The sequence below is a fragment of the Ceratotherium simum genome, chromosome 2 (genome assembly GCF_057802395.1).
Source record: "Ceratotherium simum simum isolate JZ-2026a chromosome 2, ASM5780239v1, whole genome shotgun sequence".
In the NCBI taxonomy this organism is placed as follows: Eukaryota; Metazoa; Chordata; class Mammalia; order Perissodactyla; family Rhinocerotidae; genus Ceratotherium; species Ceratotherium simum.
The window spans coordinates 97,741,743-97,885,921 of NC_141901.1; the positions used below are offsets into that span (position 1 = coordinate 97,741,743).

The window sequence follows — 144,179 nt, forward strand, 5'->3', positions numbered from 1 at the left end:
TTTCCATGCTTTCGGGTTGTGGTGGTTTGGAAAAACTGGAGCAGTAGGTCTAACCAGCGGGGTCTGTGTCGTCAGATCACCTATTGCGCTCCTGCTGCAAACCTGTAGAACGCGGCTAACAGAGAAAGCAAAGGACACAGTCAAGGCTGTCCTCGCTGTGCTGAGTGTTCTGGCAGAGAGTTATCATCCAAACATCCTAACATTCTGACATTCTAGTAAGAAGACTAGCCTACCACAACACTGGAAGGAGGTGAACAGACGGTTTCTACTTTTATTCTGCCTGCTCGGACTGTGCAAGAGCAAAAAAGATGACAAATAGCCGGAGAGAATTTCTTGACATCGTGCTTAACTGAAATTTCAAAATAAATCAGCTGGGCTCACTTTTAAAGACCTACAACTAAATTATCATTGGGTCATTTTGTTCTGCTCCCAACTGGGTTTCTGAGGGGCAGGGAGTGAGATACAACGAGATCTGAAAATGGGCCACAGTACGCAAACACTGCAGTGTGGTTTGATTTAGTCCAACTCTCATGTAATAACTTTCTTTGAAGTGTGGGTTGAGGAGCAGGTTAGGAGCCTGAGGCCACAAGCTCGTCTTGCTCTTGTTACAACTCTGACGCCCTGCAGTCCCCGCACTATATATCAGGGGCCTGGCACCGGAGTCCCCAGCTGATCAAGAGTGGAGCCCTCATTCCCTGCACAGCAGAGTGGCTGCGAGACAAACAACAACAGGGTTGTGTTTGCCTGGGAAATCCACTCGATAAAAGGACACAGGTGGGTCTTCGAGGAGCCTGTGAGCCAGAGGAAGCCTGACACTGCTCTCAGCTAAGGAAAGAGGTGAAACCCACCTGCCTGGTGCAAGGTGGCTAGTCTCCCGGACCCAGGGAGAGGCAGGGCACGTTTTCCGACTGCTGACTGGCCTCCCTCCTTCTCCAGCTTCGGGAATTGCTCCTTCTCTGCGGATCCTCTGACCTGAGCAAATCTTCATTTTATTTATTTATTTATTTATTTTGAGGAAGATTAGCCCTGAGCTAACATCTGTGCCCATCTTCCTCTACTTTGTATATGGGACGCCTACCACAGCATGGCTGACGAGTGGTGTAGGTCCGCGCCTGGCATCTGAACCTGCAAACCCAGACCGCCAAGGCAGAGCTCGCCAAACTTAATCACTACGCCACGGGCCCGGCCCTGACCTGAGCAAATCTTCAGGCACATCCCCACTCCTCTTTGGTCTGATTTGTCCTCAGCAAAATGAGGGGGTTGGACGAGTGATCTCTTAGGCCCCATCTGACTCCAATATTCGATGATTCTGACCCCAAGACAGTCTTGTAGCCCCCAAGGGACTGACTTCCTTCCTTCCATGGTCACATATTTTCCAGTAGCCTGAGTTAGACCCTTGGAGCTGAGTGGGACCAAAGATGATTCTGGAAAATAATAATACCTGCACACTTCCGTAGAACTTGTTAGATGATTTTACATACAGTATCTCATTGGATCCTTAAAAAAAACACCTTTGAGGGAGGAAAGGGTATTATTCTCTTCATTTGATAGAGGATGGAAGCTATGCTAAGGGAGGTTAAGTCATACCTGCCAAGGTGAAAAGGGTTCCGTAGACGGGGTCCAGATCTGAAAAGAAAAAAAACTCCAAAGGCAAGTTTCTGAGGCTGGATGAAGCGCATACATCCAGTAAAAGACACGTGAGGAGTATCGTGGGAGCAGTGAGCGTCTGGGAATCTGCCTCTGAATTCAGGCATATTAGAGCCGCCAACGTGAACTCTGTTTGGAGAAGAGGCAACATTCCAAGGAGAGAGCTCAGAGGTCGGAACTGATCTCACTGCCAGGGCAAAGACGACTCTAGGGGACAAGGGTTCTTCTTTAACTCCTCACGCAGCGCTCTGAGGAGAGAACAGAGGGGTGGGGGTGAAACTCATCTTAGGTAGCTAGTGGAAGGTCACCAGTTCAAGCCAGGGACACTAGTGGAGGGCTGGTGGGAAGTGACGATTTGGGCAGAGTACCAACTTTATGCCAAGTCCTCAACAGAGCTTATGGCTGTTGCTTACAACCTGTATCATCTTTCATCCCAGCCTTGAAGGAATCCTGTGGCAAGTTAGGGAGCCTGTAAAAATCCTACAGGTAGGGTGAAATAAATAGGGTCTGTAACAGTGAGGAGGTATTAACACACACACACACACACACGCATGCACACACACGCACTCAGAAGGTAAGGCCCTCCTCGGGGGCCTTAATGAAAGAACAGCTTTCTTTCCCCAAGAATGAAAGAACAGTTCTTGGGGGTGGAGGCCTCCCCATCCGAGCACAGGCCTGCTGGAGCAGAGGAAGCACTCCGACGACTAGAAGCAAAATGAATGACGACATCAGCAATAGTGTGGCAGTGAGCAGCGAGCAGAGGAGTGACAAACTCCAGAGATGCAGGGAGTCAGCCCCTATCACCGGGAGCGACAGCGGGGCCGCGGCTGCAACAACAGCGGCGGGGGCAGCAAAGTGGGGCCACACCAGCTGCTGCAGCAGAACCACCCTCCGTTACAGCTCCGGAGCTCTCGGGATTAGGAAAAGGTCAGACAAGAAAGGAATGTGAACAGATGAAGGCGAGGAGGGGATGCAACCAGCAGTAAACCTCGAGGAAAGCTTATCAAATTTGCAGATGACACAAAACTAAAAGCATGCTTCACATGAGTCTTGGATCAGTAAACTTCCCTCACAGACGAACTCTGGTCTACAGACCCAAGAAGGTGAACCTTAACATGAATGTACGTAAAGTCCTGCACACACACTCTAAAAATCAGTCGAGCTGGACAGGATTGACACGGTAAGAATGAGATGTGACAGGATTAGAAAGACTTAGCTTAGGGGTTTTGGTGACCAGAAACTCAGCAGGTGCCAATGATTTGGCTGCTAAAAAAAACTAAGAACCTCAGGCGACACTGATGAAAATACCCGTCCGGACCACTGGGCTTTCGTGGCCAGACCACGTGTGCAGTATTAGGATGATGGTTGGCGTTGCATCTGCAGAGGAGCACTGATATTTTGTGTTTGTCCTCAGGAGCAGGACCAAGACGACAAGGGGTCCAGAAACCATGTCCCACAAGGGGCAGCTGGAACTGAGGACACTTAGGGGATGCAAAAGTCATCGTTAATTCCTGAGTGCGATCTCTTCTTGAAAAGGAATCACACTTATGTGGCCTTATGGGATATGACCAGAACCAAAGAATAGAAGGCCAATTTTGGCTCAGTGTAGAATAGAACTTTCTAATAGAATTGTTCCAAGGTGGAAGGAGCTGCCCTCAGGAGTGGCAAAATCCCCATCACTGGCAGTGACTTTCAGTTGAGGCCAGATGACTTTCTGTCTGGGATACTATAGAAATGGCGCCTGCATTAGGAAGAAGCTTGGACTACACGACCTCTGACACTCCCTCCAGCTCGTAGAGACCAGCTCAGGGTTCTCTGCCTTGGAAACCAGCCATTTGGTGCTGGAGGTAAGACCCCAAAGGGACCCTGCTCTACCCTGGGCCTATGGGGTATAGAGTTCCACCACAGCTCTGTTCTCAGAATCCTTTCTCAGCAAATGATGAGGCTCCAACTTATTTAGAATCTGGGGATAAGAAATGTACTTTTATGAAGCAAATAGGTGTCTTCCTTCCTCCCACCTTCTAAATGCGATGAATCAAATTCGTTCTGCTTAAGTCTTAAGAGTGTCTCAAAAGCCCTTTCTCCTTCCCCATCTCCAGGAACCCTGCCTTACTTCAGGCCATCATCATCTCCCCCAGGGCTTTTTCAATAGCCTCCTAGGTAGACTCCTTACCTCCACTGTATCTTCTTCAGCAGGCAGTTGTTTTTAGAGCCACGCTTCCATTTTGAATAGCTCCCACTGACCACGTGGGATAGTACCAGCTCCTAATGTTGCATGGAAAGCCTGCAGCCTCATGTTCTGTGACTTCCCACACACGCCAGCATCCCTATACACCCACACACCCACACACACACACACACACTTTGTACTTCAATAGCACCACACCATCTATAATTTTCTGCACACACCATGCTGTTACACATCTTTGTGCCTTTGCACGTGCTGTCCCCGTATTGGAAATACCTTTGCCCTCTCCAGGCCCCACCTTACTCACCAGAATAACTCCTATTTATATCTTTCCACACATCAAAGCTTTGCTCAGGCATAACCCTTTAAGAAGCCTTCTTTTAACTTCCTCCCCAAACTTACACCATCTCCCACCGTTAATCACTCCTTCCTTGCTACCTCTGTACCTTTGTACGTGGCTCTATTACGGCATGTATTACACCGCACTGAAATGCAATTATTTCCGTGTCTGTCTTCGCCACTGTTCTTTGGCTTCTCAAAGGCTGAACCAAGTACTGTTCATCCACAAATGCGTAGCACTCAGCAGAGTGCTTAGCACACAGTACATCCCTGTGTTTGCTGAACTGACCTGACAGAGGTGTCTTCACAGACATGTCTATCCTTTGCTGTGATATTGAACTTTGTATTACAGAGCACGTGAACACCGAGTTCTATAGTGGAAAACAAAGTTAAACTTTGAAAATGCCCAGTAATTTTAAGTTAAATGGAAAGGTCCCAAGGCTAAAAAAAAGGCTTAGAATGGAAGAAGGGGAGATTTTAACGTACACATTTCTATCACCCTTGTTGCTTTTGTCTTGAAAAGCCTTAATCAGGAAGCTGGTTGCGAAGAACATTGGGTTTCTGGTCTTGGCATTCCAAAAGGGAGATTCTCAACTCAGAACCTAAAGCACTTATTTTATTCCACAAAGATTTCCTGAGGGTGTACAAAGCATGGTGCTAAGCACTGTGGTCATCCAAAAGGGGTATTTTGAGGCTAAAATGAAATAGTAAAAGAGCTCTACTCTATAGAGTCATAGGGTTATTAATATGCATCAGAAGACCCTTTGCTTAATTATCCTATACAATGCACAAGAACAACTTTATAACCAGAATAAAATAATAGTTTACATTTACTGAGCACTCACTATGTGCTAGGAATTACTCTAAGCACTTCATTCATTCATTCGACAAACATGTATTGAGGTCTAATACGTGATAGGCACTGTTCTAGGTGCCAGGAATCCAACAGTAGACAAAACACACAAAAACCCTGTTCCTCCCAATAAACAAACAAACAAACAAAACATATAGAAAGCCAGATGGTGGTAAGTGCTATGGAGACAGGAAGAGCTGGAGGGGAGGGGGCGTGGGTGTGGGGTGGCAGCTCTCACTGAGGCTTCAGAGAGGACATCAATGAGCAGGTGACATGTGAGCAAACACCTGAGGGAGGCTAGGGAAAAAGCCACGAGAATGTCCCTGGGAAGGGAGTTCCCGGCAGAGGGCAAAGCAAGTACAGAGACCTCGGGCAGGAGTCGGTCGGACGTGTTCAAGGAACAGGAGGCCAGTGTGGCAACCAGTAACTGAGGCAGAGTGCGTGACAGCAGAGTTGGAGGAGACGAGGCCAGCGGGGTAACCGGGCACCAGAACGTGAAGGGCCTTGTGAGCCATTATGAGGACTCTGGTTTCTGTACGGAGTGACGTGGGACACCATTTGAGGGTTTTGATATGATTTTTAAAAGATCACTCTGTTTGTTATGTTGAGAATAGACTGTAGGAGGGCAAGGGCTGAAGTACAGAAGCTATTGCAATAATCCAGGTGAGAACTGACGGAGGCTTGGAACAGGAGGGTAGCAGTGGAGTGTTGAGGCGAGACTGGTTCCTAGATACATATTTAAGCAGAGATGGCAGGATTTGTTGATGGAATTGATACAAGGTGTGAGAAAGAGAGAGACAGGAGTCAAGGATGACTTCAAGGCTTTTGGCCTGGGCAACTGAATACATAGAGTTGCCATTTATTCAGACAAGGCTGTGGAAGAGGCAGCTTTTGGGGGGTGAGCATGGGGAGGAGAAATCAGGGGTTTAGCTTTGATTGTGTTAATTTGAGATGCCTATAACACATCCAACTGGAGGTGTGAAGCAGTTAGTTAAGGGGCGAGATTCAAGCTCGAGTTATAAATTTGTAAGTAGCCACCATATAGATGATATTTAAAGTCATGAACCTGGAGGAAATCATCGAGGAGTATCAGCACAGAAGAGGGGAGAAAATGACTAAGGACTAAGCTCCCGGGCGCTCCACTTACAGATGAGAGCAATGAGGAGAACGCCAGGAGGAGCAGCGGAGGAGGAGAAAACCAGCACAGCAGAGGATCTTGCAAGCCAAGCGAAGAGTGTTTCAAGAAACAGAAAGTGATCAACTGTGCTGAATAGCGCTGACGGGTCAAAGAAAAAAAGAACTAAGAATTGATCACTGCATTTAACAACATGGACACGAGAGAAGTAGGTGGACACCAATAACATTGATCCACTTAAGAATCCCAATTCTATACGATGGGGATTACTGTCACCCCCCAGAGATGGAAACTGAGGCACTGGAAGATTAAGTAATTTGCACAGGGTCACACAGCAAGAGAGTGGCCAAGCTGGCATGTGAACCCAGGCAGTGTAGCCCTGGAGCACATCCTGCTTGGGGAAATAGGGAAAACAGGTTTTTATGGGAAGTTGACTAAACGGCAAAGACAAGACCCTAAAATATTACTTTAAACCCATTATGCTGAAGCTCTATTTCTAATCCTGCACCTTGATTTAATCTGCCGTAGAGCTTTTTGTTCCAAGTCAGGAAAAAAGCATTGGTTGACTTCCAAAGTCCATTTTTATGGAGACTTTATGGATGCTTTCTTAATAACCATGACTGGCCTGTTAGCTCAACTGGTTAGATCCCAGTGATGGACACCAGGGGTGCAAATGCATTCCTTGACATGAACCAGTCAGGTTTACCAGAACAACTACGTCTTGTGGACATGAGCTAAACTCTTTGCCTGGACAAATATCTCATATGCAGGTTCAGTTCTCAGATAATTATAGCATGTGTTCTATTGCCAAGGTATTACTAGTACCTCTTTCCTGCTCAAAGGACGTGTTCTTTCTTTTTCAGTGCTGAGGAGAGCGATAGTTTATGTGCCCACATCTTCACAAGATGACAGCATCTTCCACAGCTCAGATTTCTAAACTAATATGTCTCTATTTTGGAGAGTAAAGAGCTGCTCTTTATAAAAGCGGGATAGACTATATTCTGGAACCAATTGGATGGAGACCAAACCTGAATCAAGCATTAGCAAGGGTCGGAGCCCACTATTCAGGGATAGCTTTGAATAAATCTGGGGAAAGGAAATTTTAACCAACTGTTTTATATAATTTTTAAAATCAAGTCTACCTTTTGAGGAAGCATTACTCAGCTAGTAAGCTACAAGGCTCAGGGCAGCTGATACTGGTTGATAAAAACCCCCAGGTGTCAATCACAATTTAAACTTCCAAGACCTCACCCAGTAAACTCATTCCTTAGGAAATCCTGCCCTGGCATCTGCCCTTTTATTAGATCTTGTGGCCAAACTCAGTTGTGCCCACATGGATTTATTGTATCTACATTTTTGGAGGTAATGACAAATTTACAATAAACTTTATATTGGCATAATTGTGGGTGGTCACTTTAACTTGCATTCTACATGTTGAATCACTAATTTGGATACAGTGTTTTGACCACTTGACAATCTTTGTCAAGCCTGGTTACATCTGAGATTACGCTGATCAGTACTCTGAAACCCTCATGCAAATATATAACTAGAAGGTATCCCTAGCTCTCTTTTTCATCTCCCTTAAATCTCCAATTTCCCACAATTCCCACAGTTAAAATAACTATTTGTCTATTTTTGTTGTAATCAGAGGACAAGACTTCTTCCAATTCACGGGCCACATCACTAGTGGTACTATTCAATTCCCCCTTCATTCCAGGTCATATCCAAGGCTTGTCTCAATGTTGCCATCTGTGATAAATGATGATCAGCAACAGGCAGACATGTGAATTCAGGCATTATAGATGCTATGTAGACACAGAAAAAAGAAGTTTTAGTGAAGGAGTCTTTCAGGATCTGTCTTACACCACCATCAACCCACAGCCAGGTCATGTTCAATCAAGGTCACACCCACATTCTCCTCCTGCTCTACACTTGCACCACGGCGCCATTTTGCCCTGCCAGATAACTCTTGCTGGGTAATTCTCCTCACTGTCTCACCAGGCCAAGTATCTGACTATCAGAGAAAATAATAAGAACCATCATTGCAAAATTTATGTACACTCAGTTTCTCCTTATTTCTTTTCAACCAGCATGGGTGGGGGTGGGAGGGGATGAAAAGCAAAAAAACATCGTCCGAATGATATAGCATCAGCTTAATTTTTCCAGATAGATCCAATACTGGTTCTCATAAACTGGACAGAAAATTTGCCCAACAAAAGAAGGGTTCTAATCAGAATATTGTGAATATAATATAAGAGGAAGTTTCCTACTGACTGGCCTCTTTCTTAGGTAGAAAGACTTAGAACAGCTTATGGAACATTTCAAAATGATGTCTTACAAGCATTCTACCCCTTTTTAAATCACACGTAGCCCTTGAATACGAGGAGGAAACAGGCTGGGCGGTTTTAAGTCCGTCCACAGCTGGTAGGAGATAGGATGCATTTAGCCATATCCACCACCACAAAGGTTGGTTCCCCCACAAACCTCCCCAGCAGCACATGGATGGAAATGTGGATTTTCTTTGCAGCAGAGAAGCTTATACATAATACTGTTACTATCCTAGGCACCTATTAAATATGATTGAAACAACGCCCATTGGAAGTCTTAAAACCTTAACCACCAGTTTTACTTCTAAAATAAAGTAAACTGCCAAAAGTTCTGATAAAAGTGACAATTTATATTTTTAAGTAGTACAACTGGAATTTTCCTATAGCTGTAGACAAAGGAATTCTTACTCAGATAAGTAGAAGAGCACCAATAAATTTAAGGTAGCTTATGCAAGTTAGGCACTAATGAATGTCATCTTCTGTTTTGTCATGAAAAAAGATCTTTCTGCTGCTAAAGGAGACTGATTTAGATTATGAATAGCTGTAGTGATTTGCAAAAATGGCTCCAGAGAGATAGAATGAGACTCCATATACTCATGGCACTTGAGGTTTCTGCCCTTTTTGTTGAAAATTAATTTGTCCTGTGGGTTATTGGATTCTAGCTCAGCCAATGTATATTGCTCAGTCATCACAAATTTACTTAAAATTTAGTGTAGCTGAAGTTCATTCAACAAGACAAAAGTCTACAGTTGAAAGCTTCTAAAAATCTTTTTAAAAAACTGGCTAACAGTGTAATTGAAAGTGCTGGCGTCTAAGTAGATTCACATAATGTTTTGCAGGTATCAATATATACTATATTACTATGTTAGAAATAGATTTTTCAGTTGTTTCCCAAGAAAAAGCAGATAGGGGGGATTTATCATCCTTTGGTGAAAGGACGTTTTGGTTGAAGCTTCCATATTCCAAAATAACATAAATCCCTAAATTCAGACGAGATTCTGTAACACATACCGCATAATTCAGCCATCCATATATTTTACATAATTTCAAAACAAATATTTTTAAAAGCAAATAGGATATACAACTCCTAATGCTTCCAAATCCCAAATACATGACACTAGAAAAGAAGCGAAAGTACACAAATTCTGTCTGCCTGTTTCAGCAGCTCCAACCACAGGCAACGCACTTCCTCCTTGGGAGGCTGCAGCCTGGACCCCAGATCAGGACACAACTCACTTCCTCCTTGGGAGGCTGCAGCCTGGACCCCAGATCAGGACACAACTCACTTCCTCCTTGGGAGGCTGCAGCCTGGACCCCAGATCAGGACACAACTCACTTCCTCCTTAGGAGGCTGCAGCCTGGACCTCCAGATCAGGACACAACTCACTTCCTCCTTAGGAGGCTGCAGCCTGGACCCCAGATCAGGACACAACTCACTTCCTCCTTAGGAGGCTGCAGCCTGGACCCCAGATCAGGACACAACTCACTTCCTCCTTAGGAGGCTGCAGCCTGGACCCCCAGATCAGGACACAACTCACTTCCTCCTTAGGAGGCTGCAGCCTGGACGCCCAGATCAGGACACAACGCACTTCCTCCTTAGGAGGCTGCAGCCTGGACGCCCAGATCAGGACACAACGCACTTCCTCCTTAGGAGGCTGCAGCCTGGACCCCAGATCAGGACACAACTCACTTCCTCCTTAGGAGGCTTCAGCCTGGACGCCCAGATCAGGAGGGCCAGAGTCAGGCACGCTTCAGCCTGGACCCCCAGATCAGGAGGGCCAGAGTCAGGCACGCTTCAGACGGAGATCAGGACACAAATCACTTGCTGTTGACAAAAGGAACACCGGTTTAGTGGCCCTGCTCCTTTACCCAACAATAATGAGAAGAAAGGAAAAGGACGTATTCTTCAAAAGGGCCTATCATGAGAAGATATGAAGGAGACATAAAAAAAAGAAACAGCTAATTGTGGGAAAGAGAGCAGTTTTTAATTAATCCTTCCCTTAAAGGGATTTTCCTTAATATAACCTACATTTTTTTATTTTTGCACATTTAAATATGTATATTTAACACATTAAACACATTTAAATATATGTGTTTGACAGTCTTTTTTCCCTTTGAAAATCTAGATGAAGCTCCACACTTATTTAATAGCTAAAACCACACTAGAGACCCTCAGCTGTCATTAGGGCCATTGGGGCAGCTCCTAATTAAACCGAAACACAGGAGGCAACAAACACTATTTGTTCATTTCATTTACAGTTGAAAGATTACTAGATAATAAGACTGGTTCTATTGAAATATTATATCACAAAGTAATTAAGAGCTGAACCTAAATGGTAAAAACATTAAGACGTTATCATCTCATTAAGGAAAGAAAGCAAACACTGCTTGGGGCGACCTAAACCATAGTTCTGGGGGTGTTTTTCAGAAAGCGGCTTCTGTTTTATTCCTTGCACTTAGATTACAATTGACCTACACAACTGATGAAGTTCAAACTCTGAAGCCATCAGCTCTTTGCTTGAGATGCAGCTGCACAAAACGAGGTCCCGAGTGCTAACCCGATCCGGACACAACGGACTGGAAGTCTCAGATTAATAAACCTCTTCCAGTGGAGGGCTAAATAACTTTTACAGTTTTATCTATGCTTATTTGTTCCTTTGGAGATTTATGGTCCTCACAACAGATATGCATCTTATCTTTCACTTTCTAGATCAAAGAGAGATGATTTTAAACAGACTTCTGACTGGCATAATCTGGAATTGCAGATGATCTCAATTTTTTAAAAAATGCTGAAAGTGAACTTGTAAGCCAAATGAAAATGACTTTGTGCATGTCAGGTGCACAGGAGAAAAATCTGCATACGGCTAACCAAGGCTGACCTTCTATTACCAATACTGATGCTCTCGTCCGGCCCTGAATCAGCCAGGTGCAATCTGCACATGCTCAGCCAGGAATTAACACTCTTCGTGCTGCTGCTGCTTTAACCGATTGATGCTAAAAGTTTAGAAAATAAAACCTAACCAGCTATTATTACAAAGCGCCTTTAACCAAGCCTTCTCCTTTGAAAGCAGGATCCTCAATTGAAACTGGCAGACCACATTTTTAGGTTTCAAGCAGCTCTGTCATTCTACAAGGAATGTGTCTGCCACTTCACACGATAGCTTGAGCTGAAAGACATGTACTTTGAATCAGAGAATCAATAGAACACTTAATGGACAATTAGGAGAACAGCTGTAGGACTGTCAGAGACCCATCTGTACACAGCTCAAACAGCAAGCCTGGACAGGGCCCGGAAAACAAAGTACACTGCTCCAGGGCACTGGCCCCACTACAAAACCTCCCTTTCACTTCTCATTTAATGTTAATATAGTGTTCTTTTTCATTACAAATTTTAACACGTGTAGAAAATTATGGAAATTGCTTAAGCCATTTGTCAACTTATATCATGTGAATTGATCAATAAATTTCACTACTTGGTTGTTAATGTAGATAAATTTTGGCATTTAATTAAGCTCCAGCGAAAATGTGGCCACTTTTAATTTCAGCAGATGCTGTCTTTTCATTTGTAATACATAACTACAGGGGTAAATACAACCCAATCATGAATTATCACTAAATATTTATAGACAACATAGCAATTCAGAAAATAGACACAAAAGATTTTTACAATGAAACAATTACTGTGTGCAAAATCTGAAATAGGTGGTGATGAACTCTAATAGGAGCTGTGAACAGAATCTTAATATTGTAGCTCAGCAAAGAATTACATATGCATATTTTTCTCTCATGATCCTGCCTCCATAGAGTACATTTCTATTGACAGAAATAATCAAGTTTTTTTCACAAAATTGTTCCAAATGTTAAAAGATAGTGCCCTAAGTTTGTAGAAGCATATTAAAATTTATAAATTAAAATAAAAATCCATTCCTTTATATTTCTTTTTACTAAATTTATTTAGATAAAATTGGGAGGCTTCTCTGAACAGATAAGAGGAAAATCTTACAACGATTATTGCACACACATGATTTGGATTGGGGCTATAGGTTGGTCAAGAGGACACTGGGATGGGGAAAGGAGACAAGATGTCAGACAATGGGAAAAGCAGAATGAACTTTTCAGGCTTCCTCCATATGGCCTAAGGGGCCTCAACGTGAAATCCTGCTCCCGACAGCCAGAAGCCCTATAGCCCTAACCCTCCGTGGCGTAGTCTGACATGATAAACTGCTGTGTCTCATTTGAAGGGGAATAGGCTGCCTCTTGGTGATTCTGCTGGTGCCTTCAGGGAAAAGGGGATTCAAAATCACATTGCTGTCTTCACAGTGTAATCCACTCCATAACGTCCATTCCCACAATTGTCCAAATGCTTCAGGAAGAGGGCCCTTGCTGGCTGTGCATCGCTGCATTTTCAGCAGAAAAGCAGACCCGAGTGCTGTGTGTAGCGCCTTTGGAAATATTTTAACAATAAAGTTTAGGGAAATCAAAGCCGACCCCTCATTCCTATTTTCACGATGTCTCCACGTCAGAATGGCCACCACTGCTGAGGCAGTCTGGCGCTTCCTACTGTTCTGGCAGAGGAGTGCGTGGTCAGAGACGATGATCTCGACATTCAGACTGTATCAGAGAAATGAGAATTAAGCAGCCAAAGGGAAAATGGATTGGGTCTTCTTGCTGAACCAAATTATACATCTAAATTCCCAGCCAAAATTCTCTCTCTGGCTCATTCTCACATGCTCATATTTTTTTTTATTCCAAAATTTAAATTTCCTGGGACTTGAGGCCTTGTTTTTATACCCGTAAAAAGTAGAAGAGGCTGGAAAATCCACCTCAGCCCTAATGCGGATAGTTAGGGATTTTTGGTAATCTCTGAAATCTAGGATTTCACAGAGTCATAATCCTAGTATTTTCCTGAGTCATGTATATTTATGAATTTCTTTGCCTTTGGGGCAAACTGAGGAAAGACAGAGGTTCTTGCTAAGGAAATACAGGTATTTGTTGAATATTTGATGTGGACATTAAGGTGGAAGAAAGTTAAGACACAAGATTGGCTGAGAAACAAAAATTGAGATTCTAAAACATCGAGATTGTAGTAGATTAAAGATGACCACGAAATTCTTGCCATTTCTCCCATCAGTAAATGGAGTCTATTTCCTCTACCCACAAATCTGGGCTGGCCCATGAGTTGTTTTGCTCAGTAGAATTTAACAGAAATGACAATGTGTGAGATCCCAGCCAAAGCTGTGAGAGGACCTGGGAGCTACTGCTTTTGTGCCCTTTTAGGAGTCAGTTGCCATGCTTTAAAAAAATTCTAGTTAGACTACCAAATGATGAGAGATCACTCAGAGAGGATCTTGGAAGATCAGAGACCATCTTGGATGATCCAGCCCAAGGCAGACTCCCAGCTGAAAGCAGCTGCCTGGATGACTACAGCTTCCCCATGAGGAGGAGCTGAGCTCAATCAACCCACAGAATCATCAGGAATAAATTCTTATTAGGCCAAGCCATGAAGTTTTCGGGTGATACATTACATGGCAATAGATAACCGAAACAGAGATTTTATAATAAAAATATCCATTCTTTTTCTTCTCATATCCTACCCTCCCTCTAAAGTCATGTCAACTGGCAATCATCATCTGTTTTCCTATGCCTCTTGCAGAACTGACCCAATAACAAGAAAACAAAAAGCCAAGATAAGAATTGGGGGTGGGTGGGTAGAGTTATTTTTAAAAAGGAGCTCAGACTGATTCTATTAGTTCTCTGTTTTCTCTCTTTACAGTTTCACTCAATATCCCAAGTCGACATCAATGCTCAGATTGGACACCAAAGGAAAGGCAGTTTCTGTAGCAAGTAGTCCTTCTCCTTTTAGGACTCCAGTCTTGACAGTCAGCTGAACAACCCAAGTTACCTAAAGGAGAGTGGACTTTTTAAAAGACATCAGTAGATGTTCTGCCACTTATATTAGAGTTGCCAAACATTTATTCTTTAAAATAAATTTTCTCTGAGCTAAAAGAACAAACTAGATTCTAATCACAGCTCTGTCATCTGTGGCTGTGTAACTTGGGCAAGTAATTTTATCTTTTTGGCGCTCAGTTTCCTCATCTGTAAAAAGAAGACAACGGACTACATGATCTTTAAGGTCCCTTAACACTTTGCCATCTTTCAAAGATATATGTCATTTTTCAGGTGATGCCAGCTCACTTGTCATCCCTTATTGTGATCACGTAGTGTCAACTAAAAAGTCTTTCTCTACTGCCCAAGGCAGGCATGAATATATCCTTAATCTAATATTCTACCCCTGAATCATTGAGGTGATTGTATAATTAACTTTTTCTCAGAAAGCATAATCCCAATTTTTTTTACTCCATCATTCTATAAGAATAAAGAAATATGACCATTTGTCTTTACCATGCAGGTCTCTAAATGGATACCCATTCTTCATAAAGTTCATAAGAATTTAGTGCATGTTTTTCTTGTGGAAAAGACCTGAGAGGAACTGAGGGAGGGTAACAGTTGAGCACGGAAGGTAATAGCTTCGAAACTCACTGATTCTTATGTTACACCTGACACTGAAAATTCTGTTGTATTTCAGGGCGTCTTCATGAAACCTTGGGTTTAGTCAGAAATAGGATATTAATGTGTAATATAAGTCTAATTCAAAAGCAAGTAAGCAAAAATCAAAAATTAGGGCTCTCTGTCTCACTGCACTATTATAGTAAAATATGGTAAATATTTGGTATGGTAAAAATCATAAAGTTAGTCATCACTTATAATATCTAGGAAAGGAACAATACGGCTCATCAATTTCGCAAATATAATTCCAAAATTTAGCAGTTTCAACCATTTATGGAATCAAATAGATCTAGGGTGGAATCCTGAATGAACCATTTACCAGCTGGGTAGCCTTGGGCAACTTGATTAATATCTCTGTGTCTCGAGTTTCTTCCCTATAAAGCACAGATTTCTGTTTATGGCATAAAAATGAGATAACATACATACAGTGCCTAGAACAGTGAGCACTCGGTAAACAGAAGTTACAATTAAACATGAGCTCCATGAAAGCGGAAACCTTGCCTTTTCACCTTTCTACCTCAAGTGCATAGACACGCTGTGTGGGTCAAACATTATTACTCTGGCCAACAGCTCCAACATCGTTCAGCGGTCTTGCTACACTGCTTATCAAGTAGCAATCACTTGGTTTGAGTTTCATGCCCTTTAATCCCCTGTGCTCATTATGAACAAGGAAAGAACCATCCAAAAGACAAAAGTCAGAGGGACAAACCCTACACAGATTACCGGTCCCTGGTAAATTAAAAGTTGGGAGCATGAACTAAAGACAACCACGGCTCGCATGGAATGGGAGAATCCCTGATCACAATAGGCACCTCTGGAAGCTGTGCTAACTACCTTTACAGAGGCCACGGCTTTGCTGAGTTTCTGCTTTGGTGCAAGTTTTCTAACAAACAAGGGAACTAGGTTTTAGGGGATCCCTGCGGAGCAGTTGCCATTCAGTCTGGTAGAGGAATAAAACAGAAAGAGATTCTGGACAATTTGCCCCAGGTCAGTCACTGACCAAACCAAAATTAGAACTCACATTGCTTAATTTCCCTAATCATTATTCCATTATTGACCATACTTCTTTGCCTCCTATATTGAGAGAGAATTCAGATAGTGGAATGAGGCAACATTAGAAAATATTTTACATAACGGGTGTTCTCAATCTTCCTTCACAGAATCCAGGCTGACTTTGCAACACCAGAAGGAGTCCTGTCAGATCAGTGATCACAGTCTGACCAGCGGTCCTGTTGCCCCGGATGGATAACTGATTCTGGTTCACTTTCATATGAACGTACTTTTAGGGTAGCAAGCATTGGTTGGTGACGAGACTGTTCCCTCCCTCAACTGTACCAAATCTCTGCCTAATCAATCATTCCTACGAAATGAGCCAGTTCCTTGGGTCTTCATACATGGCAAACACAAAACCATACAAAAAGATTTACACTCAAAACTACTGCCGCAGTCTTTCGATAATTACAGAGAGTTAATGTGGCTATTGGCAAAGCTAAAGCCAACGAAGACACAAGTATAAGACTTAAACGCAGAAAAGAAAGGGGAATCTGCCAGACCATAGATATGGAACCTGGTACTAAATGTTCTAGGCCCCTGATAATACATGGTATATGACATGAACTCTTATCAAAACCACACCCACTAGTTCATCTTTCTCTACTCCCTGCCTGTAATAAGGAAGATAGCAGGCAAAAGGAAATGGGAAGAGAGGGTTTATAAGAAGCACGACCACAGACAGAACGCGGCGGGAGTCTTGGGCATCTTGTTCTTTGTATCCAGGGTTGGATATACCAAGTTAGACACGGGCTCTCAGATGATTCCAAACCTTCACCTTCATATCAGCTTGCTTGTAGCTGATATGAAGATTGATGAGATTTTAAGATTCTAAGAGTTGGTGTATCCAAATGTAAACAATGATAATAATTTTGGTGTTTCCTTTCTTTACACACTAATATTAAGTATCTTTACGTTGTGGAAGTTAGGTAAACCACAGTCACAGTCTGTCTGTGGCTTGAGGAGAAGCTGACTTGAATCAGAGATGTGGGTTTGGTTCGATTTCCAGAGCATACCCAATAACTTGAATGGATCACAGAGAGCCTAATGCTAGTTCTGCTTGAGAAGCTGATGTGTACATGTGCATAAAATGTATATTAGAAGCATATTAATACAATTCTATCTCAACAGATTTAATTCTTAAATGCTACATATACTTGTTTAATCTCCCATTTTAAAAGTAGAAAAGGTTAGATTATAACATCAGGTTAGCTCTCTTTGAAGCAGGTAATAATTAAGTTGATTCACTGTTGCAATTACTGTCAAATCCCCCTTAATTACCAGAGATTTTATAGCAGCTTCATTATACGTCTGCTGTAATGCATTGTGGCCCTAAGGAGAAGTGTTGCAGGAAATTCTGCATAGCATGGATAATTCTAACCTGCAGTTACAGCTTCCAGCAAAAGCTTCTGCACTAAATTTATCTTTTTTTGACATTTCTCCCTGTTACTCAAGCACTTAAATGAGGTAACATTAGTAAAATACCTACCTAACTTTGAAAGTTGGAATTGATTTCTCCATGGATATTAAAAAAAAAAAAATGAAGGGATAAGTTAGCCTTCAATAATTCCTGAAAAAGCATCACACTATGTTTAATAATGAATTTAGATTATGGCATTCAAATAGAGCTGAAGTCTATATCTAAGTCACAAATGTATCTCATATTTCTACTTCTTGTGGATATTTCTTATATGATAAGCAAGAAAAAATTATTACTGAATCCCCAACAGATAATCTTGAAGAGGATAATCAACTGCTTTTTATTTATCAATGACTTTTCAACTAATTTCTGAAAAAAGTAATCATTTAAAAAAGGTCATTTTTAAGTTTCCATATCACTGCTTGTTTTCATTGGAAAAATCTTTACAAATCAGAGCCTGTAAATTGAGTCAAGTTCAAAACCGATAACTGAATAATGTCTCCCTCAGATCCCGTTTTGACCAAGGAATTCACTCCACAGAATATATTAGATTCAGAAGGGGTTGCAGTGTCAATGACACTATTGGCAGCTGTGTTAACAGTCAAGGGCCTGGCTTTGTACAGCAATACAGTTATTAAATTTCTCCAGAGACCATGACTCATTAATCAAATATTCATACATCTCTGTGAATACACACTGAACAGAGAATGCCCTCAGAGCTGAGCATCCCAAGACAAGTCTCTTTCATGTAACACTGACAGAATCCCGAGAACATGCGGTCCTGGTTTGCATTTCTAATGCACTATGTACTCTTGAATTCTCCATTTCCTAAAAACAGAACACAAACGATCTTACTGATTGCAAGTGTTTGAGGGTTACAATTAAAATTATTCTACTATTGCTTCATGCCATCTTTTTTTAAAATGAGGACAGTGAATCAATTCTTCTGTTCTTTGTTTACCATCAAACAAGTAATTTTTTCCCAGGCGGATGAAGAAACCCAGGGCCATGCTCCTATTAATACAAGAATTTGTATTAGCATGAAAACAACAGATCACTACTTAAACCAGGGAGGCCAAATTACTTAACATATTAGCAGACATGAACTTGCTATATTTTGCAAAGTCCTCAGTCTGTTTTATACCACTGGGAGTTTTCCCCCTATTGAATAGTAACAAAAGGTCTTTCTCAATTGTGGTCTCTGGAAAATTGGGGTCTGAAGGCCAGGCAAAGAAGAGAAGGCTCAAAATGTCACCTCGGAAGGCTACTAAGAGCAGGCTCTTCACCTCTGCGAAGAGAAGAGAGAGAAGGAGCATCTTACATACATTTCCCATCCAACTAGCAGTTTCTGCAACAACAGGAACCTGATTCTCAATGCTAGTACAATACTAGCAAATCTGCCAAGTGCCATCTCACCTCTTCAACCTATCCAGTCTACCAACCAAACTGCCTATGTCTTTCATCCTGGTTTTCCAAAATTCTGGCTCCAGTAGGTCAAAGACTTCCCTTCCATAGTCACCCAGCTTTCCTCCCATCCAGCCAAGTCCTTCGCCACTCTATGTGCTATTTTCCCCAGTGCCTTCTTCTTGGTCATTTGGAACCTCGAACTCAACATGAGGCAGAGAAAACTAGGACAAGCTTTGCAATCAGGAGAGGTTTAAATCCCGGATTTCCAAATTGTCAACTGTGCTAACTTGGCAAGTTACCTTACCATATCTGACCTTCACTTTCTTCATCTGTAAAATGGAGATGATAAAAATACCTAATTTCCCAGGATTTTGAGGATTACACTAAATAATGTGCTTTATAAAATACTTAGTAAGTGCCCAATAAATGGTATCATCATTGCAACCGTTAGTCCTCTCTCTCTTCACATTGACTCAAACTTTTCTTTTTCCTGACAAGACTGATTCCCTCCTAAACTCAACCAGCAGAGACTCCTCCTTCCATGTAGACCCCTCTGATCCAGAGGGCAGCTTTGCTCTCCCACCTCCAGGTACTGGCTCGGCGTCATCGCACACCCGCTCCCACTGATGCTGACACTGTCACTTCACACACTCAAAAGGCTCCAGTTCCTGATTTCAGCTGATCTTGTGCCTTGCCTTCATTCTCACAACTTCTATCTTCCATTTCTCCCACTTCCTCACTTTATCCTGTGGTAGTCTGGTAAAGTCTATGGACCCATTCTCAATAAAATATTTTAAAATATAAACAAAATGCATATGGTTACAAAAGGAATAGTTATCAAAATATTTTAATTTGTGATACTAGTAAGTCCTAGCAGCAAGTCCTACCATAATTTCAAAGCAGTGTGAATATTTCAAGATAGCTGCAGTAACTATGACATGAAAGTATTTCTGATTTCTATTAGGGACAAAGTCCTAGGTACTGCGGATGCTACTGTACTTCATCCCCTCCATTCTCCGTGGAAGGAAATACTGTTTCAGTTAGATGTTAGTAAAAATAAAGATGTAATTTTTTTCACATCCTAGCTCACGGACCCTTGAATTCTATTCATGGGTTCATGAGGTTAAGAACCTCTACATTAAATGACCTATTGTTGCTCGTCTAAATTCACTAAGTTCATCCATAGACTATAGAATTACATCTAGATAAAACAGACTCTAAGGGTAGGGCTTGAGAAATCATCTTCCAATTTTAAAGTGTTAGAACTAAACTCCAGTTCGTCTGACTTCTGTACCCTTTGTTTCTTCCTTCACAGCATCCTTCCTCCTGTGTCTCTCTCCCAGGCATCTACCTACATAAGTATACATTTCAGCCTGACCCTCACGGCCCTCGGTAACAGAGCTCCCAGACGCATTTCATTCTTGTCACTCATTCTTCTGTCCACATCATCGCAGGACGTTTATCATCACCCCACACTAGATGCCAGCAGTGCGCCCTGGTCAGCACAACAGCCCAGACCAGGCACATGCACTTCAGATGTGCCCTCTGGGGACAGCCCTCCACCCTGACCCCACTTTCATTTAGATAATATGTCCACAGACCCTGTCTCTGGGTCTTTAGGCTGTTTCCTTCCCAGATACTTACCTCCTCCCTGCCTGTATATAAATCATAACAGACTTTCAGAATTCATCTCAAATACCACCTCCTCCATGAAGACTTTCTTAATCCCCATAACCAGGTGTGAGCTCTGTTTTGAAACCAAATATAATTTTATTTTGTAGAACTTCTAAGTCTTCTCTTCCCTACCAAGCGTGACAGTTTTTTTGTGTATTTTCCCCACCCTTAAGTAAATTTATAAGCTCCCTGACAGAAGTGTCACATTTTTATCTCAATGTATTCTATAGACCCTTACAGAAATTCAGTATTAGAATGGAATTAAGACGTTTTAGGGTTTTGGACTTTTTTCTTTTCTTTTCTAATTCCCGTTCTCCAATGCCAGTTCAAAAAAAATAAGGCATACTCTTAAAGCCTTTTCAAATCTTAAGACAGAAATGAATGAAATCTTGACAATCATCTTAAAGGCTAACACTTACTGAGTTCTCACTGTGTGCTGGGCATTTTTCTAAGTGTTTTTGCATGTTTCCTCACTTAATCCTCACAATAGCCCAGTGTGATAGTTCCTGTTACCCAGACTGTACTAGGACAGTCACTACTATCCTAGCCACGTAGCCAGAAGGTGCTAGAGCCACAATCTGACACAGCCAGTCTGACTCTGCAGTTCAATCAGCTCATTAATGCCACCTCCACTGTGTGACATGGAGCTTGACAGAAAAAATAAATCTCTGTTTTTCCCTAAATATAAGGAGTCACAATTTTTTCCAAACTAATAGCATTAAGTGAATATATAAAGTCTTACTTTTGAACCACTTGTTTCGGCTGATGCTATGGGTTAATTTGATATGTTCTTAATACAATATGACCACAACTATGAGACCTACGTTTTATTCCTTTCCAAACAAGTATCTTTGGTGCTTGGGGCCAATTTTACACTACGTAAAAATTCAATAACACTTTATGTTTTAAAAAAGAAGCCTGAAAAAAAATGAAGAAAAATTTTGCAGAAATTGACAAGCTGATCCTAAAAGTCATATGAAAATATAAGGGATTCAGAATTGCCAAAATTATCTTGAAAAAGAACAAAGTTGGAGGACTCACACTTCCCAATTTCAAAATTTACTACAAAGCTATAGTAATCAAGAGAGTGTGGTACTTGCATAAGGAAAGACATACAGGTAAATGGAATAGAATTAGAGAGCCCAGAATAAACTCCTACATTTATGGGCAATTAATTTTCAACAAGAACGCCAAGACCATTCAGTGGGGAAAGAACAGCCTTCTCAACAAATGGTGCTGGGACAACTGGACATCCGCATGCACAAGAAGGAATCTGGACCCCTGTCTCACACCACATACAAAAATCAGCTTGAAATGGATAAAGAACCTAAATGTAGGAGGTAAAACTAAAAAACTCTTGAAGGAAGTATAGGTGTAAATCTTTATGACCTTGGATTAAACTATGGTTTCTTAAATATGACACCAAAAGCACAAGCAACCAAAGAAAAAATAGAAAATAAATTAGACTTTATCAAAATTAAAACCATTTGTGTTTCAAAGGACACCATCAAGAAAGTAAAAAGACAACCCACAAAATGGGAGAAAATGTTTGTAAATCATATATCTGATAAAGGACTTGTATCCAGAATATGCAAAGAACTCTTACAACTCAATAATGTACAGACAAATAACCCAATTTAAAATGAGAATTTGAATAGACATTTCTCCAAAGAAGATATACAAATGGCCAACAAGCACATGAAAAGATGCTCAACACCATTAGTCACTAGGAAAATGCAAATCAAAACCACAATAAGGTACCGCTTTACAAACTCCAGATGGCTAAAACAAAAGACAGTAACAAGGGTTGGTGAGGAAGTAAAGCATTGGAGACTCACGCATCGCTGGTGGGATGTAAAATGGTGCAGCTACTCTGGAAAACAGTTTGGCAGTTCCTTAAAGAGCTAACCACAGCGCCACCACATGACCACAACTCCACTCCTGGGCCTGTACCCAGGAGAAATGAAAACAAATGTCCACACATAATCATGTGCACAAATGTTCATAGCAGCATTATTCATAATAGCCCAAAAATGAGAACCCAAATGCCCATAAACCGATGAATAAACAAAATGGTGTATATCCATCTAATGGAATATTATTCAGTCACAAAAAAGAATGAAGTGCTGACACATGCTACAAATCTTGAAAATATTATGCTAAGTGAAAGGAGTCGGACAAAAGGCCACATTTGTATGATTCCATTTACATGAAAGGCCTGGAATAGGCAAATCCATACAAATAGAAAGTAGATTAGTTAATAGGTACAGGGCTTCTTTTTGGAGTAATGAAAATGTTCTGGAATTTGATGGTGGTGATCATTACAAAACTGTGAATATATTAAAAATCACTGAACTGTACACTTTAAAAGGGTGAATTACATCTCAATAAACTTTGTTACTTAAAAAAAAAACACGAGATACCACCTCAGACCCACTAGGACAGCTATAATCAAAGACATTACACTTTCACATGTAACCTGATATCCTTAAATCACTTTAAACGTTATAAAATTTGGACTTTTGACCATCAGCTGACAAAGAAGCACTTTGAGCTCTGAGCTGATGCTGCCTGCCGGCTAATAACACGATCTTTCTATAGCAGCTTATACAATATTAGATTTTATATTTCATTTCCCCTTATTTTGTAAACATGACAGGAAAATACAAAAATGAAAGTTCTAAAACTCATGGTAAGAAATGTAGGTCTCATAAATTTAATATAATTAATATAAAGATAGAAACAATTCAGCCTCAATGAAACACTCACTTGACTATCAATCAACTGTATATTTGACAATAAAAGAACAAAAATAAAGAACATCTATGAAATGCTGGAACTATATCATCTGAGATCAAGCCTATATGATTAAAAATAACTTTATATTTTTAATATTTTTATAATATTTTATACTCTCTGGGACAGAACCTTTCTTAAAACGTTGTTTGAAAACATCTGTTTAGTTCCTTCAGATCCAACTGTTTTAAGTGTTTACAGAAACATATTATGTACAAAAATAAGACTTTCTCTCTACGTACAGACATGGGCTGGTAGCCACGAAACTGGCCAAGCAGTGGCTCAGGTTTAGGAAACATTCAGAAGACAGGAAGGACTACCGTGCCAGTCGGGGGCTTAAGACAATGACAATATACAAATCGAAATATGAAAGACCGATAAGTGATGGTCCTCTCCATCAAATAGGATAGCTGTTCAGTTAAATTTTAAAAATAAGAATCAAAATTCAACCTATTAAATGTGCTTAGAGTAATGTGAACAGGAATATAAAATAGAAGAGAAAATAGACAATTGAAAATTACATGTTGAGAAAGCAGAAGTGTGGGGTGGATTTGTTTTCTATGATATTTATTTAAAGTATTTTGGAAATAATTTAAACATGTATGTGTATTTCTCCATTAAAACTCTGATTACTAAGTAGAGTCCTAGCCATAGACTCTCCTGACCTCTTCCACAATGCGATCATCCAAGTCCCAGGACTCATACTAACTGTCTCCTTAATCCCAGATCCAATTCCCCATCTTAGATTCATTAGCCACAATTTAATACAAGTGAATTGATCAGAACAGTGCTCAGTAAATAGAAAGTAGGATGTAAATATTAGCGATAGGGAGGGCACACTGCACATCCCCAAGGAGAGCCATTCACATAACATAGACCAAAGACAGTGCCCCCTGGAGTTGTGCAACATGGCAGCCCCATACCCACTTTCTGGTATTGGTATTTACCTTCTCCCAATGCCTACATCAAATTTTAAATCATCCCAGCCTGCAAGCCTTTTTAATTCATATATTTTCATCTGTGTCAGTTTACTGTGGTGTACCTGCCTAGACACACTCAAAACTTGCTGTCAATAATTCTCTCATTCTTTTGTGATCAGAGACTTCTGTCGGATTTCTTACTTACCTTCGTTTACCCATCCTGCTTATAAAATAACTTCTTTTGAAACCCATGAATTCCCAATTCTTATTAATTTATGTTATCTTAGTATAAAATATAAATATGTATTATATTTATAATTATTAACTTAATTTTCAGTAACTTAAATGGAAGACAATTCTCTGTATAATTTATGTTTCACTCTTGGATAACACCCAGTATCTGGACTGTTGGCTTAAAATAGGGGAAGACTGAGTTTCTAAATTTCTGGAGGAACTGGTTAGAGGGCAGCAAAGTAATTTTTCTACCTAATAACAAACATGTATTCTCCACTTTTAATATATTTTTCTTATTGTGAGAGAATAAGTGAAATTTTATAACTGTAGTTGTGAATGTTTTGGGCCATTGCTTGCCACCAATAATGTCGAAGAGGATGTAAAAAAGAAAGAGAGAAACATGCTAATTCAAAATGTGTCTACAATACCAACTCTAAATAATTTTTCAAAGTTTATAGGCAAGGAGAAGGTCTTTATATAACCATGAAAACCACACAAGAATGCTTAAGATTTCTAAACTGAGTTAAGATTCAAACTGTAAAATGATATAAAATTTATATTTTAGAATCAATAGGATGTTTCCAATTATCCCTTCTCTGATGTTTCACCTTTTCAATTCAGCATTCCAAGATATTCGGTCTGAATGCTCGACTGAATATAGTCCTATTGAATAGTGGTTGATTGATAATACTAAAGCTATAATAAATATCACATGAAAAATATTTAATCTCCTAAAATTTTTTGAAAGATATTTGCTCTTTTTATAGAAAATAATAATCCCTATCCTTTCCAAGAAATTGCTTCTATCAATATATTCTGGGTATCCTGCCTCTATTTCACTATTATTTTAAATTCTCAGTTTCTTCCTTATCTTATGTCAGTTTCAATAGAAATTCATATAGTTATTTAATATTTTCAAAGTGTTTTTCATTATCTGTTCTTCTTGTTTCCTGTTTCTGGAAAGTCCTTTATAGTGTTTTTATGGTTGTATATAAATATTTAATCAAAAAGACTTAGATGTACAATGCAAGCTACTGAAGGTGATCTGTGATAAACCATGAAAATGACACTTTTTCCTAGTAGCAAAGAAATTAGCAGAGAAAAGGGAAAAAGAAAGCTGGATTAGTATGACTTGACCAGAAATACAGTGCTTTCTAACATGCTGTAATTGACAGCAACTGGAGAACTCTAAAAACAGAGATTTCTGGGCTAAAATTGGACAGATTATACAGATAAGTCATTTTTGCTGTTTTGTTTCTTTAATTCTTCTAAAAACAAGATGGAATTAACATATATACTTTTAGATATGTTTGCCCTTGGACAATGTTAAATCCTAAGGTTAACAGAACACAAAAGTGACCTAAAATTTTAATCTTCTAAAGTTGTCTTCTCACTAACACAGATTTCATGGGGTTAGTTTAATGTAAAAACAGAAAAATGGATACCTGAGGGGAATTCTTTTGGATATACTTATTCTATAAAGGATCTTTTCACTTGCTCATTCAGCAAATGATGACTCTCAAGATTGCCTGCTGGTGGTTAATACATTGACAAAAGGGGATTCAAAGTGTCAAATCTTATGAAGAAGAGAGAAAAGAAACCTTCACCATCAAAGAGTCACATCAAGGATTTTAAAAATTCATTTCTGAAATGTTAATGGTAAAATCTAGTATCTTAATATTGATGTCCAAATGGAAGACCCTCCTATTATAATTGTAATGGAACACTCGTCTTAGAGTCTCGTCCTTTTGCGCTTTCCTTTATTCCAGGCTGAAAGAGATCACCCATGAGCTTTATTGACTGAGTTTACTGGCTGTCAGAAATTGAAACGAAATCTGTGTTCAAAACAAAGTCTGAAACCAGAATATACAGTAACTGTACTCTAAATCTAATGATGTCGTTTTGCTGCTGTCTTTCCAATAAAGATTAACACAACTTTTGGCTGGTCCTCAGCTGAAGCTGAATTAACAGGCAAGATAAATCCATCAGCCTCTCTCTCAATTTTCATAAATGCATGCATTCATTCATACACATACTGAATACTTTTTAGGTGTATATTATGCTGATAATTTATGACTCTAAACATTTATTCTCAGTCATGGGGATGACTGGTAAGATTTGTTTGTTTCATCTGTACAATGCTCTGAGTATTTTCAATATAACTCAACGTAAAGGAAGTTTCTGCCTCCTCTCACCTCAACTTTGTCCAGGTGTAAGTCTGTCTCATTCAAAAATCCTACTTAAAAATGATCCCCCAATATACTGAGAGAATGCTCTCCTATACCCCTAAGCTTTTATGTAGTTCTTGGAAGAGAACACTTGTAATCAGTTCTGATTCATGTGAAGGTATGGGTGATCTCATCTGATCTGTTTGCTCCAGAAGCCTGTGAATACTGCAGGCGTGCAGGAAGAACAAATTGCAACAATTTAGATGAGGTAGCTGCAGTGTATAAAATCGGGCACACCACTGGCTTCTTATTCTTACAGTGCTTTGACACTCTAGGAACATTAGTTCTGGACTTCACTGTCCAGAGTGTATCTAGAGTAAAGGAAAATTTTAGATTTCAGAATATTTGTTTCAATTCAATGAACTACACTCACTGGGAAATGCCAAACCTGATTTCTCTCATCAGGCATATGAACGCAATCTGCCCACCCTCTGTTTCAGTTTTGCATGCAACTCTAAACCTCACAAGTGGAAGAGATCAATGACTTTAAATGCTACACAATTTTATGTCTTCATTGGTCACTCTTCCACACTGAAACACGGAAGCTCCATAACATAAGTTAACATTTTGCTTTCAGAGCAACAACACTATTTGCCTTCATCATAAATAAAGAGAATTCATTTGAGACAATGATTTTTCATACAAAAGGATTAAAACAATCCCATTAAAACCAAAACAAAGGTATTTTATGTTCTCAGAACTTTATTAAAGTATATAATCCTGGCTCAGTAATAACTCTAACATTTTTATATCACAAATTTGCCTTTAACACATAATACACTTAGGTAGATTTACCACATAGACAGCCTCAGCTTCTAAACACCACTATGCTGATTCATACGAACAGAAAACTCATGTAGAGGAGCACCTATTGATATCTTGCTTGGTACTTATCTTTAGATTTAAAAACTGCATAACAAGTAGAGTTCCCATAATATTTCATTTTTGAGATAGGAAACAAACACTACTCCTATCTTACAATTGCTTTTATCTGATTTGATTGGATGCAATTATTAATAACAAACTTTAAATGTGTGGGGAAAACCAATACTTTATATTCACTCCTCAGAGAAGCCTCAACAGCAAGCAAAATGAGGAGCCATTATAAAATCATACTGCTAAGTATTACTTTACCTCACAATTCTGCTTATATAATTGTATGCATATCACAGCTAACAATTACTATTTAATATATCAAGATACATCCAAAAGTATCCTTTGGTTGCATTAATATCAGGAGGCTAGGAAAGCACTGAAGATTCATTCTCTGGTCTTCTGATCATTAGTATAAACTAAAACTTCTGAAACTATTTGGTGATCCCAATTTTGGGGCCTATATCACAAAACCTTCAGGAGACTAGTGGCCTCAGGTGGAAGAATTTGAAGACGGGAAGACTTGCAGTTAAGGTAGAGTTATCATTAGCAGATCTTAGGAAAACAGGAACGCAGCCAGAATCACTTGATATTTATTAGAAATCAAGATTCATTAAATCATTTCTCTTTCAGAAAAATATCTTTAAAACTTGTATATTTTCAAATGTTCTTTTTTTAAAGAACATATAAAATTAAGATATTTGTGAAAATGAGTTTCAAGTATACTTGTTTCTCTTCATTTCTCTCCTTTCAAAGGAGATCTTCTCACCAAGCACAAATGTGCTAATCCTTAAAGCAAGACAAACTCTTCTGTGCTAAATCTTTTTAATCTTTTCTTTTCATCCTCTGAGAAAAGGTCTTCTTCATTGGTTGTAGTAGATGTAAAATCATAGTCTCTGGAATGACCACTTACAAAAGTAAATAAGGGATATTTCTCCTTAGAAGAAATTTCCAGCATCTGTAACAGAAAGTACAGAAGAGTCTCTGAGTGGACGCAATAGTGTACAGCAGGACCATGTGACAAAATCTAATGTTTTAGCCCTGAATCTCTCTTGTTGGCTTCTGTCATTTACATTGATCCAGCGCCACTGCTTTACTGTTCTGGATAAAAGACAAAAGTTCATCAGCATTGTACAGTTTATTTACAGCTAAATACCTGCTTCTCCGTTAGGACTAGACCATCAAAAATTAAGTATATTATCATTCCCCGCCACCACCACCACCCCCTCCAGCCAAAGTAGGTCTTTTAGTCACATTAGTTTGAAGGCTTACTAAAAAGTTCAGACGTAGCTTCTTTTGGTATTAACAGGCAATGAAACAAAATGGCATCACTGACTATGGTAAAATATTGTGAAGGATTGTTTGGTACTAAAACACAGAAAACAAAGCTCTAAACTGAGTCAGAGGGTCCATTCTAATTTCAGTTCTACAACTTACCTTAGTGTTACCTTGGACAAATCACTCTACCTGAGTATCACCTATAAAACAGGGCAAAAGATAGCCAAACTCCTGACCCCAGAGAATTGTTAAATTGACCAAAAGCAATAATAAAAAGTTATTTTTAAAAATTAAGTTTAGGGGCCGGCCCGGTGGCGCAAGCGGTTAAGTGCGCGCACTCCGCTGCAGTGGCCTGGGGTTCGCTGGTTCGGATTCCGGGCGCGCACCGACGCACTGCTCGGCAAGCCATGCTGTAGCAGCGTCCCATAAAAAGTGGAGGAAGATGGGTACGGATGTTAGCCCAGGGCCAGTCTTCCTCAGCAAAAAAAGAGGAGGACTGGCAGATGTTAGCAAGGGCTGATCCTGCTCACAAAAAAAAAAATTAAGTTTAGTCTTTTCAAAAATTCCTATATTTGAAAAAGTACTTCTGCAATAATCTAGTCAACATGAAAAAACAGTGTTCTTATATATAGTAATAATCTATACTTTAAATATTACCCCCTAAGGTTACATTACATAATTCGGATGCAATAAAAGCAACACCTGGAATTTTGTGGGGACCCCGACACCCTTTATAATCTCTGTCAATTTGGGATTCATTGACAAGCCAACAACCCATTCCAAACCATTTTAAATCTCTCTGTTAGACAAGTTCTATTAAAAAAATTAAAACAATTTTCATTTTAAAATGAATAAAATGTTTTGAATGAAGGATGTTTTGATAGAAACAAACTTTTCTGTAAGTAACCAGAACCTATAAGAAGGATTCTGAAAAGTTCATATGAATTACAGATGAATTATACATCATTAATCATGATCAATTAAATATAATTTGTTTTTAAAGAGTAATTTCAGGGGTAGAAACTAAATTTTCCCAAATGTCAATATTTAACTGAAGGATCATCAAATTCTTAAATAGTATATTTATAGATTCTCTTGAAAAGTGGCTAAAATAAATATGTAGCCCCAGCATACAGATACAATGTTAAATTAAAAATATTTCAATGAGACAGTTAACATGAAACACATTTTTTAATTGAATGGAAATGAACCATTTAAAAAACAATCAAGTACTTAAAAAAACTAGATATGATGAAAATTACATCCTATAATTCACATTGTGCTCCTAATTTATACACTGCTCAAATTTATTTTATTTATATTCTACAAAAAAAGGGAAAGAGAAGGGCAAAAATGTGAAAAATGAAAAATAAAGAGACAGAGGGGGCTGGCATCCCATCAGTCATCTTTCAACTCCAGCCAATGGCTGTAGTACAGTCCAAAATTGCTGCCATTTTATATTCATGTAATGTCACTTGTAAAAGTGCAGTATCTAATGGGCAGGTATCATTTTCAAATCAACACAGAAGACCTAACATTAGCTCTCTTCCTTCTTTCTTTCAAGATCAAGAAAGAAGTCATTTAGGTTTATTAGTTGTTCATCAACTAAGATTCAAATCTGTGCCCCAGGGCAAAATGTCAGAAAGGAACTCTCTATCCTTTAATCATAAAATCTACCTACATTTTGCAAACCCACTAGCAGTGTAAGGCCTCTTTATGCATATTTATTGATTTAGGTTTTGAAAATTATAATGTTTCTAACTTTTCTGAGTTTATTTAAAATATTTTTAAAGATTATCATACGAAAAATATAGTAAAGGTTAACGCAAATGAGTTGAAAACTTATGTCCACACAAAAACTTGCACACATATGTTTATAGCAACTTTATTCACTACTGCCAAAACTTGGAAGCAACGAAGATGTCCTTCAGTAGGTGAACGGATAAATAAACTGGTACATCCAAACAACGGAATACTATTCAGCACTAAAAAGAAATGAACTATCAAGCCATGAGAAGACATGGAAGAACCTTAAGTACGTATTACTAAGTGAAAGAAGCCAATCTGAAAAGGCTGTGTACTGTATGATTCCAATGATATGACATTCCAGAAAAGGCAAAACTACGGATACAGTAAAAAGACCAGTGGTTGACAGGGATTAGTAGGGAGGGAGAGATGAAGAGTTGCAGCACAAAGGATTTTTAGGGCAGTGAAACTACTCTGTATGATACTATAATGGGGGACACATGTCATTATACAACTGTCCAAACTCATACAATGTACAACACCAAGAGTGAAACCTAACGTAAACTTCAGACTTTGGGTGATGATGTGTCAATGTAGGCTGATCAACTATAACAAATATCTGGTGGGAGATGCTGAAAGTAGGGGAAGGGAGTATATGGAAACTTTCCGTATTTTCTACTCAATTTTGCTATGAAACTAAAACTTCTCTAAAAACTAAAGTCTACTAAAACTATATATATTAAAGGACAATTAAGTCACGCAATTATAGTAAGTGATAACCTATCAGCACGTAAATATAATATGGCCGGGAAGAAGTAATTTTACAACAAATAACAATGGAAACGCCAAAGGAGACCTTAGAAATTATCTAGCTCACTCTCATATTAAACGGGAAAATTGAGACCCAAAAGATTTAAATTACTTCCCAAAATGACTTAACCATAGCAGCAGCAACAACAAAAAGAAAGAAACTGATAAGGAATTACTAGGATATCAGACCTCACTGACTTATCAACATGCCTTTCAAATGCTTTTCATGGGGCCGCCCGGTGGCATAGCAGTTAAGTGTGCGCACTCCGCTGCTGGCGGCCCGGGTTTGGATCCCGGGCCCACACCGATGCACTGCTTGTCAGGCCATGCTGTGGTGGCGTCCTATATAAAATGGAGGAAGATGGGCACGGATGTTAGCCCAGGGCCAGTCTTTCTCAGCAAAAAGACGAGGACTGGCATGGATGTTAGCTCAGGGCTGATCTTCCTCACACACACACAAAAAATGCTTTTCATGGCTCTAAGCACCATAGCAAGAATGTTTTTTCAGACTTGTTGTTTTTTTCCAAAAGAATAACCATGATTTGAAAATTTGATTCTGAAAACTTTTATCAAAAGTGAACACTTCAGTTTTCTTTTTTATATTACAATAAAGGACACATTGTCAAAACCTTAAAGTCCCTCCATAATGGATAATATAAAATCTACGTGAAAAAAATTCCAAGTTAGGTTATCTATATGACATGGGGGTATTATCAATTCAGATACTATACAAAATAAAAGATAGTGAAAGTTAGTTAATAACTTGGGGAAATATTTATTATATAATGTTAAAAGAAAAAACATGATATAAATCTATATATAAAATTTAATCTCAATTATGTTAAAATAATTTTAAATATGTATTTTTAAAAGACGAGAAGGAAATACAATAAAATATTAAATTATTTCTGAAAGAATTAGTGGTGATTTTTTTTATACTTCTATTTTCCAAACTTTCTAATATGCATTTCTTATACAGTTAGGAGAGAACCATTTTTTTAAAAAAATTTAAGATAACTGAATTTATTATTTCATAGTTGATTTTCAAAAGGGGTGGGAGTCAGTGGTTTGCTCAACAATAGCTTTAGAACAGGCAACAGTCCTCTGTTCTAGTTTAATAACATAGCCAAAGATACACTGAAATGGCTTTATTATCTAAAAGGCAAATCACGGATTTCTTTTCAGGAGGTAAAATGTTTTACCACATTTTTTTCAATGTGCTAAGTTAACAGGTTTCAAAATTTGCAAAGGTAAAAGCTAGAGGAAAAAAGTTAACCAATTTCTTCCATCGTAATGCTAGGAGTGGGAAGAACAGAAACAGAACCAGGAGACGACCTCTTCTCCCCAGGCGCGAACCTTTTCCACTCGTCTCTGCCACCACACCTGCAGAATCACGCCCAGTACAGAGCGGTCACACCCATGCGGTCTATATTCACCACACAGTGGAGCAACATTTTATGGAGGGGTGAGGTTCTAAAGTCAGCCCACAATGTGAAAATCAAAAGTCAAATCAAGAGAGTCAAAATTACCTTCAGAAAGTCTTTACATTGTTGAAAGGGTGTTACGCATAATTTTGTGTATACTGTTCAGTAACGTATAAATGTACTATACCGTACAGTATACAGTAACATACAGTATATAAAAAGGAACACACATGGGAAAAACATTCCTATTTTATTACAAGAGTCCATGTAGTGGAACTGGAGAGAGTTAAACGTGCACGTGATACTACCACCACTCTATGTTCTCACTACTCAGTCTTAACTTGTAACCCAACTTTTACCTCTCACCGTACTGAAAATACTCTCTTCTAGTTCTCAAAAAAAAAAGGCCTTTTATTAGTGCCTATTCTCTTGATATTTCTACAGCAACCAACACTGCTAAGCATTTCTTTCTTAAAATATTCATTTCCCTTGATTTCTCTAATATTTTGCTTTGCTGTTTCTCCTTCTATTTTCTGAACTATTTCTTCTGTCTCCTTCATTGACTCCACTTATTTCTGCATTTCAAAATGCAGACATTAATCAATTATTCATCCTTTATTTTCTCTCTATATTCTATATTCTTTCTCTTAAAAATATTATCTACTCTAAGTTTCAACCATTCCTCTGTTGGGCTTCATTATCATCCATGTTTTACAGACAAGGGAACAGAAATATTGAGGGGTTAGGTGACTTGTGTAAGTTCACACAGCTAGTCACTGACAGAGCCAGAATTTAAGCTTAAGCAGTCTGGTTCTATTATAACCACCAGACTATACCACCTCCTACAGTAAATGGAGGGTTGCCATATTGACTCAAATTGATCATACCAAACTAAAATCATCATTTCTTCCTCCCAAAATTAGCTCCCTTCCACACTTCTCTATTTCTATCATTGGTAATATCATTTATATTAATTACAAATAGTTTCTGTAAAAAACAATTAACAATGGCTTTAAGTAATAGGAATTGTTTTTATCATATAACAGAAAGTCTGACATTGCTAGCTTTGTTAATTCTGTCAAACAGTTTCTACAATTCTCTTGGCCTTTTCCCTGATCACAAAGGACTGCCAAAACCCCAGGTGATGCGTCTGCATGCAAGGCGGGGGCCGGTGACAGCACGGCGTCTATATCTACCATTTCATCAGAAGAGCAAAAGCTTTCCCAGAAACTTCCAGCACACATCCACTTATATTTCACTAGCCAAACTGTGCCTAAATATGAGGGAGACCAAGAAAAATAAGTATTTGGGTGGGCACACTATTACCCCAAATAAAGTCAGGATTCCCTCAGCAAAGCAGAGAAAGAGGTAGACATTGAACAGACAACTAACGGTGCTTGCACACCACTCAGGGAAGAGAACGTAATAAAAACAAAACAGGGTGATGTGGTAAGGAAGGACTGGAAAGCTTCTGCAGGCTGTGTGGTCAGGGAAGGCCACGCCGAGCCCTGAAGGACAATGAGGAATCAGACATCAAAGTGCTAGGATGGCAGCACTCCAGGCAGAAGAATAGGCCTTGGGTGCCGGCACACTCGGCCTGTGCACGGGGCAGAGAGAAGGCCAGTGTGGCTTGAGGGTGGAGGAACAGAGGAAGAGGGGTTCACAAGAGCCAGATCACTCAGGCCCGTCAGCCACATTAACAAGTGATTTACGTTTCACTGTTCCCCTAAACAGTCTACCATACACTTCCCAAAACATCTACCTCCATGTTTCTGCTCATGATGCTTCTATCACCTGGCCACCCTTACACTTTCCCTCTGATCAGTCCTTTAAGTCCCAGCCCAAGCTCCTCTGACAAGTATCTCAGTCTGCAGGGACGACATCTCTGCCCAAAGTCCTACAGACTCGTATACTATAGTGTAAGGATCACAAACGTGGACCATGGGACTTAGTCTCAGTTCAAAACCTGGCTGATACTCACAAACTATGTGACCCACTTAACCAGACTCCCTCATTTTCCTAACCGGTACAATGTCAGTATTGATAGCATCTATCTCAGAGTTGTTGTGGGGATTAAATCAGTTAACATATCTAGTACTTAGAAGATTACCAAGCATCTAACCTCTTGTCTATTATCATTATTACTGCCATTATTATCATAATGTTAGTTTTCTGGCATTTATTAAATATACTTTTTTACAGTCATTTACCTTTAATATCCATTTCATGTCTTCCCATCTAAAGGATAAGCCTCTGAAGATTTTAAAAGAAATCAAAGTTCCTATCATTAAATCCCAGAAGTAAAAAAAGACCTAAGAAAGAAAACACCCCTCAGCTTTCACTTGGAGAATATAGAACCAGAAGGAGGGGAAACATAATCATGAACATAAACCTGAAACAGAAAGTGTTTACAGGGCCGGCCCCGTGGCTTAGCGGTTAAGTGAGCGTGCTCCACTGCTGGCGACTCGGGTTCGGATCCCGGGCGAGCACTGACGCACTGCTTCTCCGGCCATGCTGAGGCCGCGTCCCACATACAGCAACTAGAAGGATGTGCAGCTGTGACATACAACTATCTACTGGGGCTTTGGGGGGAAATAAAATAAATAAATAAAATCTTTAAAAAAAAAAAAAAAAAAGAAAGTGTTTACAGAAAGACATTTACCACAACAGCAATGGGCATGGGAAATTGTGTACCATGGAGAAAAGTCGAATGTTAGTTCTGGAAAAGGAAGCAAACCTATTCTCTTACTCAATGAGCTGAAGGAGTAAAAGTTACATGGAGGCTGATTCCAATTCAATGTAAAAAAAGCTTTTTGAACAATGAGCATAGCCCAAAAGATGAAAACAAGGAAAATAATTAGTTCACCATTTCCTGAAATAAAGATTAGACTCTGGACCGTGGACTGATGTATAAACAGGAGACTGTATAGAATAGTGCTTACCAGCACATATTCTCAGCTTCAACTACCTGAGGTTTGAATCTCAGCACTACCATTTATTAGTCATGACCTTTGTGAAAGTTCCTGAACCTCTTCAACTGTAAGATTCCTCACCTGTACAATGTAAATAACAGGACCTACCTCAAGCTTTGTGTAGATTAAATGAGATAATGAATATAAAGTGGTTAGCACAGTGTCTGACATAAGGTAAGGACTCAACAAATATTAGCTTTGGACTGAATAACCTCTAAGATCTCTTGGATCTCTAGGATTCAATGGCTGTAATATAAATTTTGTTCTGTAGCAGGAGGACAACTCGCCACATGCAAATATTTTTTCCTGTGTTGACATCCATTCCATACTCAAACCATTAATTTCCTAATACTCACATTTTTATTTGAGATTTTCTGGCCTCAAACATCAGCGCTATCAGGTAGTAAGTTTATCATTAAACAGGAGTATTTTGTTTGACAACAATCATTAGGCTGAGAACAAGTGAAAAGAAGAGCAAGAAAAGGAGGTGTGAGATAAGATAAAAATAATCTACATCAGGCCCTTTACAAGACAGCAGAGCAGAGGAGATACAATCTAAGTCAGCCTTGGGAAGGATGCCTATGAAAGGTGAGCAGGTTCACCTGCAGAACTTAGAGAGGAACAGTATATAAAGGCACAAAAACAAGAGTGAGACACAAAACTGACAACAAAGAAACTGACTGAAAGCCTGTATGTGAATTCAATTCCCAGTCCCAATAGCAACCAATACCCTTCTTCGCTCCCCACTAGCCATCCCAGACACAGGAAAATAAAGATTTATTCTTTGGAAAAATTGAATAAAGATACGGACCCTAGGACACCAGGCCTGGTGATGACTACAAAAGCTGAGGAATTAGTGACAGTCTAAAATACTAAACCGTGGGCGGGCCCGGTAGCGCGAGTGGTTAAGTGCGCGTGCTCCGCTGCGGCTGCCTGGGGTTCGCCGGTTCGGATCCCGGGCGCGCACCGACGCACTGCTTGTCAAGCCATGCTGTGGCGGCATCCCATATAAAATGGAGGAAGATGGGCATGGACGTTAGCCCACGGCCAGTCTTCCTCAGCAAAAAAAGAGGAGGATTGGCAGATGTTAGCACAGGGCTGATCTCACAAAGAAAATAAATAAATAAAATACTAAACTATAGGGCCCTCAGCATCCTTTACCTCCTGCTCCTGGAGCACCTGCAAGCAAAACACATTCCACAGGGAGACGGCAGAACTTTTCTCTGAAAAAATCAAACAACTCCAGAGAAAAGATTACCCCTTACTAACATCTGGGGGCCAACCAATGAAAAGGCAAGCTCATCACCTGAATGCCCTCGTAGGAGGGTCACCAGCTTTAAGCCATGCTCAAACACAGAGAACTTGGACTCAGCTCGTCAGTGCCTTACTCTTAAATATAAACAGACACAGAAGATCACCAGTCATCTAGGGGAAAGCATCCAATGGAACAATGGAAGATTAAAACAAAAAACAAAAACAAAACAAAAAAAGGATCCAGAAGGAAACATAAACAGCAAAAGAAGCAGAAGAAAATTTCAAAATTACTACAGTTAAGTTCCTTGGGGAGAAGAGGACATAATACATCCATAAAAAAGATGAGAAGATTATGAAAAAAGAATAACAGAAAAACATAAATAAATCCTAGAAATTTAAATGTCATAATTGAAAGTTAAGAACAATAGAAGAGTTAGAAGATAAAGTAGAGGAAATCTCCCAATATAAAAAGATCAAGACACAGAAAATAGAAGGAAAAGAGACAGGAAAATTAGAGGACCAATTCAGAAGGTAGTTCCAGAAAGAAAGAAGGATGAAAACAAAAGAGAAGAAAAGAGAAGTTTTTTTAATTTCAAGAAAATTTCCCAGAATGGAAGGAAACGGGACAATCAATGAAAAAGAATGCAAACCAAGACACATAATGAAGTTTCAGAATGCTAGGGATAAATAACGATAGCTAACACTTTATATAGTGCCGACTATAAACCAGGCACTAATCTGGTAGATCATTTAATCCTCATAACGCTGCTGCAGAGAGAGGCAGCTATTATTATTTTAATTTCACGAGAAAACTGATGCACAGAGAGGTTAAGCAATGTGGCCAAGGGTACAGAGCAATGAGGCGGTGGAGCTGGGATTCAAACCCAAAAACTTTCAGAGAGAAAAAATGTCACCCTTCAGAGGAAAAGAACTCAGGATGACATTAAACATCTCAGCAGCAACACTGGATGCCACAAGTGAGTAGACCAATGACTCTGAAGTTCAGAGAAGAAATTACTTTCATTCTAGAGTCCATACCAAATCAAATTATCAATAAATTAAAAGATAGAATAAAGATGGTTAGACATGTAAGAATTCAAAAACTTTAGCATCTGTGTCTTAGGAAGGTGTTAGAAACTCTGCTTAAGGGAATAAACTAAGGAAAGATTCAGAAGATCAGGAATCCAGTTTAGGAAGGCAGCATTAGGAAGTTCCAAATGGACATCTCTGCATCAGGTCTAGAGAACAGATAAGACCGAGGCATGGGCCGGCCCGGTGGTGTAGCAGTTAAGTTTGTGCGTTCCGCTTCGGTGGTCCGTGGTTCACCGGTTCAGATCCCAGGCGCGGACCTACGCACCGCTCATCAAGCCATGCTGAGGCGGCACCCCACGTAGAGCAACTAGAAGGAGGTACAACTATGACATACAGCTATCTACTGGGACTTTGGGGAGAAAAAAAGAGAAAGAGGAAGACTGGCAACAGATGTTAGCACAGGGCCAACCTTCCTCAAAGGGGAAAAAAAAAAAAACAACAGACTGAGGCAAACAGAAAACTGAGAGAGAAAAGAAAGGAGGAAAAAATGATAGATTTTCTTACATTTGTACTCAAGAAAAATTTTCTGCTTGCTATTTGACAGACAGGAGTGAACATTTAGAAAAAATATCATTAGGTACAAAGAAAACAGAGGAAATGAAAAAGGGGGGTGAGTAGTATTCACTCCAAGAAAATGACGGTTAGAGAGAAAGAAATGTAATCATATACACTGTGTGGCTAGTGAACAACATCATGGAGGCATAATACGTGAACACTGAGCGGTGATTTACCAAACTGTGGGAGTACGGCTGTGAGAAGGAGAAACGGGGTGAAGGGGAAGAGAAGAGAGTTAAATCCTCAAGTACTGTAACAGGAAACTAATCGGTAATGTCTCAAATGGATCAATCAAGAAATGGCAGAATAGGGCCAGCCCCGTGCTTAGCGGTTAAGTGCACGTGCTCCGCTACTGGCAGCCCGGGTTTGGATCCCGGGCACGCACGGACGCACCGCTTCTCTGGCCATGCTGAGGCTGCGTCCCACATACAGCAACTAGAAGGACGTGCAGCTATGACATACAACTATCTACTGGGGCTTTGGGGTAAAATAAATAAATAAAAAGGAAAAAAAAAAGAAATGGCAGAATAAGCACATTACTTAGAAATGTAGAAGTAAAAACCCAAAGAAATAGCTGAAAGAGTTACGAGTGACCACCTCTGAGGAGGTGCTCTGTGGAGCGACGAGTAACATGGCAAGGACTCCTATTTCTCAGCTTAAGCCTTTTATCGCAATTTTACTTTCTAAAATATTTGCATATATTACTTTGATAAAAATTAATTTTGGGGCCCAAACATATTTTGAGTTATGTATTAAATAAACGGACTATTATAAAGGAAGATACAGCCACAGAAATTTAAGGTAAATACAATAGAAGAAATAGGTGAAAACACACTGGATTTGCTATAGTTCAATCACTGAGCTCCCTGCTAATTTATAAGTAAGATAAATTTACAACAAAGTCTCTCGAATTCTTTCCTTCATAGAACAAAAATTTATTAAATTCCTACAATGTGACAGGCAGTTCTCAGCACTGGGGACACAATAATATACAAAACCAACAAATATCCCTGCCTTATCAAGATTACATTTCAGTGGAGTAGAAAGGTGATAAATAATTAAATAAACATAATGTGTTTACATACGATATAGCAGAATATACACATATACAAGTGTGTGTGCGTGTGTGTGTGTGTGTGTGTGCCTAAATGAATGTGCTACGGAGAAAAATAAGACAAAGAAAGGGGAAAACAACAAACGCATACAGGTCAGCCAGGGCTGGCCTAAGAAGGTGACGTTTGAGTGAAGAGCTGGGAGAAGTACGGGAGGGACCACGAGAACACCTGCAGGAAGAGAACTGCAGGCACAGGACAGCACAGAATCTGTGAACAGAAGGGCACGCAGCATTCTCAAGGAGGCTAGTGTGGGGGAACTTGCGAGAGCTGGGGGAAGAGAGGAGGGGGACGAGGTCAGAGAGGCGATGGGGTGAAGGGAGATTCCATTTTATGAGGCCTCACGGGTCACTGCAAGAGTCTGGGCTTGCACTCAGAAAGCTACTGGAAAGTTTTGAATAAAAAAGTAACAAAATATTAGTTATATTTTAATGAAATTACTCTGGCTGCTGTATTGAGAAGAGACTATAGATAGAGCGAGGGAGATCAGTTAGGAAGCTACTGTAATAATGCCAAGGAAGATATGATGGTGTTCCAAGGTAATAATGGTAGTGGCGAGAAGCATCAAACCCTAAATATATTCTGAAGGAGAGGTGATAGGATTTGCTGATGGATTGGACGTGGGGTGTGAGATAGGATTTGCTGATGGATTGGACGTGGGGTGTGAGAGAGAGCAGGGGATCCAGGATGACTCCACGTTTTTAGACTGAGCACCCAGAAAAACGGAGTTGCCATTTATAGAGTAACCAAATTCTTTTCATTTGGTTTATTTTACTTTACTTTTATAATTTACTTTAGTGATAAAGTTTCTTTTGATGGATTTAAGATAAAACTGTAACCCTATATTTCTTTCTATAAATAGTACTCATGTGGTAAAATTCCAATGAAATATAGAAATAAAGCTAATTTTTATGTTAGGATTTTTAAAATGGATCTTTTTATTTTATAGTCACATCTTACAACTTAAAAGAAACAGCTGAAACAAGTATTTTATAAAATAATTAATTAGAGGGCCATGATGAGATTTACCCTGCCACCAAGAACAATATAAGAAATGGATAAAGTAGATAAAGCAACTGTTGGAAAATATCTGAGAGCAACCAAGAGAACTATGTCTTGAGAAGTGAAAATCTTAGAGAAAGGATGTACATCAAGAAATGACAGAGGAAGCCAGAAGTCAACGGAACAAATATCTTTAAGGTACTGAACGAAACTGCTAACCGAGAATTCTATCCAGTGAAAACATCCTTTAACAATAGAGGCAAGCTCTTCCCCTTCCCTTCCCCTCCCAAACAATTCATTTCTAAAGCCACTAGAAGAGGCTAGGCAAAACAGGCATTCCTGCAAGGGTGGGGGGGGGCCCACTCTGGTCTACGAGGTATGTTGAAGCCAGATTGGAACCTGGCAGACAGCACCTTAATCAAGTGATCAAAGTAACATCACCAGTAAAGGGACAAACTGAAATCATCTGCCAACCTCTAGGATGCAGTAGGAAGAACATAGAGCATCATTCCTGTGCTGTACCTGACAAAGACACGTGACCTGAAAAATCATGAGAAAACATCAAACAAACTCAAATTGGGGGACAATTAAAATTTTCAAAAGTATCTTGCAAAAACAAAAGTGTCCCGTAATCTTTGAAAATATCAAGGTCATGTGAAAGTCAAGGAAAGATGAGGAACTATTCTAGATTAAAGGAAGTTCAAGATATATAAATGCAACACCCTATTCTGAACTGGATCCTTTTGCAGAGCATTATTGGAACAATTAGCCAAGTCTGAATAGTTTCTGAGGATTACACGGTGATAAAGTACAGTGCTGTTTTCCCAATTTTGATAGTTGAAATGTGGTTAGGTAGGAGAATGTCTTTAGGAATTGCACACTCAATTATTCAAGGGTGATGGAGCATCATCATGTTGGCAACTTACTCTCAAACAACTCAAGGAAAAATTATTTGTACTGTATTTACAACTTCTCTGTAGGGTCCCAATTATTTCAATTTTTCAATGAAGACAAAATAAAGATGTAGTCAAATGAATAAAAACTGAGAGAATTTATCACCAGCAAACAGCACTAAAAGAAATAGTAAAGGAAGTTCTTCAGAGAGAAGCAAAACGATGCCTGAAGGAAACAGCAACAGAGGAAAGAATGAAGGGCATCAGAAAGGGGAATACTGACTGTTCAGAAAACAATGCCTTGTGGAATTTAAAAAATACGTATGATTAAAATATCTGACAACGAAGCACAAAAATGGACTTTAAGGACAGAAATATTACTAGAGATAGAGGGTCATATAATTATAAAAGAGTCAATTCAATAGAAAGACCTAACAATCCTAAATTTGTATGTAATGAATGACATAGCCTCAAAATATATAAAACAAAAAGTAAGTGAACTTAAAGGAGAAATGGACAAACCCACAATCACAACTGGAAAGTTTTATCACGTATCTTATATACCATGCAGGAACACAAAAAGGACACGAAAGATTTTAACAATACGATTAACTACTTAGAGACAGAAGGGAGGGAGAGAGGAGGGGAGGAGAATGCTAATGGAAAGATCAGAGACAGGATTAAATAGAACTATTCCACAGAGATGCTCAAGTCTGAAGAAGTGGAAGATGGAAGAGGGGTTGTTTTAGATGCACTCCCAGTAAACCTGACTACTTCATAGTCACCTGACCTTCAAATTTTCTACCTCTCTCAATTCTCCCAGACCATTTGCCTCCCTATCCACAGGGATTCCATGATTAACCATTTCAATGAAATAAAAGATACTCTCACCTCTACTTAAAATTCTGCTATCCCTATCATGCCAAACTCTACTGTTCACTTTATTTACTGCCAATTCAAGGCTTCCAAGCATTCTTAAAGCAAGTCATGAAACTGTGTTAATTAAGTTGGTTATAGTAGGAAGACTTCACTATTCTCTTGCTGATTTCTTACTAATTGTGTGGTAGGTTTAAATAGGGCAGGTTTCATGGACCAGTTAAGACTTTATCTGGACGTTAAGGAAAACGCAGTGACTATAGAATGCTTTTGCACTCCCCAAATTAAATTATGTCTTTCCTATTTTTCTTTCCCACAGCACTGTATGTTTTTTCTTCATGGAATTTTACATTTTTGTTACGCATTTATGTGTTTAATGTCCACCTTGTCCACTAGACTATATAGAAAATGTAACAAGCTACATAACCATCAACAAAGAAAGTTTAAATAAAAAGCAGTATATTGCAGAATGTACTATTCTTCAGCAGTTTAAATGAATAAACTAGACCAACATGTATAGATACAATCTCTACGTCGTGATTAAACAACAAAGCAAGATGTAGAAGGATATATACATCTTTCTATAAATACACCAGTGAAAAGTTTAACAACATACGAAACAATGTATGTTGTTTATGGATCTATAAAGTATGGGTATTAAATACTGATTCAAGACAGTGGTTATCATTGAGAAGAAGGAAGGGAATAAGACTGGGGAAGGGTAACACACTTCAATTATATATGTGGTTTTTTCCTTAAGTTCAAGAGTAGCACATGGGTATTTAATAAGTTATTCTCTGTATTTCTGTATGCTTGAAATTAAAAAACTATTTTAATAAAATCAACATTTTGCTAAGTATGAACTTCTTTAGCCTGGCTTTCAAGACACTCCACAATATCATTCCAACTGCCTCATCCTTCACTATTTCCTACAGCAGTGTTTCCCAAGCCTTAGACATTTATATACTTCTTTCATTATTTTTGCTATGTATGCCATCTCTATTATTAACGAATATTTTCTTTTCATAATTTTTACTTTAAATATCCTTGAACAAATCAATAATAAATAGAAAATCACATGTTTAATATGCCAGGTATATTCTTCTAATGTGAATAAGTATTAAAATATTTGTCCTAGTGACATCTAAAAACACTAGGTATCACACTCTGGGATGCACTGTCTTACACCAATTGTTCTCAAATTCCGTGCACAAGATCATTTGGGTGGCTTGTTAGAAATGGAGACTCCCAGGCTGTACCTCTAGGGATTCTGATTCAAGCAGTCAGAAGACAGAAATCCTGTCCTATAAGTGTCCTTGGCACCAACCAGACTGGACTATTTGCCACTCTCTAGACCAGCTTTGCATTTTCCTTTTCTAATACCCTTCCTCTTGTCATTTCCTCTGCTTGAAGTACCCCTCCTTCTCCCTAAGCCAACAGAAATTAAGCCTACACTTTAAGGCTCATATTAAATATCACCATCACAATAAAGGACTTTGACTTGGATGTGACATCCCTCTCATTTTAATACCTTTCCCTCCCCTATCAATTTATTTCTATTTCTGTATGGATGCTTATCATATTCAATGTAATATATGTCTACTAGTATTATTCCTCCTCCTGGACTATAAAGGCTATTTGAGGACAGAAGCCTTATACTTGCTCAAAAGTAGGGATTATGGCTTGGTTATTTTACGCCTTCAACATGACAGTTACTCAAATACTTGCTGGACTGACCTCTGATAAACACTCTGAATTAATTTAACAATTTTTATTAACATTTCAAAAATCATGTAGCATAAGGCATTAGAATATTCATTCATACAGCATTGCAAATTAAACATGAGAATCTAGACTACCTGGCTTCATTTTCAGGACGAGAAAACTGAAAATATATCCTATATACAAACAAATAATTTTAGTTCTTTTAATTTTTAAAGAGAAAAAAAAATAACAGTGTAACTAGCCAAATTCAGTTTCTAAGAAGAAAAAGAAAACTGCTTAACTTAAAACCTTCCAAGCAAAAGTAAATGATCAAGTTATTAATTGACAAAGTGAGTTTTGATACTGCTACAAAAAGCTATTAACTTAAAAACAACACTATTATTAAAGCAAAGTTAATTGACTCTGGTAAAATTCTCAGTACTTCCAAATGATATTTCAATATGGTTTCCTTTGCTTCAATATTGCATATTACCCTGATGTACCAAGAGCAATAATTTCTAAGTATTTTTCCAGTGTAAAAACTATAATAACTATCAGCATAAAAACCACAGAAACTATTTGTTTTTAATCAGAAAATATCAACATGCAATTCACTTGTGAATCTTGTGTTTTCAATTTGGTAATAATAATTTGGTTTGTTTCTATTTCACGAGTAGACTACTTTACTGTTCTAAACATACTTATTTTAACCTAGATAGAAAATAAACTAATGGAAACAGAAAAGTGACTTTTTAATGGAAAATGTTCATCAACATAAATCTATATTATAATATCATCTGGATTTGTATATTTTAGCATATACATGATACTTTATAAAGACAGATAATTGTCAAACTAAAATATACAAATGTACATACTAATTTCAAGTAATAAAAAAGAGGAAAAAATGGAGAATAGATATTTTTCATGTTCACTTAGCCTTCCAGGTTGAAAAGGAGAATGAAAAGACGACAACTATGAGAAATGAAGAATAAGGAAAGGTTCTCACATAGCTCATTTTCTCCTCTCCTCATTCATTTTTCTGTCATGTTCCTGTTAAATTTCCTCTTTTACATGGCAGGTCAAGTAAACTAAACCTAGCTTGTATGAAACTTTTTATTTAACTTTTTCATTCTATTTTTACATCATAAAAATAAAATTTCAACCCACTATGTCCATTTTCCTGAAAAAAATTAACTGGAAGTAAAGAAGTAATAAGGTACTATTATATCTGGGCTCAAGAATTCCCCAAAATGATTCTCAGTATTGGTTTTATTTACCATAAAATGATAACCTATAATTATTGATACTAATAAAGAGAGCCATCCAGTTATGCTTATTTCCTAAATAAGTAATCTTTTCGATTTTCTAAAGTACTAAATGTAGACAGACCTTAAGGCTCTATAAATGTTTTAGCAGTACTCAAGAACCAGAAAAATGCAGAATTTTAAAGGTAATGAGAAGACATTAAATAAACCTATTTCAAAAAGCCTATAAGCAGAATAGATAGATTAGACAGCTTACTGGAAGGTAACAATACACCTCATTTGATAAAGCAGTTCTGAGAAATCCAAAAATACCATTTCTCTTTTAAAAAAAATCAAAGAAGCACTTGGACTAACAAGAAATAATGCACAATTTGGCCTGATCAAATACTTCATTAATTTTTTTCCACCCTCTAAGGTATTGCCCTTTTAAAATCCTCTTCAAATAAAATATAACCTAATTGCTTGCACGTCTTCAGTTTGCAAAGGGATTTTTATTTCAACAGTGCCACCTAGTGGAGCAATCGATACCTTCAACTGGTCACTAGCTGGTTTCACTATTAGTCTCAAAGGCTGGGAATTTCAAATAGTTTTATTTTCTGGTTCACAATATTCCTAATAATATTAACATTCAAGGGGAAATTTACAAAAGTATCATAATTTATATATTTTTGTCTTCTGATAGACTATCTAATAAAATGAGGTCATTTACAAATATTATTATAATATTTTAAATAAAAATACCTTTGTGATTTCTTCAGAAGCTCGTTTGAAGTCCTGAACATTTCGACAGTAAAATCCTATTGTACAGCTAGGATCCATTTTTCGAAATGACATCTTTTTGGGAGAAGGGCAGTGGAATGTCTGTAATTTTAAAAGTTTTTTAGGATTAATTTAGTCTTATTTGATGGACTTAACTCTATACAAGAATATCACTTAACTGAAAATTTGCTGTCTAGCTTTTCTCAAAACTATAAACATGCTTTCAAATGGTGTTTAGTCTATCCTATACAGATGGTCCTTCTCATTCTCCAAAGCTGTAAAATATGAGAGCCAACACCGTGTATATTCAAATCACCAAATCTCCACGTTATGTGACATTAGTGTTATTCTGCAAAAGAACGAAGTGTGTCAAAAGTGGTATGCATTTCTAACACTTGCATAAGGGAAGAAAAACGTACCACTGAAAAAGACATGAATAAGCTAGTACAAAGTTTAGAATAAGTTAGCAATTTCTATAAAAGTGCAATTAAGTTTGTTTTGTTAGAGATTTTATTAATGTTTATAAAGCTTTTAATAAGGATATCAAGACTCTGTAAACAAATGCACAGATTCATGTAAACATTCCATAATGATATGAAACTTGCTAGTTTTAGCAACTGACACAATTAGCACATAACTGCATATCCCAGCCCACTCTTCTGCTGTGCTTTCCTGTAAGTTCTGTTCAGTCCCCTAGGGGACGCAGGCGAGTCCGCTCTCTTAGGGCATTTGCCCTCCTCCTCACCAGCCCTCCTGTCCTTCAGTTCACTCTGCTCAAGTGGCCACTGTGCCATAGACATACATGGCCTGGGGAGGCTGCTCTAGCCTCTCTACTCTTGCTAATGGTATGCGGCTGCTACTAGAGTCTGGTACCTTTGGAGAATACAAAAGTAGGAAAGGGCAGAATATAGAGCTAACCATTCCAGTATTTTTTTTCTCCACCACATTATGTACTTTGTTTAAAAGATTGTTTTAAAAACTGCATTTGATATCTTGTCCTTAAAAATCACTGATGCTGGGCCGGCCCCGTGGCTTAGTGGTTAAGTGAGCGCGCTCCACTGCTGGCGACCCGGGTTCGGATCCCGGGCTCGCACCAACGCGCTGCTTCTCCGGCCATGCTGAGGCCGCGTCCCACATACAGCAACTAGAAGGATGTGCAGCTATGACACACAACTATCTACTGGGGCTTTGGGGGGAAAAAATAAATAAAAATAAAAAATCACTGATGCTACTGAGTCTTTTTTTGTATGTATAAAAGATGTTTATGCAAAAAAGCAGGGCTGTAAAAATATACATATTCATATTTGTTTATATTTGCATAAATAACTGTGAGGATATACAAAAATTAACAAGTTTAGGGGAAAGGGAGAAAACTGGGCATATGGGAGACAGGTGTTGGAAATTATTTGTTGTATATTTTATATTTTTGAATTAAAGAACAAGCTCAATTAAGAAATAATCTAGGCTGGATGTGAATTCATAAACTTAAAATTTCCCTACATTTAATGCCTAAAACTAAGAGATTTTAACTTGAAATTATCTATGAAAATGCAAACAAATATAGGCTTATAGGCTTTTATATTTATGTTCATGATGAATCAATCAAAATCACTCTTTTCTCTCCCCCTACATCCCCATGATCCAGTCAGTGGCCCATATTATCACCAGAGGATATGCAAAACACACACATTTAAGCTGCTTTTTTCCTTATGGATAGTTCAATCATATATTATATTCAATCCAACATCATGACAGCGAATATAGACCAAACAAATATGTCTTCAAAACTACGATTTCCACTAAATGCTTAGCTAGCACTTACTTTACACAGTGAGATCCAACCTAGCTAAACTGGAACCTCCAGGGTACTAGTCAACACAAGCATTGTCTTAGTTGTACTTTTTTTTAACATTGTTGCACTTGTTTCATTTATAAAGAGATAATAAAAACAGATCTGGAAAGGCATAGAAGAGCTAAGTAACCCGTCAGTTAACAATATACAGGAGTATATTAGTGTATAAGGCATAGAGAGTTCTAGGTCATATTTACAAAAAATTATTCTACATGTAAGGTATCTAAAAAGAGTCATTTGCCCAACTCCTTCCAAAGCCAATAATAAGGAATGTTTATTTAGTTTTTACTACTTGGGGATAAGGAAGAAGGGCCAAAAGTTTGTACAAGGTCCAACAAAGTATTTTTTTTAACTCATTTACAAGGGTGTCCTATATTATACTAAAGCACTGATTAAAAGTCTTCATGTAAGAACCTACCAGTAACTAGACTAAACCAGAACAGGCTTAGTGCTATTTCACCGTATTGCTTCAATCATCATAAACAGTAATGACAAACACTAAACTGTTTTTCATGGCTGTTATTTGATATCTACCAAGAACTTTTTAAATTATTCACAAAAACACAAATATAAATTTCTGATCACTGAAAACTGAAACTGCTATTGGTTGTTACTACATGAGTACTAGGACTCATACTGCAGAGAGGCATTTTATATCATTTAAACTTAAAATCATATTCTTTTGTTTACCCAAGAAGACTCTGAAGTCTAACCAACATTAATTTAGAATTCAGAATTACTTCTGCTTATCAAAGAACAAGTCAGACTTTAAAATATTTTCCCAAGTGGCATTACTCAGCTATGTTTCAGCTATGTTCACTTTGTGATAATTCTTTGAGCTATGCACGTATGATTTTTCTTAATTTTTAAAATTCTGACGATTGGTAAGAGGAGCAGCTTCTACTTCACAAATACATTTTAGGGAGTATTCGCCAGATACACTTCTGTGACAATGAAATATATTTCTGAAAAAACTGGCCAGGGTGAGTCAATTCCTGTTTCTTTCATTTTTCAATACACTACTTGTTCACTGCCTCAACAAACATTCACTAGGCACCTACTAAGTGCCAGGCCCTGTTCTGGGCTATGACTCAGAACAGTGGATTCTACACCTAAACATACAATCTGGACTGAAACAAACACTGTCAGGTGTAGCTATGCTATTTTGGTGATTTAGATGAAGCTTCCTAAGGTAGTTAATCAGCAAATACCCTCACTAAAAAGCACCGCCTACTAACTGCAGTTAACATGTGTAATTCATAAAGGGTACGTCTTTCATTGATGAATTCACTCATCCATCTATCTAATCACATCACATCATTCTAACAGCTTTACTGCCACTATTCTCTGCATTTACTAGGATAGATTAAAATAGTCACCACTGTATGAACCTCCTAAAACCGAAAACTTGGAATTGGGGGCCCAGGAATCAGAACAGACTAACATGTCTATTAATAAGACTTTTCTCACCTTATTAATAGAATATTGATATTAAGGTAACAGCATATTACCTTGGATAATAGAATAGAACTTGGTATTTTTAAGAGTTAGAACCAGTCATTCCAAAAGTATATCATAAATAACATGGAGCAATAATCTCTGGTTTAGGAAATCTTAACTTATTAAATACACACACACAAAACACCGATGCACCGCTTGTAAGCTTGTTAAATACACACACACACACATATAAAAATAAATATAAGAAAATACATATCCGCTAGTCCTCTCATCCCAACAACTGAAAATTGGCCCTGTCCTAACCACTGACAATGGGAACCCACAATTCAACATACCCTCACTGCTAAAGCCCATTTGAGTTTTTCTCGTTCCCTTCTAATTTCAAGTTGCCCTTTCATGACTTTTTTCCCTGAAGGTCATTCATCCTGCTCCTTTGAACCTCATTTTCTATATGAAGATGAGAGCACAAGTTTACACATTGTAACATGCCCTCACTAAACCACGTGCTCCATTCCTCAGCGCTGACCAAGCACTGGCCTGGCACATCCCCACTACTAACTGAGGATCTAAATATGACTATTTACATTCACTTCACAATGTTAAAAACTCAGGATAGCTAAAGATGAAGATTCTCTTAAAACTTAGTATAGAAATTCAATAGTATATACTAATGTATTTTATAAGAAAATGTCACCAGAATTAAAAATTAATAAAATATATATAATCAAAGTATTTGGAACTACGAAGAAGGGATGAAAAGGGCTCAACAGAGGACTTTAACTAAAGTGCTCAGGACAGTGCCTTGCACAAAGGAAGAGTTCAATAAATGATGGTTTAAAAAGGAAGAGATAACTTGATCTGATTTGGTTTCCAAGTTTGAAAAGTTCAACTCTAGAAATATAGTAATTCAATACCGTAAGAACAACAAAAAATATAATCTGCTAAATCTATTATTCTTCAATCTCAAATATTCTGATATCATACTACTTTCTTAAATTTTCATAATCCCACTGGATTCATGGCACTCACCTAAAATACAAGGACTACTAGCAATTATTTACATGGAATTGGATAAAAGAGCTAAGATTTTAATTTCTCCATCTATTGACTAAAAAGAAATATTGATCAAAAAATGTTTCTTTCAAAAATAATTTTAATAATTGAGGTATAAGGGTGGTTTTAGAATGTGCATGTCCTGTATTCCATCAATCAACTACAAAATCTCAATACCATATAAACAAACAACCTATGCAGCAAGGCAAAGATGGTAATTAAAATCCCTCCACTTGGAGCATTTTAAGTTTACGACATGATAAAAAGCAAAAAATGAAATTTTATTTCTATACAAAGATAGACAACTTGCTGCAATTTTTATATTATACTTTCATAGGAAAATAGATAATGCTATTCACTAAATAATCTAAGATAAATGCCTGAATTGAGAAAAATGAAAAACTGTCCAGAGGAATTATCCAGACAGGGCAAGATACTCTACTAGCATGTCAAAAATAAAACATCTAAACCCACTTTCCTGATGTCCTAATGTATAAGAAATAAATGTTTTATGCATTTAAGGAATTACCTAATTTCACCAAATTTCACTTTACAAAGTCTCCTAAAATCAATTCCTCTTTGACTCACTCACGAAGTGCTGCAACAGTCTCCCAATAATGAGCTGCAGCCTTTCTAATACTGACTGTGTAGACACAACAGGATACTCATCCACCTGGCACTTTGCAGAGTCTCTCAGAATATCAGATGAATAGTCTCTCTCTACTGGCCAAAATAATCAATACAAATAATCTTTTAATTTGCCTACTGTGGATAACACTAGAACACTAGGAACAACCTTCCATCTGAATCTCAAGTATCTACTTTTTTGAGGAGTCAATTTGGCACAGGTACACTGGAAATGTAACTTAAATCACAGGAATTAGTGCTACAAGGCCACAATGCAGCAGAAACAGAATTACAATGTGGTTCACACAGCACAGTTCTACAGATGCCTCCCACAGTATCAGTCAGTCAACTACAAATATTTATTAACGTTTACGTGCAAGATACGACAAAAGACGAAAGTAGAAAGCAAACGATCTCTGGCCTCAAGATGCCTGTTCTTTAGTTGAGGTAACAGTTTACAAAGGATGCTAGAATGTTTTAACCAGATTTTCAGCTTGCAGTTTATCTATTTTAATAATCTACCCTTTAAATACTATTAGGTATTAATATTAGTCAGCAAGCTATTACTAAAACAAAGTACTAAACCACATTTCCAACTTGTCAAGCCCTTGAGAATTAGTGATCCATGCCACCCAAGTGATTTAAATTATTTTAAGTCTGTAAAAGCATCAACCAGGAAACCAAGAACCAAAACCACGTATCTTTAATTTTCTGAATTAAAATACAGGATCACAAAATGACCAACATAAAGGAAAAGACATTGAGAAATCACAGCTAAAACAAATATCAGAGACCAAACTAAGCTCCTGAAAACTTAACTAGAGGCTAAGACTTAATTACTATACTGAAAGCAAAATAATTTAGCAAATAGTCTCCTTAAGTCACTTTGTCATTCTAACCCAATTCCATCATCTTTATTTTTCTTTCTTTTCTCCTTTCTTTCTTTTTTTAAACATGCCTACCGTTTTAAATTCTTCAGTACTGTTCAGTTGTATACCTACAAAATTACTTGGAGCCTTGATCATTTATTTTGGTAGAGCTAGGGCATCTAACAAGTTAGAGACAAAGATGAATGAAGAAGAAAATGTACCATAAATTAAAATTCAGCAACAAACTACTTAACCTTTGACCAGTATGTGAATTATGGTTTTATAAATCAGTAAAATATTGATTATTAACTTGTAATTGTAATACCATAAAAGTTCAGCTGCCTAGCACATCTCTAAACAATTAGAGATGGTAAGAAATGGTATGAAAACAGTACCAGCTCTTTATCCATAGTACCTCAAGAGGGAAATCCTTTATGCTGACATCTACAAAAGACTGGCAGTAATGAGGATCCATGTAAATCAAACTGTCATCTACAAGGACAAAACAGAAGACAAGTAATTCAAAAAATACCTTATTATTACACAGCTTACAATCCAATTTCTATGTAGACTAGCTGAAAAAAATCTGGGAGTAACAGCTTGCCAGACTGATATTCATTGACTGAAACATAGGTTTGCCCAGGACAGATTAACTTTTGCATAATCAAATATGCTTGTATAAGCAGAATTTTTATAAAGTGATGAGACTGTCATTTAATTTTTGGTGATAAAATTACTTTCACAAACACACAATTATATTCTACAGTTTGCATATGAAAAATGTATTGCACTACTTTATCCTGACAGGAAGAACCTATTGCTTGTCATTTTATCATCATCTAGCACCACTAAAACTGGTAAAAAGTAAATATGTAAATAGCAACTGCCAGAATGTGGCAGCAATGTCTTCTGAAGTTTAGTGAAACCAATAAATTATACCTTGTTTATGCAATAACAGAAATTAAACATACATTTTACAGAATCCAATTATGTTGTGGACCAAATGACAAATGGGGGGCTATGGTAGGAGTGATGAATTTATAAGGTACTCATTTTGTTCTGTTAATCATCCTCTTTCCAGATGATCCTGTATTAACTCTCTGACTTTTAAAAGAAAACAATGAAGAAATATACTTCACTAAATCACTAACCTTGAAATCCAGCAAAGTAATATGACTGTTTAGGTTTGCCACCAATAATACCCACACAATATTCAAGGCTTAAAATACCCTGCCAAAAGAAATTAATTCAGATTTAGAGTCAAGAGACAAATGGTAATCATTCAAAACAACCAAATTTGCATTACCAATATTAGTAGTTCCAAAATTTTTCACCACCAGTTTTATTTTTTTTTTTACATTTTATATTTTTTATTTACATTTGCCCCCATGTTCGAAATCCTTCTGTCTACCAAATTATCTTCCATTTTCTTTAAATCACTCAACACTAACACAACTAAATCAAATATTCAGCATGTCATCAGCATGTCACTCAACAACAAACAACTACTACGTGCCAGACACAGAGGTAAATAATGTTACCACATAAAGGTAATAAAATTCCTGCCACAGCCAAAACACTTGGCCTTTCAGTTAGCTGGTACAACCTTATCGTGATCAAGGTAGTATTTTCCTCAGGTTTTCTGAAATGCTAGAAATAGTTCTTAGACCTTGAGTCTTAGAATCTCAAAGTAAAAACCATTTTCTAATCAACAGCATTCACTTCACAAATTTTTTATGCTACTTCATTTGGAATAAACATAAAGACTAATGAAAACAATTTAATCCAAGAAAAATATTAATTGTTATTGTATTTAAAGCCATTTTATTTTACAAATCATAAAATATCAGGATACCTCAATAAATTATTTAGTATGGCCCTCAGCATCTGTTCTAAGCAGAACTCTATTTAAGCTGGGCCAAATAATTCTACAACTTTTAAAAAGCATGTCCAGTGAAATCAACTAATGTCTTGCCAATAGTTCCTGCATTAATTTTAGCACATACTATGTTAGAAAACACTAATAATGATAAAGTGTACAATATAAAACTCCAGAAGTATTAAACAAACAATAAACTTTCCTTCTCTTAAATGAGAGGATGTTTTGAAATCTAGAAGACAAAAAAATAAAGACTATATGAGCAAATGCTTTGTTTTCCTTTAACAAGTAATCAAACCACAGAGTTTTTTTAACTTAATTATTTTCTTAAAAATAATATGTGGTTGTTCCAAAAAAAAGCACACACAGAAAATATATTAAAAAGTAAAAATTTCCCGGGGCTGCCCCGGAGGCGCAGCAGTTAAGTGCACACGCTCTGCTTCGATGGCCCAGGGTTCGCAGGTTTGGATCCCAGGCGCACACCAACGCACCACTTGTCAAGCCATGCTGCACCAGCATCCCATATAAAGGAGAGAAAGATGGGCACGGATGTTAGTCCAGGGCCAATCTTTCTCAGCAAAAAGAGGAGGATTGGCATCAGATGTTAGCTCAGGGCTGATCTTCCTCACCAAAAAAAAAAAAGAAAGAAAAGAAAAAAACAAGTAAAAATTTCCCAAAACCCCAACACTCAGAGCTCATTATTATTAACATTTGGGGGAACACCTTCTTGACATCTGGGTATATTACATATATTCACATACAGATTTACAAATACAATTTTATATATGTGGAATCACACAACGTATGCTGTTGTAACTTCTGTCACTCATTATGTCATAAACATTTTCTTATCAATAAATAGAGATCTACATTATAATATTTAATGGCTGTAAAATATTCTATTTTATGAAGATAACAAAACGTGCTTTAAAATCTCCCTCATGAATATCTAAGTTGTTTCCAGGTTCTCACTGTTACAAATATCCCCCTAAAGAATAACCTTGTGTATTTTCAGTCTTGTGAAAATATCATACAGGTTTTTTTGGATAGGAGAACTGCAACTGAAAAAATTAAATAAAACACGGAAGGCATGTTAGACTAAAATTTTAGAGCTAACTAAAATATAAATTAAGATGAAATTACACAAAAAAATAAACACTTGGTAATAACAGTTATTATTCTATTGTTATTATTATTCTATTCTATTAATAGTTCTATAATCCTATTGCTTTCCCCCTAAATAAAAATCCTTAGCACAATTTGAGAGTGCCTTACTTTAGCTTGAGCACTCTGATCAGCTGACACACAATGTCCCTGACACAGGGACCCATGAGGAAGTGAAAGCTCTAAGTTCCTCATAGCTGAGAAAAGAAAGAAAAAATATATAGCAAGAACCATCACTGACTCTCCTCAGAAAAAGAATGATTCCAAGTAATGGAAGACAGACTTTGGTTCTAGACATCTGTATTTCCTTTGCAATAGACTGGAGCAGATTTAGCAATAAGCACACAGAAGCAGATTAGGAGCTGGAACGCCACTACATAGAAGAGGCTGTATCTTTGGAAACTTGAAACACTTTTCGGTTCCTAAAAAAGCGTCTTCACAGTTATCTAGTGGTGAGAATTTATTGAGCTGTATCCATGAAGCAATAAATAAGACTGAAGTCATCAGTCAAAAAGGAAAGTCCTAATCTGTCTTGCTGAAGAAGGAGAACATGTGGGATTTTCCTCATTCCAGGTCCTTTAAAAATATATAAACAAACTTGCTGTGGTAAGGGCTGATAAAGCACCACACCAGATCTCCTTCTCCTCACAGAATGCAGCAGGAGATGGTACCATCTCTGAAGTACTGTGAAACTCCCTTGATGAACAAATGTGAAAAACACAATTGAACGGTGAATTTTAGAGAGTATAATGTACAGTGCTTTGGCAGGGAAAAAACAAGTGCTGACAAAGGAAGTGGAGGGAGGGCGGGGGGTGGAGGTGGACAAGGAGGGGGTGGAGGAGAAGAGGAGGAAGCGAAATGGAAGAGGAAGAGGAGGAAGGTTATTTTTCTTTCAGGGCTGTTAGACACACTATTTTTTCACTTCCAAATGCCTCTTTACACACCCTCATTTTGGCTTTTGAGGGCTGTTAGACACACTATTTTTTCACTTCCAAATGCCTCTTTACACACCCTCATTTTGGCTTTTGACCCCACCACCCCCGACCAAGCGTAACACCTAGCATATAACCTACTTTACTCAGCCATTTCAGCCATTTTTACCTGATAATTGAAAAATTAAAATGTCTCAACAGTCATTGCTCTCTTATTTTAGTGGACTATTAAGTTAAATTTTAGTGGACTAAGTATAAATTAAATTAGTAGAAGTTCAAAGAAATGTTACAGTTTAAAAGTTCATATTTTAGGAAAAAATATAAAAAACAACGAAAGTTCTGGTCTCTTATCAGTTTGCTATCTTAACTTGAACATATCACTTAACTTCTCTCTGTCTTTTCTGTTTTATAAGGACAATCCAGTTCCTAGCTATTGTGAGGGCAAAATGAGATAAATCCATATTGAAAGTGTTACACAAATATGCGAGTTAACAATTATTTGTTGAGCAACTCCTCTATACTAGGTACTGCGGACCACTTTAACAGCTGACTGAGGTTCCTTTCACTACAATTCAGGCTCCAATAAATCACTAAAGAGCACTCGGCAGTCCTGCTATCTGATAGACACTATCAATACCACCAAACAGCAAAGCCCTCAGCCAGATAAAACGCGCCGCGAAGCCATCTGCAGCCCATTCCATGAGGAATGGGGATTTGGCCAAGGAGTCAGTTCCAAGATTGTCTCAGTTTCTAATCTTCTCATAGTAGTAGAGAAGGCAGAGAGAATCCAGTTCAGATTTGGTTACAACCTACACAGACATGGCAACATGCCAGAAGTCCCAAAACCTTTAACAGATTCACTAGATGAAATGGTTCATAGCTTCTCACATTCCACCAACAACTCTACTAAAGAGCCCGCATGTTAGAAATCAAAAACCCACTTTTATCTAGGGGATTCATATGTTATCAACATATTATAGTATTGGTATTATTAGTAACAAGTATGCCTGCAAAATTTTAGTAACTATTAGGAAAAGCCAATATACCAGCTAGAAGACTTCCATATACCATGTATTGAAAACAACTGCTCTCGATTTTTAGAATCAGCACAATGTTCCACCTTATATACACAGGGACCACAATATGGGGTTAAAACCTCATGTGGGCAACAAACTGTTACTGAATAATAAAAGACAAATCTAGACTTTATTTCAAGACTACTATATGCCATAACACTCCACTCAAAGAGGAATTCCATCTCTGGCCTTGGAAAAACAAGGAATTTTATTAAAACTATGAAAATAAGATAAATACCATAATCTTAACCAGAAACTAGATATTTCAAAAGTTAAAGTTCTGTTACAACTGAATGTCTTGGTGCCCAAAACAAGAAAACATAATTAGACAGTTTCTTTTGGAAAAAAGAATTATGTGTTCTGAAATAGAACAGATTTTTAACTGGTTAATATGAAGAAAACAAAGTTGGAACCTCTCCCCATACTATCTTCCTCATTTCTGTTTATGTACATAATCATTCTAACTACTTATTGACCTTATGGTGGCACAGGAAACAAATTAAGAGATAATGCAGCAGTAATAGAAAACTCAGTTTGTTTCAGTAATTACCTCGATACAGTTTAATGTGGGTTTTATGAATAAACAAAGGTACATACTTTTGAAAATCACAAATAAGGATAATGGGAACCATAGACATATTAGAGATCATGATTATTGCTGCATCTGTGTCTCCTTGATTAGCTACAAAGATTAAAAGGCTTTTCATTTTGTCATAGAACACTGTACTCTTCAACTCACATCTGATCTTACAATACTGATATTTAAAATCTCTAATGTCAAACTTTAGAATCTACAACTATAAAAACATCACTGGCCATTAAATATAAAAAGGACTGCAAATCTTCTGTATTTTTTATATTAGCTAGCATTGCCTTAAAAAAATTTAGCTCTTATTTCCTACCTTTACAAAATCTAAGTAGTCGGTGTTGGTTCTTTCTCCACCAAGTCTAACAGGAACTAGAATAATAACAGCTTTTTCATCTGTATGATCAGAGGCCATGGAAGCGCACTGTTTATCAATTACATCAGAACTGTAAACTGAGAAAAACATAATGGAGACGTATTAAATTTTACAAAAATGATTTCCAGAAACATTTTTACCTTAATCCCCCCGCCACTGGCCAATCATCTGATCTCTGACATCACTATCATCTCAACGAGTTAAAAAACACCTCCCTCATCTACACACTCAACAGACACTGAATAGCTACTGCATGGCACTGGGGCTTCAGCAGCAAGCAAGACGGAGAAAAGTCCCTGCCCTCATAGAGCATACACTCTAATACGGAGAAAGAGACAATAAATAAGTAAAACATAAGATGTGTCAGATGGTGATAGGTGCTTTGAAGAAAAACAAAGGGAGAAAGACAAGAAATGCTGGGGGCATTTAAAAAAAGGCAATTTAAAAAAAGGTGGGAGGGAAAGCCTTATTAAAAACTAACATTGAAGTCAAGACATAAAGTACAAAACCAAGAAAGGCAGATACTTGGTTATCTGCAAGGGACAACCGAGGGAAGAGCACTGCGGGTAGAAAGATCAGCAAGTGCAAACGCCTTAAGGCAGAAGCAGAGCTAGGACACTCTAGGAACAAGCAAGCGTGCACAGGCGCACACACACATGCTGTGCACTTGGAGGGAAGTGAGCAAGGGGAACAGCAGTGGAGATGAGGTTAGGAGATAAAGTTACAGACTTGGGGGAGAATGAAGACAGGCTGTGTGAGCTCTTGACACCATTGTAAAGACTTCAGTTTTTACTTTCAGCGCGATGTGAAGCCACTGAAGAGATTTTTAGGAAAGGAGTATCCTGATCTGACTTACTCTTCACCAGTCTGGTTCCTGTGTGGATAACAGACGGAAGGGGCAAGGGCTGAAGCACAAAGAACAGCTAGAAAGCCCCTGCAGCAATCCAAAGAGTTAATGGTGGCTTGAACAAAGGCACTAAGTGTGAAGACAGGAATGGTCATGGGACAGTCATGTGGAGGTGGTGGAAAGTGAACGGTTTGAAGATAAGGAACTCCCTCATATAGTAATATCAGCAAACAGAGTAAGAGAGATGCCATTTACGAAGACACAGAAGACTGTAGGAGGGGAAAATATAGGAGGGGGACTGGAAGCTCTGTTTTAGACAGATTAAGTTTGAGATATCTATTAGACATGCAAGCAGGGAGGAAGAGTAGGCAGTTAAGGACAAAAGCCTGGGTTTGGGGGAGGTCCAGGATGGACCTATAAATTTGGGAGCTAACAGCATACAGATGGTTCCATAAAGCCATGAGACTGGGTGAACTCAAATCCACACACACAGAAAAAGAGACGAGGTCTAAAGGCTGAGCACAACACACCAACACTTTCAGAGATCAGAGAGACAGGACACCAGCACAGCAGGCTATGAGGGAGTGGACAAGAGGCAGAAGGAAGACGGGAAGAGCGGTGTTCTGGACACGAAGTAAACAAGGCGTTACCAGGAGGAGGAAGTGGTCAACTGTGTAAGTGCTGCTGCAGACTGGGTGAGGTGAGGACTGAGAAGCGACCAGCAGATTCAGTAAGATTAAATTACTGATTAGAGCAACTCTAATGGAGTGATGGGTGTGAGAGCCTAAACAGAATAGTTCAAGAGAAAATAGGAGGATTTGGTGGAAGCAAATACAGACAAAACTGTATTTTGTTTTATTCAACAAAAAATAGTCTTAGTCGAAACTTACTTTATAGCCACAGCCCCTCTCGGTTTAACCAAACTCTTCTGCTCCTCCACAGTTAGCCCCAGTTCTTCCCTTTAAATTCCAAATTCAGATTATAAACTATCAAATTCTTCTGTTCACCAGCTTCCCTATCTCCCACAGTCAGTCTAAACCAAAGCTACAAAAATGCAACAATAGTTCTTTCCATGTTTCAATTCTACCACCTTACTTTCCAAACTACTCAGTGCTGGCTTCTAATTATAAACTTGAAATTCTCTCACTTTTCTGAGGCAGCACACACATGGCCATCCCCTTCTCTGACTTCTCTGAATATACACTCCAACCAAATGAGCTTTCCCTTCAGAGAGTTCTACTTCCCTCAGAAACAAATACTGCCACAAGTAAGACAAAGTAATACTATGTCCACTGGCATATACAACTTCTTCCTTATCAAATGCCTCTTACCTTTCATCTTCATTCAGCACATATTTATTAGGGTCTGCTATTTTTTGAAGTTTTCTATGCTACAGGAGTATAAAAGCAAATAAGATCCTGATTTCAAAGTGTCTGGCTCAAACGTTTTGGTGTTTTTCCTCCACTTCCATCATACGAAAGGGCTATGAAATAGTCCAATTCCATAACAGAGGCTCCCAACAGCAGTGACTCCCAACCAAATGATTCTGATACCTCTCCTACCCCTGCTATGTTAACAATCATTGACCTATGGGGAGATGTAGATAATCACAAGGTGATATTACAAGTCAATTACAAGTGCAATATTTAATAGAGGTATGCCCAAAATGTTACAGAGCACAAAAAAATAAACTAATTCTGCCTGATGGGAGTTGGGACAGGCTTCACCAAAGGTGTAATCTTTGAGCATGTTCTTAAAGAATAAGTAAGAGTTAAGAAGAGGTATTATTATTAAAATAATAAGGGGCATTCTAAGCAAAGGCAACAATATGTGCAAAAGCATGGAAAAAAAATAATAAAAGTATGTCCAAGGAATGGCTTGAAGGTTGATAGTACTTTGGTGTATCAGCATGGAAGACAGGGCTGGTAGGTGATGCTGGAAATGTACATCAGGACAAATTATAAAGGACTTCATGTGCTTTCCATGCTAAGATAACTTGAGACTAGAGTCCATGGACAGTCCTAGGTTTTTAAATTAAAAGACATGATCAGGGGAGGAAGTCAAGATGGCAGCATAAGCAGACTCTGAACTCACCTCTTCCCGTGGACACAGCCAATTTACAACTACTCGTGGAAAAATTACCCCTGAGACAGAACTGAAAACTGGATAAGAGGAACTCCTGCAACAACGGACAATCCTAATTGAGGTGGAAGAGGCAGAAACTCCCTTCTGGAGAGGAAAAACGCCGCCTTCACAAGCCGCCAGCTTCACGCCCGCCAGGAGCAGCCCACAGGTACGCAGCCCTCCCAGGAGGCGCAGGGCCCTGAGCCAGGAGCGCCCCCGCTGTGGGCATTTTGTGGACCCAGCGCAATCGAGACGAGTGGCATAATATCTGACTTTGCCTGCTACTAAAACATTGGGGAGTACCCCCAGAAAAGCTGGTTCACAAAGACATTAAAACCGGCTCTTAAAGGGCCCATGCACAAACTCACCCGTTTCAGAAAACATCCTAAAATCACCAGAAAGAAAGGTGTATAGTGCTTTGGTGAAAAGAGGCTCACCTAATAGGCTCTGAGTGCATCTCAGTGAGAGGTGAGACCTCTCCAGGGACTGGGACATTGGTGGCGGCCATTGTTGTGGCCCAGTGTGGGCCTGCTGACACAGACGCCATTGGAGTTCTCCCTGGGGCCTGCTAGCCCGGGTCTGCCCCACCTGCTAGAGCACTGATTTAATCCAGCTCAGCCAGGGCAGGCAGCCCACCCTAGAGACTGGCCCCACTCAACAACAAGCCCTCAGGCAACTTGTGGGCCTGCATAGATTGGTGACTGGATTCTCTGCAGCCTGGCAACTGAGCCGACCTCAGTGGGGCAGGGCGTGCACAAGGAGCGGGTGGAGAGTGTCAGGTGGTGGCGGAGTGTGTGGGGCTCCCGCCGTGGAGAGACTGGGTCTGCTTCGGGAGGTTGGGGCGCGCACACGGGGCAGGACTGTGTTGACTGTGTGTGGACCTGTGGGTGGCAGGGCTTGCCAGCTGCAGAAGACTTGTGCTTCTCAAAGACCCACATAGGGGGTTTGCCCCACCTTCCAAAGTCTGAAACAATTGGGTGCTCCTGTGCCTGAGGCCAGCCCCATCTAGCTGCAATCCTCAGAGAGCTGACAAGAGACCTAAAGGCTGGAGACTTATAGCAATTGTAAGCCCCTGAGCCTAACAACCTGCCACGCTGGGGGCCTACTCACTTAAAAGAAATACTGCAACACAAATGTGGTATTAGAACTTGCAGCCAACTGAGCTGGGGCTCCCCACACATGACAAAGAGAGTGAAGGGCCCACAACAACTACAAGCAGCTGAGCATTACAATAGCTGGCCAGGGGCATAACTCAGCCTCCCTGGGCACCTACAGGGAGAGCAAACAGGCCACAACAGAAGGACACACGTAGCCCACACAGGGGTCTCCCCTGGAACATTGAGAACTGAGGGAAGCACACTGGGAGCCTCCTAAGGCATCACTTATATAAGGTCACCTATCCAAGAGCAGGAGACGTAGCTGACCTACCTAATACGTAGACACAAGCACAGGGAAAGAGGCAAAATGAGGAGGCAAAAGAATACATTCCAAGTAAGGGAACAGGACAAAACCCCAGAAAAGGAACTAAGTGAAACAGAAATGAGCAACCTACCCGACAGAGAGTTCAAACTAAGAGTGTTAAGGATGCTCACTGATCTGGGGAGAAGAATAGATGAACTCAGTGAGAATGTCAACAAAGAAATGGAAGATATAAAAAAGAACCAATCAGGGCCGGCTCCGTGGCTTAGTGGTTAAGTGCGCGCGCTCTGATGCTGGCGGCCCGGGTTCGGATCCCGGGCGCGCCCCGAGGCACCACTTCTCCGTCCAACGCGAGGCCGAGTCCCACGTACAGCAACTAGAAGGATGTGAACCTATGACATACAACTATCTACTGGGGCTTTGGGGGGAAAAAAATGAATAAATAAAATCTTTAAAAAAGAACCAATCAGAAATGAAGAATACAATACTGGAAATGAAAAATTCACTAGAGGGACTCAAAAGCAGAGTAGAGGATACAGAAGAACGGATCTGCAAGCTGGACGAAAGACTAGAAGAAATTATCCAAGCTGAACAGGTAAAAGAGAAAAGAATTAAAAAGAGTGAGGACAGTCTAAGGGACCTCTGGGACAACATCAAGTGCACTAACATCCGTGTTATAGGTGTCCCGGAAAGAGAAGAGCGAGACAAAGGGGCAGAGAATCTATTTCAAGAGATAAGAGATGAAAACTTCCCTAACCTAAGGAAGGAAACAGACATCCAAGTACAGGAAGCACAGAGAGCCCCCAAACAAGATAAATGCAAAGAGGCCCACACCAAGACACATCATAATCAAAATGTCCAGAATTAAAGAGAGAATCCTAAAAGCCACAAGAGAAAGTCAAGTTACATACAAAGGAAACCCCATAAGGCTATCAGCTGACTTCTCAGCAGAAACCTTACAGGCTAGAAGAGAATGGCACGATATATTTAAAGTGCTAAAAGGAAAACACTTACAGCCAAGACTACTCTACCCAGCAAGGTTATCATTCAAAACGGAAGGAGAGATCAAAAATTTCCCAGACAAGCAAAAATTAAAGGAGTTTGTTAACAAGAAACCAGTGCTACAAGAAACGTTAAAGGGACTGATTTAAGGGGAAAAGAGAAGACCACAAATAGGAAAAATTATCTATTTCCATGATAAGAACATAATGGATACAAATGCACAAAAAAGAGGTTAGATATGATATCAAAAACATAAAAGGAGGGAGGAGGAGAGTTAAAGAATAGAGCTTTCAGACAGAGGTCAAACTAAAGAGACCATCAATTCTGTATAGAAGAAGAAAGGAACAGAGAGGGACTACTAAAACATTGAGAAAAAAAAAAGTTAAAAAATGGCAGTAAGTACATACTTATCAATAGCTAGTTTAAACGTCAATGGACTAAATGCTCCAATTAAAAGGCATAGGGTAGCTGATTGGATAAAAAAACAAGACCCATATATATGCTGCATACAAGAGACACACTTCAGACCTAAAGACACTCACAAACTGAAAGTGAAGGGATGGAAAAAGATACTCCACGCAAATGGCAATGAAAAGAAAGCTGGGGTAGCAGTACTCATATCAGACACAATAGACTTTAAAACAAAAACTGTAAAAAGAGATAAAGAAGGGCATTACATAATGATCAAGGGACCAATCCAACAAGAGGATATAACACTTGTAAATATCTACGCACTCAATGTAGGTGCACCTAAATATATAAAGCAATTATTAACAGACATAAAAACAGAAATAGACAGTAACACAATAATACTAGGGGACTTTAACACTCCACTTACACCAACAGATAGATCATCCAAACAGAAGATCAATAAGGAAACACTGGCCTTAAATGATACGCTAGAACAGATGGACCTAATAGATATATACAGAGCAGTCCATCCAAAAACCAAAGAATACACGTTCTTTTCAAATGCACATGGAACATTCTCCAGGATTGATCCCATATTAGGCCACAAAACGAGTCTCCATAAATTTAAGAAGTTGAAATAATACCAAGCATCTTTTCTGACCACAACGGTATGAAACTAGAAATCAACTATAGGAAGAAAATCAGAAAAGCCACAAATATGTGGAGATTAAACAAAATGCTACTGAACAATGACTGGGTCAACGAAGAAATCAAAGAAGAAATCAAAAAATACCTGGAGACAAATGAAAATGAAAATATGACATGCCAGAATTTATGGGATACAGCAAAAGCGGTTCTAAGAAGGAAGTTTATAGCAATACAAGCCTATCTCAACAAACAAGAAAAATCTCAAATAAACAATCTAACAAAGCACCTAAAGGAACTGGAAAAAGAAGAACAAACCAAGCCCAAAATCAATAGAAGAAGGGAAATAATAAAAATCAGAGCAGAAATAAATGAAATAGAGACTAAAAAAACAATAGAAAAAATTAATAAAACCAAGAGCTGGTTCTTTGAAAAGGTCAACAAAATTGACAAACCTTTAGCTAGACTCACCAAGAAAAAAAGAGAGAAGGCACAAATAAGTAAAATCAGAAATGAAAGAGGAGAAATTACAACAGACACCTCAGAAATACAAAAGATTATAAGAGAATACTATGAAAAGCTATATGCCAACCAATTCGACAATCTGGAAGAAATGGATAAATTCTTAGAATCATACAACCTTCCCAAACTGGATCAAGAAGAAGTAGAGGATTTGAATAGACCAATCACCAGTAAGGAGATCGAAACGGTAATCACAAACCTCCCCAAAAATAAAAGTCCAGGACCAGACGGCTTCCCTGGGGAATTCTACCAAACATTCAAAGAAGACTTAATACCTATCCTTCTCAAACTCTTCCAAAAAATTGAGGAGGGGGGGAAGCTCCCTAATTCATTCTACGAAGCTGACATTACCCTGATACCAAAACCAGACAAGGACAACACAAAAAAAAGAAAATTACAGGCCAATATCACTGATGAACATCGATGCAAAAATCCTCAACAAAATACTAGCAAATCGCTTACAACAATACGTTAAAAAGATTATACACCATGATCAGGTGGGATTTATTCCAGGTCTGCAGGGATGGTTTAACGTTCGCAAATCAATCAACGTAATACACCACATTAATAAAATGAAGAATAAAAATCACATGATCATCTCAATAGATGCAGAGAAAGCATTTGACAAGATACAGCATCCCTTTATGATAAAAACTCTGAATAAAATGGCTATAGAAGGAAAGTACCTCAACATAATAAAGGCCATATATGACAAACCCACAGCTAATATCATCCTCAATGGTAAAAAACTGAAAGCTATCCCTCTAAGAACAGGAACCAGACAAGGATGCCAACTGTCACCACTCCTATTTAACATGGTATTGGAAGTCCTAGCCAGAGCAATCAGGCAAGAGAAAGAAATAAAAGGGATCCAAATTGGAAAGGAAGAAGTGAAACTGTCACTATTTGCAGATGACATGATTATATATATAGAAAACCCTAAAGAATCCACCAGAAAACTCTTAGAAGTAATAAACACATATGGTAAAGTTGCAGGATACAAAATCAACATACAAAAATCAGTTGCATTTCTATACACTAACAACGAAGTAGCAGAAAGAGAAATTAAGAATACCATCCCATTTACAATTGCAACAAAAAGAATAAAATACCTAGGAATAAACTTAACCAAAGAGGTGAAAGATCTGTACACCAAAAACTATAAAACATTGCTGAAAGAAATTGAAGAAGACACAAAGAAATGGAAAGATATTCCATGCTCTTGGATTGGAAGAATTAACATAGTTAAGATGTCCATACTTCCTACAGCCATCTATAGATTCAATGCAATCCCTATCAAAGTTCCAACAACATTTTTCACAGAAATAGAACAAAGAATCCTAAAATTTATATGAAACAACAAAAGACCCCGAATAGCTAAAGGAATCCTGAGAAAAAAGAACAAAGCTGGAGGTATCACACTCCCTGATTTCAAAATATACTACAAAGCTGTAGTAACCAAAACAGCATGGTACTGGCACAAAAACAGACACACAGATCAATGGAATAGAATCGAAAGCCCAGAAATAAACCCACACATCTATGGACAGTTAATCTTTGACAAAGGAGCCAAGAACATACAATGGGGAAAAGAAAGTCTCTTCAACAAATGGTGTTGGGAAAACTGGATAGCCACATGCAAAAAAATGAAAGTAGACCCTTACCTTACACCATACACAAAAATTAACTCCAAATGGATTAAAGACTTAAATGTAAGACCTGAAACTATGAAACTTCTAGAAGAAAACATAGGCAGTATGCTCTTTGACATTGGTCTTCGCAACATATTTTCAAGCACCATGTCTGACAGGGCAAGAGAAACAATAGAAAAAATAAACAAATGGGACTACATCAAACGAAAAAGCTTCTGCACAGCAAAGGAAACCATCAACAAAACGAAAAGACAACCTAACAATTGGGAGAAGATATTTGCAAACCATACATCTGATAAGGGCTTAATCTCCAAAATATATAAAGAACTCATGTATCTCAACAACAAAAAAACTAACAACCCAATAAAAAAATGGGCAAATGACCTGAACAGACATTTCTCCAAAGAAGATATACAGATGGCCAACAGGCACATCAAAAGATGTTCAAAATCATTAACTATCAGGGAAATGCAAATGAAAACTACAATGAGATATCACCTCACGCCCGTCAGAATAGCTATAATTAACAAGACAGGAAACAACACGTGTTGGAGAGGATGTGGAGAGAAGGGAACTCTCATACACTGCTGGTGGGAGTGCAAACTGGTGCAGCCACTATGGAAAACAGTATGAAGATTCCTCAAAAACTCAAGGATAGAACTACCATGTGATCCAGCTATTCCACTGTTGGGTATTTATCCAAAGAACTTGAAAACAGCAATGCGTAAAGATACATGCACCCCTGTGTTCACTGCAGCATTATTCACAACAGCCAAGACTTGGAAGCAACCTCAGTGACCATCAAGGGACGAATGGATAAAGAAGATGTGGTATATATACACAATGGAATACTACTCAGCCATAAGAAATGATGAAATCCAGCCATTTGGGACAACATGGATGGACATTGAGGCTATTATGCAAAGTGAAATAAGTCAGAGGGAGAAGGTCAAATACCGTATGATTTCCTTCATTAAGTAGTAAATAATAACAACAATAAACAAACACATAGAGACAGAGATTGGATTGGTGGTTATCAGAGGGGAAGGGGGTAGGGAGGAGGGCCAAAGGGATAATTCGGCACATTCGTGTGGTGATGGGTTGTAATTAGTATTTGGGTGGTGAACACAAGGTAATCTATGCAGAAATAGAAGTATAATGATGTACACCTGAAATTTATACAATGTTATAAACCAATGTTACTGCAATAAACAAAAAAATTAAAAAATAAAATAAAAGACATGATCAATTTCTTTTGATCAGATGGATCAAAAAGAGAAAAGAAATATAAGGAAACCAAGTTGAAGTCCAAGTTAGACATAAGGGTCTGATCTAAATCACTGAGAGTGGAGAAGAGAGAGGAGATTTCAGAAGTATTTTTTAAAGTATAATTGGCAAGCTTTGGTTGACTGGCTAGATATAAGCAACGAGAAAAGAGTCAAGAATGAGTGAGTGTATGCACATGAACATGATGCTACTAGTAAACAGAAAACAGCAAGGGCGGGGTGATAAGTTTAGTTTTAAACATGCTAATTTGAAGTGTTTGTAGAACGTCTAGGAGGAAATATTTGAAGGACAGCAGAAAATAGAAGTTACCTCCTATCAGCACAAGAAATGTAGTTTAAAAGTCCTAGTGAATGGCCCATAGTCCTAACTACTTAAAGCCATGGAAAAAGATGCAACTACAGAGGAAGAGAATACAGAATGAGAGGAGGAGAAAACGAATGGAAAGTGGAGCCTTTAAAAACACTAATTAAGGCTGAGGGGAAAATATTATTGATGGAATCTGGCTTCACCTAATTCCTAACCCCACAATCCATCAAAACACATACACTACATAACATAATAAACTCTCCCTTTAGGATTCTTAAACATCAGTGCTAAAAATTTTAAGATCTACTTCAAATTACACACACCACTTACATAATGAATAACTTTGTGTTCTTTAATTAACTAACAACATGTAACAGAGACCAAAGCTGACCAATATGAATAAAAGCACAAAAGGCAAATTCATAAACTTATTTAATGATTAATTGTTTAAGCACATTCTTTGGCTCAATCAGAACTCTTATCACAGCAAATTTTATTTGCAAGATTTTCTACCTGAAAAACAAATATAGTACCTGCAAAACTCATATACTCATTTGAAAATTTACAACTTTCACAGTCATATGGCTATAATCATGGCTACTGGCCTTTCTTAAAAAGCCAATTAACATTAACAAACAAAATGCATGTGTATTGGTAACCATATTTCCACACTACAAACACTAGTCAGTTATCAGGGTAACCTCAAGCATTTTGTAAATACCCTTACAGTAAACATGATTGAAGTATATTTAACTTTCCCAAAACATTAACATATTTTATCCTGTTAACAGCATTTCTGTAAAGAATAAATTTAACAACACTAGGTAGCTTATTTTGAAGGCACTTTTATTTTATTAGGAAATTTAGGTCTCTATTTTATCCCTAACAAAGTTTCAAAATTACCACAGATACTGTTCATTAAACAGAAGACCAAAAACAATAAAACAAAGCAAAATTCTGGACAACAGCTGCATCATTATCAGATGATTTACTGAAGTACTAGTGAAAAAGATATCAAATTTTCCTTCCTTGGAACACAACCACCAATGAGATGGTACCTGGCAGACATACAGCCCAAGAATACATCTATGTTAAATTTTCCCACCTATCTTTTTTAAAGTAGTCATTTTAAATATGGGAATTTTCTTTAAGAACTTATTTTAATATTACAACTAATAATTTCTAGTATATATTCAATCAAGAAATATTTAATAAGGGCCTACTACGTGTAGGGTGCTATGTAGGAATGGGTAAGACATGGTCTCTACCTTCATAATCATTTACAGTAAAAATGGGATAAGCTAAAAAACGTCTGACCATAAATGGTGTTGGGAAAACTGGACAGCCACATGCAAAAGAATAAAACTGAACCACTATCTTACACCATACACAAAAACTAACTCAAAATGGATTAAAGATTTGAACATAAGATCTGAAACCACAAAACTCCAAAAAGAAAACATAGGTGGTAAGCTCCTTGACATCAATCTTGCTGATGATTTTTTGGATTTGACACCAAAAGCAAAGGCCACAAAAGCAAAAATAAACAAGTGGGACTACATCAAACTAAAAAGCTTCTGCATATCAACAAAATGAAAAGGAAACCTACCAAATGGGAGAAAATATTTGCAAATCATTTATCTGATAAGGGGTTAATATCCAAAATATATAAAGAACTTATACAACTCAACAGCAAAAAAAAACAATCTGATTAAAAAATGGGCAGAAGATCTGAATAGACATTTTTCCAGAAAAGACATACAGAAGACCAGTAGGTATATGAAAAGGTGTTCAACATCACTAATCATCAGGTAAATGCAAATCAAAACCACAATGAGCTATCACCTCACACCTGTTAGAATGGCTCTTATCAAAAAGACAAGAGATAACAAAAGTTGGTGAGGATGTAGAGAAACGGTAACCCTTGTGCACTGTTGATGGGAATGTAAATTAGTGCAGCCACTATGGAAAACAGTATGGAGGTTCCTCAAAAAATTAAAAATAGAACTACCATATGATCTAGCAATTCCACTTCTGGGTATATATCTGAAGAAAACAAAAATACTAACTCAAAAAGATACACGCACCCCCATGTTCACTGCAGCATTATTTACAATAGCGAAGACATGGAAGCAACCTAAATGTCCACTGATAGATGAATGGATAAAGAAAATGTGCACATACACATATGTGCATGCGCACACAATGGAATACTACTTAGCCATAAAAAAGAATGACATCTTGCCATTTACAACAACATGGACGGACCTTTAGGACATTACACTAAGTGAAGTAAGTCAGAGAGAGAAAGATAAATACTGTATGATCTCACTTACATGTGGAATCTAAAACAAACAAACAAACAAACAAAAAACCAAGCTCATGGATACAGAGAACAGACTGGTCATTGCCACAGGAGGGTGGGTGGGAGGGGTGTGGGGATATGAGTGAAAGGAATTAAAAAGTACAAACTCCCACTTATAAAATAAGGTGTGATGTACAGTATGGTGACTACAATTAATAATACTGTACTGTATATTTGAAAGTTGCTAAGAGAGTAGATCTTAAAAGCTCTTATCACAAGGAAAAAAAAATTTTGTAACCATGTATGGTGATGGAAGTTAACCAGACTTATTGTGGTGATCATTTTGCAATAGATACAAATACTGAATCAGTATGTTGTACACCTGAAACTAATATAATGTCATATGTCAACTATATCTAAATAAAATAAAGAGAAGTCTGACCAAATAAACAGATAAAAATTAGAATTATATACATTCCTCACCTGTACAATCCTGTGCAACATAAATAGTTATTCCTTGTAAATCAGGGTGTCTTGCTTCTTCAACTGCTTTTCTAAGAAAATAACAAGCATCATCCTTTAAAATCCTAACTAACATTTCCAGTTAATAACTAAAGATTTAATCTAAGGAGAAAGAAAGCCATCATTTTCTTAACTTTTCTATTTAACCTATAGTGTCTGCTTTCAAAAGTATCATCTGAATGGTATCAAAAATCAGGTCAATTTTTTCAAAGTAGAATATTACACTAAATTACTCAAAACATTAAAACATAAGTTACAAAATATGTAAAAAAAATTCTTGGGTATAAAGCTGCAAACCCCAACCCCTAAAAAGGTATTTCTCTCAACCATTCACCTGGCAATATTAAACGTTTTCTAGCCAGTAGTATGACAGCAGGCTTCAAAGTTTGCTTCATATTAACTTGACATTACTGACCAGCAGTGAAGCACTGTATGGTTGTCCTCTGGTACACTTAGAAAAGTTTTTTTCTTTTCTTTAAACAATAGCATGACTCTTTTTTTCCTTCATTCAAAAATCTATATGACCTGAACAAATGAATTTCCTAATTTCAACTCTTAGAATTCTGTAAGTAAAACTGCAAATTGAAAAATATTTCTGAGTATAATGTTCTCAATGGTGCACACGATGTGAAAAAAATCACAAGATCCGCAAAAGGAAATTATACAAACTGTGGAAACATATTTTTATTCAACTATACCTTTTCAATTTTTTAACTTAACATACCTTATTATGCATGTTTGTATATGTAAGTACAGAAGAGAGATCAGCCAATTATGGCCCACGGGCCAAATATGACCTGCAGCCTGTTTTTGTACAGCCTGCAAGCTAAGAATGGTTTTTACAGGACTCAAGGTTTGTAAAAAAAGAAAAGAAAAATAGGCAATAGAGCCCTTATATGGCCTATAAAACCTAAAATATTTACTATCAGGCCTTTTACAGAAAAAGTATTCTGATCCCTGGGGTATAGAACATATCCTGAAGAGTAGAAACTATGCTTTTACAATTATGCTTTTATAAATGTCATATCAAGTTCGACTTGATATTATTATTAACAATCCATTTAATAAAATTAGTAACATTAATAACAATTGAAAATACTTTTTCAAGTCTAAGCATCTGGCCTATAAAATATAAAAACCTGTTAACATGCAAAAAACTCTGTAATAATTTCATATTTATATATGATTCTAAAGGGAGTAAATTTACTATGACATACTACACTTGAATGACATATTAATGATTCAGTTTATAATAATAATGGGACACAAACCAATAAGACAATTTTTTTTTAAACTTTAGTAGTATCCAGATAAATGGCACGTAATAAGCTCAGGTATAGTGAAATTTGACTTTCGACTTTTTTCTAACTACTCTGAATGTCACAGACCCTTTACTTTTACTATGATATAATTATAATATTAATAGTCCCATACATTTACAATTCATGTGAATTTGATGTGTGCAAAGAAATGCTGAAAACATCAATTTTAGTTCTTGACATTTCAGTACACTATCAGTACACTACAGCCCCCAGGTTACACTATTAAAAAAAAAAAAAACTATTAATGCTATCTTCCAACTCCAAGGTTGAAAGAGTTGTTAGTTTTTAGAACATTTCAATATGGTAGTCTAACGAAAACTTGGTTAGAAAGAGACCGTGGATATCTATACCTATGAGCAAAAGAAGAAAAATTTGTCAGTAGATAAATTAACTGTAACTAGAGTTGCAATATGACTTATTTTTTCCCTAATAGCAAATGAAAGCTCCTTATGAATATTCTCATACAGACTTTAAAAGTTCCAATTACATATAAACACTGCAAAAGTCACTATCTCTGAGCCTGAGGACTCCTGTTATAAGATGAGATTTTAAAACAATTTTACCTTAAAATGTGAGCAACCACAGCTGGTCCATACCAATCTCCAGCTTTTTTCCCAGACTTCTTTCCATATTCTATTAGTTGATGTAAACCAAAAAGAGCCAAGGGGGAATCACCAAACCAAGAGATGATCTTCCTGTGATAAATCTCATTTCGCATTTCATGATCATCAGAATATCTCCCAACTGTTTCCTTCAGAGAAATTGTTGGGGTTTTGAGTTCTCTTTCCCCTGAAAGCGATGCTTCAAATGATGCAGTAAATTTTTTTACAGTGTTGGAAGTCCATGATTCCAAGTCTGAATTTTCAATGTTCAAAGCATCAGGCCAGGTCCAAGCTATAGTAGTTCCAAAGCAAGGTGTTCAGATCTTTTAAATAGTTAACAATTCTACTAAAATAAGTATATAATAGCATTTAAAGTCATATGTATTACTAAACCAAAATAGTAAACTCAGAAACAGGCAAATTTAGAGAGACAGAAAGTAGATTAATGGCTGTTGGGAGTGACTACCAATGGGTGTGAGGCTTCTTTTGGGGATGATGAAAATGTCCTAAAATTAGATTATGGTGATGGTTACAGAACTCTGTAAATATACTAAAAACCATTGAGTTGTTCACTTTAAATGAGTGAATTTATGCTTTGTAGATTATATATCAATAAAAGCTACTTAAAAAAACAAATAAAGGTACCAGCAGAGAAAATATGCCATTATATCAATGATGTTTACTTCTGAGTGGTAATATTATTCCCTGAACTTTTCTGTAGTTTCTAAAATTTCTAAAATGGGAATATATTACATATAATGAGAAAAAAATTACCAAAATGAAAGAGAAAAAAACGGTAAACTCAGATACAAATGGACAATTCTGAAATATGCTTTTCTTTCTTTTCTTTTCTTTAACAATGCTGAGATGGAATAAACACTTTTGTATTCCATTACCAGGACTGTTTATCAGACATCCAGTCATGACTACCAAAGGCACAATAAACACATTCACTAACATTCATAGTACTCATGAGAGAATAACTTCAGAAAGTGGATTTTGTTTTGATCATATGTTAAAACAGAAGTCTGACCATGGAAGTTTAAATTTCTTTGCAAAATGTTTTTTTCTCATACAATCCTTTCAGAATAACGTAATCATCATTTAGGGAGTAATATCAACTGTCTAGTAAATGAAAAGTTAACAAATGAAGTCACTAGAGATCAAAGATCCCCCCAAAATCAACTATAATCCACTACTTCACTGTTTTTGATAACAAGACAGTCCCCAAACATACATGCAATTTTAAGTTAACAAAACGAGTCATAGAATCAGAGACTTAATGAAGACTCTGAAAAATATTTCAATTCTTGCCCATTATTGCCTAAGACTGCCCAAGACTCCAAATAAATCATCCCAAAAAAAGTTTAAAAATTCTTTTTCTTTGCATTATCCACACCACTCTTGAATAAACATTCTCTCTAAATGATCTCATCAATAATTCCTATAGAAAGGTTACTAAATATATGCCATGCATTGCAGGGAAACTAACACCGAAAAAAATATAACACTTAGTAATAACCAGATATGATAGCCTAAAATGGTAAACTAAAATCCTCCTACAAATGTACACATTATAACAAATGAACTAACAGAAATGATAAGAAAGGTGGCACATTAGAAAAAAATAGATATATGTAAGTTAAGTAACAATGGTATTTTTGAGAATCTAAAAGACTAATAAGCTTGATGACTTTACTAAGAATATGTGTAGCAATTTAACTGTTTATAATCATATTTCTAAAGATAAAAATAATTTTAAAGCATTATTGATATGAACAGAGAAAATAAACCAGTGTAAAAATCTTTTAAGATTTAAATAACGTAAAAACATTAACTATCTGCTCAAAGTCACTGCTTTTGACCTGCCCAGGATTTAATGGAGATAATCCAGAGAGTTCATTCGAAAAGAACTTAATAGTGACAAGAGAAAAACAAAGGCTACTAAAAATTGAACTTAATTCATAGTGGTAGCCAAGAATAACAGGTATGTTTAACTTGTATTTTTGAAAGGGCAATCATGAAAGTTTATATGTAAGTCATACCTGGCCCAGTTCAATAAAGATGCAATAAGCTAAACTAGTTACAACTTCAGAAGACATCAGGGAGTCAAGAAACTAACCTCATGAAATTTTGTGCTGTTTGCATGCTGGAGTTCAAACTAAAAAATCAAAAAAAAAACCTCCAAAAACAGGAATTTGATTTACCTCTACCAAGAAAGTGTAGCACGAGTCCTTGAGCCAAAAGCATCTGGCCAGTTCTTAGTGTACAGCCCCAACCACAGTCTGTTGTCACACTGGAGCCTTCTATTTGAGGAAATTCTTCCCTGTAGGTCAGCCATATTCTTGAAGTAAAATCTTTACGAAATTCTTCCACGTTTCCCGCAATTACATGATCTTCTATTGTACATCCTGACCTTGGAGGTAATAGTTTATTTTCATCTACCAAATAAAAATATAAACATAGTCTAAATATATGCAAAGAAATGTCAATAATGGTATTATATTCCCATTACTGTCCATAAGATATGGAGTATATCACAATCTTTCTAATCTTTTTTTCCGACTTAAATGAAGATAAATCTTATTCTGTCTAATCAGGCTTTTACGAAAATCAACTGAGAATGAATGCTGAAATGTTTTGTATATTCAGGCACTAATATAAAGTATTATCAGTAATATTGTTAATAATAATATCCTATATTCCAAATATAATCAACTCTTTTATGAGGGGATAATATGAAAATATCTTTTTGCCTCATTTGGCTCAGGATATAGATAGTAGTGCTCTCTAAAATGAGATTTGCAAATAAAATACCATAATTTGTCAACATGTAAAAATGTGTATAATCACATAAACTAGTTCTCAAAATCAAGTAAAATATGCATATTGTATTTATTGTCATGAATATATTTATACTCAAATTATCAAATCAAAACTAATAAGCTAAAGAATATGAATATAAAATTCTTAAATATACAGTTATATATATATCTATAGCTCATATATATATATATAGTTCAACCTTTCATGTTGAAATATAATTTTTTAAGAAGTGTTGCCACCCACATACATCATTTTTAGAGACTTTTCCAAATTGGTTATCTCTAATACAATTTCTATGTGAAAACTACAGTCACTGTTTGCCCAATAATTTACGAAACACTAGTGCTCAAAATGAATTAACATTCCTTGATTACTCCCGGAGAGAACATCTTAGTCATCTTCACAACCTCGGCACGCAGCACAGTGCCTACACAAGGAGATTTCTAATAACTGTTGGCTGGTTGGCTGGGTGGAACTCTCAGTTCCAAGGAGTTCAATTCCCAATGCTCTTCTGCAGGATATTAAAGCAGTTTTATCATGTCTTTATTCCTCATCCTTCCTTCACCTATCCCTCCTCAAGTTCATTCTGAAAAAATTACAATCATCCAAAACTTTATAACATTCGGCTTAATGATAATGATAATAAAAAGAATGAATGCCAAGCCGCTATTATCAATGAATTTCTCTCAGTATTAGAGTTTGAAGTTAATTACAAATAAAATGCCTGGAAATTGAACATGGCACTACAAATATGTCCGAAATTTCCACTTTAGAGACATTTAAATTTGTTTGAAATTTGATACAATAGTGAGTAATTCTCATACCTCATCCTGTGGCTTGCCAAACACATAGTTCCTAATCTCCTACTTTGACAAAGCGATTAATTCCTTACGATCTTAAGATTTAGTCTCCTCTTAATATTTACTCTAAACATCACTGGAAAACTGCTAGTACCAAATGAACTTTGTTGTCCTGTTGACACTCTACTATAACACTGCCCCTGCTATTCCATCTTTGACCGACTTTCCTTTTCACAATCTTAAATAATTATATCTATCATGTCTTTTACCTCCCACTGCCTCCCCTCTAGATTTCAAGTACACTAGAGAAGAAGGAATATGTTTATCTTCTGCACCCCTGAATCTCCAGCACCTGGCAGAGTTCAGTCCATAGCAGATGTGCAATAAACACTTGTTAGGTGAGTGTAAGATAAATGGAACCAAAGGAGGAAAGTTTTTTTTTTATTTTGTTTTGCTTTGCTTTTGTTTTGTATGATGAGAGAGACTTGAGTGAGATTAGAGCTTTATGAAGAATGGGAATGTCTGAAAGAACCACTACGAAGAACTGGAAAGAAAGCTGATAAAGGAAATAGAAGAGAACTGCTAGTAATATTGAGAGCTTAGTCAAGGCTGACTATCACAATCAAAAATCACAATTACACAGGCTAATATGAGAAATAATCAGAAGTAAAACAAATTGCAAAACAAACCCTCAAAGAGTACAGCTACTGCAATTATCAGAAATGGGATAAAATAAGTATACACGTTAAAAAAATAGAAGGGTATTGAAAGTTGGACAAATAACAGAAAACAGACTATTAAAACTAACCAGGCACATATGAAAGTAATGGAAAGTAAAGTAAATGGAACTACTAGAAATGAAAAACGTAACTGCAAACAGAAACTTGATGTAGGATTAAACAGAAAATTATACACAGCTCAGGAGATAATTAAGGAACCAGAAGTAAGAACTAAAGAAATTACTCAGAACATAGCACAGAGAGACCAAGTAATAGCAAATATGAGAAACCAAAGAATTTCAGAGACAAGAAGAAAAATCTAACAGAAAGATTTATCAGAGATGCAGAAGCAGAGAATAGGGAGAATGGGGAACAGCTGTAATTAAAAGTGGCAAAATTTTTCAGATTTTAAGAAAGATAAGAATTTCAAGTAGAATAAAATGAAATCCATACCAAAAACAAAGCGTTGTTCTTAAAAACAACCATAGGGAAAAGCAAAGAAATGACAGCTTCAAAATACTAGAAAGGGGCCGGCCCCGTGGCTTAGCGGTTAAGTGTGCGCGCTCCGCTGCTGGCGGCCCGGGGTTCGGATCCCGGGTGCGCACCGACGCACCGCTTCTCCGGCCATGCTGAGGCCGCGTCCCACATACAGCAACTAGAAGGATGTGCACCTATGACATACAACTATCTACTGGGGCTTTGGGGGGAAAATAAATAAATAAATAAAATCTTTAAAAAAAAAAAAAAAATACTAGAAAGACATCTTCTTGTCCTAAAGTAAGCAAAGATTTATTAAAGAGAACACAAAATCACTAACCATAAGGAGGTAAAAAAGTTAACCAGACTATACTAAAATTAAAAACTATGTTCTTCAAAAGAACATTGAGTGAAAAAGTAACTAAAAGAGTAGGAGAAGACATTTCCTATAGGTATATCCAAAAAAGGATTAATATCTAGAACATATTAAAAAAACCTAGGAGTTAGGAAGAAAAAGACATAATCTAACAGAAGACATATCCAAACAGAAAAATATTTATGAAAATATGCTCAATTTCATTAATTATCAAAGAAATGCAAATTAAAATCAAAACGTGGCTCTTATAAAAAGGGAAAAATACCAAGTACTGGTGAGGTGAGAGCAAGGAGAATCCTCATACACATCTAGGAGGAATACAAATTGGCACAACTATTTTGTAAAACTATTTGGTAGTATATACCAAGGCTGAACATAGGAATACCCTAAGACCCAGCAATTACATTCCCAGGCACACATACTAAATGAAAATCCATATACATGTTCATTCACCAAAGCACATGTACTAGAAAATTCACAGCAGGGCTCTTAACAATTGCCAAATGCCCACCAAGGGTAAAATGGATAAATAAAGCGTGGCATATTCACACAATACAAAACTTGCAGGAAAACAAAAATATCCAATGTCTGGCAATCAATCAAGGATTACTAAGCACACAAAGAGGCAGTAAAAACCGAACCAGAACTAACACAAATGCTAGAATTAGCAAACAAGGACATTAAAACAGTTATTACAACAATATTACATATGTTCAAAAAGAAAAGTAGAGACAAGGAAGATTAAACAAAAAAAAGGAACTTCTAGATATATAAACTACAATGTCTCAGATGAAAATATACTGAATGGGATTTATGGCAGATTAGACATTGTGAGGAAAAGATTGAAAGATTAGTGAACTTAAGGACACAGCAATAGGAACTACCCAAAATAAAACACAGAGAGGAAAAAGAATTTTTAAAAAGTAAAAGAGCATCAGTGAGCTGTGGCACAATTTCATCCATGCTAATATATGTGTAATTGGAGACCCAGGAGGAAAGGGAAGAGAGGAGAAGACAGAAAAAATATTTTAAGACAATATGGCTGAAAAAAATTCAAATTTGTTGAAAACTATGAACCAACAGGTCCAAAAAGCTCAACAAAACTCAAGCACAAGAAATATGAAGAAAACTACGTCCATGCACATCATAATCAAATTGTTCCAAAATAGTGATAAAGAAAAAAATCTTAAAAGCAGTCAAGAAAAAAAAGACACATTATGCACAAAAAAAGATAACGATGACATCAGATTTCTCATTGAAAACAAAACAAGCAAGAAGATAGTGAGGCAACAGCTTTAAAGCTACCAAAAGAATAACATCATCAACCCAGAATTCTATGTCCAGCAAAAATATCTTTCAAAAATGAAAGCAAAATAAAGACTTTTTCAGAGACACCAAAGGTGGAAGAGTACATCACCAGCACACTTCCTTCAGGCAGAAGGAAAATAACACCAGATGAACATATGGATTCACACAAAGTAATGAAGAACACCATAAATAATAACTACATGAGCAAATACATAACTTTTTTCTTATTACTAAAATATTTTTAAAGGATATTTGACTGTTTACAAAAATAATAGCAATGTATTGTAGGGTGAATAACATATGAATAAGTAAACATATGACACCAATCATAGCATAAAGAGCAGGTGGAGGGAAGTGAAGTAAATTACTGTAAGGGTCTTATATTATATGTGAATTGGTATAATATCACTTGAAGGTAGACTGTGATAAGTTAAAGATATATACTAAAACCTAAAAGTAACCATTAAAATAACACAATAAAAAGTTATTGCTAATAAGCCAACAAAGAGAAAAAATGGAATCAAAAAAATACTCAATCTGAAAGAAAGCAGAAAAAGAGAGAAAAGGAACCAAGAGTAGATGTAACAAATAGAAAGCAAAGAGTGAGACGACAGACTTAAACCCAACCATATCAATAATCATACTAAACATGAAGGGTCTAAACAACTTAATTAAAAGGCAGAGAGTGTTAGACTGGATAAAACAGTAAGACTCAACCATCTACTTCTTACAAGAAACACATTTCAAATATAAAGACACAAACAGATTAAGTGTAAAAGAATGGAAAAAGATATACCCATGTAACCCTAAGCAAAAGAAAGCTGAAGTGGCTATTTAATATCAGACAAAGTAGATTTCAGACCAAAGAATATCACCAGGAATCAAGAAGGTTTTTACAATTACAAAGGGGTCAATTAATTGACAAACTATAACAATTCTAAATGTTTATATACCCAATAACAAAGCTTCAAAATTGATGAAGCAAAAACTGATAGAACTGCAAGGAGAAATAGACAAATCCATAATTACAGTCAGAGACTCTTCAATCTCTCTCTCACAATAATTGGTAGAACAAGTAGAACAGAGCAAGGATAGAGAAAACTTGAACGTAATATCAACCAACTTGACCTACCATCCTTATAAAATGCTCAACAATAGTAGAATACATATTCTTTTCAAGTACAGAGAATATTTAGCAAATTATACCACATTTAGACCATAAAGCAAGTCTCAATACCTTGAAAGAGAGGAGAGTCATAAAAGTATTTTTTCTCTGACCACAATGGAATTAAATTAAAAATCAATAATAGAACAAGATCTAGAACATGTCCAAATTTTTGGAAATTAAGTAATATACCTCTGAATAACTCATTTCTTCCTGCATGCTATTTTTTAGTAAAGGGCAAAAGCCATGTTTCAAAAATTTCCAAATTCTGGAATCCTATTTCCACATTTGGGCATAATCCTGGCAAGACCTGGAGCCACAGAGATCCCTGAAAACAGGAGAGACAGCACAAAAACAAGAGTCCACACGGTACGACCCCTTGATACGGTACTTCCACACCCTTCCTTATGTCCTACAAGGAGACTCCTAGGCAAAGCTCCATCCCTGGGCTGGTTTCAGTTCAGAAAAAGCTTTTATTATTTTCTAACCTCTGTGCTACCCTCTCTACTTCTTAAAAAGTTTTTTTTTTCCTTTTTTCCACATACTATTTTTGTCCCCAGGCTATACTGATTATCTATAGATGCTCCTTACCCCCAAAATTAGGAAGGAGAGGGCCTTATCTCTGTTCAATTTATGTTAAATCATTTTGGTCCCTAAGATAGAACTGGTATACTAGAGGGAACCTCAAACCACGCTTTTCCTTCATGGCCTCTAGGCCCATCATGTCCTGAATCATCTAAGAGAAAACCTAGAAAAATCCTAGCCAAAGGCAGGCATGGTATATGTAGAAAGATGAGGCTTACTTAAAATAAGATAAAATCCTTAATTGCTTCTCTCACAGATACCCCGTAAAAAAAATTTTAATTTTGGTATTTGATCAAGACAATACTAACTGGGAGGACCATATGGATTTATATACTATAAACCTTGACATAAATGCACAGTACGATATCTTACATTGGGAAGGAAAAATTGCATAATATAAGAAAAAGAGTTTGAAACTCAGGAAAGGTAGCAAGATAAATTTAAAAGCTTGAAAATTCAGGACAGACTTAGCATAGTTAAAATAATCTAATTTTTTAAACATGTCCTAATATTACTAGAAAATAAATAATAACAGGCAGATTATCAAGTTTAAGAATCTTAGGCCCCGGGGCCGGCTCCGTGGCTTAGCGGTTAGGTGCGTGCGCTCTGATGCTGGCGGCCCGGGTTCGGATCCCGGGCACGCCCCAAGGCACCACTTCTCCGTCCAACGTGAGGCCGAGACCCACGTACAGCAACTAGAAGGATGTGAACCTATGACATACAACTATCTACTGGGGCTTTGGGGGGAAAAAAAATGAATAAATAAAATCTTTAAAAAAAAAAAAAATAAAAAAAAAAAATAATAAAAAAAAGAATCTTAGGCCCCGGCTGGAGTGCCACGTCGAGAGGCGTCGGTGGAGGGGGGCGCTGGCCCCCGCCCCAGGCCAACCGCCTTGGTTTGCCCACCAGGATTGTTTCAAGAAAATGGCAGACAAGCCGGACACGGGGGAAATTGCCAGCTTCGATAAGGCCAAGCTGAAGAAAACGGAGACACAGGAGAAGAATACCCTGCCGACCAAAGAGACCATTGAGCAGGAGAAGCGGAATGAAATTTCCTAAGAACCTGGAGGATTCCCCAACCCCGTCATTTTCAAGACCCTGGTCGTGATGTGGAGGGAGAGCCACCTGCAAGATGGACACGAGCGACAAGCTGCACTGTAAACCCGGGCCCACCGTGCCGATGCCACCGGCCTGTGGGTCTCTAGGGACCCCCCAATCGGACTGCCAAATTCTCCGGTTTGCCCTGGGATATTATAGAAAATTATTTGTATGATTAATGAAAATAAAACACACCTCGTGGCAAAAAAAAAAAAAAAAAAAAATCTTATACTTACTTAGCATTATGAATTAATTCATTGTAGATGACTCAGAGGGTGGTAAAACCATTGTGGTTGAAAGCCACCACTTTCTAAGCACTTAGATCTGTGAGATATCAGAATGCCAGTGCCTTCAAACCAAAAGGGAATTGAAACAATTGAACAAAGCTATCCATCAGATAAATGCCACAAAGAACGAGAGATGAGTGAGTCCTAGCTAAAGTAACTTGACTAAAATCCTTAGCAGAACAAAGGAACTATTAGAAAGTTTCTATTTAATAGAAAAAGGGATAAAGAATCAAGAATTTAAGTAGGAATACAATCTAGTTAGAACTAAATTGAAAATATCAACATAAACTCATGCCTTTATAAGAAAAAAAAACTGAAAAAATACATATCTATCTGTTCTGGCTCTGTCCACTGAAATGGCTTCAAGGCAATGTCATTCCCACGATGAACCCTTGTGCATAGATTATAGTCTCTAACACCATTTTTCTGCAAAAGAAACAAGGCTTCATTGGGAAATGGCTGATTTCAAATCTGAGGCTGAAAAGTACAAAGTGGGCCTGGCACACCTAGTTATGGAAGAAAGTAGGAAGTTTCCAAAAATCAATCAGGCTTTACGGAAAGATACAGAAGCCAATCTAAAAGGACCTTTCACTGGCCAAGTCAAAGACAATTTGAGTATCAAAGGAGATTACTGATGAAGATCGACCAACATACAGTAAATCTAAAAAGCCGTGAGTCCATAATGATACACAAAAAGAGAAAAGGTTAGCATTAAAATCTCTCAAATGTGGTGAACAGAATATTCTATTTCTGTTGAGAATACAAAGAAAGTCATGACATGACAGGGCAACAACCTCAGGACAGCGTTATGAACCAGAAATTCACCACAGCAATACCATAATTATAGGATTCATAAATCTTTACATATTATGAGTTTGTATACCCACAGAAGAGGAAATAATGAAGGAAATTAGTCCCCATAATCAACAGATCTTTATGTCATATATTTTAAAAGTTTAAAAACTCCACTAACAAAAAAATATCCTTAATACATTACTCCCTCCATGTCCTACTCCCTTCTGCTCTTCTGAACAAATACTCCAATTCCCTCTGACCTTACCTTGCTTACTGTGACTCCTCTTATTTTCAAAATATATATTTGAATCTCTTTTCAAATGCATATTTGATCTTATTTACACTTATTCCTCCTGTTTTCAAAATTATTCTTGACTCTCTTAAATTTGTGTGCTTTTAGTACAAAGGCCTCCCTCCCTGTGAATACCAAAACAACTTCTGGAAAGGAGTAAGAGGGTGGTTTGGGGTTATACTTGTTAGAAAAGAGAATCCATAAAATGGATGATAAGAACAGAAATGTGACATTCTTCTAGGTAATGGTCAATTCCCCTCATCCTGCATGCAGATCTTTATCAAACAGCAAATGTCATATTTCAAAAAATTCTTAGAATATAGTCTTATTTCCACAATAGTAAAAGAACGTACTATATACACTGTTTATAACGGCAAAAAATAAAAGCAAACCAATGTCTATCAATAGTAGAAGGAATAATTTGTGGTAATTCATACAATGGAATACTATGCAGCAGTAAAAATAAACTAGAACTACACATAACAACATGGACAAATCTTAAAAACACAAATTTGAAAGCCATAAGCAAGTCACAGAAGCAAAATATAGTTTGATTCCATTTTCAAAAAGGTCGAAAACAACAAACACTAAATCATCAGGGATATTTTGGGACAGTGGTTTTTTGGCATGAGGAGAGCTACAACTGGGTAGAAGCACATAGAGATTACACATTACTCATAATGTTGTATCTCTCTTTTTGAGTGAGTAATCTCTCTTTTTGAGTAGTTTTACTACTATTCTTTTTTGTTGTTGTTGTTGTTGAGGAAGAGTTGCCCTGAGCTAACATCTGTTGCCAATCTTCCTCTTTTTGTTTGAGTAAGATTAGCCCTGAGCTAACATCTGTGCCAGTCTTCCTCTATCTTGTACGTGGGACGCCACCACAGCATGGCTGACAGGTGGTATAGGTCCGCGCCCGGAATCTGAACCCACAAACCCAGGCCGTCGAAGCTGAGCATGCTCAACTTAGCCACTATGATACAAGGCCAGCCCTTATTACTATTCTTGAAAGTGTATACACAAGATTTTTATCTTCTCTATGTATGAATAATTTATAATTTCAAAATTTTAAAGATTTAAAATATAAAATTATTAAAATAATAAAAATTCAATATTTATAATAAAGAAATAATACAAAGAAGAAAAAGTCCTTCTTCCAGTGGATTCTGTCATATCTCCTATTTTGGTGGTGAGACAGACACTGGCCTCTCTAAGAGGCAGGTGAAGATAAGGCCAATATGTTGAGATTAGCAGAGGGCGAAGACAGACAGAACATGAGTCCTTGATGATGTCACAGAGGCACTAATTAACCAACCTAGAGACATCCCTGCATCAGGACTTCTGCTTGTGTATGACAATAAATCCCCTGATTCTTTAAGCTACTTTGAAATGGACTTTCTGCTTATTTGCATCCACTGGCATCCTTTCTAATTTGGTCTCCCATAGTTTTATAACAGCTTGTACCTCTGCTTCATCACAAATATCATAATGGGATTAATAATTTTTATAATTATTTGTTTAATGTCTCTTATCTGCTGGACTATAAGCTCTTTGAGAGTAAGGCTTGTGTCTGTCATGCTTTCAGCAGCAACCCCAGTGCCTAGCACATAACACGCTCTCAATACATATTTATGGAATGAATGAATAAGCTTACTTATCTAATCCCCTACTACTGAATACTTAAATTGTTGCCAATTTTTTGTTATTTCAACAAAGCTACAATAAACATCCTTGTACACATATTCTCCACACATACAGAGAACTCCTCTAGGGTAAATACTTCAAGGCAAAATTGCTGGGTCCTAAGTTGTGTATATTTTCAATTTTTCTAAGTACTCTCAAATTTCTCATTAAGAGGTTGTACCAATTTACCCTCCCATCAGCAGCGTCTGAGTTCCTATTTCTTCACATCCTTGCTAACATTTGATATCATGAAACCTTTAAATTTTTGTAAATCTAAGAAATAGTATTTCATTTTGATTTGCACTTCCTTTATTACTAGGGTGAGCATTTTCTTATGTTTGGCCATTCAAGTTTCTACTTAAAAAACACCTGTTCATTTTCTTGACTCATTTTTTCTTGGGTTGTTCATGTTTTTCATTAACTTGTAGTTCTTTATTATTTTGGAGACTAATCTTTTGTCTAATATATAAACAGAGAGATGACAGATGGACAGATAGATAGATCTTCATGTAAATACACACACACAGATATATATACCCACACACACACACACACAATGAGATAGTGTGTGCAATTATCTTCTCTCTCTGGCTTGCTTTTAAATTTTTTTTACGGTGTATTTTGTCATGTAGATATCTTTTTCATTTGGTCCATGTTTTCTGGTACAGGCTGTGTTTTTATGTTTTATATAAGAAGCTCTTCTCTACCCCAATATCGTAACCACTAACGCATTAAAACAATACAGTCTGGCTTTGATGCATAACACAGAGCCACCCTCAGTAAACGTACTTAGCTGCTGTTAATTTTATGCTTTTACTTTTCTATCCTTACCCCTCTAGTGAAACTGCTTTAAAAGTTGTCAGCAACTTCTCATTGAAAAATCCTATAGCCTTTACTCAGGCTATTTCCTGCTCAACTTCTCTTGAGCACCAAGCACTTTGTCCAACCTTTTCTTCCTGAAAATCTTTGGTCTCTACAATAATATACTATTGTGGGTTTTGTCCTGTCAAATTGCCTATTCCTTTTCAGTTTCATTCACTGATTTTCTTCATCAGTATATCCTTAAAGATGGACATTCTCCACCTATACTTTCCATCAACGTGACCTTATCCATTGGCCTCAAATGCCACCTCTTTGAAAATAACTAACAAATCAATTCTAAACAGCCTACTTCATTCAGACTGTTCATTTCTGAACAGCCTACTTCAAACACTACATGTCCCCCCCAAAACCCATGCTCCCTGAAGTACACCACATTTGGTTACTGACACTGCCTATCATCGAAGATAGTAGTCTTCACATCTTGTTTATCTCCTCTCTGTCTCTCATGACCCCAAATCCAATCATTTGTCAGATGCTGTTCATTCTACCTTAAAATATCTCAAATCCATCCTCTCCTTTCCACTGCCACTGCCCTATATCAGTCATCGTATCTCACCTGCTGACTTCCAATCATCCTTCCACATTGCTATCAGTTATTTTTCCAAAGCATACATTTAGTTATGATTCTCATGTGCTCCTTCTGGACAAGATCAATTTCCTAACCAGCACGTTCTCAATACAATGTTCACTGAAAATAATTAAATGAAATTTGGCATTTTGTGCTCAAAAATCTAGGATAATAATAATCATTGTAGTCAAGAAGCCAGCTGGGTACCCCACCACCTATCTCTCTGAAAACTTAGAAAACTTGCTTGAACTAAAAATTCTATGACATGAAGAAGTCCAAAGCTAGCCCCAAGATTTCTGCTAATTCTCCACAGCTTAAGTTTTCATGATCCTCCTTGCTTCTAGCTCCTGCAATGATATGAGTTGTCTTTTTCATTCCAGATGCCAAATTATGGTTCCAAGTACCTTATCATAAGCATCTTTGCTGTAGACATCTTTGCCACAAGTATTTTTGCCACAAATATTTTTGCCACATAACTAACTGGCCCTAAGACAATTTTGCTATAAAAGATAAAATTAAAAATAAAATAAAAGAGGAACATTAAAAAGGACATAAAGAAACATGTAGTACATATCTGGACTACAGTTAAATGTTCTATCACATGTCCAGTTCTTATATTTCACCAAATCTAAGCCAGATTCTCTGCCAAATTCTGTCCATATCACGTTTTCCACTATCAAATAGCGAAAAATTTTCACCAACTTCAAGAAACTTATACCTATCCGGAATCATATAACCATTTCTTTTTTCGGGGGGGAGGGTAAGAGGAAGAATTTGATTCTTCTTTTGCCTCCAACTTCTAACATTGCGTGATAAATGTGGCAAAGACAGCATTAGAAATCAAGCTGTTGTATCTAAATTAGCTAAAGAATCAATAATTAATGCTCTCGAAGACTGCTGTGAATGATTAGCTGCCTCTTTTATATTTGCCATAGCTTGGTAAACTTTTGGTTTTGATGGGTGGGAGGGATGACTGTGCTCACCAAAGGATGTGCAAACTATATTATCATTTTCTAGTATAGCATGCAATCTGGCTTTACACTCTCTTATTTCACACTTTCAGTAAGTTTTATCACCATATTTTCTACCAAGTCAACAGAAATAACTGGGTCTATCAACCAGTTATTTCACCTTTTACAGCAAAATTGCCTATGGCCAATTAGCTAAGCGGTGAAGATGTTTGCAGCAAAGATGTCCACAGCAAAGATGCTCACAGTGAAAGTATCAGACATGCAAACCCATCCCGTTTCCTAAACAACTCCTCTTACATCAGTACTTCGTGAGCTTAACTGACTTTACTGAAGATCAGGGGATGTCAACAAGGAAAGCTCTCAACAGATATGCAGCTTCCCACCACCCTTCTGGCTCTCTCTATCCTCTCTCCCTCTCGACCCCCACACCTTTTTCCTTCCCTATATCCCCACTCCTGGTCCAAAATAAAACAGTCTTCTATTTAGCTCATTCATATCTCCTATATCATTTATTTTTCGTCTCTTGAATTAAGGACCCCCAAGAGCCCACTACAAGGATCTGTTCAAAGTATTTCTTCCAAAAACTATACAACGCTATCCTTAAAAGGAATTCTAATAACTTTTTCTCAAATTCCTTATATCACGAATAATATCATTTAGAATGCTTATATGTACCAGGCACATAACTAAACACCTACAAAACACATATCATTAATACTTAGGGAAATTAAATAACTTCCCTAAAATAACAACTAACAAGCACAAAGAGCCAAAATTCAAACCCACATGTGTCTGACCCCAAAGCCCATACTCTTCTCTGCCTATAAACAAATGACCTAACTCAAGCATTCAAGACATCCCTCCATAATTTGATCCTTTTCAGAATTCTCTCCCACCATAGCTACACTGGACATTTCTCTGTTTCCTAAATATACACTTTCGTCATGCCATTCTATCTACCTAAAATGCATTCCCTCTTTATCTATCAACTTCCTACTCATCCTTCAAGAATGTTGTGAGGTCTCAATGAGTTAATACATTTAAATTACTTAAAACACTGCCTGGCATATTATAAATACTCAGTAAATGTTAGCTGTCATTATTACAAGCCATTTACAAGGTTTTAGAAAATTGCTGATAAATAATTTACCAAAATAGGTCAACCAAAAATGAACAAAGCCTGATAATCACATACTCTCATACACATTCTCTTCCTCTCTGTTTCTTACAAACACACACACACACACATACACAAAAGACACACACTCATACACACAAAACCTAGCAAAGATGTATAGTAGAAAGAACGCCACTATTAAAGTGACACATAGTCTTTCTTGGTTTAAATTTCAGCTCTGCCATTTAACATCTGTGTGACTTTGGACAAATTATTAAACTTCTCTAAGCTCCTGCTTTCACACTCATAAGATAGGGATACTTGAATCTACCCTGTAGCCTTGTTGTGAAAATTAAAGACATTTCCCAAAAAGCTTAGCATGATGCCGACAGATAGTAGGCACTCAATAAGCAGCATAAATTATTGAAAGAAAATATATAATAATTATTGAAAGGATGAGCAGATGTGGAAATTTGGAAACATCAAATAAAGTCAATAATTTCAGAAACTGGAACATCCTTAAGAATTGGAAAATTTACCATTTTTAGGTTAACTAACGTGATACTTTTAATTATTATCATATACTTTAAAGCTATCATCAGAGAACTTGATAAAGAATATTAAGATATCGGGCCAGCCCCGGTGGCCTAGTGGTTAAGTTCGGCGCTCTCCGCTTCGGCAGCCCAGGTTCGGTTCCGGGGCACAGACCTACACTGCTCTGTTAGCAGCCATGCAGTGCTGGCAGCCCATGTACTAAAAAATACAGGAAGACTGGCATGGATGTTAGCTCAGGGCAAATCTTCCTCAGGAAAAAAAAAAAAAGAGAGAGAGAATATTAAGATATCAATTCAAATAATATTTACTTAGCATTCACACTATAACTATGAGGATATGATATAACAAAAGATGGCATGATCCTTATCCTCAAGGAGTCAACAAGAAACACAAACCATATGACAGTATATTATGTGTTATATAAAATACAGGGTCTTAAAAGAACTATGCAAAACGTAGGCATAAAAAGTAGAATGGTGGTTGCCAGGGGCTGGGGAAAAGGGAGGAATGGGCAGTTGTTTTTTAATGGGTATAGAGTTTCAGTTCTACAAGATGAATAGTTCTGGAGATGAATGGCGGTAATGGAGCACAACACTATGAATGTATTTAATACCAGGGAACTGTACACTTAAAAAAGTATAAAGATGATAGATTTTACATTATGTATAGTTTACCACAATAAAAAAAACTGAAAGTAAAAAAAATACATCAAAAGTAGATTCATCTGGAAATAAGATAATGAAAATAGTTACACAACGAATTTCTAGGAAGATTTTTAAATAGGTTACAAACTTAGCACGTACCTTCATATTTAAAATGGTAACATTTTCCAAGCAATAATACAGGGGAATTTCTACTAAAATACGTCTTTGTTTTCAACACCCAACCTAAACAAGAAAAGAGAAAAATAGTTTTGCAATTAAAGGATTTCAAACTAAAAGTCAAGCAGCATTTTTCTTTATTTAATTTCAAATCATCAATTCTCAACTATGGATGTGCATTTTTCGCAAGAGTAGCAAAATATTTGGACAATGAACTGAAAATACAGGCCATTTATGCTACTTTCAAATAAACTTGAGTATTTTAACCACATTCTATCCACTTAAAGAACATGAGAGAAAATTTTTAATTTATTTTCAAACAGGTCACACTGTTCTTACAGTATGTTCTTAGAGACACTCACCTCTTTTCCCAAAGGCAACAAATGTTACTATCTTCTTGTATTTCCTTCCATCTTATAAAATTAAAAGGTTTAAAGTATGTGAATATTTCAATGAAGTAATTTAGGGAAAAGACCACACAGTACACTAGTGCCTATGATCAAAGTGGATCTCTGAAGTTTCCTAGGGAAACCTGTTAGAACCCCATCCTTTCGGCCGAATGAGGATCTCTGAAAGGGGAATATAAAGCTTTCAGACATCTTCATCTCAGTTTTCCACTTAATCCCCAATCCCCAACTTGAGTGGCAAACTCTAATTCTTCTAATTTTCTTCCTACTATACTGTCTATATCTAAAAGGTAGTAACCTTTTAGCTTTTTATGATGCCGTTAATAGTTCTCAATTTCCTGAGAAAAGCACTTGCCCATTACATTCCTGAACATTTCCAAATATGTGAAATTCCTAACTGCTAATGGGTAGGCTTAAAAACAGCTCCTAAAACGCAAGAGTATATAAAAAGAAAGAATCTGAAATTGGGAGTCAACCGACTTAGGTCTAGTCTTAAGTAGACTATCTGCCATTTACATTTAACAGAGTTGTTACAAAATTTAAAACAAGTGGATTTTAATGAAAGCACTCCCTAAAATACTATAATACAAATAAATACAAAGAACAAATAAATAAAAATATGTATTTATAATAAAAATGATACAATTTATCTAAATTTGGTGGTAAAAAAGAAAGCATGGAAAGTCAAATACACTAATCAGACTCTCATGAAGCTTCACTTGGGCCACCACAGTGCTCACCAATGGCCCTCTGCCATCAGTCCTCCCACTCTGGCACATGTCACGTGTCACTGACCGATTCATCTTCCTGTGGCTCAGCTTTGGTTAGGGAACTCTTCTGCTCAAATACCATCCTCAATGACTCATTACTTAACAGATTTACTACGAACTTCTCGGTGATACTAAAGACTTTCCACAACATGATAGAAATTACCTTTCCAGTCATCTTTTTCACTACTTTTCACCTATACTCAAAGTGGGCTTTGCTATTCAGCTCTTACTATCCCATAACAAAAATGTCCTCCCCAGTATCAGCCCAGCTAATTTCTACTCCTTCTTCTGACTCAAACATACACTTTCAAGCTATTTTTTCCTTTTCCCACCTGGCTCTGATTCTCTTCTCTGAATTCCAATGGGAAATTAGTAGTTACCTACTGTATACATGGACCTAGGCTAGGCACTTTAAAGATATTCTCTCTTAGAAATATTATTAGTACTATACTAGAATGATTCTAATCCCCAAAACAGTAACAACCTCCTCCCCTCAAAAGGCAGTATTTCCAAAGCAAATCCTAAGAACTTCATAAAAAGAACCTCAAATAAAAAGAAACAACCTTGGGCCGGCTCCGTGGCTTAGCGGTTGAGTGCGCGCGCTCTGATGCTGGCGGCCCGGGTTCGGATCCCGGGCGCGCCCCGAGGCACCACTTCTCCCTCCAACGCGAGGCCGAGTCCCACGTACAGCAACTAGAAGGATGTGAACCTATGACATACAACTATCTACTGCGGCTTTGGGGGGAAAAAAATGAATAAATAAAATCTAAAAAAAAAAAAAAAAAAAAAAGAAACAACCTTTAAGGAGGAACTTCTCTCTTTCTCCCTATACTCTACCCTCTGCCTACCCCTCTTACCAGTCACTAGTCTTTGCACAAGAAAAGCTGTGAATCTGACTGGTCAGAGCCTGAGGCACTGCAAGGATCCACATTTTGCACGAGCACAGATTTATAGTGCTTCGAAGTTCAACCATCATTCATGAGATGCGGTGCTTAGTTTCTCTCACTCTTCTATCTCCTACGCAGATCCTGGCAGGGCCTAACACCTCATAATAGGCTCACTTCCTTTAATACCCCATGAAACAAGGTGCATAAGAGGACTCATAAGGTCTAGTCATTTTTCTCCCTTTTTCCACAGCCATGTCAAAGCTGAATCAGATCAATATGTCAACTAATCCATAGAATGGTTTTTTTTCTTTTAATTATCTAGTTTTAGTTGACCAGTTTTCATTTTATCTTAGAAAAGCATTATAAGAAATATACCACTATCTCTGCCCCCCCAGCTTGCTGATGCTGGGAACCAGGACCCTATGGTTCAGAGAGAGGAAAAATGAAGAATATAAAATCCATAGAAGCATGGGATAACAGAGCCTGGGGCATAGGAAAGAGCCATGAATAAGTAGCAGTATTATGAATAAGCTCTTCTTATACATATTAAAAAGAATATATTCATCAGAATTCTTCATATTCAAGAATATATTTTTATTCTGTTCCTCAGTCTCCTCCCTATTTTCACCTCTAAATCTCTGACTATAGCAGCAGGGAGGTGGGACAGAGAAAAATTAAATGTCATTATGATTTCTAAATGAAAACTAATTAAATAAAACCAAACAAGTTAAGAAAAGCAAGTAAATTTGGCAACAAGCCATTCAATAAATTGACACAGGGCAGTGATTGTCCACGAGGGAGGAGCATTGACCAGAAGGAAGCATGAGGAAAGTTTCCAGGGTGAAGAAAATTTTCTATATATTGATTAGATTGTTAGTTTCCCAGGTGTATACATGTGTCATACTCTGCAAATTGCATACTTAAGATCTGTTCATTTCACTTTAATTTTCCCTCAATTACAAACAAAAAGTTTCAGAGATGAACTAGGACAGTGTTTTAGTTATCTATTCCTGGTTTAACAGACCACTCCAAAGCTTAATACTTTTTTCTTACATCTCACAGTTGTGTGGGTTGACTAGGCTCAGTGGAACAGCTCTCCTGCTGGTCTTGCTTGGAGTCTCGACTGTAGTGGAAATCACATGTAGAGGCTCAGCTGAGACCCTGAGCTGGCGGCTCCCTTCTCTCCTATGCAGTCTCAGGGCCTTTCTTCTTCACGTGGCCTCTCCATGTGATTTCTCCTGCAGGGTGCCTAACCTGGTTACACGACAGTTCAGAGCTCCAAAACAGAGCAAGCGGAAGTTGCCTCTTAATGGCTAGGCCTAGAATTGACAAGCCTCATTTCTTTTTTTTTTTTTTTTTTAAAGCCATTTCTTTTTTTTTTTATAATTTTTATTTATTTTTCCCCCCAAAGCCCCAGGAGATAGTTGTACGTCATAGTTGCACATCCTTCTAGTTGCTGTATGTGGGACGTGGCCTCAGCATGGCCGGAGAAGCGGTGCGTCAGTGTGCGGCCAGGATCCGAACCCGGGCCGCCAGCAGCGGAGCGCGCGCACTTAACCGCTAAGCCACGGGGCCGGCCCATACAAGCCTCATTTCTATCTCATTCTACTGGTTAATGTGAGGCACAGGCCAGCCCAGATTCAGTGAGAAAGGAGACACCACAAGATGTGATTCATTGAGGACCATCTTTGGAGAGGAGCAACCATAAAGAGAATGCTACAAAAAAAACCTACAGTCCATTAAGATTTCAGCAATCTGAAAATCACAAACAAGGTTTTAAAAGATGCAAACAAGCCAAAGAGCATAGAAATAAGAAAGATGATAATGATTTACTGGAGGATCAGAAACACCCAAAAGAAGGATGGTTTACTTATTAATATTTTAAAAAGGAAGTCAAGTTCATATACTTCATAAAGCCATGTAAATAAAGGGGGAAAAAGCAGAAAGAAAAATGAAACATTTTTTCAAGAAAGTAAGGTCCAGTGTCTTTTAAATCCTAAGCGCTATGCCATTTCTAGTTCCATCTTCATCATATCATAATATTGACATTGATAAAAAATAATCTTAAATTACATTCACTGTATTTAGAGAACAGCAAGACTGAGGAGCAAGAGTGGCTGGGTTTGAATACCAGTTTCAAGACTTACCTAGATATGCGACCTTGAATCTGTCACTTAATCTCAGTTTTTTAATTTGCAAAAAAAGAATATCTCAGAAAGATATGAGATTTAAATGAGAAGATACACAAATTATCTACAACATACTAGAGGGTGCTCAATCAATGTTAGTCCTTCCTACACCAACCATACTACACAAACTCTAAGCAAGGAAAATACATAAAACATTTTAGAACGATTTGCACCAATAAAAATCAAACTAAAACACAACTCCATAACTTAAAGCTATCTCAGATACTTAGCTACCCAGAACAATCTGTTCTTCAGAGAGTAGAGATTATCTTAATTTTACTATGCCCACTTAAATATCTAGATAAGGAAAGCTACACATATGTAAATAATAGGCTAAATAACAATTCCTAGGATACTGCTGAAATGTGTTGAGTACCTATATGACAATTTTCAGACTTGACAAATGAAATCTTTATCATATAACCTATTCATCAAATTAAAAGGCTTAAAAAGAACATAAGTCTCTATTTACAGGTGACACGATCTTACATATAGAAAATCCAAAGGAATCCTCAAAAAACTATTAGAGCTAATAAAGGAGAACATCAAGTTTACAAGATACATGATCAAATTACAAAAATCAATTGTAGGGGCCAGTCCAGTGGCATAGTGGTTAAGCGCGTGAGCTCCGCTTAGGCGGCCAGGGATTCACAGGTTCGGATCCCGGGCGCGCACGGACGCACCACTTGTCAAGCCATGCTGTGGCAGCATCCCATATAAAGTAGAGGAAGATGGACATGGATGTTAGCCCAGGACCAATCTTCCTCGGCAAAAAGAGGAGGACTGGCATCGGGTGTTAGCTCAGGGCTGATATTCCTCACAAAAAAATAAATGAATAAATAAAATTTTTTTAAAATAAATAAATTTAAAAAATCAATTGTATTTCTATATACTAGCAATGAACAATCTAAAATGAAATTGAGAAAACAATTCATTTTAACATAGCATCAAAAAGAATAAAATACTTAGGAATAACTTTAACAAAAGAAGTGTAAAACTTGTACACAGAAAACTACTAAACACTGTTGAAAGAAATTAAAGACCTAAATAAACAGAAACACATCCCATGTCCATGGATTGGAAGACTTAATATGGCAATACTCTGTTAAGATGGCAATATTCCGCAAACTGATCTACAGACTCAATAAAATCTGTATAAAATCACAGCTGAATTTCTTACAGAAACTGACAAGATGATCAAAAATTCATATGGAAATGCAAGGGATCCAAATAACCAAAACAATCTTGGAAAAGAAGAACAAAGTTGGAGGAATCACACTGTACAATTTCAAATTTTATAAAAAGCTAAAGTAATCAAGAGAGTGTGGTACTGGCCAAAGTAAGGATAGACATACAGATAAATAGATAGAACTGAGAGTCTAGAAATAAACCCTTACAACTATGGTCAATTCACTTTAGACAAGGGTGTCAAGACCATTCACTGGAGAAAGAACAATCTTTTCAACAAATGGTGCTGGGACAACTAGATAGCCACATGCAAAGAATGAAGCTGGACCCTTACATCAGACCATACGCAAAAATTAACTTAAAATGGATCAAAGACCTAAGTATAAGAGCTAAAACAATAAAACTCTTAAAAAGAAACACATGTATAAAGCTTCATGATCTTGATTTAGGAAAAAGTTTCTTAAATATGACATCAAAGGCACAAGCCACCCAAGAAAAAATAGGTAAACTGGACTTCAACAAAATTGAAAAGTTTTGTGCTTCAATGGACACTATCAAGAAAGTAAAAAGACAACCCAAGAATCAGAGAAAATCAAGGGATTTGTATCTAGTAAGAACTCTTACAACTCAATAAAAAGACAAATAACCCAATTAAAAATGCATAAAGGATCTGAACAGACATTTCTCCAAAGAATATATACAAATGGCCAATAACTACATGAAAAGATGCTTAACATCATTATTCATCAGGGAAACGCAAATCAAACTCACAGTGACACACTTCACACCCACTAGAAAGGCTCTAATAACAAAGATGGACAAAAACAAGTGTTGGTGAGGATGTGGAGAAATTGAAACCCTCAAATATTGCTGATGCGAATGTAAAATGGTGCAGCCACTTTGGAAACCTGTTTGGCAGTTCCTCAAAAAGTTAAACTTAGAGTTAACATATGATCCAGCAATTCTACTCCTAGGTATATGCCCAAGAGAACTGAAAACATGTTCACACAAAAACTTGTACACAATGTTCACAGCAGCACTATTCATATTAGTCAAAAAGTGGAAACCACCCAAATGTCTACCAACCCTGAGGAAAGGGTAACGAAAACGTGGTAGAGCCATACAATGGAATATTATTCAGCCATATAAAGAAGTGAAGTACTGACACATGCTACAACATGGATAAACTTTGAAAATATTATGCTAAGTGAAAGGAGTCAGACACAGAAGGCCACGAGTTGCATGATACCATTTATATGAAATGTCCAGAACAGGCAAATCTATAGAGACAGAAAACAGACAGTGGTTCCCAGGGGCTGGAGGGAGGTGGGAGGAACAAGGAGTAGCTGCTAATGGGCACGAGGTTGCTTTTTGGGGTGATGAAAATGTTCTGGAATTAGATAGTAATGATGGTGTACAACCTTGTGAATATACTAAAAACCACTGAATCCTACATTTTAAAAGCATGAATTTTTTTTCATTTTATTTATTTATTTATTTACTTATTATTTTTTTGTGTGTGTGAGGAAGATCAGCCCTGAGCTAATATCCATGCTAATCCTCCTCTTTTTGCTGAGGAAGACCGGCTCTGAGCTAACATCTATTGCCAATCCTCCTCCTTTTTTTTCCCCAAAGCCCCAGTAGACAGTTGTATGTCATAGCTGCACATCCTTCTAGTTGCTGTATATGGGATGCGGCCTCAGCATGGCCGGAGAAGCGGTGCGTCGGTGCGTGCCCGGGATCCGAACCCGGACCGCACCGCCAGTAGCGGAGTGCGTGCACTTAACCGCTAAGCCACGGGGCCAGCCCCTATCATTCTTTTTTTATGAATATGAACTTCTTGCTGTTGAAACTGGTTCTGCTGAGTATTTCTCCATCTTTGAAGACTTCTTCATCTCCAATTCGCTACTAGACTGAAGTGGGCTTCAAATCACCACATGATCCTTATTGGATTTGTTTGCAAACCAAGAGTAACTAGGTTAAAAACAAGGGTCTGAGGGTACTTCTAGGACAGTCATAGGTATCAGCACGTGAACTTTATACTGCCGGCCTGGTGTGTTCAGAGGTCTATTTTGCTTGCTTCCTGGTTTATATACAAGGTTGTGTGAAATTGAGTCCGAAAAAGTGAGGTATTATCAACACCTTAATAAATTCTATCTGCTTTGGAATGTTTAAAACAAAAAACAAAAAGTTTTTGTATGCTTGAGTTTCTAAGAAATGTTTATGATGACACTGGGCTCCTTCTTCATTAGATTTTCTTATCTACATTCCTTACAGAAATATTTCATTCAAAGAGAACCTCAAGCAATTGTCAGTAACTTAATAAGGGAGACAAGACATGTCTTCAAATATTTCTTTGAATTTATACAATTTTTAAATCATGATACTTACTATATTTCATGTTGTTCCAAGCAGATATAAATTTAGTTTTTAGCTTGTCAACATCATCTGTTCCTGTGGCTTCCATATTCAAATTCTAAAGAAAAAGCCATCACTTGATTGCATTCTTCTGTAGAGTTTAATCTTCTGTACTGACTTAAAGGAAAACATTAAAGAAAAATAAGTAATGAGTACATACTATATGGTACAATACCTGCTAAAGTTACTTAAGTGTTTAAATACAATTTGAATCAGAAATGAGCAAACCAATTTCTCATTTTACAGAACAGAATATATTCTATAAGTATTTTAATTACAAAAAACACTTATACCAAACATACAATGATAAAAAATTATGGCACAAAACCAAACAACAATCTCCCCCAGGTACTCACAATTAATAAATTAACATAGTGACACAGCTCAGCTTTGTGCTTGTGAGACCACCCAAGATTCATTTTATTTGTAATTAGAGAAGGTGATTTGAAATCTTATAAAAAATGATGACTGTCTTCAGAATGGAGGCTTCCACTTTCCACTTAGACTGATTAGATTTAATTTAAATCTGTTTTATTTTTTATTTTTTTTTTATTTTTTTTTTAAAGATTTTATTTATTTTATTTTTTCCCCCCAAAGCCCCAGTGGATAGTTGTATGTCGTAGCTGCACATCCTTCTAGTTGCTGTATGTGGGACTCGGCCTCAGGATGAATGGAGAAGTGGTGCCTCGATGCGCACCCGGGATCCGAACCCGGGCCACCAGCATCGCATCGCGTGCACTTAACCACCAAGCCACAGGGCCGGCCCTGTTTTATTTTTTAAATTAAGGGATTTCCTACATTTCCTTCCTATCTCAATATTGCAGCATTTTTAAAAAATAGAATGGCTGAAATTTACAATACAAAATGTTTTCTTACTTTAAAATAAGAATAAATGTAGCTCGTGTTTGTTTTGTAACTAACTTGAGGGAAAATTGAGATGTGTGATATAATCCTGAAAGAGGAACAAATTATAACTGAAAATGCTTGAGCTCATTTGCAATAATTCACAGTTTACTTTTCAAGAAAAGAATGCTGCACAGAACATTACCCTTTTAGGGTTATAAACATCTACTCAAAAGTATTGATACATTCATTTCTCTAACAACAGACATTCCATTTTATAATATGTATTAAAAGCCAATAATTATACATTATAATTGAGGCAGGAGAAAGCATGGTCCATCGCAAGAATTTAAAAAGCCAGTGTGACTAGAGCACAGAAAGTCCAAAAAAGTGTCACGAGATATGACTGTAGGGTTAGATAGGGACGTGTAGACCACGTTAAGAATTTTGTTCTTTATCCTAAGAGCAACTGGTTTCATACAGGAATATCAGAATCAGATTCCGTGGGTTTGTTCGTTTGACTCCAACAGTAGCACAAGGAACAGACTGAAAAGGGACAAGAGCAGATGGTGGGAGTTTACTACTGTTGTACAGGACCAGGAACGAAACGATAGTAGCTGGGACTACAGCAGCTGAGACGGAGAGAAATGGACATATGAGGAAACGTGTCAAAAATTCAGTAAGTCTTGGTGATAAAATGGATGTAGACGGTGAGAAAGAGGGATATGTCAAAGATACACCCAGGATCCTGGCTTGTGAAACTAAAGAGACGGTCTTAATCATGGCAATAGGGAATATTGGGAGAAGGGCAGATTAGAGGCAAACGAACACGAATTTGATTTATGTAGAATTTGAGATGCCTCTGAGAGACACAGTAAACAATCACTCATTTATCTAACCATTCGATAAATTATTGCCAGGCACTGGTTCTAGGCAATGCAGACACAGCTTAGAACAAAGGCAGTGAAACACTTGCTCTCCTGGAGCTTACGTTCTAGATGTACTTACAGAGGCCAACTAGGCAGCTGGATATCCAGATCTGGAGCTCAAAGGTGAGGTCTGGACTAGAGCTATTAATTTGAGAACTGCTGATGTACAAATGAGAACTGGAGCTACGGACATGTTCCTCAAGGACTTGGCCTTGCTCACGTTTGCACCCCCAGCCTAGAGGATGACATTCAAGGCCCCTCATGAAATTACAGCCGCCCACTTACTCAGCTTCCTCTCTCACCACTCTCTCCCATGTACCATATATTGAAGCCATTTTTAACAGCAATATTAAAGCTTCCTACACGTGACATGCTATCTGGTGCCTCCCGCCTTTGCACGTACTGTTCCCTTTACCTAGAACATCTTCCTGCGCACTCTCAGTTTTTGACTACCTTACTGTCATGAGTCCCTGAGACCCAGCTTAAGCTTCACCTCCTCTGGTAAGCGTGGTAAATTTTCCACCCTCCTCCAGACCTCAAACTGAGACAGATGCTCTCCCCTTAGCCATAGGATCCCACGTCTTCCTCTATCACAGCACTCATCATACTGTATTGTACTACTCGTTTCTTACCTGTCTCTTACACTAGAAGTAAAATTTCTGAGCGTCCTTAAATTCTGCTTGACACGCAATTGGTTCTCAAAATATGCTTATTAATTGAATCAATGAACTGATAAATTAATGAAATATAGGTATAACACTAATAGCACTTTTACCAGCTGTAATTAGAATTTTTTTAACTGACAACTAGAATAAAGAAAAGGAAAGAAAAATTTTCCTCCAGAAAACTGCATAATTGAACAAAATCTGGAAAAGCAAGAAGGAGAATTTATAAAATGTGTGAATTACATATAATACATCCACATGATGGGTTTGTGGAAATGGGAAAACACTATGCAGAATCTAAAACTTTATGTGTCACATGATACTGTCTGGGGGGCGGGGGCGTAAAAGAAGTACACCAAAATGTTGACAATAGTTTCCCTGGATGTAAAATCGTGTGTGCTTCTTTTTATGTCACAATCGTCCACCTTTTCCAAATCTTATACGAATAATATATGTAATTTTTATAATTTAAAAAGTTTATTTTTAAAAAGCCACAAACCATGAATCTTCTAAATTCAAAATGTTTAAAATAAGAAAATGTAGAGGCCAGTCCAGTGGCGTAGTGGTTGAGTTCAGCGCACTCCACTTCGGCAGCCCAGGTTCACAGGTTCGGATTCCGGGCATGGATCTACATCACTTGTCAGCCATGCTGTGGCAGCAACCCACATACAAAATAGAGGAAGATGGGCACAGATGTTAGCTCAGGGCTAATTTTCCTCAAGCAAAAAAAGGCAGATTGGCAACAGGTGTTAGCTCAAGGTGAATCTTCCTCAGCAAAAAAAAAAAAGAAGAAAATGTACATGCATGTATTTTCCTCCTAAGTCAGAAAGAAAGTAGGCCACAGGGAAAACTTTGGTTCAAAGAGTTCTGAACACCAGCTACCAGGAACACTCTGAACAATCCTTAGCAAGGGTGTAACAGTCAGGATGCCTCAAAGTGGGTGGGGAAAAATGAAGACCAAGTGAAACATTTTGTATGGGGAAAGTCTATATCTTAGATAATGATAGATAGATAATTTAAACAGATAACAAAGGTAAGATGCTGTGACAGAGACAGAAATTAATGAGACAAATACTCTAACCTCAAGGAACAAATAAGTAGAATAAATTAAGTTGTTCTTTTATTGTTATTTTTACTCAAAACTTCTGCTACTTATAGACTATTTACTCAGAATAACTTTACCCCCAAACTTGAAACATTTGAAATATTTTTAGAGCATATCCTTGACTATTCTATAAGAATACTTTTACTGTCATTGTTATATAGAGTAGATGAGAACAATAAAATTATTATCATAAGGTCCAACTAGTTAAGCTGTTGCTAACTTTAATAATTCAGTATAGTTACTTTTCATATAACTAAAATTGAATTCCAATCTTCTATAAAGACAGAAACCCATTTTATTTCTACAACAAAAATTTAAATGGCTGTTTCTAAAAATCCTAATTTTAGAGCAGAGATGATTTTGAAAAGCGATCCCTTGAACCATGTTGGAAAGTATTATGAATCAAAACACTTTTAAAAAGAATAACCAAAAATTCCTAATGAGGAGACGATTTGCCGTATTGCATATTAAAATGTGTTATAAAACTACAGTAATTAAAGTTTAGTAATGCTTAAATTGATTATTCTTATTAGCAGAGGATGACACTGAATAAAACATAATAGGGAGTACAGAAATAAATCCAAGCATATTTGAGAATTTAGTACCTGATATGAGAGATATTTCACATCAGTGAGAAAAGATGACTAGTTTAATAAGTAGTGCTAGAATAATAAGCTAGCCAGTTTAAAAAATAAAGCTACCTCACACATTCGGAATTCTAGATGAATCAAGAGTTAAATGCAAATGTAAACATATGGCACCTGTGCACATAACACAAGGAAGTACTGATTAAAAATTTTTTAACAATCTTGTAGAAAAGGCCTTTCTAAGCATGGTATGCAAAACTAGAAAACAGAAAGGAAAATATAATTATATAAAAATGAAAACCTTTATATAGGAAGAAGAAAAAGTATTAACAAGGTTGAGTTATAATGCATCAATTGGGAAAAAAATTCATTATCTATTATATAGACAAAGTTAATATCTTTAATATACAAAGAGCTCTTATAAATCAATAAAGAAAAGAACCCAAATGGAAAAAAGACAGGCATTCTAGAAGAAAGAGAACAATAAACATATGAAAATATTTTCAACCTGGGGCCGGCCCAGTGGCGCAAGCGGTTAAGTGCACGCACTCTGCTTCGGCGGCCCACGGTTTGCAGGTTCGGATCCTGGGCGCACACTAACGCACTGCTTGTCAAGCCATGCTGTGGTGGTGTCCCATATAAAGTAGAGGAAGACAGGCACGAATGTTAGCAAAGGGCCAATCTTCCTCAGCAAAAAGAGGAGGATTGGCATCAGATGTTAGCTCAGGGTTGGTCTTCCTCACCAAAAAAAAAAATATTTTCAACCTTACTAGATCAAAGTAATGCACATTAAAGGAATTTCATTTTTTTTATCACCACAAGAGATGAAATTGGTGAGCCTGAGGAAACAAGCATTTTATGTAATTATTTTTCAAATAAACTCCTTGAGGGCAGAGAATGTGTCTTGTTCACTATCATATCCTCACATGTAGCACAGCAGTGTGCTAATAAGACACAAATATTTGCTGATGACTAAATTATGGCATATATATATTATGATGACATTATATCATTATATATTTATCACCATAAAAAGATATCCAGGGAGCATCAAAATATGTGAGAAAAAACTGATAAAACTGCAAGAAGAAAGAGATGAATCCACTAATATAGCTGGAGACTTTAACACCTCTCTATCAGAAATGAACAGATCCAGCAGGCAGAAAATCAGTAAAAACAAAGTTGAACTCAATAGCGCCACCAATCAACTGGATATAACTGACATCTACAGACTACTTCACCCAACAACAGCAGATTACACATTCTTCTCAAGTTCACATGGAATACTCACCAAGATAGACCACTCTGGGCCATAAGACAACCCTTAACAAACTTAAAAGAACAAAAACCATACAATGTTTATTCTCACCACAATGGAATTAAACTAGAAATCAATAACAAAAAGATAGCTGAAAAATTCCAAAATACTTGGAGATTAAACAACATACCTCTCTAAACAACACATAGCTCAAAGAAGAAATCTCACAAGAACTTTTAAAGTGTTTTATTTTTTTTTTAATTTTATTTATGTATTTATTTTTTCCCCCAAAGCCCCAGTAGATAGTTGTATGTCATAGCTGCACATCCTTCCAGTTGCTGTATGTGGGACACGGCCTCAGCATGGCTGGAGAAGCGGTGTGTCGGTGCACGCCTGGGATCCAAACTCGGGCCGCCAGCAGCGGAGCGCGCGCACCTAACCGCTAAGCCACGGGGCCGGCCCTAAAGTGTTTTAAACTAATGAAAATTAAAATATAACATCAAAATTTGTGAGATGCAACAAAAGCAATGCTTACAAGGAAATTTATAGCATTGAACGTATATATTAGAGAAGAAGAAAGATCTAAAATCAATACTCTAAGCTTCCACCTTAGGAAACTAGAAAAAGAAGAGCAAATTAAATCTAAAATAAGCAGGAAAAAAAGGAATAATAAAAATTAAGGCAGAAAGAAAAAAATCAACAGAGAAAAATCAACAAAACCAAAAGCTGGTTCCTTGAAAAGATCAATGAAATCTATAAGCCTCTACCCAGGCTAACTAAGAAAAAAGAGAGAAGACACAAATTACAAATATCAGAAATGATACAGGAGACATCACTACAGATCCCATGAACATTAAAAAGACAATAAAGGAATATTATGAGCAACTCTATACTTGCAAATTTATCTGATAACCCAGATGAAATGAACCAATTCCTTGAAAGACACAGTCTGCCAAAACTCACACAAGAAGAAATAAACAATCTGAAGAGGCCTATATCTGTTAAAGAAATTGAACCAATAATTAATAACCTTCCAAAACAGAAAGCATCAGGCCCAGATGGCTTTCACGGGTGAATTCTACCAAATATTTAAGGAAGAAATTATACCAATTCTCTACAATCTCTTCCAGAAGACAGAAGCAGAGGGAATACTTTCTAACTCACTCTATGAGGTCAGCATTACTCTAATACCAAAACCAGACAAAGACATTATAAGAAAAGAAAACTACTAACCAATATCTCTCATAAACATATATGCAAAAATCTTCAACAAAATATTAGCAAATCGAATTCAACAATGTATAAAAAGAATTATACAACACAACAAAGTGGGATTTATCCCAGGTATGCAAGACTGATTCAACATGCAAAAATTAATTAATGTAATCCATCATTAATCAACACGCTAAAGAAGAAAAATCACATGATCATATCAATAGATGCAGAAAAGCATTTAACAAAATCCAACACCCATTCATAATAAAAACTCTCAGCAAACTAAGAATAGAGGGAAATCATCTCAACTTGATAAGAAACATCTTCAAAAAACTACAGCCAAGGGCCAGCCCAGTGGCATCGTGATTAAGTTTGCGCACTCCACTTTGGCAGCCCAGGGTTCATGGTCTGGGATCCCGGGCGCAGACCTATACACCACTTATCAAGCCACGCTGTGACAGGCGTCCCACATAAAGTAGACGAAGATGGGTGCGGATGTTAGCCGAGGGCCAATCTTCCTCAGCAAAAAGAGGAGGACTGGCAACAGATGTTAGCACTTCCTCACAAAAACAAAAACCTACAGCTAACATCATAATTAATGTTGAGAAACCAGCAGCTTTCCCACCAAGATCAGGAACAAGGCATACACATCCTCTCTCACCACTGTTTTTCAACATTGTACATGAAGTCCTAGCTAATGCAGTAAGACGAGAAAAGAAATAAAAGGTATACAAATTGGGAAGAAATAAAATTGTCTTTCTTCACAAATGATATGATTATCTATGGGGAAAATTTTAAAGAATCAACAAAAAAATGACTGGAACTAATAAGTGATTACAACAAGGTTGCAGGATACAAGGTTAATGTACAAAAGTCAATCACTTTCCTATATATCAGCAATGAACAAGTGGGAATTGAAATGAAAAACACATTGCCATTTACAATAGCACCCAAAAACAAGAAATACTTAGGTATAAATCAAACAATATATGTAGAAGATCTATATGAGGAAAACTACAAAACACTAATGAGAGATACCAAAGAAGAACTAAATAAATGAAGAGATATTCCATATTCATGGAAAGGAAGACTCAATATTGTTAAGACATCAGTTATTCTCAACTTGATCTACAGATTCAATGCAATCTCACTAAAAAGCCCAGCTAGTTATTTTGCGACTATTGAAAAACTGATTCTAAAGTTTAACGGAGAGACAAAAGACCCAGAATAACAACACAATACTGAAGGAGAAGAACAAAGTCGGAAGACTGACACTACTCAACCTCAAGACTTCACTATAAAGCTACAGTAATCACAATAGTGTAGTACTGGCAAAAGAATAGACAAACAGACTGATGAAACAGAACAGAGAGCCCAGAAATAGACCCACATAAATACAGTTAACTGATCTCTGACAAAGGAGCAAAGGCAATACAATAGAGCAAAGACTGTCTTTTCAACAAATGGTGCTGGAACAACTGGACTTGCACATGCAAAAAAAATTAATCTTGACACAGACTTTACACTCTTCACAAAAATTAACTCAAAATAGATTACAGACTTAAATATGAAACACAAAACTATACAAGTCCTAGAAGATAACACAGAAGAAAACCTAAATGACCTTGAGTATGGCAGTGACTTTGTAGATACAGCACCAAAGGCACAATTCCTGAAAGAACAATTGGTCAACGGGACTTCATTAATATTAAAAACTTCTGCTCTGCGAAAGACAATGCCAAAAGAATGAAAAGACAAGCCACAGACTGAGAGAAAATACTTGAAAAAGCCACATCTGATAAAGGACTGTTATCCAAAATATACAAAGAACTTTTAAAACTCAACAGTAAGAAAACAAACAACCCAACTTAAAAATGGGCCAAAGACCTTAAGAGACACCTCATCAAAGAAGATATATAGATGGCAAGTAAGCATATGAATATATGCTCCATATCATATGTCATTAGGGAAGTCAAATTAAAACAATAATAAAATATCACTACATACCTGTTAGAATGGCCAAATCCAAAACACTGACAACACCAAATGCTGACAAGGATGTGGAGCAAGAGGGACTCTCACCCACTGCTGGTGGGAATGCAAAATGGTGCAGCCACTTTGGAAGACAATTTGGCAGTTTCTTACTAAACATACTCTTAACATATGATCCAGCAATTGCGCTCCTTGGTCTTTACCCAAAAGAAATGATAACTTATTTCCACACAAAGAACCACACAGATGTTTACAGAAGTCTTATTCATAACCACCACAACTTAGAAGCAACCAAGATGTCCTTCAGTGGGTGATTGGATAAATAAACCCATTTACCCGTACACCCAGATGATGGAATATTATTCAGCACTAAAAAGAAATGAGCTAGCAATCCATGAAAAGATAATTAAGGAAAACTAAATGTATACTACTAAGTGAAAGAAGCCAATCTGAAAAGGCTACATACTGTATGATTCCAACTGTATGACATTCTGGAAAACGCAAAACTATGGCAACAGTAAAAAGATCAGTGGTTGTCAGGGAGTTGTGGGGGTAGGGGGAGAGGATGAGTACACAGAACACACAGGATTTTTAGGGCAATGAAACTATTCTGTATGATTCTATAATTGTGGATGTCATTACAGATTTATCCAAACGCATAGAATGTACAACACCAAAAGTGAACCCTAAGGTAAACTATAGACTTTGAGTGATAATGATGTATCAGTGGAGGTTCATTGATTGTAACACATGTACCAGCCTGGTACAGGATATTGATAGTGGGAGAAGTTGTGTGTGTTGGGGTACAGGAGGTATATGGGAACTTTGTATACTTTCTGCTCAAATTTGCTGTGAACCTAAAACTGCTCTAAAAGGTAAAGTTTATTAATTATTTGAAAAAAAGAGCTATCCAGGGCGTAGAGTGAGAAAAAAAAGAGAACAGCATGAATATGTTCTATATGCATCTATATAGAACACATCTATATGCATACATATTATGTATGTATATACATACGCCCACACACACACATATATACAGTATATGCATAGAACAATGCCTAGAAGTCCATAATGTTAAAAGTGGGAATCTCTAAGAGATGAAATGTCATTTTTACTTTCTTTTTTGTACTTCTCTTTAATATTGAAATTGTTTATTTACACTGAGCCTCTTTTAAAATAACAAAATTGTTCAAAAATAAATTGCTCAAATGAAAAATTTAATACACAAAATTAAAAATGTGCCCAGGTTATGTTAAATTCTAACAAAACAGCTGAAACTGCTCAACTAGGAAATCTACAGAGAAGACATTCTACTATAAAATTCCTCAACAGCCTATAAGAAAGATAAAAACACTGAGACAAAGTGCTTTTTCCTTCTTAAGATACACAACTTGATTCTTGTGGTTCTTAAAGACATCAGGTTCGGCTATTCAGTCATGCAGAAAACAACTTCCTCAACTAACTCCCCAAAGCACCCTTGGCTGAATATAATGACTTGGAGAATATCCCTTGTTAACTCATAATTTTTGTTTCTCCTTAACATAAATGTGGTGAGACTTGGAAAGAGGAAAAAGAATAAACTAATACTTGAGTCCATTCAGTCTACTAAAATATTTTCTTTATATCTGTGTGAGATAAGCCAAGTGAAGGCAAGACAAACAGTACTTTTAGTTTAACTACAAATGAGCAAAAAACACAATGGGGAAACTAAAATGAACCTTAGAAGTAGTCTCATCGCAAAATTCTAAACTATCCTCACCCACAGATTCCCCTTCCAAAAGCTTTCCTGATTTTTAAAAAAATAAAAAACAAATTAAAATTCATTTGTCTATCAAGTATAAAGTGAAGTGATGATTTACCCCTTACCCAGTATATTTCAACCTCCTTTGGTACCTAAAATACCTGGTTTGACTGCCCCAATGATCAAACCGACATGCCAAAATTCTTGTTTATTTTATGTAGTGTTGTCAGGGCACTGGTCTGGAAAACCACCAAAATAACATTCTTCACAATTTCAAAACACTTTTTAGAAGAGATTTATGGTTTATAAAAACTTTAGATAAATTAGTAACTCTTTTTTCAAGTAGACTTTCTTTACTAACACATACTACAACAAATCTTACCATCCACCATTTCCATATTTCTGTTCACGGTTTACAATCTGACAAATCCACTTTTAATTAAAAGATAATAGCAATAAAGAGGAGAAAACTCTATTTTATCTCAGTAGACATAGATAAAGCTACCAGATGAGGTTTATTCCTAAACGTAACTGTTAATGATGTGAAAAGCAGAGTGAAGACTAAGCAGAGTTCCTTTGGAAGGCAGGGCTACAACATTTGATATGAAACCAGCGATTGAGACCCAGATGTCATTTTCAGAGAGTCACTTTTCTAACCATAACCACGCATTAAGACAGTCGATAAGTTATAAACTGATAAATGTAAAGGGTACTCAAATCAATGTCCTTGAAGGGCAGATGACAGGAATCAGCCTCTCCCATATGTCAACAGATAGAATACTTCATCCACTGAGGATTTAAAGCCAAGTGACAGCTCCTGACAGACAGAACCTGAAGGTCTGAGTCTACAGAATAGACCTCAGTCACACAGCACAACCGATAAAACACTGCAGACTTGCGGGATTTGCGTCTGCTTGGGCATCTTCCCCAGATGGTTCTCTGCAGCCTGATGAACTATAGCCACTGATTTCAAATTTTTGATGTGCTTTTAGTTATACCATCAAAAAAATGAACTGTGAGGTCCACTCTTAAGTTTTTCATCTACTGTAATCTTTTCTACCTGCTTACATTTTTAGTAACAAATACCAATCCTCTGCCTGACCTTGAGTGTCTCTCAATATGTTGGTCTGTCATCTCTGCTCTCTTATTTCTTCTCTCCATCTCAGTTCTTTGTTTACAGAAACATCAGCCATTGTATCCAGTTCTATTCCTTCTCTTTTCCTGTACTTGCCAATCTTCTATCATCACACACTGAACTTGGAGTCTAAAAATGTTCAGTTTGTAAACACAGCATACTATTTTTTTTTTTGCGAGGAAGATCAGCCCTGAGCTAACATCCATGCCAATCCTTGTCTTTTTTTTTTTTTTTTTTTGCTGAGGAAGACTGGCCCTGGGCTAACATCTGTGCCTATCTTCCTCCACTTTATATGGGACACCACCACAGCATGGCCTGACAAGTGGTGCGTCGGGGCGCGCCCGGGATCCAAACCCAGGCCACCAGCAGCAGAGCACGTGCACTTAACCACTACGCCATGGGGCCAGCCCCCACAGCATACTACTAAAAAAAGGTGGCAAATGTGAAGAAAGGGAGAAAACTGGTAACATTTATTTAGACTGTCCCCTTTCAGAGCTAAGGGTTAGGCAAAGTAGACGAAAGTAAGAGATAAAGACAAAAAGACTGAGAAAAGGAACAGCAGTATAATAAGGGCAGGACACACATACTCAGAAACTGGCTTTTAAAAGACGAATAAAGAGCTGATAGCAAAAAGACTAAGGCAGTTTTGCCTCAAGGATACATCTTACAAGCATTTTTAGGACTCCTCAGGATCACATCCTCCAGTTAAAAACAATAAATCAGGGGCCAGCCCAGTGGCGAAACGGTTAAGTGCGCACGCTCCGCTGCGGCGGCCCGGGGTTCGCCAGTTGGGATCCCGGGTGCCCACCGACATGCCACGTGTCAAGCCATGTTGTGGCGGCGTCTCATATACAGTAGAGGAAGATGGGCATGGATGTTAGCCCAGGGCCTGTCTTCCTCAGCAAAAAAAGGAAGATTGGCAGTGGATGTTAGCTCAGGGCTAATCTTCCTCACAAAACAAAACAAAACAATAAATCAATGCAGAGCTCCTTTATAATGATGACATAAATAAAATGTACTACTTAATGCATTCTTCTCTTAAATTTAAAAAGTAAAACATGTATGGAATAAACTAAGTACTGAGCAGACATTCATCTACCATCACACACGACTTGTATCAAGTTCCTATAGGCAAAAATCTCCACTTGTACCGCAATGAGTATTACATGTTCACAGACTATAAAGTCGTCATCATAACCTACCTAAATTGCATATAAGGAGTTTAAATGACCTCAATCATTTACTTCAAGACTACAATAAGAATTAGTGGTATCTGGGCTGTCTGAGGCATTTCTTGATCTTATCTCTAAGAAGAACCTAATATTTACTATAGTCTGATAAATAAACTTTAGTCAGGACCTTAGTAACCTCTGATGAGTCCAAGGTAAGTATGACTGTTTGCAGCCTCCATACTTTAAAATGCAACTTTGTGAGCTGTTAAATACATAGTCTACATATAAGAAGTAACATACCGGGTCAAATCCTTTAATCGACAATCACTTAAATCTACAAGAATTGAAGGATGTCAGAATCTCAGGATTGAAAGGGAACTTACAAAGCATCTTGTAACTAGTAGGTAGTAATATTAACAACAGTTCTTGACAATTTTCTCACACAATACACTCCAATCTATCAGCAATCTCTCCTAACCTTCAGTGCCTGGGGTCGGGAGGAGTAGTGAAAGAAAATGTGTCAAGTTACAAGACTGAAAAAAATATCACGCCCAGCCCCAGGAATCTGATCTGCTCTCTGATTCAGACTCACTAATCACTAATCAGGTTCAAACATCCGTACAGTAGGGAGATCTCCTTTACAACATCCTTGCCGAGCGCATTCACCCAGCCTGAGTGAGCACTTCTAGAACAGGGAGCTCAGGACTTAATAAGCTTTGTACTTAGCTGAAAATACAGCTATAAGTTTAAAAGCCTGATAATGTTTTAAAGATTTTTATTTATTTATTTTTCCCCCAAAGCCCCAGTACATAGTTGTCTGTCATAGCTGCACATCCTTCTAGTTGCTGTATGTGGGACACGGCCTCAGCATGGCTGGAGGAGTGGTGCCTCGGTGCGCACCCGGGATCCGAACCCGGGCTGCCGGCAGCGGAGAGCACGCACTTAACCGCTAAGCCACGGGGCCGGCCCTGATAATGTTTTAAACTATTTCTTCTCTGCTAATATAAATGTTCTCAAGCATCCCTATAACTATATGATACCTGCTAATTTTAAACAACTACACTTGCTTGAAAGATATATGGAACCAAAAGTCTGTGTCCTTACAACCTCCACTAACTGGTTCTGGTTGTTCCCTCTGAAACGAATTCCTTTTCCATTTGATAGTCCGTTAGATATTTAAAGACATTCCTCCTACTCCTCCCCCTTCCATCATCTCTTTTCCACATTAAATATTCTCAATTCCTTCAGTTAGTCAGAAGACTGCTACATGAGTGGTAATGAGGGCCTCAATCAGGCTACTGGTAAGGGAATAAGAAATAAGGAGACATAGGCAACAAGCTGAGCTGGTAGAACTGGCAACATCATACAAATGTATGAATGTTTCCATGCCCACACATAGGAGAGAGACTCAAGTGCCTCTGAGATCTCAGGTCTGATGTCCAGGAGGATAACGATGCCTTTAACAGCAACAGGGAATGCAAGAAAAGACTATGGAGGGCTGGCCCCATGGCTTAGTGGTTAAGTGCACCAGCTCTGCTGCTGGCGGCCTGGGTTCAGATCCCGGGCGTGCACCGACGCACCACTTCTCCGGCCATGCTGAGGCCGCATCCCGCATGCAGCAACTAGAAGGATGTGCAGCTATGACATACAACTATCTACTCGGGCTTTGGGGGAAAAATCAATCAATAAAAAAATAAAAAATTAAAAAAAAAAAAAAAAGAAAAGACTATGGAGAAGACAGCGAATTCAGTTTGAGATACAGTGATTTTGAGGTTTGTAACAAGCAAATACGGATAAGATCTTTTCAAAGTCCTATTCCATTAGTTAATTTTGCCACGAAAAAGGTGCGTCTGTATTATTGAGACTAGTAATTACGTGTAAATTAAACACAAAATATCATATTTATTCATTCATCAAATATTCTGAGCAGTTACTTTCTGTAAGGCACTATGGGAGAATCGCTGAGCCATGAAACCCTGTTCCTGCCCTCGTTAACATTACATTCTAAGCAAGATGTTTATAACTAACCAGAACTCAAGACTGAATGTGGTTATGTCTCACAATAGAAATAAAAAGTGTTATAACTATTAAGAGAAATATTTTTCCTCTTTCCAATGAGAATATTCACATACAAAAAATATCACAGGGTAACACATTGTCACAACGGGCATTCTTCAAATACGAAGAAAAAGAACATACAAATAACATAATCTTTCTATTCTGGGTATAAATACAAGAAAACACTAGCCATATTTCTTAGGGATGAGTTAAAGTACTCTCAACAATTATGTCTATTGTTAAAGATTAATGTTTGAATTGTATTACCAGTCAAAAGAAGAGCATTGTTTAAAATGTTCACAAATAGAACTGTTTTGGCTTACAAATGGAATTGTTTGATGTCATTTTTCTCATCATTTCTAATTTTAAATATTATATCAATTTTTTTTTTTTAAAGATTTTATTTATTTTATTTTTTCCCCCCAAAGCCCCAGTAGATAGTTGTATGTCGTAGCTGCACATCCCTCCAGTTGCTGCATGTGGGACGCGGCCCCAGGATGGACGGAGAAGCGGTGCCTCGATGCGCACCCGGGATCCGAACCCAGGCCACCAGCATTGCAGCGCGCACACTTAACCACCAAGCCACAGGGCCGGCCCAATATTATATCAATTTGAAAACAGAGCTACAAGTTTAAAGCCTTACAAACATAAAAACTGCATATTCTTTATCTGATATAACTGTTCTAGAGTTCTCTATAACTATAAATTATAAGTTTTAAATTATTATGTCTACTTTAGTAGTTTTACAGATAACTGATTTTACAGAAAGAATCTATTAAAAAGTAGTTTAGTAGGAACTTAACTATATTTTAAATTGATAACATAATCACACAGAAAAAATAATTCAAATAACTTTGAACACCTACTTTGACTATACATCTTTAGTGGGATATATTCTAAGGACCTAAAATGGCAAAGAAATCTTTAGTTGGTAAATCTGTTGTTGAAGGGAGTATCAGTATGGTAATTCCAAAAGCATCTTATGTGTGTTGTAGGATAGATTAGATGAGTAAAATGTATTGATATGGTTGAGAATCAGAATTCTCCCTGCAGCAAAAGGGAGATACAAATACGAACTGAGGGGAAAGTGAAGATGAACTCTGGGGTTCTGAATTTGAATTGAAGGTACCCTATAAACTCATGATTTCTTTTAAAAAAAAGTAAGTGTGGTGAGGTGTGTGTGTGTATGCCCATTTAAAGGACCTATAAACAATGATACTCCAGTAGCAATGAGTATATTCAATGCCCACATCTTCGTTTCTAAGTACCATTTCCCACTAAAACGAACCAGGACTCCAGGGTAAAATGACTGATTCCAGGTCTCAAGCAGGGATTATACAAGGTGAGCCTGGAACATCTCATTGTACAAAAAAGTAACAGGAATGTGCCCAAATACCAACGTGGATCTATACAAATGCCAGAGGAGCCAGCCTGAAGGGACTAACCAAACTTGAGATAATTGAATCATCAAAAAGAATAATGGTAACAGAGTATAACACACTTGATAATTTTTTTAAAAGAATCCTTGGGTACACAGTGATACTAAAATAAAAGGAGAGGAGGAATAGCTCTTCCTTAGAGAAAATAGCCAGCAAATGTGTAGAAGGATTGAGAGAACTGGAAACCACTATTTGGCAACCATCAATGCAATGATTGATTCAGGCCAAGGATCATCAATGGCTACTAAAACCACTGGATAGAAAAAAAAAATTGTTGGAAAACAGAATATCCAATGATCTCAAATTATCACTCCCACAGATTAATTACTAAGTAAAAAAGGGAAAAGACACTTTTAGAATGTAGAAATCTTGCTAACCTAAGCGATGGATCTTAACATCACCAATAACGGAACAAACGATCCTTATTACTACTCCTGATGTGCTGAAAGGGAAAGTTGACAATATCTCCTAGGTAATAGTGTTGAAAAAAACTATTTAACCTGAAACTGTGAGGAAACATACAGACAAATTCATTTTGTGGGGCATTCTACAAAACATTTGGCCTGGATTCTTCAAAAATGTCAATGTCTTGAAAGACCAAAAAAAAAAGGAAGGAAGGAAGGAGGAAAATGAAAAGGTGAGGATTGTTCTAGATAAAAGAAAACAGAGAGACATGACAACTAAATACAATTCATAATCTCTGACTGGATTCAGCATTTAAAAAAAAAATTTTTTTAAAGCTGTAAGAGACATTACTGGAACATTTGGGGAAATTGGAATTTTCTAATATGGGGTGTACATGAGACAATATTATCATATCAAGGTTACACTATTTGGGTATGCTAATAGCACAGGAGATGCATGATGAAGTACTTAGGAGTGAAGTGTCATGATGTCTCCACCCTACTTTCAAATGGTTTATACAGCAAGAAAAAAAATGTGCACGTGAGTGTGTGTGCTTGTATGTGCGTGTGCACTGAGAGAGAGAAAGCAAATGAGGTGTAATGTTAACGACTAGTGAATCTAGGTGAAGGATATACAGGTATTTGTTGTACTACGCTTTCAAATTTTTTTATAGGTTTGAAACTTTCACAGAAAGAAGTTGGGGGAAAAACATAGGGTGGAAATGAAGCTGACTTTAAAGCAGTCAATGAGACTTTATACAGTCTAACCACTTCTTCACCCTGTCCATAAGAGCCAAAAGCAAGTACCAAGTTCAGAGAGGTCTGGCTAAAAATGAAAGAAATAATCCTGACAAACAATAAATAATTACAAACCAATCCACCATTAATTTCCTATTACAGCTGTCGATTAAACATACTCCCTGATGAGAAATCTGTGGAAGATGACATGTGCTGACTCATCCAGGACATTTGTGAATAAGTAAAGCTATCTTACATAATATTTTCTCCAAATCCAAATATGACTACCAAACAAACTTTTTCTCCAATTGAGACCTATTCATTATAAGGAATTCTAAAATTAAAACTTTGTCAAAGAAGTCCAGATGATCTCAGACACCATATCACTATAATAATAATAAACACAGGCTATACCAGGAATTTTGTTAACCCATGCACATATATCATCTCATTTAATTCTCACGACACACTATAAGGCAAGTACTAATATTATCCTCATTTTATAGATAAAAACGACAATAAAAGCTTGGAAAGACTAAATAACTTCTGCAAGGTCATACTGCCAGTAAAGAGCAAAACACACCTTGAATCCAGGCAGTCTGACTCCAAAGCCCATGCTCTTTGCTCTATGCACTCTACTGCTTAAATGTAAAATTTCAATAATAAACTGACTGTCTGATTAAATATCTATCAATAATTACACAAAGGTGACATTTCAAAGAAAAATCAAAATATGTGTTTTTCCCTAATACACATTTATATTTACATATACACCAAGTGAATGAAGTTAGAAATTAACCAGATGCTCAATTTACTGCCAAATCCCAAGTGAAAATAAGATGATATATAACTATTACTCAGTTACCTATTCATATATATGGCTGAATATGTTACATATAAATTCAAAGCAAATACCAGCATATTTCCAAATGCTTTCATGTAGAATTTTTTCCCTGCTCACTCAAGAAAAAAATACTGAAAAAACTTATTTCAGGTACACCATTCCTCAAATATACTTAACTGAAACAATCACATGAAAGGAAAAAAGAATAGCTGTAAAATTAACCTTGAACATTGATGCCACAATAAAAAATATTAAGAAACAAAGCATGTTCCTCCAAACCTGGTCATCTTACAATGTTCTCTATCTCAGTGAATTGTACCACAATCCATCCAGCTACACAAGCAAAAAAGCTAGTGGTAGTCGATGGCACCTTCCTCTCCCTCATTCCTCATACCCAATCCATCACTCAGTCCCACCTCCCAAACATCTCTGAATCCATCCACTTCTATCTATCTTCAGCACCACCTTGCCCAAGATACCACCTCTCATCTGGCCTCTCCCCATGCACAGTCTTATCCCTCTGTAATCAGCTTTTCCTCTGTGTGGCATGAAGTCCTTTTCATGGCACTTAGAATAGCTGCAACTTCAAATCTCTTTGATGCAGTATTTGATTTACATTATACAGTAAGTTATACAATAAGTTACAATATACAATAAATATACAATAAGTTATACAATAAGTTCTATGAGGGTAGAGACTGAATTTACTCACCATTATATCACTATGGCCTAGAAGAGTGCCTAGTTAAGTAATAAATGCTAAATGACTGAATGCATGTCAAACATTACAAATTTATTTATAAATGGTCCAAAAAAATAATAAAGCAGCTATAAGGTTCACCAGTCATTATAAGGATTACCTTATTTCATCTTTTCTAGATCACACACGTTTACATTTTAACTCTGAAACTGAATGCATCTTACAGTTAACAATCTTTGTTTAATTGGCAGTATTTTTTTCTTTCATAGTGATTCATAAAATAATGGTGCATCTTGGAATAGAAAAAAAATCTCAGGATTTGATGAATTAGGTAAAGCTACAATATACCTGGTCCACTTGGTTCAAACCTGGTCATCTGGCCTCCCTCCTCCTCTGGCCACCGCCCTACTCCCAACAGTCCGTGATTAACAGAGCCCACTGGTTCTTCCACCAACAGTTATCCGTTCCTTTCTTCCATTCCCACTATAACACTAGATCTATCTAATTCCTCATTGCCTCAGATCTGAGCTCTTTTCATAGCTTCATTCATTTAAACATTTGTTTCCATTTCAACCAACACTGTGCACCTACTACCTGCAAGAAACTGAAGACACAAAGCACTCCAGTTACCTGTCCCTCCCTCTAATCTCTCCTCTACATTTCAGAATTTTGTTCATTTTATGCCTTAAGCTAGAATTACTTTCCTCCCAATTTCTACCTACCAAATCCCTTGCTACTTAAGTTCTAGATCAAATCTCTTCTTCTTCACAAAATCTTTCCTAGTTTATCTCTTTACAATTTTAACATTCTAAAACACATAAAATCTCATGCATATTGGCTACATTTTCTGCTTTCTGAAGGCAGGTTTACATCTCATACACGCAACTGGAGTGTAAGCTCCCTGAGAGCAGGGGCTTTGTCTCTTCTGTTCCCTGTCATATCCCCACACCTAGAAGAGTACCTGCTCAGCAAATATTTCTCGCATTAATGCCCTTTACATGTGCCAGGGTAGAGAACAAATCTCTGCAGCTGTGGTACGGAGAGAAGAGGCAAAAAGAACTGGACTAAATGACATGAACTCTTTGAGCTTCAGTTTCTGCACCTACTAAATGTAAATAATATTCAACAGTTCACTGAGTTGTTACAATGATTAAACGCAATGATGCTTTTTTGTGTGTGTGTGAGAGAGGAAGATCAGCCCTGAGCTAACATCCATGCTAATCCTCCTCTTTTTGCTGAGGAAGACCAGCTCTGAGCTAACATCTATTGCCAATCCTCCTCCTTTTTTTCCCCAAAACCCCAGTAGATAGTTGCATGTCATAGCTGCACATCCTTCTAGTTGCTGTATGCGGGACGCGGCCTTAGTATGGCCGGAGAAGCAGTGCATCAGTGCGCGCCCGGGATCCGAACCCCAGGCCGCCAGTAGCGGAGCTCGTGCACTTAACTGCTAAGCCACGGAGCCGGCCCGCAATAATGCTTTAATAGCATCTAGTACAGACCTGAGGACCAGAGGATGCTCTCAATAAATGTTTTGATGATTTTGTGACAATAAAAAATAAGAAGTATTCAATAAATGCCCACTAAGTGAACAAAATCTCAGGAAAAATATAAAAAGTCTGAGAAATGTCTAGCCTTTTACCATTTATCCAATAAAGAATTCCATGAGTGAATTAATTCTGAAATATTATATTCTGAAATCTTAAGCATGGCTGAAACCATTTCCAATTAATTAGGACTAATCCCAATTTGACAGGGTATAAATACTAATATTTATATTTTACTGACACATATAGATTATATTTGACAGCTTAAAAAAGAATGATAATCTTACTGTTAAATTTCTATAGTGCAATAATCAGAATAGAAGAAAAGGTGCAAACTAATTTGAGTACACAGTTCCCAGAAAGCCAGGAAGTACGAAAATTTCTGTCTACAAAACATTAGTGAATAGAATACCATGCTGTTTTACCAGTTCTATGAAAATATATAGCAATACCTCATAAACAATTCCAACAAATAAATTTCTCAATATATTTGCATTCCATTTTACATAAAAGATCATCAGTTAAATGGGTTTTAAACTCTTTTTACTAAACTATAGAACTCCTTATATTGGCAACTCTTTAGGTTTAACCAGTTCCCAAAATTTTACAGCGAATGAACTGTTAACTAACTCAATCTAGCATCAGATTACTGACCTAATTAGAAACTTGTCCTTGTTCGGAGAACAAGCTTTATTAATCTATAAACTGCAACTTACACAGACTTTACCTCTCCAAGCTTTTCCAATCCCTCTGAGTCCTCTCAACGACTCATAACCTCAATTACAAATCACAAGCAGCCAGGGAGGGGAGGGCATTCCCATGTGTTTATCTGCTACTAACTGACACAAAATCACTGCAAAAGTTCCCCTGGGGACACACGTTCCAAGTAGGAACGAGAAGAGAAGATCCCATCTAAGAAATTAGACACACAGAGCTGGAGGAGGAGAAATTCTCCCCAACGACGGGGGGAAATGATCAACAAAAACCGAAAACGCAAGCCCAGGGGATCTCAAGAAACACAGACTCGACGAGCGGTCCCGGCGTCGCGCATCACCGGCCACCCGAGCACGGATCCGAACCCGCACGCGAGAGGCCTCCCGGGGACCGGCGGGCCGAGGGCGGGCAGCGCCGGACAGGCGCTCAGGTCCGCAGCCCTCCCAAGGCCAAGGGCGCGGGAGGGGGCAGGGGCAGGGCCGGAGCTCGGGGCCCGACTTCGGTGTTTTTTTCTTTTTTCTTTCTTTTCGTTTTTTTTAACAGGGAGGGCGTTAAGTGGAGGCGACAGCTCGGGGACACCTAAGACCGGGCGCGGGGACAGCGCCCACAGGGAGGCTCCGCTCCACCGGCTCGCGGCCCGGGAGGCGAGGGCTCGGGACCGACGACAGCAGGAGAGCCGGGCGAGGACTCAGGACAGACGACGCGAGGAGCGGGGACGAGGGCGAGGGCTCAGGCCAGAAGACGCGAGGAGCGGGGACGAGGGGAGCCGAGACCGCGGGCCCCAGGGCAGGCCCCCGAGGAACTCGGGGACAGACACCCTGAGCCCCGACCTTCCCTGACTCCGCGGCCGCAGGCCGGCCCTCACCGAGACCGCTGGAGACGCGTCAGAACGCGCCGGCGCCACCAACGCGGGACACGTCCCAGCGCCACAGCAGCCGCCACACCACGCAGACGCCCCGGCCTCGGCGCCGCGGCCCCCCGCCCTCGCGCTCGCTCACGGCCACCGTAGTCCCGCACCGTCCTCCCCTCCGCCGGGCCGGCCACTTCCGGATCCGGAGCCTTCCGCCCGCCTGGTCCGCTCACCTCGTCCACCCCTTTTCCCCTTGTTCGCCACCCCGGCATCTAAGTCACCAGTGCGGCAAGCGCAGGACCGAGGGAGAGTGTCCGTCTGGAAGCGGTGACTCTGAGACAGACCACACTAGGCCCGCCGTGAGTTCCCGTTGGACAATTGGACTTCAACTCCCAGCATGCCGTGCAACACCACGCCCTCGCCTCAGGGCGAGGAACTACAAGATCCAGCATGCACTGCGTCATTCTGTCGTCTCTCTGCACCGGACGCCTGCAGGCTCCAAGGCGGTTTCACAGTCCTCACTAAACCCCGCGGACTAGTGTAGACGTTCTCACCAAGCCACGCTTTGGTAAAAGTACCAGTATTCCTCCTACCCTGTTGTGAAGGTACTCTAAACCAACGTATGGTTGGGACAGTAGGTAAATATTTATAAAATATCAAGGAGTGTGTGCACTCATTTTCCACATTCAGCTCATTTTCAAGGATTGAAACACAGTCTGCAAGGCGTTTTATGCAACGGAAATTTTTATCCTCACTCATGAGGAGTGTTGAGTGAAATACTAAATTATTGCAGAGTGTGATTCTATGTCGTTTTGCAGTATTGCAAGATTGTGTTGGAACAAGGACTACCAGACACGCTCCTGAGTTGATCGGAAATTATAGTAAGAGGTAGAAGTAAAAAATTAACAGTCTGTACTACCGGACTATGAAACCACATGGGAAAGAAAACCTCAGAATGCAGAGTTGAAAGTTGAAAATTAAATTTGAACATGTTTTTCAATTGTTTAATGTGTTTAATGGTTTGAATTATATTATTTTTATTATTCTCACAAAAACAGGTAACTGGAACTATTTATTCTCTATTATGTGGTAGGGCAACCAGGTAACCACACAGAGGATATAGCAAGATCACAAATGTAACATTTATTAGCGTGAGCAAGCAAAATAACTTTTCTTGCCTGGTTAGATAGCCTGTGGTTCCATATTTTAAAATACAGAACTCTGTTCTGATTTCTTAGGACAGATAACATGCATCTAATGAGCTGTCTAGATGCCGTTTTGTTACTTTCATAAAGTCTTGGATTATAAGAATGAATATATTTTATTTTTGATATTGTGCATTAACAGGCCATGAGAAACAATGATTAGATTCTTAAAATAAACTACATGGTAATTACACAAAATAAAATTGTGTGTATACCACAAGTTGGTTTTCTCTGGATTTACAGCAAAACAAATTTTAATTGGTTAGGAAAACAGAGTAGAATACTTTTCATTTTACAACTTCACATAGAAGTCACAGGGAAATTATATTCCGTAACACTGACAGGGCATCAGCTATCATACAAACTGCTTTCCAACTCCAGGGTGCTAAATTATGCAGCACTAGCAAGTAAATATTTAAAATCTATGATCATGGAAAACAATCGGCTGCTTTCCATACTCATGCACCAAAACAATATGAATGCAGTGAGAGAAAACATTTCCACTGGAGTGAGTCAGAGGTAATGATAAACTATAATTAGGTTATCTGCTGTTCATAGGTGTATGTAGTAAATAAATACATAATTGCATCCACTTGCTAGGTTTGTTATTAAGGAAGCTTTAAAAATATGCTAAATATTTGACACATATTTCTAAAGCAGTTTCAATGATCAACTGTGTAAATGAACCTGGGAGAGAGTTTAAAGAGTAGGTAATTTATGTAACAGACTTTAGGTTTTTAAGAGAGATTCTTGCAGTTGCAGTAGTTAGCAATATTCTCTTCTCTAAATGCGTCTTTGACTTTCCAATTCAGCCAATTGCCAACCACACAAGAGTTAAAATTGGACAAGGTGTTCATTTCAGTTCAACAAATAGCCAGTGAGTGCTGCTAGGGACAGAGCACTCTGCCCAGGCACTACAGTCTTTTTCTGAGGCACGGATAGCTTTGATAATTAGGAAGGATTTAATGAGTAATGAAAAGAAGAGAAGAGAGCTTTATCAGAATGGAAAACAGAAAGTAAAATAAGTATAACACCATCTCTTAATAATCACTTATGCATTTGGTTAATTGGAACTCCACAACAGCTAATATACCTTCTAAAAGGCAGGAGTCACTTCTTAAACATCTGTCCCTCTCATCTCAAAGCACAGCACTTTGTACAGAGTGCCTGGCGCTCCATAAGTGTCTGTGGGAGTTCACAGTGATGACTGAGGCCCCGAAATGCCCTTCTCATTCATTCTGTATAGTTTTAACATAAGCTATTTCTAACAACTGTGCTTTTTTAATCAATAATTTAGATTATATAATGAAATAGTATTAAAACCAGAATATTTAATTAATCAGGATGCTACATTCAAAAGTCATGAAAGACAGCTGTATTTATCTTAAGTGTCAAGCCCTTTCTAAAATGTCATCATATCCCAGGCACATACTTTGAAAGCATACCAGCCATTCTAGTAGCCTTGATTGTGATACAGCTCCAGATTTTTGTTAGTAAACTTTTAATCCTTAACTTCTACCAAGTATACTTCTTATCCGTCTCCCTCCCAGACCCAGGGAAGGATGAAGGTTCTGTGTAATAAGTAAACGTGTACTGTGAATGCCTGAGAAGAATATTATTTTGAGATAAATTGAACTCAGCCTTGATGAGACAAATACCTTGTAGATCTCTAAAGGCTAAAAAATTATTTTAAGGAAAACTTGGTGAAAACCTTTCCTCCTTTCCAAATGACTTTATTTCTATCACCTCTCCTGCATCTTCAACTTCTCTCTCTCTCTCCACTGCCCCCTCTACCTCAGCCTACAAACATGCACAGAATCCCCATAATTCTGAAAGCAACTTCCCTCCTAAATGCAGTATTACCCCATCCTCCTTTTCCTCTCTAGCCACACTAGAGGAGGTGCTACAAAGTAAACTTTAGCCTTGAAATGCAGGACAGGATCTATTCTCAGCTAATATTTACTAAACACCCAGCACTGTGCTAAATCCTGGAACTATGACAAGAATTCAGATGAGAAACTTATTGGTCGCATGATACCATGTGATAAACGTTGAGATAGAGGTATGGATGAGGTTTTAAGAGAACAAGTAGTGTCAGTTACTCTCAAATTGAGGGATCCTAGAAGAGGAAGTCCTGAGATAAATGACAAAAATAAGACTTAACTAGCTGCAGAAGAGGGAGGTGCACCAGTTTAGGATAACCCATAAATTCATTATAGGTGGAACATGAGAGTGGGGCAGTGGTACAAAACAAGGCTGGAAAGCCAGACTGGGGCATTCCATAGAGGGGCCTTGCATACTATGATAAGAACCTTGGACTTTAACCTGGTTATAAAGGGAAGGGAATGACATAATTACATTGCACTTTAGGCTGCTGGTTGCAGATTTATGGAGAATGTCTTGGGCTGGAAAGACCAGTTAGTCGATTGCTTTCACAATTCAGGTTAAAAAGAGGAGGGGGGGAGATCTGAAATAAATAGTGATAAGAGAAGACCAAAAAATTGGTCAGAGATATTAGGATAACAGAATCAAGAGGAGGTACGAGGGAGGAAGGAATCAAGGTTTCTGGCTTTTCAGTTTCCACAGGTTGAGTTAGGAATGCTTAGGAGTTGTCAGATGGCTATGCCCAGGAGGCAGTTAGATATGAGCTTACCAGGAAGAATTGAGCTGAAATTATAGCTTTGGGAGTCATCAGCTTTGGATGACAGTTAAAGCCATGGGCGTGGTAAGATGTGAGCCAGGTGGATGGGGATCTGAGCTAGTAACCAAGAAGCCAAAAGGTGACAGAGATCAGGTAGGGTGGAAGGGTGTATATGCAAATGTCGTGAAATCCTTCAAGGAACAGGGTTTTTACATAAAAGCAGGGAACTACTGGTTTAGGTGTAGCATTGAAGAATGAGGAGAGAGCTGAACTCATCTCTGGACCCGGTGTTCATGAATAAATGAGACCAAAAGACAAAAAAGCATAGATTCAAGAAAGTTGGCAGGGGGATAGAATCTTCAGAGAAGAGTCAGCATTCGTTAGGACCAGGAGGTGAAGCAAGAATTCTGTGAGGCGAATCAGGATGTAGCAAATTAGAGCATCAGAGAAGGAATGGGAAGATTTTGAAGGGAGAAAAGTAGTGGGAGATGGGGTCATGGGAAAGGAAGCACAGGGGAGAACACAAAAGGGAAGATGATGACCAAGGAGACCAGGAATATGACGCAGCATTCATCAGCCTCAAGGTTTCAAAACAGAAATCCCATATAAATCTGAGCTCTCCCTCACCTGGGTGTGTAGCTTCCAGTCTTGGCAGCAGAGAGTGTAACTGACTTGCTTACAAACACTCACATCCTTCTTTTATAGTGGAGCCCACCCTCCTCCTCACAGCCAAGAGCTTCAAAGGAGGCATATTCCCCTCCAAGCCCTACAAAGCATAAATTTTGATTTGCTTAAGTATGAGACTCTAAATCAAACATTGTGGCCCATTTTTCTTGGTTTAGGCATGAACATGTGACATAATTCCAGGCAATGAGATGTGAGGAAAACTCTGCTATGAAGCTTCAGGGAAAGTTTTTCTCCCTAACAAAAGGCAGTGCGTGCTGTACACCCACATCATAGCAGCAGCATCACAATAGCTAAAAGGTGGAAGGTGCCCGCATGTCCATCAACAGATGAATGGATAAGCAAAATGTGGTATAGAGATACAACGGAATATTATTCAGCCTTTAAAAAGTAGGAAATTCTGACACATGCTACAACATGAATGAAGCTTGAGGACGTTATACTGAGTGAAATAAGCCAGTCACAAAAGGACAAATACTGTGTGATTCCCCTTATGTGAGGTAACGAGAGCAGTCACATTCCTGGAGACAGAAGTAGAATGGTGGTTGCCAGGGGCTGGGGGGAAGAGGAATGGGGAGTTATTATTTAATGGGTATAGAGTTTCAGTTCTGTAAGGTGAAAGGAGTTCTGCAGATGGATGGTGGTGATGGTTACACAACCATATGAATGTATTTAATGCTAATGAACTGTACACTTAAAAATGGTTAAAATAGAAAATTTTATATTATGTGTGTTTTGCCACAATAAAAAAAATTGGTGGAAAAAAATGCAGTGCATGCCAAGACTATTTAAGGGCAAAAGAATAGTCTCTTCAATAAATAGTGGTGGGACAACTGGATTTCCATATGCAAAAAAAGAGAGTTGGATCCTTACCTCATATCATATTCAAAAATTAACTCAAAATGGATCAAAGATCTAAATATAAAAGTTAAAATGATAAAACTCTTAGAAGAAAACATACAGGTAAATATCTTCATAACCTGGATTTGGCCATGGCCTCTTACATATGACACCAAAAGCACAAGCAAAAAAGAAAAAATAGGGGCCAGCAATGTGGCCTGGTGGCTAAGTTTGGCGGCCTCCGCTTCAGTGGCCTGGGTTCGGTTCCTGGGTGCAGACCTACACCACTCGTCAGCCATTCTGTGGTCACGACCCACATACAAGATAGAGGAAGACTGGCACAGATGTTAACTCAGGGCAAATCTTCCTCAGCAAAAAAAAAAAAAAAAAGAAAGAAAGAAAAAATAGATAAATTGGACTTCATCAAAATTAAAAACTTTCATGATTAAAGGATACTGTGAAGAAAGTGAAAAGACAATCCACAGAATGGGAAAAAATATTTGCAAATCATATATCTGATAAGGGTTTAGTATCCCGAATATATAAAGAACTTACAGATTAACAGCAAAAAACAACAACCCAATTAAAAGATGGGTGGAGGACTTGAAAAAGCATTTCTTCAAAGGATATATACAGATGGCCAATAAGAACATGAAAAGTTGTTCAACATCACTAATCATATTTTTAGGATATATAAAAAATATTTTTATGTTTAGACCTACATATATATACATTTAAGAGTAATATATAATGTTTAAAATTGCAAAATGTTTCTCAGCTGCTGTATTAGTTGTGTATTCTTTTACCCATCTCTTAGTGGTCTTAAAGAACAACACTTATTATCTCACAGTTTTTGTGGGTTATGAACCCAGGCATGACTTAGCTGCGTCCTCTGCTTCCTAGTCTGTGACAAGGCTGCAATCAGGGCATTGGCCAAGTTCTGTGGTCCCATCTGAAGGCATGACTGGGGAAGAATGTGCATCCAAGTTCTTTTAGTGGTCATTGATAGCATTCAGTTCTTTGTGGGTTGTTAGACCGAGGGCCCTAGTTCCTCACTGGCTGTTGATCACAGCCACTCTCAGTTCTTAGCCACATGGGCCTCTCCAACAATAGCAGCTTGTTTCATCAAAGCATGTGAGCCAAGAAGGCAATGGAGAGAGTCTGCTAGCAAGATGGAAGTCATAGTCTTTTAAAACCCAATCATGGAAGTGACTCCCCATCACTTTGGCTGTGTTCTACTTATTAGAAACAATCCATTACGTTCAGCTCACACTAAAGGAGAGGTGACCACACAAGGGTGTACACACTAGAAGTGGGCGATCATTGGAGGCCATTTTAGGAAAACCTACCACAGTCACCATCTACACTTGTTCCAAATGCCACGCTAATTCAGAGGCACCTTGGAACCACAGATTGGAATAGGAACGGCAGCAAGAAAAGGAATGCCTAGCTCCGTTGTGAAATGATTTTTTGTTACGCAAGAATCTATTACATTCATGCTTTCTGAGAGAAAGGATTTGATGAGTTAATTGTCCTTTTTCTTACCCAAGCATTTTGCCACTCAAATCCTCTCCAGACTCTGAAGCAGTGTTTATCTTTGATGGTGCTGCCAGCAGCACCCAAAACCATCACAGCAGTGGAACACAGTTGCCTTTTGTGGGGCGAGAAGCGTGGAGAAGCGTTTCCCCAGGGCCAGGACACTGTTCATTGTGAGAATGGAGGTTTAGGGTGAGGTTAGTGCTGAGAACCAGTTAGGGAATGACGACGATACTCTTGTGTTTTCGGTATGATTTTCATGGGAATGTTATATGTGGGGACCTCTAAGGCATGGGGCCACAGAGCAGTGGTTCCTCTTCCTTGGGGCTAGAAGAGAATGACGTGTTTAAGGCACCTGGAACCCAGGAGGTAGTAACTATTATACTCCTTGGCTTGTCTAACATGTCTCAGCTTTTAGACGATTTGAACTCAGATGAGTATGACTTCAAAATTCACATTTTTTCTTTCTCTCTTTGCTTCTTTTTATTTCTTCCATTCTTTTGAAAGTTACTACTTTTCCAACTATAAACTAAAATATACACAGATTATAAATCATTTGTGAAATGCAGAAAAGCAGTAAGAAAAAAAGAATCATTCAAAATTTCGTCATCTAAAGGCAACCATTGCTGACATTTGATCCTTGACATCTTTTCTTCTAAGTGTAGCTTCTCATTTGTCTGTCTGACAGAGTTGTGATTATTTTATTTAGTATTAGAGTCTAATACTGGCAGTTTGTCACCTGAGCCAAAAGCCTGGTCTCAAACTTTGAATTGGGGAAGGTTCATAAAAAGGCTACTCACTTAATAATATTAAATATTGATATCACAAAAACTGTAGTTTTAAAATAAAATTATAAAAACCTTAGGTTTATATATTTTAAAGCAAAAAGGCAGCCAGAAGAGAACCCCTCTTGATATTTATTCTTTTTGAGTTCTCTACGGAAACACGAAAGCTGGGAAGGACATGTTTATTAACTCCCAGTACTGAGCTAAAGGTTACTGTTTACTTAATAAGTTCACAAAGTTTGCACCACTGAATGACAAATGCCAGTTTTTCAGTGAATCTACTCTAGTTTTGAAAATGTTCCGTCTTTGAGGCATGGCCAGTCACTCATTGGCCAGGTGCCCACATGAACATGACATTGTCCTGCCCTTGAGGAGCTTGAAATCTACTGAGGGAGGCAAACACATAATGAGTTATAAAACAAGGCAGAATGTGAACAGGACTTTATAAAGACTCTAAGTCTTACTGCCTCTTAGAAGATGAATAAATTCTGAATAGTGAAGGCTTTGCATTAGAGATGGCAATCTGAGCTGGGCTGATATGTGTGTGTGTGTGTACGTGCACTTTTGTATACATATATGTATATGTGTGAATACGTATATATATTCTTATTTTTAAAATAACCCAGGTCTTTGATAAAAATTCAAACACTGAAGAAATATATAGTACAATCAAGACAATGACCCTTGGGTCGGCCCCGTGGCTTAGCAGTCAAGTGCACATGCTCCACTGCTGGCGGCCGAGGTTCGGATCCCGGGCGTGCACCCACGCGCCACTTCTCCGGCCATGCTGAGGCCGCATCCCACATACAGTGACTGGAAGGATGTGCAGCTATGGCATACAACTATCTGCTGGGGCTTTGGGGGAAAAAATAAATAAATAAAATTATAAAAAAAAAAGTTTAAGACAATGACCCTTAATAACTTGATGTATAGTCTTAACCTTTTATGAATATACTAACATGAAATATTATTGTTACAACACTTGTTAATTTAAGAATATGTATAGACTGCCTACAATGTGCTAGGCACTGTTTTAGGGTCTCGGGTTATATCTGAAAAAAAGCAATAATTCCTGTTCTCAAGGAGCTTACAATTTAGTAGGTTGAGACAGAGGATAAACAAAAAATAAAATAACTAAATTATGTAGAATGCTAGAGGGTGATAGGTGTTATGGGAGTGGAGGGAGGAGGAAAAATAGAAGATGGAAAGGAGGATCAAGAGTCTTGAGGGACGGACTACAATTTCAACATGGTGGTCAGGGTAGGCTCATTTAGAAGGTGACATGTGAGTGAAATTTAAGGAGATAAGGGAGAGAGGCAAGCAGATCTGAGCGAAGAGCCTTCTGGGCAGAGGGGACGCACGGTGCGGTAGCCGGAAGGTGGGAATGCTCCTCACCTGAGCACTTTTCTAGTGAGCAAGGTTGTTAAGTATTCAGATGCTGACAAGCTCACTGTGGCAGATACTAGTTTTCCAACATTCTACTTTTCACTTAAAATCTCAAGTTTTATCATCAGCATAAGATACTGTGGTGTCCCTTGAAGTAACAGGTTCACTTCATTCATTTTTGAAAAATTGTCTGTCAAGTGCCAAAATCTGAATAAGCACAGTTTGTCAGTTACTCCTTCATGTAAAAATGGCATTCTAAGAAAAAATTGTCTAGTTTAGCCGGAAACTCAAATACAACGTGCTTTTCCTCAAGACAGCCATCCTCCTTTGGTGTGCTGCAGAATTCATACTTCTCATTTTGTCACCTGAAAGGCTTGCACTTAAGAGGTAGGTTCAATAAAATTAATAATTTCTGCTGCTTCAGCAATGGCATTCATAGGTGAGAGTGGCATTTTTTACTCTGAGTGCATGGCAATGAACAGTACAACAGCTATCAGTGCAGTTTGGAGCCACTGCCTGATTCACACTCAGTTGCTAATAGTTTTACCCACCACTGCTTTAGCAATATCAGCACAAATGTCAATGCAGTAAAAACAGACAGATAATGTCCTGGAATTATGATGAAAACGGTTTTGACTGCATTCTTCTTGAAGGGGTCTTGGAAACCCCAGAAATCTGCAGACCACGCTTGAGAACTGCTGCTTTAAACTTGAAGTCACTTAATCTTAGCAAATATCTAACAGATTCTACTCTCAGCTCTACTTGCCATCCTGATTTGAGAGCTGAGGAAAGTGAAGCTGAGAGAAGTCCACGGATTTGCTCAGGATCCCATAGGTATAGGGGAGAGAAGTAGAATTTGCATCCAGAATTCTCTAAATTCAAATCCCAGGCTCTCCTTTTACTTTATATTCCTTGGATAATAATGCTTAGATGCCTAAACTCGTATTTTCTATTTTGCAAAATATAGTACTTGGAGTGTTTGTTGTACATCTCTCCCAACTGGATGGTCAAGAGTATATACAGACTCTAATGTTTCCTAGTTATAAAAGTAATAGAGGTAATATTTTGAAGAAGAAAACCCCCAAACCCTCTCCCTACAAAATACATAGAAATGCAGAGTGAAAACTAGACAGTAAATAAGTAAATAAAGCCAGAGGTATCTATCTTATCCTGGAATGTGGGTAGAAAAAAAGGAGTGGGGGGTGGGGTTTAAGTTGTTCCAGAATTTGTAATTTAGGCCTGCCCTCACTCAGGCCTGGAGTCATGCTCCACCCACGGCAGGGATCCCCAACCTGAAAAATTCTCATAAAACGGATCTAAGAACCAAACATCTCCCCCCCACCCCACAGCTTAGACAGTGACACTGAAACTACCTATGACTTTACTATCTCATTGTCTACATAACCTTGTTTTATGTGTGTTTCTGTTTAAAGACACCTTATTTAATATATGTTATCGATTATTAACATTGAACCCACGGCCAATAACACTGTAAGTCACGCCAGAACGAAGCTTTCCCAACCCAGGTATTTTCTCCGTAAGGCACATCACAGCCTCTCACACTTAGAAACACCAGACACAGCACTTTAGCACTAGCTTGGGGGCCATTTCAAACAACAAAAAGGCCAAGAATGAGAAAAACGTAGCAATAAATATACCTCGACAAGCACACTTGTCTACCACGTGAGAGCTGAGACAAGAAGGCGGAGCTTCCCCTTGTCTGACCTCAGCTGGGAACGTGCGCAGGGGACTTATATTTTTCACAATTCCGCTCACGAGTGTGTCCACAAGTGACCGAGAAAGAGCCATGAGTATTGATTTTGGAGCAGCAAACAAATTTTAGCAAGTAGGTGAATTCGCAAATACGGAATCCGCGGACAATGAGAATTGACTGTAATTGCAAAACTTTCCTAAAGGAACGCACCTTGAACTCAGGCCACCACAAGATTCTTACACTGTTTAAGATGTGGTCACAAACCACTTACAAACACAGGAGGAAACAAGTTATCGTGAGTGAGACAGAAAACACAAGCACTTAGAAACCCAAAAATATCTGGAAATATAGTTATTCAACAGGGACTAGGAAATAAGAATGATTGAAGTGATTTGAAAAATAAAAGAAAGGATAAAAAACTAAAGACAGTATTTTAAAAGACCAGATAGATTTGAAGAGGGCCAGATAGAATTTCTAGAAATAAAAAATATAGTCACCTAAATTAAAAACTCAGTGGAACGTTTAAACAGTGGACTAGACAGTTGAAAAAAGAATTAGTGCGCTTGAAAATAGATCAGAAAAATTACCCATTCTAATCAATGCAGAAGTAAAAAACAAAAATCACAAAGAAAATATAAACTAAAAATCATAATCTAGTTACCAAGTGGTAACCTTTTGTTAATATTTTTGTGTACATCCTTCCATACATACCTATATGCATATATGTAAACATATATAATATAGTTTATAGCAAACATAATAAAATGTTGTAGCTTAATTATTTTAATTTGGTAATTTGTTTTGAACATTTTCTAGTAAATAACTATGCTTCTACAATGTGATTTTAATTGATTTCGTTGTATTCCACCTATATGTTATTAGTTTACTTAGCTATTCCCCTGTGTGAACTATTTATTTCCAATTTTTTTTTTTTTTTTTGGCTGGGAAAGAGTTGCCCTGAGCTGACACCTGTTGCCAATCTTCCTCTCGCTTTTTTTTTCCTCCCCAAAGCCCCATTATATAGCTGTATATTCTAGTTCTAAGTCCTTTTAGTTCTTCTATGTGAGCTGCCACCACAGCACGGCTACTGAAAAATGACTTGTGTGGCTCCTCGACCGGAAACTGACCACTAGGCCATCAGGGCTGGCACTCCAAATTTTTTGTTTAAAAAATATTATTGTACTTTATGTTTTTGTGCATGTCTTTTCAAGCATAACTGTTTACTTTCCTAGAATAGTTTCCTAGAAGTGCTGTGCTTAGGGCATGCCGTCCATTTTTTTAGACACTGCATACATATTGCCATCTGACCCTTACAAAAGTTTTACCAATTACATTCTATCCAATGCTGTATAAGATTGTCTGTTTCCCCACATCTTCTCCAATGCTGGAGCATTAGCATCAGTCTTAAATTTTGCCACTCTCATGGGTATGAAAAATGCATCTCCTTGTGTTAATTATCATTGATTTAAGTACAGTTGAGGTCTTAGCATCTCTTTATCCTCCAAACGCTGTGAAAAGGGCTGGCTGACTCTAAGAACGCTCATAAAGGGACAACTTCAATGAATTTGCCAGGCTCAAGGCCTGATCATCACTCAGCCTTGTAAATTTGGAAATATAAATATCCATTTGAATAGTGATTCATTAATTTTAATAAGAAACGAAATTATGAGGAAATATAGATGTTGAGCGAGGGAAGACAACTCTTTCAAAATGTTAAAATGAGATGGAAAGGAGAGAACCGGGGCGGCAGCTCACGGCAGATGGAGGGTTGAGGGAGGCTTTTCTGAAGGCATTCATTCATTAAATCAATACACATGTGCCCAACATCAATTAGCATTTATTCCTATAAATTCATATCATAAAGACCAGAAACTTAGGTTTATAAATTTAGTAGGGAGATAACCATTAATTTTTGATGATACTGTTTATTTTTTAAAATGAAGAATTAGTTTTAGTATTATTTAACCAATCTTTATCCTTTGCAAAAGGATTGAAACTTAAGTAGCTATGATAATCTTAACTTTAAAGAGAATATCATAACAGTCTTTGTAGACTCGTGGAAGTTCTTGTGGCATTATCTATCTCATTTTAAAGAAAATCATCTGAAAAAATGCCAACATTGTTTTATTTTATTTTTTTATAATTTTATTTATTTATTTTTCCCCCAAAAGCCCCAGTAGATAGTCGTATGTCATAGCTGCACATCCTTCTAGTTGCTGTATGTGGGACGTGGCCTCAGCATGGCCGGAGAAGTGGTGCATGGGTGCGCGCCCAGGATCCGAACCCGGGCCGCCAGCAGTGGAGCTCACGCACTTAACCGCTAAGCCACGGGGCTGGCCCTGCCAACATTGTTTTAAATCCATTGTTTTAAAGCAGAGAATCACAACAAAAAGCTTTAATTAGATGATTATGAATATGCTAATGAAGTGCTAACTGGTATCAAATTCTTTACTATTGTGTGGACAGAACTGCAGTTCTTTCCCGGGACTGAAAATGATAGATTGACTAGATCATCATCTACTTTTCTGAACCAGCGTTTTCTTAGTTTAGAGACTTATGGTTATTCTATTGTGTCGTAAACTCTACAGATTAATGTTCATTTATTTCAGAATAGTAATAGTTGTTATGTATTGGGTACCTGTTATGTGCCTGGAGCTTTTACACTTATTGTCTCATTTTATCCTTTTAGTAACTCGTCAAAGTTCTGTCTAGCGCATTCAGACCCAGTGTCCAACAGCAGATGGACTTTTTTTTTTTTTTTGGTGCTGCGGTTTACTTGTGGTAAGATACACATAACATGAAATTCACATTTTAACCATTTCAAAATGTATAGTTCAGTGACATTTAGTAAATTCACAATGTTGTGCAACCATCACCATTATCTAGTTCCAGAATGTTCTCATCACTCCAAAAAGAAACTTCATACCCAGTAAGTATTCATTCTCTTTTGCCCCTCCCCCTGGCCCCCGGAAACCGCTGATCTGCTTTCTGTCTCTGTGGAATTTCCTATTCTGGATATTTCATATAAATAGAGTCACACAATATGTGGCCTCTGTGTCTGGCTTCTTTCACTTAGCATAATGTTTTAAAGGTTCATTCATGTTGTAACATGTATCAGTACTTCATCCCTTTTATGGCTGAATTATATTCCATTGCATAGATATACCACATTTTGTTTATCCATTCATCTGTTGGTGGACATTTGGATTATTTCCACTTCTTGACTACTGTGAATAATGCTGCAGTGAACATAAGCATACAAGTATCTGTTTGCATCCCTGTTTTCAATTATTTGGGTATATACCTGGGAGTGGAATTGTTAGCTCATATGGTAACTCTATGTTTTAACTTTTTGAGGAATTGCCAAACTCTTTCACAGCACCTGCACCATTTTATGTTCCCACCAGCAATGTGTGAAAGTTCCAGTTTTTCCATATCCTTTCCAATACTTGTTATTTTTCACTTTTTGATTATAGTATGCTTGTAGGTGTGAAGTTGTTCTAACTATATTTTCTTAGATTTTGTGTTTGTCTATTTAGCATCCATTCATCACAGGGCAAGTATTATATTAACTATTTTTTCTCATTTTCTATATTGTTGATGCTGTGGCATTTGGGGGCCTGACAGACTCGGGGAGAGACTACCCCTCCAAGGGCTAGCTAATTCCTAAAGATAACAATTTGCCTCCTGAGCATGCTTCTGATATGAAAACCAACCAATCCCATCCCCTCAGCCACCTCCTCATCTAACTCGCACTCACTAAGCCAATATTTCCCCTGCTCTAAATCATCCAAGGGCCAGGTATCAGGCAACTAGAGAGCATCCTTATAGCCCAGAGCCCACCGAAATTATTCAAATTCGCCAATCCTAAACTATTTACCCTGCTCTGCCTTGCCGTTTATTTTTAATGATTAGTGATATTGAACACCGCTAATTATTTTGCTGAAATAAAGGCAAGAAAAGTAATTTTATGGAATCAGCATGTGTTATTGGTTGAATTGTGTCCCCCAAAATTCATATGTTGAAGTCTTAACCCCCATTACCTCATTATGTGAACTTACTTGAAAATAGAGTCATTGTAGAAATAACTAGTTAGGTTAAGATGAGGTCATACTGGCATAGGGCGGGCCGCTAATCCAATATGACTGATGTCCTTATATAAAGGGGAAATCTGGACACAGAGACGTGCACAGAGGAAGATTAGAGTAGGAATCAACAATTCTGAATTATTCATTCATTAAACAAATATTTATTTAGTGTCGAATATGAGGAATAAAGGATTGAGCAAAGCAGACATTGCCCGACGTCAGGGGCTTGCAGTCTAGGAAAGTACGAGCGGTCATCTTCTCTCGTGGTTGGTGCCGGGAGGAGGAGAACCAGCTATGACACCACCCACTTCTTCCCTCATCAGCCTGAGCGGGTGCCTTTCCATGGCGGTCTCAGAGCACCCTTTACGTACTTTAATTAACTTACCACATTATTTATACTAAGATTTACCTATATTTGCCTTTTTCATCCTCACTAACTGCGACTTTCTCAAATTTGCCTTAGTATCTCTAGAAGCCGTAACAATGCTGATTACACAATATGAACGCATAGATCATCATATCTGGTTAACGGTTAAGAGTATAGACCCTGCAGCCAAATTACATGGGTCCTAAGTGAAGCTCTGACACATTAGCTGCTTGACTTTTGGGCAAGATATCTAACTTCTGTGCTCAGTTTCCTCATCTGCAAGACTAGAATAGTAACAGTACCTACCTTCTAAGGTTGTTGTGAAGATTACCAGAATTTATGTGAATAAAGTACAAGGACCGGTGCTGGACACATATTATCTGCTCTTATCTTATTCGCTTTACTAAACATCATGTACCATCATCTTCATCCTTAATGTGATAGCCAAGTCAGCTAAATTCAAAGAATAACTCCCAAACATGGGTATCTGTGTTTCAAGTTATAACTATTACGTTAAAGAAATCCTCCTTCACACAAAGTATAGCATGAAGCTTGGTCAGATTAAATTTATCCAGACAGTTGATCACAATATCACTTACAGAGGTATATTTGTGTAGAAACCTAATGAATTAAACAGATTTCAATGAACTGCCAGTAGATGGCTCTCTTAATTTGCTATTTTATCTTCAGTTCAGATTTGTGTTTTTACACATCAAATCACACCACCAAAAACCCTGGTCACGGGGTAGAAAAGGTTCTCCAAAAATTATCTGCTTCATTTGTCTATCTTCTGGCGGGGCTTACAACCCACAGCTGTAAATTCATTCACAGAGGTCCTTCTCCAGTGGGTAGCTGCAGGGATTTTTTGTTGTTATTTTTTGTTTTTTAATTAACAAAACATAGGAGGACACTTTTGGAAATATTTTAATTGGAGCATAGAATTTTGATTATTTTTATCTGTCATGACAGATGGATGAACATAATTTATTTCTTAAATTTTTCTTGGAAAATGAACTTCCAATTTTTCTTGCTCTCTCATTTCTTCATAATAACTCTAGATCTGGCTAATTCTTCCCTCAGTTTTTCTCTGCATTACAAAGCTAAGTAATGACTTATACAAATCTGTCTTTTCTTGAAGACATCAATTGGTTGTTCAGGACCTTTCTATTCCCACAGCATTTTACCTTTATTTTATTACACTGTGATTTGTTGGCATTTATTAGTTTTACTATTTGCTCCTCAAATGTTTGGAGAAGGAACTTAAACTTTATTCTCAAGATGTTTGTTGCTATGACACACATATCCAGATATTCACCCGTTAAGCCTTATCACCCATAGAATTTATAGCCCTACCCACGGTGTCTACAAAGTTCTAGAACTCGTGTCCTCAGGTTATGCCTCTAAACTCCTAAATATACCTGTGCTCCACGGTTCCCTCCTATCTTAGGCCAGCCCAGGGGGAATCTCAGTCTCTTCCCTGCTTTCACAAAAACCCACTTGAGGAAGATCTGCAGAGTTCTAGAGGGGTCACAGGGCAAGGTGCCTGGTCTCTCCTTAGCTGGAACAGTCTTTTGATTTCACTTCATATTTCCTTCTCTTTACTTCTCTCCATTTCTTCCCTATATATCCAGAATAAAAAAGTAAACTCAACCTCTTCTTCATAGAACAGATCTGCAAGAGTCAGACCTTCCCAAGTTCCTCAGACGCCTCACCTGATCCTGTGGGTGGCGCTAAAGCTGGGATGGCCCTTCAGATCCGTCTTGAATCAAGGCAAGAGGCCAGGCCTTGGTCTGCCTCATGGATCAGTCCTGGGGTGCAAGCTGCTCCCAGGGAGGAGGCACAACTTTCAGGGAGGTGCTCCTCTGTCGGAGGGCAAGTCCCAGAGACTCAGCTGTGAGCCATCAGCAGCCAACACTCCCCTAAGCTGGGTGGGAGACCAGTGCTTCCATCCTAAAGGTGGCATCAGGGTGGTGCACCACAGAATCCCCTCCAGAGTCCATCTTCAGAAGAAGATGAGGCCCAAACAGCAAGAAATAAATCCACACAGAAGTGGAGAGATCCAACAATATTATCTGAGTCCCTCAGCTCAGCTCCATCCCTGGAATTCCTAGTTACATGAGCAAATAGGTTCCATTTTCTGCTTAGGCTCTTTGAAATCGGGTTTCTGTCACTTGCAACTGGAAGACCCCTGATTAATAACACCTAATGTTTGAAGAAAGCAATAATCACTACTTGTTTCAGCACTTGTCACAATGTTATATGATAATTTATTTGTTTACACATCTTTCTAATTAGGCTGTAAATTCCTTATAGGATCATATTTAATTCTTCCTATCTCTAGCATCGATAGGAGTTCATAAATAAAGGAGATAGTGAATAAATATTTGTTGAATTAATGAATAAGAAAATGCCAAAACGATAGACAACGTACAGGCATAGACATGGATGAGTTCACAGAGCACGTTAAGTAAAAAAATATATCATCTAAACTTGACTTGAAAGGCACAACATCTAGCCTCTCAGATTTCACATTTCTCCTCTTTGCCCAATCTAAATTGGAATCTAACCCAAATACTCAGATTCTTTAACGTCAGATAGCTTTAGGTTGATATTTAAGCTAGGTTTGGTGGAATGCTCATTCCTTCTTTAAATACACTTTTTGCCTTTCCTATGGTTCTGAGCTCCACATTCATTCTTGGTCTCTTGATTTGTTCACTGTGTGTGTGGTCCCAGGCCCTGTGCTAGACTCTGGGATATAGCAATGAGTGTGATAGAAAGCCATGCACCTTTTTAAAGTAGGAAGGTAGATTTTATACAAGTAATTACAAATGCAATGTGTATTACAAAAGGTAATTATGGAAGTGTAGCGCAGGGGACGATAACCGAAATTGTGTGATTAGGGAAATTGTCCCTGAGAAAGTGACATTTCTACAGAGAACCGAAGGAAGAATAGAAGTTGGCCCCCAGAAGCCCCCAACAAACATTTTATTGTGTTTCATTGGCCTAAAGTGATCAGTGTGGTCAGAAGAATAGGTGAATTCACTAACTTGTCTCTAGCCACGCTGATTCATCCAAGGGATGGACTCTTCATTCCTTCCTAGAGTTTTTTCAAACTGAAGCTGAGAAAAAGAGATTCACCTTTTTCTAAAATAACTAAGCTCGAATGAATGCAATTCCAAGTTGCTTTGCCTGTGTACACTTCATGAATTCAGCTCACCTACAGAAAGAAAGATTGACATCAGTGTGCAAATAGATACACAGACATAAGATATGGAAAGAGAGACAGGGAGACAGAGATCTTGAAATCTGGTAGCATTGATATCCCTGGATCCTGCTGTCCCTGAAGCCAGCTCAACTTCTCACCTTTCTTAGTTTGGTCATGTGCTCTAAAAAAGCAGGGATCCCAAATGCCTGGCTCATGACTGGCACTTCAAAAATAATTTTTGAGATAGAGACTTCACTTTGGACCAAGATGGAGTGACAGGGACCACATTTACCCTCCCTTCTGAAACAATTAAAAAAGCAGACAAAATATATTTTAAAAAATGGTTTTTAGATATTGGACATGAGGCAGTACAGAACGGTATGATTCCTGAGAGAGAAGAAGCAAAGTGAGACCTGTGTTTACCCCATTTTACTGTCTGGAGAGTTTCCATACTGCATTGCAATGAGGGAGAACTTAGGTGGAGCCTCATGGTCCCTGAGTTAGAAGATGGAGCTAGAGTCACGGGAGGACAAGGCAGCTAGAATTCTCAGGGCAGCATACCAGAGAGGAGATGGCTGCACAGAGAGGGTGCTCCGGAGACCTGCAGAGGGTTCCCCTTTATTGTTTAGCTAAGTATTGATCAGAGTATGCCTATGAGGAACTGAGGAGGGAACTGTGAAAAAACAGAAAAATTCCCTCTCATTTTCTTTGAGCAGATTTGTGTTCCAACTTTGGAAGTAAACATATAAACATATCTTTATAGTTTCCAAGGAACAAAAGCTCTAATAACCTAAGAAAAAATTCTTGAATGAATGTGAGTCAATAAATTCTCTGTTTTTCTTTAAGCTAGTTCTAGTTGGGTTTCTGTTGCTCGCAACCAAAGAATCTTAACCAATACAACTTACAATTCCACTGCTCAGAGTTTATCTTCAGGAACTAACAAACAATTCCAAAGATTTTGGTTATAAGAGTGTCTATCATTTTGATGTTTATAAATGTCAAAAATCAGAAATTAAGTAAATATTTTCTGTGCAAATTTTGATAAATTAATCTAATAAAATACTATGTAGTGACTAACATGGCATTTTAGTTTCTTACTTGACATAGAAATATGTATATGATATATTGATGTATTTTAAAAAGCAGATTATAAAACAGAATGTATAGCTTTTTATTGTATATATGTATATATGCATGTAAAGTGTGGAAGGGTATATCTTAAAATTTTAATAATTCTTATCTCTGGCTGTTAGAGTTTCAAGTACTTTTTATTCTTTCTTAAAATAATCTGTATTTTCTGATTATTCTACAACAAATTTGTTTCAACTCTGTTTTTTTTTATGTGTGTCTCCTTGGTTGACCTCTGAGTCTGTTTTTGATCTAAAGTTTACCTCTGGTTTCCAGCTCATTTGGGGAGCAGAGGAGATTGACACTCTTTTAGCCAGTTGAATAATTAAGTCCCTTCCTATTCAGATTACAGATTCCTCCTATTTCCCCAAATCCTCTTCCAGAGCTCTGAGCATTGCAGGTTTACAGCATAACCACCGTCCACACTGTACATGTACTACAGGCACAATAAGAATTAGTAAGTAGATGGTTATTCTCACTCACATCCTGAGAGAGAGAGAGACGCTGTATAGTCGAAGGTCTATGTTTGATGAAGTGGGGCCACAGAGGTTTCAAACTTTTACCAAAACACGTTGAAGCAGCTCACTTATTAAAGCTTGGGAATGTTTCCCAGTGCCTGGTTGATCCAATGATTCAGGAAATATTGAAAGTGACCCATGTCCCGAGGGGGAAGCATATTACTTCCCATTACATAGGAAGCCTGATGGTTCGATGTCCCAGATTTTCAAGAAGACCTAATTTCTTTCTTTCTTTTGTTTTTCCAGAGCAAAGGTCATTCCTTTATTGGATTTTAACTTTTATGTCTCTGGAAGATTTTTCCTGTATATGAACTCATGTATTTGAATAAAATATCTTTTGCTAGATTAAAAATCTCGATTTTGAATTTAGCAATATGATCCCCAAAACATCAGCATTGGCACAACCAATCCTCAGGTACGGTAACGTGGTGTTGGTGACCCCAGCAGGATCAGGGAGAGAGATGAATGCTGCGGATGTTTAAAATCTAATTTGGGGCCAACACTTTGGTAACCACAAAAGCTACCACCTTGAATTCCCAGACCATAATTGCACCATAATTACTTCTGACCTTGAATTCTATTCCCAGATATAAAGCTGACTAGCTGTATGAAAGAGGCTCAATCAGTCAATATCTTGTTGATTTCATATCCTCATCTCTCAAGTACAATTTTAAAAAATGATCTATCAGCCTTGCTGGGTTGTTTTGAGGATTAAATGAAATACTGAATGTACAAGGGATTTGAAAAGCACTGTTTGTTTCTGCCAAGGAGTCCTTTCCTAAAATCTTCCTGTGGAGATTAAAAGATAAAACACAGAAAAGTTGATCTGCTCTGGTTGAAGAGGACATGAAGGGCAGAAGCCCTTCCAACAAATTTGGTACGTTACTCTTGCTTCTTCCCATGTTTGTTAGAGAAAAACTAGAACGGGGGAAAAAAAGAATAAAAATCACTAACAATTCCATCACACAAAGAACTGGTCGTGGACTATGTTTTTCCAGACCCTAAAGAATATCTTCAAACAAACTTGATCAGGTGACTGGCTGAGCAGAATGAAATCATTCCCATCATTCCATGGGGCTGGAGTAAGTGAGATTCTGGGCCAAGGGCCAAAGTGAGGACGGCAGATTTCATCGTCGAATCCCAGAAGCGAGAAACATACGTACAGAAAGAGGAGACAGAGGCCAGAAGCTGCTGGATGATGAATCTGATTGAGGAACCGGACTGCAGCCAACTTAGAGAGCCCTGGTTAATATCTAGACCCATGACGGAGTTCTTGTAGCTTGTCTTTCTTGGCCAGCAGCTGTAAGTTCTCGGTTCAGTCAGACTAGTATAGAGTCAGGGTTATCAAAATAATTAAACCTAGAACGTGGCCATTTTGTTAAGCTTATAAAACTGCAGTTCTGAATTTTTGGTTAAAGGTTTTAGCTGCTGTAAAAATGTTATTTTGAATATACTTTGAATTATAGGGGTAAATAAAGATAATTTTTGTACTTTTTTCATTTAATTGGAATGATTTTTGAGTTTCTGCAAATATGATAATTGTAAATTAAAGTATTAAGCATTTATTGGTAAATAATGTGTATATTCCCATTCCAAGAAATATAATAAGTGAGTGAAGTTGAAATAAATGCTTTAAAGTTAAAAAAAAGAGTAAGGATTAGGACGAATATTTCCTGATACCCCTTGCCTTCTCCTACTTTCTTGTATTTCTAGGGCAAGACAAAGAATATAATTTTGAAAGAAATATGCTGAGGCCCAAATAAATACAGGTTTTTCTATATCAGTTGTTTAAAAATATTACTATTAGGGGCTGTCCCGGTGGCGCAAGCAGTTAGGTGCATGCACTCCACTTTGGTGGCCCAGGGTTCTCCAGTTCGGATCCTGGGCGTGCACCAAGGCACTGCTTGTCAAGCCATGCTGTGGCAGCATCCCATATAAAGTAGAAGAAGATGGGCACGGATGTTAGCTCAGGGCCATTCTTCCTCAGCAAAAAAAAAAAAGAGAGAGAGAAGGATTGCCATTGGATGTTAGCTCAGGGCTGATCTTCCTCACACACAAAAAAAACATTACTATTATTTGGTCTATTTTTCCCTCTCCTTACCAGATATGTAAAGAGATATTAGTATTAAAACCATATATGATTCTGATTGTTGGGTCAAAACGTTTATCTGGAAACTTCCAACCTATGCATACAAAGGTTCAACACCTTTCTGAAATATTTGATTATTGTTCTACATCCTTCATCGCCCTTCTGCACATCTTTAGCCATTCTTTAAGAAGTCCTTCCCGACCAACCCAGACTGGGCTGAATGCCCTCCTATGTGCTCTAAGCCCCTCTGCACACTTCTGTCATTTCTACTTACCACCTTGTATTGAAATTATCTGCTTATAATCTATCTCTTTGGCTGAACCGTAAGCTTCTGTATGGAAACCCCCCACAAACCCCAGATGCGATTGAGTAGCCCTTTTATAAGTGTCCACAATTCCCTATGGTTTTCTTTTATAACATTTATGGGTGTGGTTATTTTTGTAACAAGGATGGTAAATTACCGCTCTCCAGTACTACACAATCATTAGGGCAGAAGCCTTCCCTGACACACCACCATCTTTTTCCTCACTGCATTCCCTATATTTTCATGGATTATCTGAAAAAAGAAAAAAAAGAATGTTGGGTGTTTCTTGCTCCTTTATTTAAAACAATAGTTTATCTTTGCACAGAGTTTTAAAAGTCAAATAATACTATGGGACTTATAATGAAAAAAAGCAGTACACAGTTCCTCCTTCTCTATCCCAATGCCCACTTCCCAAATGCGACCTTTTTTCCATTGTATTAGCCAAATAGTCTTCTGGTACTTGCCTCCATCTTCCTAAATAGCATCTTTGTATTGCCGCTATTTCAAGATTGCTCAGTTTCATGTGTTTTGGCTTCCTACTATGGAGCATGAAGACTGAGCTCTCTTATGACACTGCCCACCCGATGTCGAATCACACACACATTCACATACATTCTTTTCCTCCTTCATTTCTCCCTATATGATTATATTATCCATAACTTTTGGTTAACTCAGCATAACCAGGCAGTATACAATTACACACCCTTTCTTGCACAATTTTTTGTTTTTCCTGGTATTGATAATTCTCATTATCATTTGCTTAGTTTTCTATATTCTTGTAACAAATTCATCCTCAAACATTCCTCCAGAATTATAAATTTCCCTTCATAATGTTCAAATACGTTGAGTTGTTTTTAATTTTTATTCATTTCGTGGCAACATCCCTCGTGGAGCCCTCTGCTCCCCTGCCCCAACATGAACAGATTGTTCTCCAGAAATGTTGTGCACTCTGGGATCTCCTTCACACTCATTCTGAGGATTCCCTGCTCCTGTCTGTGTGGGATCCCCTATTTTCTGGATCCCATGTCTTTCCTCCTTGTTTTGCTCTCTTGCTTTGTGGAGCACATTCTCTAATAATTCCTGAGAAAAGGTAGATGTTAGGCACAATCTTTAAGAGTGCTAACAACTGCGAATGTCTTTATTCTATCTCATACTTGAATGCAAGTTTAGCGGAATAGAATTCGAGGGTGAAGTCCTTTTCCTGGGAATTCTGAAGACAGTGCTCCGTTGTCCTCTTGTGTGGAGCGCTTGCTGGAAGAGTCAGTTCCTTCCTAATCCTGGCTCTTTGTTTGTGGCCTCCTTTCCTCTTTGGACATTTTTAGGAACTTCTT

The 144,179-nt window shown here is 37.8% G+C and overlaps 1 protein-coding gene and 1 pseudogene across 7 annotated transcripts; one reads left to right on the top strand and one right to left on the bottom strand.

The window, feature by feature from the left end:
• Positions 1–10,269: 10,269 nt before the first annotated feature.
• ATG4C (autophagy related 4C cysteine peptidase) lies at positions 10,270–120,730 on the bottom strand. 7 transcript variants are annotated; one of them, XM_087417047.1, is made up of 11 exons: positions 120,374–120,477; positions 98,399–98,542; positions 90,549–90,632; positions 75,452–75,685; positions 73,206–73,536; positions 71,282–71,352; positions 58,219–58,355; positions 53,417–53,495; positions 52,681–52,757; positions 46,386–46,505; positions 10,270–10,314 (listed from the first exon to the last, which is right to left on the bottom strand). In XM_087417047.1, the coding sequence occupies exons 2-11, from the start codon at positions 98,472–98,474 to the stop codon at positions 10,285–10,287; spliced, it is 1,239 nt and encodes a 412-aa protein (XP_087273173.1). In that variant the 5' UTR covers positions 98,475–98,542; positions 120,374–120,477; the 3' UTR covers positions 10,270–10,284. The 7 variants fall into 7 exon arrangements, with proteins under 7 accessions (XP_087273173.1, XP_087273142.1, XP_014643728.1 ...); XM_087417016.1 differs by lacking the exons at positions 10,270–10,314; positions 120,374–120,477 and adding exons at positions 27,470–28,616; positions 120,592–120,730; XM_014788242.2 differs by lacking the exon at positions 10,270–10,314 and adding an exon at positions 27,470–28,616.
• Positions 82,410–82,822, top strand: LOC101406306 (thymosin beta-10 pseudogene; annotated as a pseudogene).
• Positions 120,731–144,179: the final 23,449 nt, after the last annotated feature.

Coding starts and splice junctions, on each gene's coding strand:
- ATG4C (XM_087417016.1), bottom strand. CDS start 98,474: ATGGAAGCCACAGGAACAGATGATGTTGACAAGCTAAAAACTAAATTT. Junction 58,356..71,281: donor TGTTGCACAGGATTGTACAG/GTGAGGAATGTA, acceptor TGTTTTTCTCAG/TTTACAGTTCTGATGTAATT. Junction 28,617..46,385: donor CTTCTGAAGAAATCACAAAG/GTATTTTTATTT, acceptor TTTCTGTTACAG/ATGCTGGAAATTTCTTCTAA.